The sequence below is a fragment of the Cetorhinus maximus genome, chromosome 1 (genome assembly GCF_964194155.1).
Source record: "Cetorhinus maximus chromosome 1, sCetMax3.hap1.1, whole genome shotgun sequence".
In the NCBI taxonomy this organism is placed as follows: Eukaryota; Metazoa; Chordata; class Chondrichthyes; order Lamniformes; family Cetorhinidae; genus Cetorhinus; species Cetorhinus maximus.
Window position 1 is genome coordinate 96,776,789 of NC_135879.1, and position 111,067 is coordinate 96,887,855.

The following is a 111,067-nucleotide window of genomic DNA, read 5'->3' on the forward strand; positions in this document are numbered from 1 at the left end:
CCCTCTTCTCTCCTCCCCCTCCCTCTTCTCTCCTCCCCCTCCCTCTTCTCTCCTCCCCCTCCCTCTTCTCTCCTCCCCCTCCCTCTTCTCTCCTCCCCCTCCCTCTTCTCTCCTCCCCCTCCCTCTTCTCTCCTCCCCCTCCCTCTTCTCTCCTCCCCCCTCCCTCTTCTCTCCTCCCCCCTCCCTCTTCTCTCCTCCCCCCTCCCTCTTCTCTCCTCCCCCCTCCCTCTTCTCTCCTCCCCCCTCCCTCTTCTCTCCTCCCCCCTCCCTCTTCTCTCCTCCCCCCTCCCTCTTCTCTCCTCCCCCCTCCCTCTTCTCTCCTCCCCCCTCCCTCTTCTCTCCTCCCCCCTCCCTCTTCTCTCCTCCCCCCTCCCTCTTCTCTCCTCCCCCCTCCCTCTTCTCTCCTCCCCCCTCCCTCTTCTCTCCTCCCCCCTCCCTCTTCTCTCCTCCCCCCTCCCTCTTCTCTCCTCCCTCCCTCTTCACTCCTCCCCTCCCGCTGCTCTCCTCCCCTCCCTCTCCCTCCCTTTCTGTCTTTCTCTCTTTTCCAGCTGTAATTTGAAACCTGAACCGTTTCCCCGCGAGGCGCATGTGCGCAAGTTTCCAGCTCGAGCTGGATCGGGTTGGAGTTGGAATGTGAGCCGGGGGAAGTGGAGATGGTGTCGGCGCGGCCATGACCCAGTCAGAGTTAGGGAATGTAAAGTTCAGTGAGAAGAAGCATGTTCCCGTGAGCGAGTCTGTTCGGGAATGAAGTGTCCCCACAATGTCCAGGAGAGGTGGCAGGAGGCGCACCTGGTGCCTTTTGCTCTGCTGCACTTGCCTTTCACTGGTAGGTGGGTTTGAGCCGCTCTCAGTAACAACTTCCTCTTTCTTCTGGGTTATCATTTATAAAAGCCTGAACAAGACCCAGGGTAACAAGTAAACTTGATTTATCAATAATCAGTGTTATTTATCCTACATTAGGCTAGATTTGCTCCTAAATTGAAAACACGGAAAAGTGAGGGTAACTGTGAATCATTCAGACCAAACGTCATTTTTAAAAATTCTTTCATGAAGAGTCAACGCTTGTTGTCCATCCCTAATTGCCCCTGAACAGGGTGGCTTGTCAACCACATTGGGTTTTTAAACAACAATCAATGATAGTTGTCATGGTGACTATCACCATTACCCAGACTAGTTTATATTTCAGATTTATTAACTGAATTTAAATTCCACTAGTTGTGGTGAGAGTTCGAGCCCATGTTCTCAGGGCATTAGTTTCAGCCTCTAGATTATCGGTTTAGTGATACTACCTCTGCACCACCATCTCTCCATGTGTTAGATTTCATTTCTAGGGCATATTAATCCTTCCATCATGGCTACAGCTGTTTTTTTTACTGTTTGAACAATGGCAAACCAGATTAAGATTTCCAGCATCCGCAGTTTTTTGCTTTTATATAAGAGTTTGTGTTTCCTTAAATTACAACAACGACAACAATTCAAAATTACTTCACTGGCTGCAAAGGGCTTGGGGCCTCTTGAGGTGAAAGTTGCTCTATGAATTTGCATTATTTTTCTGACTTTTCTGTACCCTTTACTTCTGAACCATTTTCAGCTAATTGCGTGTAAACATCAATCATAAGAATACTCCAGGTCAGATGGAAAAGTTAGGAACCTTCCAGTACCTGATTATAGACACAAAGTTAAATCAAAATCTATCTCCACCCTTAAAAAGAAATATACTTTTAAATTATGTTATATGAACAGCAGTAATGAACCCTATTCTGACTTAAATTCTATACAACTATTATCAGTTTAGACAAAGTCACAAACACATTGCTTGGCCATTGCTCCATTCCTTGTTGGCCCATAGGCTTGTCTTCTTTGAATAGAAGCCCTTCCCTTCAGTGAATCCAGTTATTGTATTAGTTACCATTTATTAGATTCCTGACTATGGGCTTTTCTGCTGTCTGGGCAGTGCCCCATATGTTGCAGAGCATGTAGTTAGATGTTGTGGTCTCTCCACAAATACTAGTTCCTGCTTTCTGCCAGTGCCTTTGGTTCCTCCTAACTATCTTTCCATTACACAACCTTACAATGCATGATCTGATATCTACTTACTGATGCTCTTCTTCTTGCATCCATTTCCTTGTTCCTGTTGGCTGAATTGTAATAATGTCTGCTTTTATAAGCTTATCAAGTTCTTGGGGATTTTTTCTTTTTGTTTGGCTTTTCTGAGGTATGGATTTTCTTGTACATCATTTACTATCCTCCATTTCAAAAATTGGTTTTGTGTAAAGAACTTTTGGTTCATCTGTCAAATAGTCTGATCTACCCGTTGTCTTAGTTGAGAAGAGGGGGTTAAGGGTTTGACAGAGTGTGTATATATTTTTTGAAAAGTACTGCCTGTATCAGATATTGCCTCATGCTCAGCATTATCGATCACTCTTGTAAGCGTATAATGCCTGCTGTGGTCAGGGGTGTTCCTTTACTGCCTTGTGTTTAGTTAAGTGATAGCATGCTCCAAGGAATTATAACATAGATCCAGTGTAATGTTTATTTGTCACTGTGACCTTACTTGTGCTGCCATGCATGCTCTCCTGCCATTACAGTGGATGGAATGAAAAGCAGTCTTGTAAGATACCATAAAAAAAGCAAAATTATGGGGCTCTGTCACTATTCCATGGCAAAATTCACTTATAACGTAGCTGGTTCTGGATTTGGGAGCTTTTCTATGTATCTGACTGGACCGATCTCTGATGCCAATGTGTGTTTGGACAAAAACCTTAGTTGGAAGAATAGTAACCACACTGCAAATTTCACCCACTTTGACCGCTGTGTGTTTCCCATTGTTAATGAAGTAAAGTGTATGATGCAAAATCAGAACCATATAAACTTCCAAAATTCTATAGACTCTGGAATGATTCTTGCAGATTAGAAGGTGGCAAATGTAATCCCACTATTTAAGAAAGGAGGGAGAGAGAAAATGGGGAACTACAGATCTATAAGTCAGTAGCAGAGAAAATGCTAGAAGTGATGTGATAACTGGATACTTTATGGTAGGTTTGAGGATGTTACCAGCAGAATAGATGAGGAAGAATCAGTGGATGTGGTGCATTTGGATTTTCAGAAGGCTTTCAATCAGGTCTCTCACAAGAGGTTAGTAATCAAAATTAGAGCACATGGGATAGGGGGTAATATACTAGCACGGATTGAGACTTGGTTAACGGACAGAAAACAGAGAGGTGGAATAAACGGGTCATTCTCAGATTGATAGGCTGTGACTAGTGGGGGGTGTCAGCTGTGGCTCAGTTCATAGCACCCTCGCCTTTGAATCAGAGGGTTGTGGGTTCATGTCCCACTCCTGGAAAACCAAGAACTGTGATTGTACTCGAAAGAAGTTGCGATCTGTGACTGTTGGTAACTCGAAAAAAGAGTTTCCACAATAATCAGTGCTTGGGCCACAGCTATTCACAATCTGTATCAATGATTCTGATGTGGGGATCAGTTGTAATATTTCTAAGTTTGCTGATGACACACAACTAAGTGGGAATGTGAGTTGTGAGGAGGATGCAAAGAGGCTTCAAGGGGGATTTAGAAAGGCATAGTGAGTGGGCAAGAACATGGCAGATGGATTGTAATATGGAAAAATGTGAAGTTATCTATTTTGGTAGGAAAAACAGAAATGCAGAGTATTTCTTAAATGGTTAGAGATTGGGAAGTATTGATGTCCACAGGGACCTTGGTGTCACACATGAGCCTTTGAAAGTTAACAAGCAGATGCAGCAAGCAATTAGGAAGGCAAATGGCATGTTGGCCTTTGTACAAGGAGGATTTGAGCACAGGAGTAAAGAGGTCTTGCTTCAGTTTGTATAACGCCTTGGTGAGACCACTCCTGGAGTATTGTGTATCGTTCTGATCCCCTTGCCTACGGAAGGATATACTTGCCATAGAGGGAGTGAATGAAGGTTCACCAGACTGATTCCTGGGATGATGGGATTGCCCTGTGAGGAGAGATTGAGACTGGGCCTATATTCTCTAGAGATGATCTCATTCAAACATAGAAAATTCTTACAGGGCTTGACAGGGTAGATGCAAGAAGGATGTTACCCTTATCTGGGGTGTCTAGAACCGGGAACGTAGACTAAGAATAAGGAGTGGGCTATTTAGGACTGAGATGAGGAGGAATTTCTTCACTCAGAAGGTGGCAAATCTTTGCAATTCTCGATCCCACAGAGCTGTGGAGGATCAGTCATTGAGTATGTACAAGACAGAGATCAACAGATTTTTTTTATAATAAAGGCATCAAGGTATGTGGGGATAGTGCAAGAAAATGGTTTTGAGTAAGATCATCAGCCATGACCTCATTGAATGGTGGAACAAGCTCCGGGGGTTGAATGGCCTACTCCTCCTATTTCCTATGTTCCTATAAATTCAAAATGAGTAATCAATCCCTGTCTTTCCATTTTATTGTGGGTAGCTTGTTGAGCTGGTGCCATGATTGAGATAATATTGTTGTATGAAGTATTGGAACACCCTCATGTTAAGTGATGGTCTATTGTCCCAACTAATCTCATTTGAAACACCATGAAGTACAAAGCGAACTTTGATTTTAGCTATAACATTTTCCTATTTTCTTGAAAATCACGTAGTCTGTTTATTTAAAATTAACCAGCGCAATATTCAGAACATAAAAAATAGATTCTTTCGTTCTTCAGACAGATCATACCCTGTTTACTTTCAGCTGTGGGTAGTGCTTTCTGGTATTTGACTGCTAATAGGCACTTCCTCTCTTTGTGTTGTTGAAATTGTTAGCATACATCACATCTCAATCTATGTGTCTCTACGTCCCTGTTCAGTAGAGCTTGGTAAACCGGTGCTCCAGCTCTCTCGGGACAGCTTTGTATTCTGATGTATCTTAAAGGAACTCGGTACTTCATCCCTTCTATAAGATTGAGTTTTATTGTTACAAGGATGTACTTTTTGAAGATACAATTTCTAATTTTTCTTTTTCTGGCTGGATTTTAAAATAACAGACAATGCAGAGACAATGTAAAATACAGACAATGGGAAAACTGCCCAGATTGCTGTAATACACTTTCATATTCCACCAAGTGGGAGGAAAACAGACACTCAACACTCTGGGGAGCATGAAAGACCCTATCCTCTGTTGATTCATACCATCCTGAGACTTTTTCTCCATAGGGATCTTGAAATTCCAGGAGTTGAAGTCCATGTAAAACTGCAATTCCTGGAGGCAATTTCTTTTCAAAACATAGTCTGTCTTTTCCAGAAGTCGATTTTTTTTGCAACTGCAGTTTCTTTGGATGGAAATTCCCCATCTCTGTGCTGGACTTTGAGCTATATGGAGATAGAGTCCTGAATTTGGGAGAGATGAGAAGGGAGCTCATTATTGCTTCATTGGCAGCTTTTCCAGGATTCTGTTTTAGCAGCTTACGTGCTGTATTAAAAGAGATTTCAACAAATGGTTACTCCAGTCACATGACCTCTCTTCCCATGATGATTTCAGAAGGTATTTGTTTAGATGATGCCTGAACTAACTGTGGCTATTGTCCCACAGCCTATAATGTCCAGCCATTTGCTTCTGAATAATTCATTATTCATCTTGATGAGGTAGGAAAATCACCTTTCCTTTTGGCTATTGTTCGGGTAGACTTTCTCTCTCCACTTGAGAGGTAGCCTTATAGAAGTGCAAATGTGAGGCCCAGTGCAGTTTCAGTAAATCTTGTGAAGTAGTTCTTGACATCTGCAGGTGTGAAATTCCATGAGGGTCCCTGGGCATGCCTTTATTTTGTTCCATATTGAAACCTTCCAGAAAGCTTGTCAACTGGTAATACCAGACATCGGGTGACTTGTGGCAGCTATCTAAGTCAGTGTCTTTGCTTGTTTTTTTAAAAGTCATTTTCAGACAGTTCAATATATGTTTGATCAGCAGCTCCAACAACACATAAAGTTCGATACCATTCAGGACAAAGCAGCCCACTTGATTGGCACCCCACCCACAAACATTCACCCCCTCCACCACTGATGCTTAGTGGCAGCAGTGTTTACCATCTACAGGATGCATTGCAGGAGCTCACCAAGGCTCCTTAGACAGCACCTTCCAAGCCCATCTAAAAGGACAAGGGTGGCAGATGTGTGGGAACACCACCAGCTGCAAGTTCCCCTCCAAGCCACACACCATCCTGACTTGAAAATATATCGCCATTCCTTCACTGTCACTGGGTCAAAATCCTGGAACTCCCTCCATAACAGCACTGTGGGTGTACCTACACCACATGGACTGCAGCAGTCTCAAGGTCAATCAGTGACGGGCAATAAACGCTGGCCTAGCCAGTGATGCCCACATCCCATGAATGAATAAGAGAAAAGCCAATGAAATTAAAGATTAATACCATTCATACACAAGCCACATCATTGTGCCACCATATACTCCTTTTTTAATTTTCATGACTGTACAAAAAAAAAACCGATAAGTCTATCCTCTCACTTTGCCATCTGTAATTGTGTGTGTGTGGGCCCAGACGAATGCTTGTGACCCTATGAATGCTGGTTGTGATTTACCTAGTCTTTTAGTTCGGGAAATAGTTTCAATAAACTTTTCTTGTTCTGTGCTTAACCTAAGAAAACCTGTCGGAATAATTCTTTACAACCTCAAAGTGTAAATATTGGAACTCTTACAGAATTGGTGAAACACATTGCCTCTAAATTTAAAAAAAAACCTTGTTACAGCCAAGTCTGGAGTGGGAGAAAAGTGGAGTCATTTCCCCCTTCCTCAAGTGGTCGTAACACTGACTTATAACCCTTGACTACCTGACCATCCTGGATATTCTAGAGTTCATTTCTAGAGTTAACATGCAGTAAAATCTGGAGTAGCATTCTCTTATGTCAGACCATCTTTTGCCATTCTCAATAATTCCAGATTTTCAACTACACCAGTACTTGTTTAATGTTAATATATACATCCTCATGTGGAGGTAAATATTGCAGCATATTGATAGTATCTGAACATGTCACATCATTTTCTTTATTGCGAACTTTTCTGATCATATGTGCATACAGTTTATATGGTGTATTAGCAAGAAACAGCTCCTAGCCTTTGTTGTAGACATAAGATTTGTATTTTTGAAGATGTAGCATCCTTCCGAAGCATCGATTAGATGCACAAGTGAAACTCTTTTCAAAAATAACTTCAAGCGGCTTGCAATTACTTTCCATATTAATATTCTTTCCAAAGGAATATGGTTCAAATTTCTCCAAATCAGAATGGTTGTCAGTTCTTTTTGATCTGAGCATTGTTGCTTTCCATTTCAGTTAGTTGGCGGGGGGGGGGGGGGGGGGGTGTGGGGCCAGGGGCATTATCATTGACCAGAAACGGAACTGGACTAGCCATATAAATATTGTGGCTACAAGAGCAGGTCAGAGGCTAGGAATCCTGCGGTGATTAACTCACCTCCTGACTCCCCAAAGCCTGTTCATCTACGAGGCACAAGTCAGGAGTTTAATGGAATACTTTCCACTTGCCTGGGTGAGTGCAGCTCCAACAACACTCAAGAAGCTTGACACCATCCAGGACAAAGCAGTCTGCTTGGTTGGCACCCCATCCACAAACATTCACTCCCTCCACCATTGAAGCAAAGTGGCAGCAGTGTGTCCTATGTACAGATGCACTGCAAGAACTCACTGAGCCTCCTTAGAAAGCACCTTCCAAACCCATGACCACTATCATTTAGAAGGACAAGGGCAGACAGATGGGAACACCTCCACCTGGAAATCCCCTCCACGCCACTCACTATCCTGACTTGAAACTAAATCATTGTTCCTGCACTGTCACTGGGCCAGAATCCTGGTATTCCCTTCCCAACAGCACTGTGGATGCCCCCACACCACATGGATTGCAGTGGTTCAAGAAGGCAGTTCACCGCCGCCTTCTCAAGGGCAACTAGGGATAGGCAGTAAATGCTGGCTTATACAGTGATGTTCACATCCTATGAACAGATAAATAAAAATAGATGCTGCCTGTACATCTGAGTATTTACAACATTTTCTGGTTTTATTTCAGATTTCCAGCATCCGCTGTATTCTACTTTCCAATTTTGTTCTTCTGAAGTCTGCTACTATCAGCTTCACTGTTTACTACATTTCTGAGTTTCGTGTTATCTGCAAACTTTCAAATTATGCCCTAGATATATAAAAACTATAGTGGTCCCCGAGAAGCACAACTCCACACTTCCCTCCAGATTCAAAACAACTATTCACCATGAGTATCTGCTTTCATTACCTTAACCAATTTTGTATCCATGCAGCCACTTCACCTTTAATCCTATGAGCTTTAGTTTTGCTAACAAGTCTCTTACGTGGTACTTTATCAAACTCCTTATGAAAATCCATATACACATCAACTGCACTACCCTGTAGGGATTCTATACAAAACCCTAGAGTAATAAAATTCATGTCGAGGAATAACCATATTGGCAAAAGGGATAATCACTAATTTAGAGTCCAAGCTAATAAGGTTTTTTGGACAATAAAGATTGATACTTAACATTTCATTAGTTGAGGCATTGCATGATACACAAGTTCAACATGTGTTGGTCTGTCTTTCCTGTGGATCCCTGGACTTCTGGGATCTTCTCCTTTTGGCCCGTTGAACCCAGGACTCTTGGACTCATGATGTCCTTCGATATTTTAGCTTAGCCGACTTAACTAACATACAAATCTCTTACAGCTTTAAGACTCCAGCTCTAATAGACCCTTTTCAAACCCACAACTTCCCAGTCTACCTTAACCACTGAGACTTCCAATCCACCTTAATGCTGAAGCTGCACACTTCACAGCTGTCTGCCTCTCTCTTTTTCTCTGGAGGAAACAGCTTTCTAAGAACGACTGTGGTTTTCCCAAAATGACTAAGGCTGTACTGACTATCCCAAGCTAGACTTTAACTTTCTGAACCATTGCTCGGCAGCTAAGTGTATAAGTGTTTTCTGTTCACTCTCTCTTAAGGCGATTATTTTAGCCCTGGCAATCCTGCCTATACTGGATCCACTCTCTAATACTGGATTCTTATGGCAATCCTGAACCCTGTGACAGTTACTTTGGTCACAAGCTAAGCCCAATACTGGGTTCTTACAGCAATCCTTCAGCCGTGACAAATACCTGTCAACTGGCAATGTCCTGCGCAAATGCTAGCTTCTTAGCATGTGGTTTCCTGGCAAGTGCCCTACTCCTAACTTCTTATCTTGACAAACATCTTGTGACAAATGCTAACCCTTGGCAAGTGCAAAGATATCAGTGATGCACCCCTATTTTTATACCCTTTTTGCCAGTAGCTTGGCAACATTTAGACAAGTATGTGCACCTGGATCAACACAATTAATGACTTCTAGCCCAATATTTACACCAATGGGAAGAGCGCTCCCATTGGTCCCATAGCAGTCTAATTTGTACCAGAGGTCCTTGGAACATTCTTGGCCCAAGACCATTCTTCTAGCCAATCAGCTTTGCAGCCTTGGCATCCTTTCTAACTGCTGAACTATAACTTATATCTTTGTCCAGAGGCCCTGGAACATCTGGTCATCAGACCACCTTCCTGGCTAATCAGCAATGAGGCGTTGCCTTCTCTTTATTACTAAGTTAGAGTCACTGGAGCCCAAATATGCAAAATGTCCTAGCAATAACTTCAGTTCAATTCCAAAGGTCCCACATGTTCTTAAAGCTATATCACAGTATTCGGCACTTAGAGTTGCCAACTTTAAGACTTAACAAAAAGCCTAAAATTCATAAATCATTCTAATAACACATACAAATTAAGATTTATCATCATTAGGCTTATGTACAGTACAATTTGAAAATTTAAGGCTTATTAATTACACAAATATGCCATTGAGGTGATTTCTAACAACCCTGATCAACTTGGTCTCTTACTTCATCAGAGAACTCAATCAAGTTGGTCAAACATAATTTGCCTTTAATAAAACTGTGTTGGTTTTCATTGATTAACCTAATTTTTTTCCAAGTAGCAATTAATTTTATCATGGATTACTGTGTCTAGAGGTTTTTTTATGGCATTTTATTCAAGAAACACATTTGCAGCCCAAAGGCTGAATTGTGGTGTAACTTGCAAATAGAAATTCACTTATAGACTAAGTACTGAATTTAAAAACATGGAAACATGTGACAATCATGTAATAACAAAATAGACGAACAAATTCAGCAGGTAAGAGGGAAGTAGTGGACAGTATATTAAAAAGAAGGAATTAAAATTTTATTAAAATTACGAACCAATACCATTCTTACATTACAAGCACTGAAGTACATAAAGATTTCATCATTTAAGTATTTCATTGAGGACCTGAACCATGTAAGGATTAGAGCTTATTTCCCCCTCCCAACCTCACCACCACCTCCCCCCCGCCCCCAATACCTTCATCCCCCCTCCAACCTCACCCTCCCAACACCTTCGTCGGGAGCTACATTAGCCGAAACTCTGAGTTACCCTGATCGCTCTGGATGGGGTGGTGGTAACTAGTTCTGAAATTGGGCAGATTGCATAAGGGATTTTCTGAATGTAGTACAAATATTAACTCTCTTTGTTTGTTGAGTTTTGAGCTTTGTGCTTTGAAAGGCGTTGTCGTACAACTAGTAGTGAGGGCCCGAGATCAATCTCAGCGTATGCTCCTGTATTCTTTTGATCTGAGCAGTTTTCATGTGTGTGAGGCTACAGTGCCACACAGGCACAGTATATTCGACCAAGGGATGGATGTGGCAGTGTAGATCAACAATGGGTCGTGGTCAGGGAGTCTGAAAGGGATGAGCAATCTGAGAATTAATGTTTATTTGTTTTCTTTTTCATACTGCCACTTGGCCGTCCAACTTCAAGCCAGCTTGAATTGATATACCCAAGAATTTCAAGGCTTTCACCTCTGCTAGGGTGTAATTGCCTAACTTTATTTCAAGGGTAATGTGCTGATGTCTACCAAACTCTACTCACATGGCATTACATTTAGTAGCATTTAGCGCCATACTGTTTTCCTCACACCATTCATTGATAGCATTGAGAATCTCCCTGAACTTCACTGACCACACCCTGTGGCATAGACTCCATGACTGTTCTGTCACCTATGTATTTCCAGTATTTTAGCCCAGTAGAAGAGAGAGCATCATTAATGGGGATTAGGAACAGGATTGGTCTCGGCCAAGTGCCCTCAGGTACACTGTCAATTGAACACTTTCAGATATGCAGCCATGGTATCTGACATGTTGAATGTGGCCGGTGAGGAAGTCAGCAGTCCATTGGACGCTTTGGGTGGAATCGCCCAGTCCCATTGGCAGTGGGTGTCATGGCGGGCGGAGGGTAGAATTCAAGTTGTATGAAATCACAGCAGGATCATCCGATGGTCTCTGTCATGGCGGAATATGAATCCCATTGGAGGCTGGTGTGAACACAATTTGCATTCCACTAACTGGATGCAAAGTAAGGCCCGATTGGAATCGTCCCACCGTGCCTGGTCTACCATTATGCCGGTGGGAAAAAGTGCTGGCCCAGAACACACATCTAGACAAGCGTGACTTGCAGAAATTGAGACTTACCTTTAGGGCCTTGCTCAGATCGCGGACGTTTAAGGAGTAGATGATACTGGAGCCTTAAAGCTACTGGACCCTGGAGGAACACGTGCATCGCATGCAAGGTGGATCCTCATGCACATGGCTCTGCCACGGAGGTTGGGGGGGTGAGTTTGGGAAGAGTGGTGACAAAGGTTTCGGGAGTTGAGGTTGGGAAGGTGGGAAACGAAGGTGTCGGGGGTGAGGTTGCAGGGGGAACAAAGGTTTCGGGGAGGTGAGGTTGGGGGGGGATGAAGGTGTTGGGGGGTGAAGTTGAGAGGGGGGACAAAGGTGCCAGGGAGGTGAAGTTGTTGGGAGGGGGGGTGAAGTTGTTGGGAGGGGGGGTGAAGGTGTTGGGGGAGTGAGGTTGGAAGGGGGTGGATGAAGGTGTTTGGAGGGTGAGGTTGGGGAGGGACGAAGATGTCGAGGGTGAGGTTGGGAGGGGTAAAGAGGGAGTAAGGGTGGAGGAGGGAGAAAAGTGGGGTGATTTCCTGGCATATGTGCAAGGAGGGATCTGTGGAGTCATGACTGCCTCCTGGGTAGCGAACTGAGGGTGGGTGTGGTAGGAGGGAATGGTGAGAATGAGAGAGGGCAGAGTGAGCCAGTAGGGTGGGAGGGTGAGGGTGTGGTAATGAGAGAAGGTGTGGTGAGGGTGATTGGTGGAGACTTTGAGGTAGACACGGACCCTGGGGGTGGGAGGGAGGAGGTTGGGGACGTCGCTGTGGATGGGGGTGGGATTTTCAGGAAGGTAGAACCTGGGCACCCTGGAATGACGAGGGTTCGGGTTGGTAGGTGACAGTGGGGAGGTGGAAGGTGTTGTCAAGGGGGGGTCAACAGTGATGAGGGAAAGGGCATGGGTAACTGGAGGAAGGTAAAGGACGGGGGAGCTAATCAAAAACTTGACTATGACCATGGTTTTCAAATCGAAACCATAGAAAGCCTTGTGTTGGACAGTAAGAAGTGCTGCATAAGAGTGTAAGCAGTGGGGAGCAGAGATGCAGGTCAGCTCAGATGGTCAACTGGAAGAAAGCCCCAGCAGGCAGCATTGAAAATGCTGGGGACAATGAGATGAGTGTGATGGATGAAGGCTCTGTGTGCGTGGGAGAGTACTTGCATGAGGCCCTGCCACACACACACACTTCTCCCTCCAGAATCATTGGTGGTCCGGCTGCATGCAGCTGAACTAGTGACAAAGGGAAGATGAAGGGGGTGAACTCGCGAAGCCTGTCAATGAAGCTGAAAGACAACATTACACATTATTCAGTGAAAGTGAATATATTTTCAGATTATAAAGTGACAAAACACATTCCTCCATGCAACCACTTGTGATCAGAATTTCTTAACTTTTCCAGGCCTACCACTACTTCTAGGTGCTGCCCTGATATCTGCACTAAGGGTGGAGACAACCTGTGCAATGGTTGGCCCTGTTGCCTCTGATGACTTCAGTGTGTGGTCTCTGGAGAGGCAAGGCCTTGAGGGCCCCCAGTTTGCTTTGGCTGTCCTCCTGTAAGCCAGATCTGTTTGTGGTGACAGAGGATAAGGTTGAGGGGTCATAGGCAAAAGGGACTTGGAGGGAGCAGACAGTATCTGAGATTCCTGAATGGATGAGCCAGGAGTGTCCAGCTGCTGTTCCTCCTCCCTTCAGGTGCCCAAGGGCCCTGGCCTGACTCCTTGAGGAGAAAGAGCACCTAGAGGGACATCGAGGTGCCCCGTTTCTCCCTTGCGTTGCCACTGCAGGGATTCACCTATGGCTAACACGATGGAGTGCAGGTCTGTGCGCACCTCCACATTCTGCTGGACCAGGGTCTCCATGGTGTCTGCCATCCTTCCCATGGAGACCTCCATACATGCACATGTGATCACCACTTCATCAGAGAGCAGGTGGAGACATTCCTCCAACCACTCTGTTGAGGGCTTCCAACAGCTCTGTGTGATGTTCCCCCGCTTTCTGCTGACTCTCCACAATGAGTTGGAAGGCCGAATCCAGAGGCTTGTCATCTGACTCTGACCTCACAGATGCCTTTTCCCCGAGTAGCAGGGAACTCGGTTGAACCTGCCTCCTCCTGCTACGGACATGTGTCCGTGCGGTGACCACCAGGTTTTGAACCTGAGCCTGCTCTAGATCTAGGTCCCACCGAGGTGTGTGTCTTTGCACAGGTGGAGGGTGTGGGTAAGCACTGTGACGGGTCTTCCAGGCTGCTTATTTCCAGCTCCTCAATGGGCGAGGTGTCCTCTTGGCTGGAGGTGAGGACGTGGATGGAGCTGAGGGACTGGCTTCTTGAGGGTGTCGGTCGCTTGGCAGAGCTCCCTGTGAACCAAAGTAGAGATAATTAGTGCATGGCAGCAGAGTCAAAAACAGGAGAGTTGGCACTCACAGTTACGTTGGGAGGGATCATATGGTGCAGGATCCTCACGAGAGCGTTTGCCACTGACCTCACCGTCACCACAGGCACGGTCCTTGTCATTGCCAGTGAGCGCAATGGCACACTCCTCAAAGTGAGTGAGGGGCCTAGTGTGGGCCACTCCACCCCCAGTCTGGGAACTCTCCCTGCTGTTGTGAGAAAGCTTCTCCTGCATGAAAGCAGATGGAGAGAGTGCGAGCAGGACATATGGCACTGCGTGGAATGTTTGTGTGGTGAGCGGAGCCATGGATGGGATGAGGATGTGAGCTCCAGAGAATATGAGCCTGATGGAGATATGAGGGTGAGTGTGAGAGTTTGTGGTGTTGTCTCTTGATGTGTGAGATCCCTGTGGACGTTTGATGGGTTTGTGAGTATGTGAGTTGAGAGTGATGAGGTGGTTGACTTACTCTGGTAGAACGGTTGAGACCATTCATCCTCTTCTTGCACTGGATGGCTGATCTCTTCTGTGCTCCGGTGGCACTGACTGCCGCTGCCACTGCCTAGGCCGGATTGATCACTCTGATGGACCTCCTGCGGCCAGAGTGGGGGTAGAGGACATCGCGGCTGCCTTCCACTGCCATCTGGCAGGCACCCCAGGGAGGCATCACTAAATTTGTGGGTTGCCGTCTTCCTGGCTTTTGGGGCCATCTGTCGCCTGAAGCTGTCCTGGTCTGTAGACATTAAGTAGACTGCGCTCTGGCGCGCTTTAAATATGGTGCCCCAGAGTGAGGAAACGCTGAGGTCACAGCGTGGTGGGCAAATCCGAGCCTGGCTGCCAATGATCCGGCATGTTTCCCATGAATACATTATGAAAGAGGCGGGATGTGCTGGGAAGGGGATGATATGGCGCGAAAACCCGTCATTGCAGCCAGCAAGTAAAACTTCTTTTTTTCACGCCCGCTAGTGCATTTAGTTCAAATCTGAGATGATTTGGCCCTTAATTTTATTAACTTCTTCACCACAATTGCATGATCAACCCTGTCAAATACCTTTGAAAAATCTGTTGTAATAATGATTAAGGTTGTTCCCAGCTTATCAGTGCTTTTACAAAGGAAGTTCACAACATCAGCCAAACAGTAGGTTGTCGATCTTCCAGCCCTGCAACCAAACTGATGACAGTCAAGTAGAGGATCAATGTCTATGATAGTAGCCACTTAGTCAAGAATTGGTTCGCAATCTTAGAGAAGTGATTGGTCCAGGGTGATGGGACATAGTTTGTCCAGTGTTGCTGATTGTTGGTTTAGCACTGGAACAACAGTTGCTTTCCTCCATTGACTTGGAACTATTCCCTCAGCAAAGGAAGCATTCAAGACATCACTTAATGGAACTTTAAGTTCATAGACGAAGACTTGGATGACTCAAGCTCCAGCTGGACTAGCTGACTTTCCAGGTTTAACTCTCAAGAGATCTCGGAAGACTTCCCACAGTTGGGTCACAGGAAATTTTCTTTCAGGTAAGAATGTCCACAATTGGGAAAAGTCCCGAGGTGCCATATCACCAGTAATGCCTGCAAATATTTATTAATGACATTGGTGATGGAAAATAACTGGGACTGACCTCCATCAGGAACTGCAGTGATCTGAGAGGAAGATGACATCATCAATTTCATGTGTTGATACCATGCTGATGGATTATCCTTTCTCAGTTGCATTGGTTACGATGGAAGTGAGCTCTTGTATTTGCAATAGCATGTTGGATATTGTTATGGTGATCCTTCCACTCCTGGGAGACCCTGCTGCGGTAAAGCCAAAAAAAGTTTGCCTTTGGGATAATCCAAACATTGTCACTTTAATGAATCCAAACACTCCTACAAGGGAAGCATATATTCAATGCTGACAGCAGGGAGGTGTAAAATGAGTCACATTTAGTAGAAGCAGTAGAAAAATTGAGTACTTCAGGCCAAGAGTGGAAAGATATCTAATGCCCAGAAGCTTGGTAACTGGAGTCCCTCATCAGCCTCACAACATGCCTTATTGATATATTGGGACGATATAGGGTTGGCAACTATAGAGACCAGAAGACAGAGTCATGATCACTATTGCCAAGAGGGCTTGTGATCTCACTTTCTTTGTATTGTGTATACAGATTGGTTAAGTTCTTATCAAAATGCAATATTTCTCATATTATCTTTTGGAGAGCAGTATTACTACAAATTGGGTCGGTGATCACTTGACTGAAATCCCCTAAGATGACAAATCCTACTTTTGGATGGCCAGATCGAATTTCATCGACTGTACTGATTGGGTGTTTGATTAATTCAGATTCCTTACCACAATTAGGGGGCGAGTATACGGCAGCAACATAGATTCCTGAGACACCTTTGGGCAAACAAAGGATGCAGATGGACCCACATTCCCTCAAAATCTGCTGGAACTGTAATGTTGTCAAGTGAAGTTGGATTGAGTTCCTGTTTACACATCACACACTGCCGCCCTTTTGAGCTAAGCGGAACTTTGAGGAATGAAGAAACCGATCCATTGAAAAATAATCAACTGATTCACTACGAAGCCAGGATTCAGTGATGGCACATAAATCTGCATGGGAGTCATGGATAACTTTGCTGAGTTCATCAAATTTGTTGTCTAGAGATCATGTTTCCCATTTAGATTTTTGAAAAGTTATAATTTTTTCTTCCATTTCTTATCAAAGGTGCTTTGTTGAGATAACAAGATTCAATTGGTTCAGTGCCTGGGATTGTGGCTTTACAGAATTTTTGAGCCAATTTGCCACTGTGATTTGAATCCTCTGGATTTTGCTCAAACCAACATATTGTCGTCTTCTCCTAAGACAACCACATTCCCTACACACCTGATGTTGGGTGGAAACAGAGGTCTTGGTACTTTGCGTAAACTATATAGTTGCTCCAATGTATACTTGGTTTTGTCACCTGCAACATGCTTGACCTGCGTTGATCCCTGTTCCGAGCTTCTGGAAAGTGCTTATGAAGAGAGCTGGCATTGCTAGGACCACCCTTGGGGTTGGGAACCAGGGTTGGGGAGCCATGTGGCAGAAGCTAGGTGACAGGGACCAAGTGATTGGAGGCCAGGCGATGAAAGCCGGGTGGCGAGGGCCCTGTGATGGAGGCTAAGTGTTGGGGGCTGGTGTAGAGCCAAGTGGTGTAGCCTGGGTGGCGGAGGCTGGGTAATGGGGGCAGGGTCGTGGTGGGGGCTGAGAGCTAGGATTGGCAGGCTGTGTGTGCCAGGATGTGCTAGAAACTTGCATGAGGGCTGGATTGTTAAGCTGATTAGCCTGTTGTCGTCGAGTTTATTGTCCTTTTTTGAACAGGAGTGTAGTATTTGGAGTTTTCCAGTCCTCTGGTACCCCTCCCATATCCAAGGAGTATTGGAAGATTTTGGCCAGAGCCTTCTCAATTTCCACCTTTATTTTCCCCAGCAACTTAGGATACATCTTATGTGACCTGGTGACCTTTCTACTTTGAGCATTGGCAACCTTTTAAGTACATGTTTATCTACATTTATCCCATCCAATTTCTCTGCTATCTCCTATTTTACTGTGGCAAAGGCAGCATACTCTTTGATGAAGATTTTTTTTGTCCCTAATTTTTCCCAACCTTATTTTGACTACCCTTTTATTATTTATAAATGACTGTTGGGATCTCTTTTATGTTACATGCCAATCTATTTGATATACTCTCTTTGGCCCTCTTATTTCCTTGTTCAGTTCTTCCTTGTACTTTTTCTGTTCACTTTAGTTCTCTACTGTTTTTTGAACCTAACATTTCTAATAAGTTTATTTTTTCTATTTCATTTCAATCTCTAAATCTTTAGTCATCGAGGGAACTCTAGCTTCGGATACCTTTCCTTAACCCCTTGGTGAAATGTGTTTAGTCTGTACTCAAACTATCTCCTCTTTGAAGACCTTCCATATATATAAATCTAAACCACAAGATACCTGTATTTGAATTGAATGGCTTGGGCTCCTCCTTTGGCTATGTGGTCAGATGTAGTGTCATTATTCTGGGGTTAATGTATCAAAGCAAGATGGGTAGTGTTTTGTGATTGAATTTGTTTGTCAACTCTCTGCATAGAACCATAAGTATGCAGTAAAGAGAGTCTTGCGGCTCTTTACACCTGTTTCTCTCTGAAACAACTACTGAAACTGTCTGGTTCCAATGTTCCAATCTGGTTCCTTTTAAAAAATTTTCAAGAAATTATCCACTTCACTTTTGAAAGCTATAATGGATTCTGTTTCCATCATGCCGTACCAACTCTGCATAAAACAATTCTTCTAATCTTTCTTTTCATTTTTGTTCATGCTGATCTTAAATTTATGCTTTCTATTTACAAATCAGTTGAAATAGTTTCTGCAACTCTCTGTTTGAATCCTCTGATCAGTTTTACACCACTCCAGATACACCGAAACAGCCTTAATCAAAGCCATGAAATAGTCTGTGAGTTTGACAAAGGTGCATTATCTATACTTATCCTCCTCAACCTCTCTGCAGAGTCTGACATAGTTGATCATATCATCCTGCCCCAGTGTTTTCCTTCTGTTGTCTGTCTCAGTGGTAGACCCCTTGATTGGTTTCACTTTTACTTATCCAATCAAAGCCAGAGCATATTCACCTACGGTTTATCTTCCCATTCACCATCTCCTTGGGATCCATTGGATAAACTTCTAAATGTACACTGTGACATTTAACCTGTTACTGCCCCTGCCTTAGCCCATTTGCTACTAAACTCATGTCTTTGCAGTAACCAAATCTGTAAATAACAATGCTCTCCCACTCAGCCTCCTATACCCTCCATAATTTCAGTATATCCAAAGCTCTGCAGCTCCTACCCTATGCATTACATATCATCACAGTCCTTGCCAACCTGCATTACCTCTCAGTTCCCAATGTTTTAATCTTCCAATCTCAGATTCTCATCCTTGTACATAATTCCTCATGTGGCCTCACCATATGCTAATAATCTTTCTCCTACAACAATCTCCAACCTCTCCGTTTGTACGTCCCCTCTTGCACATCTCCCTTTCTTTACGTCATTGGTGGTGGCCAGGTCATTAATCACTTAGCCACTCCAATCAGCCAGACTCCCTAAACCCCTCCATCTCCCACCTCCTTTATGATCTTTTTTAAAAAACAACCTTATGATAATCCTCCCAATGTTTCAGGATCCAATTTATTTTCTTGTGCCACAGTGAAAGATGTTAGGTTATTTTTCTACATTAATATGTGCTCACGCACACAAGTTGTAGTATCTTCCTAATTAGCAAAATCCCTATAATTTTTAGTGTTTCTCTTGGAGCTCCTCTTTTGCTCTAAAGAAAAGAGCCCCAGTTTCTCTAGGCTTTGCTTGTAGGTATTGAGCCTTATTTATCCTAACTTGTTTAGATTTTACTGTTTATACAAGGTCTTTGCTATGCCTCACTGGTAGCACCCTCACCTCTGAGTGGGTCCAAGTTCCACCCCAGAGTCTTGAGCACTAATCTAGGCTGACATGCAAGCGCAGCATTGTGGGAGTAATGAGATGTTATCTTTCAATGAGACTATAAGCCAAGACTGTGTCTTCTCTCTCAGATGTATATAAAAAAATCCCACGGTACAAATTCAAAGATGGGCAGGGGAATTCTGCCCATGTACTGACCAATTACCATCTCGTTGTTTGTGAGATGTTGCTGTATGCAAATTGGCTGCCGGGCTTTCTATATTACCACTTTGATTACACTCTTGCTGTAAAATGCTTTGAGATTTCCTGAGGTTGTAAAAGGTGGCCTATAAATGTAATTCTTTCTATTATGTGTGTTTTTGCTTGAGTTACCTTGCCTGATTGACTATTCCAAATATTTATCATTGTTCATTTATTTAACATGTAAGGTGGACAGGGAAGAAATGGCAGGAGGCAAAGGATGACAATTACAAGTGTGACAAGTTTACATTGTCAGAACTCAGGAGTATAAATGTGCCCATAGGAATATATATTAGAAAAAAAAAATGACAGTGTGTTAAAAAATGTGATATCAGTATGCTAAGTGACATGAAAAGGAAGTGCAAATAGATGTCAGGTTTTTAATATAAATGGGCAGATATATGCAGGAATTATTAGCACAGTAGTATCATTTGAGGTTACAATGATGTCAGCTCCCCTCACATGAAGTAGTTTCATAAACTTAAATGAGATTACTGTCTTGTAGCAATCCCTGAGTATGTGCCATTCCATCTTAATATGCTTAGCAGAATGAATGTAATAAAACATTGGTCCATCAGTATTGTTTCTCTTGATTTATATATAACCTTGATCTCTCTTGTGCAGGTTTTCTTACAGTTTTTTTTAAATGAAATGTCCACTCCAACTTTACCTGGTCATACGTACAAGGACAACACGGCCATTGTAAGTATTAGAGATGCTTGACATATGAATTGCATTATTTATGAGTTATCTAGTCATGAGTGTCTGTTAATGCAGTGCAGCTGAGGAAACTGAGTGCAGACTTGGAGTTTGGTGAGTTTTTGAGGAGTTTGGGGAAGGGGGAAGGAGATGTTCATTTCCTTTTTCTACCTTTCTCACCCTGTAGGAATTGGTTCCTGCTCTACTACAGGAAAAGGAGCTAGCTGTTTAGTGAGTATTTGGTGAGTGGTTAAGGTCAATTCTATTCCTAAAGTTTAAAATAATGCAGGAACTTATAGTAAAATTAATAAAATTTCTTTAAAAAGTAACATAAATAAGTGAATAATATAATTAAGTAATTATTTAAAACACAAGGATGGCAGGACAGGTGATGTGTCAAGGCTGCAGCATGTGGGAGCTCCTGGATAACATTGTGATCCAGGGCAAACACATCTGCAGCAATTGTTTGCAGCTTGAGGAACTTTGGCTAAGGGTCATTGAGCTGGAGGCTTTGCTGTAGACTCTACGACACATCAGGGAGGGGCAAAGTTACCTGGATGCTTTATACCAGGAAGCAGTCACACCACTTAGGATAGGGTCTTCTGATTTGGTCAGGGACAGGGGAATGTGACTGTGAGTGAGGCAGGTAAGGGGACCCAGAGGGCAGGAGTGTGAGCCTCTGCAATTGTCCAATAGGTTTGAGGTTCCTTCAGTTTGTTTGGACGAGGCCGGGAGCTGCAGGTTCGATGAGCAAACTCACCATGTCACCGTGGTACAGGAAGTCATTCAAGTGGGGGGAGCAAAAAGGAATGTAGTGATAGTAGGGAACAACATAGAGGGATTGACATTGTTCTCTGCAGCAAAGAGCAAGAGTCCAGATGGCTGTGTTGCCTGTCCAGTGCCAGGATTTGGGATATTTGCTCAAGGCTGGAGAGGAGCTTGCGGTGGGAGGAGGGGGATCCAGTTGTCATGGTCCATGTATGTACCGATCACATAGGCAGAATTAGGAAAGAGGTTCTGCGTAGAGACTAAGAGGAGCTAGGTGCTAAATTGAAAAGCAGAACCTCAAAGGTTATAATCTGTGGATTATTACCTGAGCCACGTGCAAATTGACATAGGGTATATAAAATTAGAGAGCTGAACACGTAGCTCAAAGACTGGTGTGGGTGAAGTGGGTTCTGGTTTGTGGGGCACTGGCACCAGTACTGGGGAAAGTGGGAGCTGTACTGTTGGGACGGTCTACACCTGAACCTTGTTGGGACCAGTGTACCTGCGAACCGCATAACTTGGGAAGCAGAGAGGGTTTTAAGCTAAATAGCGGGGGCAAGGGATCAAATGTGGAAAGACGTGACACATCAAAGAGCAGAATCAAGGTAAGAGAGGAAAATAGTAATATAGGAAATGAGGGTCAGAGAATGGCAGGAAGGGACAGAGAGAAAAAAACATAAGGCACCAAGAATCAAGACTAGATGTCACAAAGATAACAAACAGACAAAACTAAAGGCTCTGTATCGCATGTAGCATTCATAACAAAGTAAACAAATTGATAGTGCACATTGAAGTAAATAAACATGACCTGATAGCCATTATTGAGGGGTATTTGACTTTCAAGAAGAATGGAAGCTAGGTAAAGGTGGAGGGGTAACACTGCTAATCAAGGACGGCATTGGTGCAATATTTAGAGATGATCTTGGTTCAGGAGATCAGGATGTAGAATCTGTTTGGGTAGAGATGAGCAATAGGAGGGGAAAGAAGTCACTAGTGGGAGTGGTCCACAGGCTCCCTAACAATCATAATGTAGGACAAAGTATACAAGAAGAAATATTGAACGCTTGTGATAAAGGGACAGCAATAATTATGGGTGACTTTAATCTACATATAAACTGGAAAAATCAGATTGGCAGTAGTAGGGAGTTTGTAGAATGCTCGAGAGAGAGTTTCTTAGAGCAGCACATTCTGGACCCAACCACAGAGCAGGATATATTAGACTTGGTATTGTGTAATGTGACAGGATTAATTAATGACCTCGGTAAAGGCACCCCTAGGTAGCCGTGACCACACTATGACTGAATTTTGCATCCAGTATGAAAGGGAGAAGAATGAGTCTTAGACTAGTATTTTAAACTTGAACAAGGGCAACTATGTGGGCATGAAAGCTGAACTAGCTGAAGTTAACTGGGATTTTAGGCTAAGGAATAGATCAATAGAGAAGCAGTGGCAGACATTTAATGGGATTTTTCAGAATACTCAGAATAGTATATTCCTACTATAAGGAAAAATTCTAAAGGGAAGACCCACCATTCGCTGTTAACGAAAGAAGTTGGGAAAAGCATCAAACTTAAGGAAAAAGCATATAACTGTGCAAAGATGAGTGGCAGGTCAGATGATTGGTCAGAATATAAAGAACGGCAGAAAATGACTAAAAGGTTAATCAAGAGAAAGAAATTAGAGTATTAGAGGATGCTAGTTAGAAATGTAAAAACGGATAGTGAGAGTTTCTACGGGTATTTAAACAGGAAAAGAATAGGTAACGTAAGTGTTGGCCTTTTAGAGAGTGAGAATGAAACATAGAAACATAGCAAAATAGGAGCAGGAGTAGGTCATTCAGCCTTTCGAGCCTGCTCTGCCATTCAGTATGATCATGGCTGATCCTCTATCTCAACGCCATACTCCCGCTCTCTCCCCATACCCCTTGACGCCTTTAGTGTGTAGAAATCTACCTGTTTCCTTCTTAAATATATTTGGTGACTTGGCCTCCACAGCCTTCTGTGGTAGAAAATTCCACAGGTTCACCACCCTCTGAGTGAGGAAGTTTCTCATCTCAGTCCTAAATGGCCTACCCGGTATCCTGAGATTGTGACCTCTTGTTCTAGACCTGGGGGGCGTTCAGCCAGAGGAAACATCATCCCTACATTGAGTCCATCCATCCCTGTCAGAATTTTATACATTTCAATGAGATCCCTTCTCATTCTTCCAAACTCCAGTCAATACAGGCTTAGTCAGCCCAATCTCTCCTCATACCACAATCGTGCCATCCCAGGAACCAGTCTGGTGAACCTTCACTGCATTCCCTTTATGGCATGTATATCCTTTCTTAGGTAAGGAGACCAAAACTGCACACACTGCTCCAGGGGCAGGAATTTTCCCTTGTCAGGTGAGCCCGGGAGCGGCCGCGAAACTGACCGCCGCCCGCGATCAGGCCCTGACTGCGATTTCACACTAACGGGCCAATTAAGGCCCACCCAGCGTGAAACATGGCTCGTCACTGGCCGGGTGGGGGGCAGCTGACAGGCCACCCTGGTCCAATGGCGACCCTGCGGCCGTTTTAAAAATGGCCCAGGCAGCCCCTGGAAGGCTGCCACAGAAGGACGTCTGTCTGCAATTGTAAAGATAGACTCGAGTGCGGCAGCAAACGCCAGGCAGGAGGGCAGGTTGGGTGGGCACCTGGCATCCTACTTTTCTGATGAGTGCCTCGCTGCCCTCCTGGAGGAGGTGGCTGCCAGGAAGGACACCATTGTCCCCAGAGATGGGAGGAGGAGGCCACCGCACCTCTCCAAGAGGGCTCAGGAGGAGGTGGCAGCCCTGGTGACATGGTGCAGCACACATGGGTGCAGTGCCAGAAGCTCTTCAATGACCTGCTGCACTCAGGAAGGCTGAGTACCTTGCTGGCATGGATCAGTGTGTAGAAGTGTTAAGATGTGGGTGATGAGCCTCTGGAGTCGTCCATTAGGCAGCAGATGCTGGCTGTCCAGCGAGATGTGCAGGAGGATCTGGCGGAGATCCATGAGGGTCTGCATGATGGAGGAGTCCATGCAGAGCGCGAGCACTGCATTGACCCTCATGGCCGAGCACACTGCCTCCTCCATTGAGAGAGTGGTGACTCCCTTGGAGAGGCAGCTCCAAGAACAGAATGAGGGGTTCCTGGGCTTGCGCTCGGACCTGCGAGCCCTCACACAGGCACTGACCTCATGTTGGCATACAAGCTGCTTGTCATCTCTGCGGGCTCCTCTCGGCGCTCTGGATGACACCAGCGGCTCCTCTACCCCTCTGCCAGTGACCGTGGCATCTGATGAGACTGCAGCGACTGGGGAAATACCAGGCGTGGCACTGGCCGCTCCCTCCCAGGTGGCTCCACTGGCCTGAGGACGACTGCCAAGGTCATCAAGTCCAACAAGACAGCAGTGTCAGCAGGCTGTCTGCAATGCTGCTGCCAGCAAGGGGGAGCACCTAGGCTTAGCACTCGCAAACTTAAGTTAAAGGCACCATGAGCACAAGAGGGACAAGTCACAGGTGATTTTATGTTCATTTATGTTTAATGTATGTATACTGGTCTGGGAAATAAGACCAGAAAAATTTATGTAGATAGTTTGGATTGGCAAAATACGATAAATTTTGTTTTTGTCATCATGGCCTGAGTATGCTTCACCTTTTTATTTTATTGGTGCAGGCTACGCCAGTATGTAAAGCTGGAGGTACGTGGCTCTGAAGTTTATTGCACAGGCACTGAATGTTCTTTGTTTTCAAATGAATGGGTCCTTTCAGACATCCGGGATGGAGGAGGCAGCCCTGGCATGCTTTTGAAGTTGATCTTTGATAGCCTAGCTAAAGGAACGTTGGATTGAGACATCTCTGGTGTTCTGCCCCCATGCCCTCAGTGTTCTCCTCACCGAGCTCATATTTGGACTCACTACTGGATTCATTCTCTGTGGCCTTTGCAGCTGAGTCAAGATCCTCTTCCTCCAGTGGGTCCCCCCTTGCCAGTGCCAGATTGTGGAGAGCGTAGCATGCAACCACTACCAGTGACACTTGCTCTGGGGGGCTATTGTAGTGCTCCCCCTGAATGCTCCAGGCATAGGAAGCGCATCTTGAGAAGACCTATGGTCCTCTCTACCACTGCCCTTGTAGAGGCATGACTCCTATTGTAACACTTCTCTGCCTCTTGTTCTTGGGTGGTGGAGAGGCATCATGGGCCACCTCTTCAACGGATAGCCCTTGTCACCCAGCAGCCATCCATCCAGTCGGGCTGGAGCACTGAAGAGCCTCTGTACCTGAGAGTGTCTCAGGATATAAGCATCGTGGGAGCTGCTAAGGTACTTTGCATAGACTTGCAGAATCTGCATCCTGTGGTCACACACTATCTGCACGTTCATGGAGTGGAATCACTTCCTGTTGATGAAGGCACCCGGCTGACCCGCTGGCACCTTGATGGCCACATGTGTGCAGTCGATTGCATCCTGGACACGGGGGATGCCAGCAATCGCTGCCAAGCCTCTGGCTTGCTCAGCCTGGCTGGCCTCATTCGTACGGTAAAGAATAAAGATCAGGACCCGCCTGAACAAAGCTTTTGTCACCAGCTTGACACAACTGTGGACAGCTGATTGTGATACTCCACACAGATCCCCCACTAAGCCTTGGAAAGAGCCGGAGGCATAGAATTTGAAGGCCACTGTGACCTTCAGAGCCACTGGCATGGAGTGTCCAGCCATACAGTCGGAGCTGATCTCAGGCCCAAGCATCTGGCAGATGGAGGTCACGGTCTCCTTAGGCATTGCACTTCAGACATATTGAGGTGGCTGCATCACTGCCTGTAAACCCTAGCAGCAGGATAGTGTTGTCTTCTGCGACCCCTTCTGCCTTGGACTGCCTGCTGGCCCTGCGCCCCTTGTGCCTGCACCTCTCCTACAGGTCCCTTCCCTGGAAGCTGCACTGGGACACCTGGCCTCCTCTCCCTTCTGCCCCTCTCTTCCTCCTCAGAGGAGGTGCTTCCAGCGGAGACCACAATCCCCATTACCAGGGTAAACGAAGGCTGTCTGATACCTGGAAAGGTCCACACGGTCTGAATCCTCCGGGAGCCTGGCAAACAGCAATGAGTCCTGAACTGAGGCCTGGAAATGCTAAGAATGAAGCCCCGAACAGAGATGAAGCTGCCAAATACCAATAAGCAACCAGCAGCAAACTATCTACCAAAACTCCTCACTACTCACACTGGCAATGCTGCTTTTTTATCCCGCCCTTGGATGAGGTTTGTAAAAATGTCAGCTGGCCGCCTGCCTGTTTTGCCCATGCAACGCTCAGAAAATCTCACGAGCAAGGTAAAATCACAGTCAGTTGGACTGTTAAGGGCCTTAAGTGGCCCATTAATTAATGGTGGGCGCCAGTCTGGCACCCGCCAAGCGAAATATTGCGCGGATACGCTATAACGTTGGGTGAGCGTCCTGGCATCATCGTGCACTATTTTACTCCCATTCAGGTCGGGCATGTGCCCGCCCGCAGGACAGAAAATTCTGCCCCAGGTGTGGCCTCACCAAGACCCTGTACAGCTGCAGTATGACATCCATGCTCCTGTACTCAAGTCCTCTCAGAATAAAGGCCAACATACCATTTGCCTTGCTGCTTGCTGCACCTGCTTGTTTTCAGTGATTGGTGTATAAGGACACCCAGGTCCCTTTGTACATCAACATATCAAGGGAGTTGATAGTAAATAAGGAAATGGCAGATAAAATGAACAAATATTTTCTTTCTGTCTTCACTATAGAGGATATAAAAAACCATTCCGGAAATAGCTGTAAATCAGTAGGTGTAGAGGAGAGAGAAACTTGGTGAAATCACAATCACTAGGGAAGCGGTACTGAGCAAACAGATGGATCTGCATGCTGACCAAGTCCTGATGGACTTTAACCGAGGGTCTTAAAAGAGGTGGCTAATGAGGTAGTAGGTGCGTTGGTGTTAATTTTCTAAAAGTCCCTAGATTTTGGAAAGTTTCCATCAGGTTGAAAAGTAGCAAATATAACCCCTCTATTCAAGAAGGGAGGGAGGTTGAAACCGAGAAACTATAGGCCAGTTAACTTGACGTCTGTCTTCGGGAAGTTGTTAGAGTTGATCGTGAAAAAAGCTATAGCTGGTCACTTAGGAAAACACAAGGTAATCATGAAGAGTCAGCATGGTTTTGTAAAAGGGAAATCATGTTTAACCAATTTATCAGAGTTTCTTCAAGGACTAACATGTGCTGTGGATAAATGGGAATTTCTAGATGTATTGTACTTGGATTTCCAGAAGGCATTTGATAAGGTGCCATGTCAAAGGTTATTGTGGAAAATAAAAGCTCATGATGTAGGCAGCAACATATTAGCCTGGATAGAGGATTGGAAGGACGCCAGAAAACAGAGAGTATGCAGATATGGGTTTTTGTCTGATTGGCAGGATGCGACTAGTGGAGTCCAGCAGAAGTCTGTGCTGGAGCCTCAACTTTTTACAATTTACATCAATGACATAGATGAGGGGAGCAAAGGCATGGCAGCACAAAGATAGGTATGTTGTGAAGAAAACATAAGGAGTTCTCAGACAGATATAGATAAGTTGAATGAGTGGGCAAAAATCTAGCAGATGGTATATAATGTGGGGAAAATGTGAAGTTGTTCACTTCGGTGAGATAAGTAAAAAGGCAGAGTATTACTTAAACGGAGAACGACTGCAGAATTCTGAGGTGCAGAGAGATTTAGGTGTTCTCATGCATGAATCAGAAAAAGTTAGCATGCAGGTATAGCAAGTAATCAAGAAGACTAATGGAATGTTATCCTTTATTACAAGAGGAATTGAACATAAAAGTAAGGATGTTATGCTTCAGTTATACAGGGCATTGATGAGGCTGCATCTCGAATACTGTGTGCAGTTTTGGTCTCATTTAAGGAAGGGTGTAAATGCGTTGTAGGTGGCTCAGAGGAGGTTTACTATATTGATACCTGGTATGAGTGGGCTGTCTTATGAGGATAGGTTGGACAGACTGGACTTGTCTCCACTGGAGTTTAGAAGAGTGACTTGATTGAGAGAGGTGACTTGATTGAAGTATATAAAATCCTGAATGGTCTTGACACAGTGGACATGGAAAGAATGTTTCCTCTTGTGGGTGAGTCCAAAACTAGGGAGCACTATTTTAAAATTAGGGGTCACCCTTATAGGACAGAGATGAGGAGAATTTTTTTCTCCCTGAGGGTTGTGTGACCTTGGGACTCTCTCCCTCAGAAGTCACTGCATATTTTTATGGCAGAGGTAGATAGATCCTTGTTAGGTAAGGGAATCAAAGGTTATTGGGGGTAGATGGGAATGTAGAACTTGAAACACAAACAGATTAGCCATGATCTTATTGAATGGCGGAGCAGGCTTGAGGGGCCGAATGGCCTAATTCTGGTCCTATTTCATATGTCCGTATGTTAAAGAAGCATATCTATATTTTTATCAATGTTTATCTATATAATTTCAAAGTAATCCATTTTCTGTCAAACACTTTGGGAATACCTGAGAGATGTGATTAGGCACTAAAAGTGTAAGGATGGAATCATCCTAGATTTGCACTAAGTATGGTAGTGGGCAGGTAAAAGGACGTTTTACCCGCCGGCCACAATGGCAGCTTTTCATACCATATCAAACCATTCCTGCCTCATTAATTATGCAGCTACAGGAAACACGCCATCTCTCTGGCGGGCTGCCTCCCATTTGCCCGCCACACCGTTACCTTGCTGTTTCCTCACACAGGGCGCCATATTTAAATTGCAGCTGCGCGCATACTTCTCGATACTTGCAGCCCAGGAGGGCACTGGTGAAGACGTGGCCCCCAAAACCAAGAAGAGTGCAGCCCCCTAATTCAGTGATGCATCCCTGGGACGCCTTCTGGATACCGTGGAGGCCCACTGCGATGTCCTCTACCCTCGCCACAGGAGGCCCATCAGTTTCACCACTCCGGCTTGGGAGGCGGTGGCAGAGGCGGTCAGTCACACAAGAAGTCGGCCTTCCAGTGCAGAAGAAGGATCAATGATCTCATCCATGCCGTAAGACAACCATCTCAACACTTAAACTCACACACTCACAAGGCAATCACACATTCACTGGCATTTCACTCACTGCCAGCTCAAGGGACAACACCACCCATTCTCACACACAGATCCTCACATCGTCATTTGGCCTCATCTCCTCTGGAGACTGCTTCCTCAGCCCTCGCCATTTTGAGGCCACTTGCATAGATCAACATGTGCCCCACACACACCCTGGGATACCCTCCTTCCCTAGTACAGCCCTTGCCCTGCAGCCTCTTCCCTTGCCTGAGGCCACTTCTCCCCTTTCCCCAAGTAAGCCCTAGCCCTGCTGCTGTGGAAAAGCCACCCTCGCCTTTTGACTGGTCTGGTAGGTAAAGACCTGCCTGTGAGCCCCCCTAAAAGTGATGTGGTGCTGCCTGTGAAGCCTGGTGCTCATGACCACGAGTGTTGCCCAAAGAAAGGTAGGCAAGCAAACCTTGAAGTCCCAAGCAAAGTGCAGCTCGCCAGGTGCACGTCGCTTATATACAGTTGTGAAGCACATCGGCGTGCAATCACACCAGCATGCCCAGATGATCCAGCGTGGGGGGGATGATTCCACTGAGCAGAGCTTAAATTAGACGCAAATGTATGAAAATGACGTTCCCGATGTACGGCGGAGGGAATAGTGGACTACCATTAATGGGCAGAGCAGACGATTGCAAACTGGTTTCACAATGGCGTAAAACCGATGTTTGGCCTTCTCGCCATATTGTCCACTCAAGTCTGCCATGACGTCCGATGCCAACGGAGGCGTAAAATTCCAGCCTAAGTATTTTTTTTCCTTCATATTTCATTTGATAAGCTTTGATACCAAAGGTAAGCTGTTTAATTTTACAGGGGTGAACCTATGATTAATTTACTGAGTTCAACTTGCCTATAGTGTATGTAATAACACAAAAGCAATGAATATCCTTCACTACCCACTTCACAGCTTGACTTAAACTAATTTTCTAAATCCTCTGTGCATTAATGAAAGTCATACGTGGCTCACTCAGTTTTTTTCAAATGTTTGTCCTTTTGTGGTCCACCTCCATTGCACTGCTGCCTCCTTCTTTCTCTCCTACCTATTGCACTGTAGATATCACATAAGCCTGAAAAGGTTTTCTTCCTGTGTCTGCAAGGTATGTCCAGGTTTCCAGGCTTGGCTCCACTCTTTTTACATTACCTAATTCCCCAGTGTTGTTGACTGGAAGCATGGAGTCACCAGTTACATGTTGTGCCTGGACAGTATCTCCACTGACCCAGTGGAGATATTGGGCAGAATTGACCCAGATTTGCACTAAGTACAGTAGCGGGCGGGAAAAAGGACATTTTACCCACCGGCTGCAATGGCGGCTTTTTGCACTGTATCGTCCCCTTCCTGGCTCATCCTGCCTCATTAATAATGCATTTCCGGGAAACACGCTGGGTCACTGGCGGGGTGGCCTCTGACCGCCCGCCCTGCCGTCACCTCAGGCCTTCAGTAAGCAGGGTGCCATATTTAAAGGGCGCCCCTGCACAAAGCTAGCACGCTTCAAGGGATAGGAGGCTGCTGGGAGGAAACATGGGGCTGCCAAAGGGAGGAAACATGCTGCCCCCAAATTTAGCGACCTACTGCCTACCGGACACAGTGGCGGCCCGCCGTGAAGTCCTCAACCCCCAACTCTGGGCAAAGACCAGCAAACAAGGTCACCAATCCAGCATGGGAGGCGATGGCAGCGGTAGTCAGCACCAAAGCCCTGCAAAAGAGGACAGCCACCCAGTGCCAAAAGAGGATGAATGGTCTCTTCTGATGCTCCAGGGTAAGTCACTCTTCTCATCACTCTCAACTCTCACACTCACAAGCCTATCACACATCCACAGGGATCTCACTCACTGCCAGTTGAAGGGACATGCCATTCACTCTCTCACAGACACCTTCATCTGCACCGCGGATCATGCCTTCATCCTGTCATTGGCACCACTCACCACTCCTGCGGGGAGTCCCACCACAACAGGGCAGGAAACTCCTAGCTCATATTTCCGATAAGGGACATTTAATAAGACATTTTTCAAACAAACACAAAGAGAAAAGAGATTGACACCAGCAAAGGAACAGGACCCTGCCTGAAATCCATCAGGAGGCAGAGAATTCAGGTTATCCTTTTGCCTACCTATTTGAAATTTTTTCTTTGCTGCACAAGTTCCACTACACCCCAACTGGAGTGAAGCCAGAGAAACCTTCCACTGTAAGCAGGAAACCACTGCGAATCCGTCTTCAGAAACCAATAACCTCCAACCTCTATTTCTTCAGTGGACCAAAAAGGAATCACAGGCCTGCATCATTTCAAATCTTTATCGCGAGAGAAGCAAGTGTGACGGTGAATTTTATGGACTTTTATGACCTAAGTGCATGCTACGTCTTTTGTAGTCAACTTTTCATGTGTGTGCGACCGTATGTGTGGCACTGTGTAAGTGAGTGCTGATGCGAATACATTTCAGGTTTTGAGTTCTTAACATTCATCCTTTTTTAAAAATAAACTTACAAGAAAACCTGTTATTGTTTGTTGTTAGCAGTCTCAGCACTCGGGGTTAAAACACTTTGTCTTTTAAAACATATCTGCCTTCAGTCAGTTGAGAGATGGAAGAAAGTGGGGAACCATCCTACCATCTCTCCCCTGACCATAACAGGGTGTTGACCTCTCATGTAATTCCTTAGTGCAGTAAATAGCATCCCATTTATGACCATCCTTGCCCTGCTGCATCCCTCCGTGCTTTTAAAAATATCCTTAAGATGCTCCTCATTTGTGCTTTTGCTGCCTTCTAGACTCTCTTCCTCTTTTTCCTCCATCCCTGCTTGGTGTTTACTCTCTAGCCACCACTTTTTGAAGATATTGAAGCTGGCTGTGATTAATGAGTGCTCTGAAGAGATTGAAACTGCCGGAAGGTAATGAGTGCTACTGAAGTGTTGATTCGCTGATAAGATTGCTGATAAAGCAGCAGAGGGAGTGCAATATCATTAAGGCACTGAATAATCAGTTCACCACTTGGATTTGATTATATTTGTACATTTATTTGGAGGATATGATGAGCTGAAATACTGTGTTTTGTTCTTCTGATACTTGGGTTTAGCCCCAGTTTACACTGGATAGGATGATTTTTTTTTTCCCTTCTGCTGGTTTCATGAATTATTTTGCAGATCATTTAGATTGGTATAGTCTACTGCGGTATGTTATTGGGGCAGTGAAAGGTCATTTCTGGTCCGAATGTAACATGCATTGCACCTAATAGTGGATATAAAAAAGCATACGCTTGCACTGAGATATCTCATTGGATGAACAGATTACCGTCCAACAACATCTCATGAAAATGACAAACACAATTGCACAAATATTTTGAAAATATGCTTTAAAACAGTAACATAAAACTAGGGTATGTAAATAAACCATTTTGGAAAATTGAAAAAAATCAGCATTTTATTAAAATAACAGAAATTCTTAGACACTTGAGAGAAAACTGTAATTATATTTTTGCAGACTAATATACACGCTAATAAGAAAAATTAACCTCTCCAGTTATAAAATTTGTACATTTAATTTTTAAAAAAATTCTGAGGAGAAGATTTCCAAATGCTTTAACTCTGAAATAGCAGTGACAGCGCTGAGTAAATTAGCGTAAACTTTTCATTTGTTACATTTTGTGTTTTTTTTCCCCAACTCTCAAAGTTGTAGATAAATGCTACTTGCAGTTCCATGGATACAAGCAATATTGTGGCCACTTAACCAACTGGCAGTTTTCAATGAATGATTCTGTCTGAGATCTCTGCACTCCTCCAATTCTGACCTTTTCCTTACCCCACCCCCATTTTCCTTCGCTCCATCATTGGAGACCATGCTATTAGCTGCTGAGACTTTAGGTTTTAGGAATCCCTCCCTTCCTCTCTTCCTTTTAAGTTCCTCCTTAAAACCTACCTCTTTGACCAAGCTTTTGGTCATCTGCCCTAATAACTCATTAAGTAGCTCGATGTCAAATTTTGTCTGTTAACACTCCAGTGAAGCGCATTGGGACATTTTGCTATGTTAAAGGTGCTATGTAAATACAAGTTATTGCTGTTGTTGCCTTCACCTGATTTTAATGCACATACAATTTCCACCAGAGGTCAAGGAATGGTATTCTGGCACAGCATCACTTTTAAGTTCCACACATTTGATCCTAGAGATGATCAGAACTGCAACTGGACTTGGGACTTCCGCCACTAAATGAATCTGAGTGCAAAATTATTTAGCACAGGCCAAGTGCTATTTATCTGTTACTGTTATCTTGTTACTTTATCCGAAACCCTCAGGGATGATTGCATTTTGGATTTCAGATAATTTCAGTTTTTGTTACCACATATAAACCTACATTATAATGGCTTAAGCCTAGGCTAGCAATAGTCTAAAGTAAATGAAATGGTTAGAAAAGTAAGATGTACCAGTGAATAGTAAATACAGGCTACTTGTAAGAAGTTTCTTTTTGACATGTTCACCACCAAAATCGCAAGGTAAACAGTGCAGACAAACAACTAGACTTCCCATGCTAAAGGTCAATAAGGTTAAAAAAAAAAGTGCATTTTTGGATGTGTTTGGTTTTTGGATTTGCGGATAAAGTATACTTAACTTGTATTACATGTTAGGCAGAGACCCCATAAATATTCCAATTATTAGAACTGATTGTAAATAATTGTACATAGATGTTAGGAAGCAGAAGAGTAAATGCTAACAAATGTTAAAGGATGATCCATTAGAGCAGGGGTGTTTCAATTTTTTTCTTTACCATCAACCCTACAGGGAGACAAATAGGGAATTGAATTTAGAGAGGGATTCTTCTGATCTCCTGCTGTAAACTTTGGCAGAATACCAGAACAAACCTGGAGAAACTGCAATCATTTTACATAGTTTCTTCAAGATTTACACAAATCTACTAAAGTTTCAGAAGATCATGAGAACCCATGGGGATGTTCCATGTCTAAATCCTTGCTCCCTTTAATTTGCATATGGTGCTGACAGACCTTGGTTTTGTGATTTAGGATTTATCAATCAATGAGACAGCAGTGCATGGAGCATTCATCTCCAAACCTTGAAGCTCACATAAATTCAAACAGGATAAACTAGCAAATAGGAAATAAAAGTGTAAATAGAGCTTAATTACGATAGTTTCAAGGGTCAGATTTCCGGAGCTTGAGAGCACATATTTGGATATTGTCGGACGCCCCTCAATTCGAGGATGATATCTACTCAGGGTCTTCATGTGACTGAGTAGGCTGATTCTCGACCTATGGATCATTGGGCACATGGGGCAGGATGTCCCATGAGGTACTGGGAGTGCAGGATTTGCTTCCCTTTCTTTCCTTATCTGCTGCTGCTCTGCCTCATCATTAAGACCTTGTGACTCAAAGCATTATACAGCTTGATGGACAAGTTGTCACCATTTTAAATGATTGAGAGGAGCTCCTTCCAGTCATTAATGTCAATGCTGCATACTTTAAGGAGAGCTTCAGAGTGTCTTGGAAGCATTTCCTTTGCCCTCTCCTGGAACATAGGCCATTTGAGAGTTGAGAATACAGGACTTGGCAAGGGAGACACTTTTTGGCCATCTGGACATGGTATCCAGTCCATCAAAATTGATTTTGTAGGAGTTTTACCTGAATGCTTGTGAAGCTGACTTCAAGAAGGACACTAGCATTTGTTTGATGGTCCTCCCCTTGAATCTGGAGTGTGCTGTTGTGTCACTCATACACATCTGGCCTCAGTGCAGTACAGGAGTGAGGTGAGGACAAATGCTCTGTACACTAGGACTTTTGTTGACTTGCGGATGTCTTTATTGTCAAACACTTGCTGCAATTGTTTGTAGAAGGCTGTGCTGGCAGCTGATCCGGTGTTGGATCACCTTGTCAATTGTGGCCTTTTGAAAGAGGTGGCTACCGAGGTATGGAAAGTGCTCAACATATTCAAGAACATCTCCTTCAACATATGTGGCAGGTGGAATATTTGACTTAACAGGCACCATTCAAGGACTGTCCAAGTCTCTTGTAAGCAGAATTTTTTAAAAAATTCATCCACGGGATGTGGGCTTTACTGGCTGGGCCAGCATTTATTGCCCATCCCCAGTTGCCCTTGAGAGGGTGGTGCTGGGCTGCCTTCGTGAACCGCTGCAGTCCATGTGGTGTAGGTACACCCACAGCGCTGTTAGGGAGGGAGCTCCAGGATTTTGACCCAGCGACAGTGAAGAAATGGTGATATATTTCCAAGTCAGGATGGTGAGTGACTTGGAGGGGAACTTCCAGGTGGTGGTGTTCCCATCTATCTGTTGCTCTTGTCCTTCTAGATGGTAGTGGACATGGGTTTGGAAGATGCTGCAGAAGGAGCCTTGGTGAATTCCTGTAGTGCATCTTGTAGATGGTACACATTGCTGCTACTGTGCGTCGGTGGTGGAGGGAGTGAATGTTTGTGGATGTGGTGCCAATCAAGCAGGCTGCTTTGTCCTGGATGGTGTCAAGCTTCTTGAGTGTTGTGGGAGGGTGGTAGTGAGAAGTGACTGAGAAGCATGCTGGGAGAAGTCAGCGCAGTCACTGCAACTCAGAAGGGGATCGAGGAGGACCCACTGTCAAAGAATGGAATAGCCCCAAATATTACATTGCTGTAGTGTTTCCATCCCTCCCTCCTCAAATCAAAAAAAAAGAGAGAGGGAGATGCAGTACCTTCAGGAGTGCACCAGAACTGCGAGGGACACTCTTCTGAAAGTGGATTTTTAAAAAAGCAGCTGATTGGTGAGTAAATCCTGGTGAGTTTTTTTTCAATCTATTAAAGTAATTCATTGCTTAATACTGAAGTTGGAGCTAAAAAATTTTTTTAGAGTATAGAATAGTACTGTACAAGTATAATTAGTCAAGAAACAAGGTTCCTAGCTAACATAAATAAGGCCCCGAGCTAGCGTATTTTTTTTAAGGAAGTAACTAGCTTAATCAAGAGGGATGTCATGGCAGGAGAACTCAGACCCGTGATATGCTCCTTCTGCAGGATGTGGGAAATGAGGGAAGCTTCCAGCGTCCCTGGTGACCATGTGTGCGGAAGGTGTGTCCAAATGCAGCTTCTAGCTAACCGGATTTTGGAGCTGGATCTGCGGGTGAACTCATTGTGGAGCATCCGCAATGCTGAGCAAGTCGTGGATAACACGTTTAGCGAGATGGTCACACCGCAGGTGAAGATTACACAGGCAGAAAGGGAATGGGTGACCATCAGGAACAGTAAAAGACTCAGGAAGGTAGTGTAGGAGTCCCCTGTGGTCATCCCCCTCTCTAACAGATATACCACTTTGGATACTGTTGGGGGGGATGGCCTCTCAGGGGAAAGCAGCAACAGCCAAGTTCACGGCACCGTGGGTGGCTCTGCTGCTCAGAGGGGCGGGAGGAAAACAAGTGGCAGGGCGCTATAGTGAAAGGGGATTCTATAGTTAGGGGCACAGGCAGACGCTTCTGTGGCCGCAAACGTGAATCAAGAATGGTATGTTGCCTCCCTGGTGCCAGGGTCCAGGATGTCAGGGAGCAGCTGCAGGACATTCTGGGGAGGGAAGGTAAACAGCCAGTGGTCGTGGTACACATTGGTACCAACGACATAGGTAAATTAAGGGATGAGGACCTGCAAGCTCAGTACAGGAAGTTAGGAGATAAATTAAAATGCAGGACCTCAAATGTAGTAATCTTAGGATTACTCCCAGTTCCACGTGCTAGCGGGGGCAGGAATAAGAGGATAGACCAAATGAACACGTGGCTGGAGAGATGGTGTAGCCAGGAGCGATTCAGATTCTTGAGGCACTGGGACTGGTTCTGGGGAAGGTGGGACCTGTACAAACCGGACGGGCTGCACCCAGGCAAAGCTGGGACCAGTGTCCTTGCGGGGGCTTTTGCTAGTTCTGTTGAGGAGTATTTAAACTAGTGTGGCGGGGGATGGGACCCCAGGAGTACGATCAGATAGGTCAGAATCAGATCAGAAAAATGGAGGCAGAACATTAGTTAGGGACGTTGTGATAGACATGGAATTACAGGAGAAGCAAAGTTTAAAAAGTGTCCAGCAAGGGAAATTGACGGGGTTAAACTGTTTATACTTCAATGCAAGGAGTATCACAAACAAGGTAGATGAGCTAAGGGCACAGGTAGACACATGGCAGCAGGATGTCATTGCTATAACGGAGACCTGGCCAAAGGAGGGACAAAACTGGCAGTTTAATATCCCTGGCTATAGAGTCTTCAGACACGATAGAGTAGGAGATAAAAAAGGAGGGGGGGTAGCACTAATGGTTAAAGAATCAATTCCAGTTGTGAGAAGGGATGATATACTAAATGGGTCAACAAACGAGGTTTTATGGATTGAGCTTAGAAATAAAAAAGGGGTAGTCACACTACTGGGAGTATACTACAGACCCCCCCAAATAGTGAAAGGGAGATAGAAGAACAAATATGTAGGCAAATTTTTGCTTATAAGAACAAGAGGGCAATAAAAGTAGGAGACTTCAACTATCCTAATATCAACTGGGATTCAAACAATATAAGGGGCACTGAGGGATAAAATTCATGCAGTGTGTCCAGGAAAATATTTTCAACCAATTAGTGACAAACCGAACGAGAGGAGATGCAATTCTAGACCTAGTCTTGGGGAACGAAGAAGGGCAAGTGGGTGAAGTGACAGTTGGCGACCATATCGGGGACAGTTATCGCAATTCAGTTAGATTTAGCATTACCATGTAAAAGGACAGAGATAAGGCAGGAGTAAAAGCCTTGAACTGGGGGAAGGCAAATTTTGCAGAAATGAGAAGGGACTTGGCTGAGGTGGACTGGACAGCACTGCTGGAGGATAAAACAGTGGAAAACCAGTGGGAAGCACTAAAAAGCGAGATCCTAATTGTACAAAGTAGACATGTCCCCTACAAAAATAAGAGTGGTACTGCCAAATCTAGACCCCACTGGCTGTCTAGAGGAATACAGGGGAAGATCAAACAGAAAAAGAAAGCGTGCGATAGGCACAAAGAACTAAGCACTGCCGATAGTGGTGGTGAGCAAATTAGTAGAATCAATCCTGAGAGATAGGATTAACTGTCATGTGAAAAGGCATGGACTAGATGGGGATGGTCAGCATGGATTTGTTAAAGGAAGGTCTTGCCTCACAAATTTGATTGAATTCTTTGAGGAAGTGACAAGAATGGTTGATGAAGGTAGTGCAGTGGATGTTATGTACATGGATTTTAGCAAGGCATTTGACAAGGTCCCACATGGCAGATTGGTCAGGAAAGTAAAAGCCCATGGGATTCAGGGTAATGTGGCAAACTGGATAAAAGGTTGGCTTTGTAACAGGAAACAAAGGGTAATGGTCGATGGATGCCCTTGCGAATGGAAAGTTGTCTCAAGTGGTGTTCCACAGGGCTCGGTGTTGGAACCCTTGCTGTTTGTGTTATATATTATTTGGACGTGAACATGGGGGGCACGATTGGGAAATTTGCAGATGACACAAAGATTGGCCGAGTAGTGGATAGTGTAGAGGATAGCCATAATCTCCAAAACAATATGGATGGATTGGTGGTCCTTGGCTTGCTGCATTGTTTTAGTGAAGTTCAACGCAAACTGGAGGAACAGCACCTCATCTTCCAGCTAGGCACTTTACAGCCTTCCGGACTGAATATTGAGTTCAACAATTTTAGATCATGAACTCTCTCCTCCATCCCCACCCCCTTTCTGATTTTCCCCTTCCTTTTTGGTTTTTTCCAATAATTTATATAGATTTTTCTTTTCCCACTTACTTCCATTATTTTTAAGTGTATTTCCATCCATTGTTTTATCTCTACCTTTTAGCCTATTTCGATCCCTTCCCCCCACCCCACCCCCACTAGGGCTATCTGTACCTTGCTCGTCCTGCTTTCTACCCTTAATTAGCACATTCCTTTAGATAATATCACCACCTTCAACACCTCTTTGTCCTTTTGTCTGTGACATCTTTTGGTTATCTCCACCTATCACTGGCCCTCTATCCAACTCTTCTTGTCTCTCCCCCCCCCCCCCCCGCCCCTTAAACCAGCTTATATTTCACCTCTCTTCTATTTTTACTTAGTTCTGTTGAAGGGTCATTCGGACTCTAAACATTAACTGTGCTCCTATCTGCAGATGCTGCCAGACCTGCTGAGTTTTTCCAGGTATTTTTGTTTTTGTTTTAGATGGGCTGGTGGAGTGGGCAGTAAAGTGGCAGATGGATTTTAACATAGAGAAGTGTGAGGTCATACATTTAGGAAGGTCAAACAGTTACAGGGATTACACAATAAATGGGAATATACTAAGAGGGGTAAATGAAGTGAGAGATCTTGGCGTACAAGCACACAGGTCCCTGAAGGCAGCAGTTCAAGTAGACAAGGTTGTAAAGAAGGCATATGGAATGCTCTTCTTCATTGGCAGAGATATAGAATATAAAAGCAAGGATAGTATAAAACACTGGTGAGGCCACAACTGGAGTATTGTGTGCAGTTCTGATCACCGCATTACAGGAAGGACATAATTGTTCTGGAGAGCGTGCAGAGGAGGTTTACAAGAATGTTGCCAGGGTTAGAAAAGTGTAGCTACGAGGAGAGATTGGATAGGTTGGGGTTATTTTCCTTAGAACAAAGAAGGCTGAGAGGTGATTTGATTGAGGTGTACAAAATTATGAGGGGAATAGATAGAGTGGACAGGATAAAATTGTTTCCCTTGGTGGAGAATTCTTGAACCAGGGTAGATAGATTCAAGATAAGTGGCAGAAGGTGTAGGGAGGAAGAGCTTTTTTACGCAGAGGGAAGTGGGTGTCTGGAATTCGCTGCCCACGTTGGTGGTAGAGGCAGAAATTCTCAACTCTTCTAAAGGACTTGGATCTGCACCTTAAGTGCTGTAAGCTGCAGGGCTATGGGCCAGGTGCAGGAAGGTGGGATTAGAAAGGGCTCCTGGGTGTCCTTGGGCTGGCATGGACAAGATGGGCCAAATGGCGGCCTCCTGTGCTGTAACTTTTGTATGATTCTATGGGAGCTGCGCTCATCTAGGCAAGTGGGGAGTATTCCATAACACTCCTGACTTGTGCCTTGTAGAAGGTGGACAGGCTTTGGGGAGTCAGGAAGTGGGTTACTCTTCGCACGATTCCTAGCCTCTAACCTGCTGTTGTAGTCCCAGTATTTATATGGATATTCCAGTTCAATTTCTGGTCAATGGTAACCCCTAGGATGTTTATAGTGAGGGATTCAGTGATGGCAATGCCATTGAACGTCAAGGGGCGTAGCTTCTCTCTTGTTGGAGATGGTCATTGCCTGACACTTGTGTGGTGTGAATGTTACTTGCCACTTGTCAGCTCAAGCCTTGATGTTGTCCAGGCCTTGCTGCACTTGGACATGGACTGGTTCAGCATTTGAGGAGTCGCGAATGGTGCTGAACATTGTGCAATACGTCAACGAACATCCCCACTTCTGACCTTATAATGGAAGGAAGGTCATTGATGAAGCAGCTGAAGATGGTAGGGCCAACGACACTACCCTGAGGAACTCCTGCGGTAATGTCCTGGATGCGGTAATGTCCTGGAGTTGAGATGACTGACCTCCAACAACCACAACCATCTTCCTTTGTGCTAGGTATGACTCCAACCTGCGGAGAGTTTTCCCCCTGATTCCCATTGACTCCAGTTTTGCTAGGGCTCCTTGATGCCACACTTGGTCAAATGCTGCCTTGATGTCAAGGGCAGTCACTCTCACCTCACCTCGGGAGTTCAGCTCTTTTCTCCATGTTTGAACCAAAGCTGTAATGAGGTTAGGAGCTGAATGGCCCTGGCGGAACCCAAACTGGGTGTCAGTGAGCAGGTTATTGCTAAGCAAGTGCCGCTTGATAGCACTGTTGACTCCTTCCATTACTTCATTGATGATCAAGAGTAGACTGATGGGACGGTAATTGGCCAGGTTGGATTTGTCCTGCTTTTTGTGCACAGGACATATGTGGGCAGTTTTCCACATAGCCGGGTAGATGCTAGTGTTGCAGCTGTACTGGAACAGCTTGGCTAGGGTCATGGCAAGTTCTGGAGCACATGTCTTCAGTACTATTGCCAGAATATTGTCAGGGCCCATAGCCTTTGCAGTATCCAGTGCCTTCAGCCGTTTCTTGATATCACGTGGAGTGAATCGAATTGGCTGAAGACTAGCATCTGTGATGCTGGGGACTTCTGGAGGAGGCGGAGATGGATCATCCACTCGGCACTTCTGGCTGAAGATTGTAGCAAATGCTTCAGCCTTATCTTTTGTACTGATGTGCTGGGCTCCTCCATCATTGAGGATGGGGATATTTGTGGAGCCTCCTCCTCCAGTGGGTTGTTTAATTGTCCACCACCATTCACAACTGGATGTGGCAGGACTGCAGGGCTTAGATCTGATCCATTAGTTGTGGGATCACTTACCCCTGTTTATCACTTGCTGCTTATGCTGTTTGGCACGCAAGTAGTCCTGTGTTATAGCTTCACCAGGTTGGCACCTCATTTTTAGGTATGCCTGGCGTTGCTCCTGGCATGTCCTTCTGCACTCTTCATTGAACCAGGGTTGATCCCCTGGTTTGATGGTGATGGTAGAGTGGGTGATATGCTGGGCCACGAGGTTACAGATTATGTTTGAGTACAATTGTGCTGCTGCTACCGGCCCACAGCGCCTCATGGATGCCCAGGCTTGAATTGCTAGAAATGATCAAAATCTATCCCATTTAGCTTGGTGGTAGTGCCACACAACACGATGGGAGGGTATTCTCAATGTGAAGGCGGGACTTCGTCTCCACAATGACTGTACATTGGTCACTCCTAGGACACTGTCATGGACAGATGCATCTGCGGCAGGCAGGTTGGTGAGGATAAGGTAAAGTGACACCTCTGTCTCAATTTGTGGTGATAGACTGTCCACCAATATTCATTACAAGCCTACCGACTCCCACAGCTACCTCGACTACAGCTCCTCACACCCCGCTTCCTGTAAGGACTCCATTCCATTCTCTCAGTTTCTTCGCCTCCGTCGCATCTGTTCTGATGATGCCTCTTTCCAAAACAGTTCCTCTGACATGTCTTCCTTCTTCCTTAACCGAGGTTTTCCACCCATGGTGGTTGACAGGGCCCTCAGCCGTGTCCGGCCCATCTCCCGCGCATCCGCCCTCACACCTTCCTCTCCCTCCCAGAACCATGATAGGGTCCCCTTTGTCCTCATTTATCACCCCACCAGCCTCTGCGTTCAAAGGATCATCCTCCGCCATTTCCAACAACTCCAGCATGATTCCACTACCAAGCAGATCTTCCCTTCACACCCCCTGGCAGCTTTCTGCAGGGATCGTTCCATCCGGGACACCCTGGTCCACTCCTCCATCACCCCCTATGCCTCAACGCCCTCCCATGGAACCTTCCCATGCAACCGCAAAAGATGCAACACCTGCCCCTTTACTTCCCCTCTCCTCACCGTCCAAGGGCCCAACCACTCCTTTCAAGTGAAGCAGCGCTTCACTTGCACTTCCCTCAATTTAGTCTACTGCATTTGCTGCTCCCAATGCGATCTCCTCTACGTTGGAGAGACCAAACACAGACTGGGTGACCGCTTTGCGGAACACCTTCGGTCTGTCCGCAAGCATGACCCAGACCTCCCTGTCGCTTGCCATTTCAACACACCACCCTGCTCTCATGCCCACATGTCCTTCCTTGGCCTGCTGCAATGTTCCAGTGAAGCCCAACACAAACTGGAGGAACAGCACTTTATCTTCCAACTAGGCACTTTACAGTCTTCCAGACTTAATATTGAGTTCAACAATTTCAGATCATGAACTCTCTCCTCCATCCCCACCCCCTTTCCGATCCCCTTTTTCCAATAACATAATTTTTTTTTCCAACTATATATTTTTTTCTCCATCCTATTTTTAAATTTATTTCGATCTATTGTTTCATCTCCACCTTTTAGCCCATTTCGATCCCTTCCCCCCACCCCACCTGCACTAGGGCCATCTGCCACTAGCTTGCTTCCCTTAATGTCCCCATTAGTACATCTTTTAGATAACATCACCACCATCAACACCCCTTTGTCCTTTTGTCTATTACATCTTTGGCAGTCTTTTCTTGGCCTCCACCTATCACTGGCCCCCTGTCGAGCCCCTCCTGTCCCACCCTCTTCTACCAACTTATATTTCATCTCATTTCTATATGTCTTAGTTCTGACGAAGGGTCATACGGACTCGAAACGTCAACTGTATCCCTCTCCGCAAATGCTGTCAGACCTGCTGAGTTTTTTCAGGTATGTTTGTTTTTGTTCTAGATTTCCAGCATCTGCAGTATTTTGCTTTTATCTTATATGAGGTAAAGTATGTTTTTCCCTCTTGTTGATTCCCTCACCACCTGCCGCAGACCCAGTCTAGCAGCTATGACATTTAGGACTCGGCCAGCTCGGTCAGTAGCGGTGCTACTGAGCCGCTCTTGGTGATGGACATTGAAGTCCCCCACCCAGAGTAAATTCTGCGTCCTTGCCACCCTCAGTGCTTCTTCCAAGTGGTGTTCAACATGGAGTAGCACCATTTCATCAGCTAAGGGAGGACGGTACATGGTAATCAGCAGGAGGTTTCCTTGCCCATGTTTGACCTGATTCTATGAGACTTCATGAGGCCTGGGGTAGATGTTGAGGACTTCCAGAGCAACTCCCTCCTGACTGTATACCACTGTGCCGCCACCTCTGCTGGGCCTGTCCTGCCGGTGGGACAGGACATACCCAGGGATGGTGATGGTGGTGTCTGGGATATTTTCTGTAAGGTATGATTCTGTGAGGATGACTATGTCAGGCTGTTGCTTGACTAGTCTGTGAGGCAGCTCTCCCAGTTTTGGCACTAGCCCCCAGATGTTAATAAGGAGGACTTTGCAGGGTCGACAGGGCTGAGATTGCTGTTGTCGTTTCCAGTGTCTGGGTCAATGCCGGGTGGTCCATCCGGTTTCATTCCTTTTTTGTGACTTGAATTGAAGAGATCAAGAATGACTTGTAAATCTGGTGCAGAGTGGGCAATGATACTGCAGTCATTCACCAACTGTAGATCATGTATATCTATGGTGGTCAGTTTAGTGTTGACAGGGAGATGACTGAAGTAAGAGTTTTCCAGTATTTAATACTGACGTGAGGGCAGTTGATTTTTGATGAGGTGAACAGACACTGTCAGGTAGATTGTAAATAGTATGGGGGCTATTACGCAACCTTGCTTGACACCAGTCCGGATTTTGAAGGTATCTGTTTCAGATCTCCCACTCAAGACAGTTGCAATCGTATCACCATGAAGCAATTATAGGATTGTGATGACGTTTCTTGGACATCCAAATCTTTGGAGGACAATCCACAGAGCCTCGTGATTTACTGAGTTAAGTGTTTTGGTCAGGTCAGTGAATGCAATGAACAGTTTCTGGTGGTGTTCTCGATGTTTTTCGTGGATTTGTCTAGCAACAAAGACCATATCACAGGTTCCTCTGGAATATCTAAAGCTATCCTGTGTCTTTGGGAGGATTTCCTGAGCCACAGGAGGTAGGTGATTCAGGAGAAGGTGTGTCAGGATTTTCCTTGCTATGGACTAGAGAGAAATACTCCAATAGTTTCCACAGCCTGATTTTTCTCCCCTTCTTGAAGATAGTAACAATTGTCGCATTCCTGAAATCAGGGGGTTGGGGGTGTGTTCTTTTATCTCCCAAATTTGTAGGATGAGTGCACGGAGTCTTGATGTGAGCAAAAGCCCACCAACTTTGAAGACCTCTGCTAGAATACCAGTGGGGCTGCAGGCCTTGTTTCTCATTGATTTGAGAATTCTTTGATTGCTTGTTGCAGCTTTCCCATCAATAGTGGTTCACCCATGGTGTTGCAGGCAGGGGAGGAGAGATAAACCGAAACCCCCAATTCCCTGACAAATGCAGAAAATGCTGGAAAAACTCAGCATGTCTAACAGCATCTGTGGAGAGAGAAACAGAGTTTACATTTCGAGTCCCTTCTTCAGAACTAAAGAGAAGTAGAAATGCAGCCTGCTCTACATTGAAGAGACCAAATGCAGACTGGGTGACCACTTTGCGGAACACCTTCGGTCTGTCTGCAAGCATGACCCAGACCTTTCTGTCGCTTGCCATTTCAACACACCACCCTGATCTCATGCCCACATGTCCGTCCTTGGCCTGCTACAATGTTCCAGTGAAGCCCAACGCAAACTGGAGGAACAGCACCTCATCTTCTGATTAGCCACTTTACAGCCTTCCATTGAGTTCAACAACTTCAGACCATGAACTCTCTCCCCCATCTTTGCCCCTTTTTCATCCGTTTTTTCAAAATTCATTTTTATTTTTGATCCACTTATTTTTATTCATTTATTCATTGTTTGATCCCCCTTTTATCCCCCCTCTTTTATCCCATTTTCAACCCTTTTTCCCCATGACCACGCACCCTCCCCCCACCCCACCCCCACAAGGGCCATCTGTTACTTGTTTATGTTGCTCTTTTCAGAGTCCTTACCCCTGTTCTGCTATCGTCACATTCTGCTTTCTTACCTTTATGCCACTATCGGCACCTTTTTTAGCCCTTACCACTACCACTAACAATCCCCTTTTCCTTTTGTTCATGACATCTTTGTCAATCCCTCCTTTGCCCCCACCTATGGCTGGCCTTCTATCCAGCTTCACCTGCTCCACCCCCCACTTAAACAGTGTAAATTTCATCACATTTCTACTTTAGCTCTGAAGAAGGGTCATACAGACTCGAAACGTTAACTCTGTTTCTCTCTCCACAGATGCTGTTAGATATGCTGAGTTTTTCCAGCATTTTCTGTTTTTGTTTCAGATTTCCAGCCTCTGCAGTATTTTGCTTTTATCCCCAGTTCCCTACCCTTCTGTCCTTAATCAGTATGGTTTTTTTTTGAAAGGTAGATATGTTGTTATAATCCCAGCTGATGATAATACTGGGCAAGCCAGATCCCAGAATGAAGCCTGGCTCAGTAGATCCTAACTTGTTTTTTTAGAAAATTGTGGCAAGTAGTTACTGAATACATTCACAAGAAATCTACCAATGTACTTTTAACACAAATAATAAAATGCTTACTAAACAAGAAAAATGAATTATACTACACTAGTCTAAACAAGAAAAATGTATTATACTGCACAAGACAAAAGGTTGGAAAGATTTCAATATAAGTACCAGAAAATGATTCACCCTTACACTGTTCCTTTTAGCTCAGCAATACCCTTACAGACACAAAACCCCAGTGAAGATTTACCACTATGTCAACACCAAAGTATGGGCTGGCTCAGTTTCAAACAGTTTTTTTTCCGGCGGGCTTCTGAACATTCACTAGATGCTTTTCCTCAATTGGTATCTCTCTCCGAGACACTCTGGACTCACTATTACTTTAACTTTAGAGCAAACACGAGTTCCCTAAACTCAGGTCCCCAGCAGTCTGCAGGATTTCTTCCTAGAGAGTCCCAGACTTTCTGCCAACACTCTCCGGTATCCACACACCAGCTGACTGAACAGCCCTTCTCTCTTTTCCTGTGTCTGTGCGCCTGGACCTCTGTTGCTCGGCAACAGCACAATTTTTTTCTATTTTGTGCTTTTTTTTAACTTCACCAAACCACTAACCCCTTAGTGACCTATCTCTTCACTTAAAGAATTGTAAAACCTAAAAATGCATGTTTACTAACAGGGCCCCAGACTTGCCGGCACCCAACTCACAAAAAAAACTCTAAATTAAACTAGACCCAGGTTTCTCACCTTTCTTAACACACAAATACAAAATATAGATTAAACTTAAAGTTATACTTTGTGGCTCCTAACAATGCGTGTTTCTAAACCCCCTTTCGTGTGTGGTCAATTTAAAGAAACAGCAGCAGACTTCCATGGGTACAAGAATAAAGAAAATTACTTATTCACACACTCACCCTGAAAAGGTCTAAACACTATTTCATTCGCACGCCACACACTCAAGAAAGAAACAATTAAAGAAGATAGTGCACTTCTGCAAGTGTTAAACCAAAAGAATAGTTAACGGTTCTTGTATTTGGCTTGTTGTAGGTGCAGGTCCAGTAGAGTTCTTTTTAACCACTTTTCAATTGTAGTTCTAATGCATCCAAAACGACTGAAGTCAGATATCCGGATTGTTTCAAAATTGCTTGGAAGAGATGCATGTTCAGCAAGTTACGAAGTTAGGCATTTTTGGCTTCTGTCTCAGGAGGTCAAATTTTTTTACAGGTGGAATTGGATTTAGGAGTCAGTCTGGGAGGCTTTTTAAGACTTTACAGCCTTCCAGTTTCCTTAAAAGGCAAAGATGACACTGGCTTTTCTCCAACTGCTGTCTCTTTGGTGTTTTTCTGTAGACTGCCCTGGTTTCTCTGAGTCTTTAGACAAAACTTATTATAGCAAGCTGGTTTTGATCACATAACCAATACTGGCATCATCCAACCAAATGGTTTAGAGGTCCAAAGCCATCAGTACACAATAGGAGATAGAGAGTGGCCTTTCCGCACTTAATTGGTGGATAACTGGTCTCGCCAACTTTTCTTTGTTGAAGTGGAAACCTGAAGACATAGGGCAAAATTTTTAGCTCAGCGGGCAGGCCTGTGTCTGATCTGCTCAAGCATAAAGTGACACGTGTTGACATCAGGCGGGCATCCCGATGTCAACGCGCAGTCGCGCACTATTTTGTTTGGCAGGCACGCGCCGGAGTTGGCAGCGCGCCTGCTGACAATTTAAAATCTGTTAAGGCCATTAAAAAGATAATTGAACAAAATTTTTCACTGCCTGTCCAACCTTACGGTTGGCAGGCAGGCAAAAAGGGCAAGCGGCCTTTGTACTTTTTAGAAAACCTCATCCACAGGCCGGACGAGGTTTCCTAAAAATAAAAGATTTAAAATTTAATTAATAACATGTCCCTGCTCATGTGACAGAGTCATATGAGGGGACATGTTTTATTACATTTTTCATTTCTTAATTTTTTTAACACTCTTCACAGAGCTGCCTCGGGAGATCATTAAGTGTGCACTCGTTTCCGCATATGCAGCGCTGAGCGCTGGCGTTTCACACTGGGCGGGCCTTAAATGGCATCTGGTAGATAACTGGTCTTGCTAACTTTTCTTTGTTGAAGTGGAAACCCGAAGACATAGGGCAAAATTTTTATCCCACCTGGGATTGCACTCGGACCTGCAAGCCCTCATACAGGCAATAACCTCAGGTGGTCAGTGCCAGTGTGGGAGATGGATGAGGCACCCAGCATCCTACCTAGGTGCCCGCCCATCAATGGCGAGCAGGGAGATCCAGAGCGACCTCATGTTGGCACACGAGCTGCTTGTCATCTCTGTGGGCTCCTCTCAGGGCACTCTGGATTATGGCAGCGGCTCTTCTGTCAGTGACTGTGGCATCTGATGAGGCTGCGATGACTGGGGAGATGCCAGACGTGGCACTGGCCGCTCCCTCCCAGGCGGTGCCAGCACAAGCTCCACTGGCCAGAGCATGACCACCAAGGTCATCAAGGCCAACAAGACAGCAGAGTCAGCAGGCTGTCTCCAATGCCAGTGCCAGCGAGGGGGGACGCAGCACTTGTAAATGTAAATTTAAGGCACCATGAGCACAACAGGGACTGTTCACGGGTGACCTTCTGTTCTGTAATGTTTTATTTATGTTTACTGGTGTGGAAATGAACACCAGAGATGGTAATGTTAATTTGTTGTGAGTGTGAAAATTACATAAATTTTGTTTTTGTCGTAATGACCTGAGTATATTTCACCTTTTTTTAGGTGGTGGGTACACCAGTATGTAATGCTGGATGTAAGTGGCTCTAAACTTTATTGCACAGGCACCGAGTGGATATTGGGTTCAAATGAAAGGGTAATTCCATACATCCGGGATGGAGGCGGCAGCCCTGGCATGAGGTGGAAGCGGATCTTTGGCAGCCTAGCTGAAGGAGCTTTGGATCAAGGTATCCCTGGTGTCCCTGCCTCCCTGAAGAGCTCTGCCTCTACGCTCTCAGCATTCTCCTCAATGTGCTCCTCTTCCAACTCTCCGCTGGATCCATCCTCTGTGGCCTGTGGAGCTGCCTCAAAATCCTCCTACTCCAGTGGGTCCCCCATGCCAGTACCAGATTGTGGAGAGCGCAACATGCAACCACTATCAGCTCTGGGGGGGGTATTTTAGTGCTCCCCTGAGGATATGCGCATCATGGGAGCTGCCAGGGTACCTTGCACAGACTTGCAGAATATATGCCTTGTGGTCACAAACTATCTGGACATTCATCGAGCGGAATCCCTTCCTGTCGATAAAGGCACCCGGCTGAACCGCTGGCGCTTTGATGGCCACATGTGTGTAATAGTCCTGAAGATTGCACGCTTGTGGGATGATGTCAGGACGCTCGCCCGATGTAATCTCATGCGATTTTACGCCCGATCAGGTCAGGAGCCTGCCCGGCCCCAAGGCATTAAATTCTTCCTTCGGAGTCCATTAATTCTGTGTTTTGAGTAAGTTTTGAACAATGGCAGGTGTGAATTCCACATAGGTGTTGTCTGGATATGTTCAATAAAGTGGGTGCCCAGCCATGTCATTCAGTTTGGAACTTTCAGGAAGCTTGAGATATTCTATGTTGAAGTTGCAAAGATCACCTAATTCTCGGCAACCATCTTAGCAGTTTATCAGTGCCCGTTTTAAATAAAAGACAGCTCATATAGAGGTTTCTGGAACAGAGTCCATATTTAAAGTTATGAGTAGGACATGCCTTCACTACGCATGACACACGGATTCTACCATAGGGAATTGAGGGATAGCTTAGAGAGTTATAAGCTGCCATTGTGGATTCACAGTTGAGTTGTTGAAAATGTTCTTTCCAGACATTGTCATCCTTAAGAAGAGAAACACCATCCTGTGAGTCAAGGGAATACGTCCATTTGAGCTCAGTCTATAGATAGCCCTGGTGACTTCAAAAAGGCTTTGCATGTCATGATGGTCAGCATAATTGTTGGATCTGTTGGGCTTTCTATTCCCATCACATGTTCTCTGCCTTCTGGATTTGTCTTTGGGTATTAGCCTTGAGTTGTTGAAATGCTGCCTTCTTGACTTGCAATCTTGGGTTGTTCTGCCAGGCAATGAATGCTGCTTGTTTTTGTTTTATGAGTTCATATATTTCACATATTATTTTCATCAAACCAACCCTGGTGACGACTCTGCTCGAACCCAGTGGTCTGGGCACAAGAGTCTGGTACAGCTGACTTTTATTTGATCGCGCTGGTCTGGAATTGAATTGGATATGTGAAGATTTTCCAGATTGGTCGCAAGCTGGACTGGGAATTCCTCTCTTTGGTTGGGCTGCTTTAGGTCTGAGACATTAACTTTCTTCCTCTTGGACTTTTGGGCCTTGTGATGTCTTGGTGCCAGGTGGATGTTCACCACCAATTGAACAAGTCTAAGATCTATGCAGCAGGCATCAGTGCCCTGCACGGATCAAATGATACACACATCACTTAGATCTCTGACCCGAACAATGACAATCCAGGAGGTGCCAATGCTTTGATCTAGGGTGCCTGCATATGGCTTTGTATTTGTCCTTCTGGCGGAAGAGGGTGTTTGTTATAATGAGGCCATACTGAGCACACTTTGTCAGCAGGAAGATGCCATTTTCACTGGCTTTTCCAATCCCGTTTTCCCCAATGGTACCGCTCCAGACATAGGAGCCATGGTCAACACTGGCATTAAGGTCCTCCAGAAGAATGATCTTTTCTTCATTTGGGATGGCACCCAGGACTTCACCAAGGTCAGAATTGAACTTTTCCTTAACGTCTTCCTCAGAGTTCAGGGTCAGGGCATGTGCATAGATGATGGTAGCATATTGGTTATGGCTGAGCTGCAGGTGAAGTGTCATGAGTCTTTCAATTGGGGAGTTTTGGCATTGCATCCAAGATCCAAGAACAAAGAGACCTAGGCGTTTGTGTCCATAGATCTCTGAAGGCGGAGGGGCATGTTAGTGGGGTGGTGAAAAAGGCATATGGGACACTTGCCTTTATCAATCAAGGCATAGATTACAAAAGTAGGGAGGTCATGTTGGAGTTGTATAGAACCTTGGTGAGGCCACAGCTGGAGCACTGTGTGCAGTTCTGGTCACCACATTATAGGAAGGATGTGATTGCACTGGAGGGGGTGCAGAGGAGATTCACCAGGATGTTGCCTGGAATGAAACATTTAAGTTGTGAAGAGAGGTTGGATAGACTTGGGTTGTTTTCGTTGGAGCAGAGAAGACTGAGGGGCAACCTGATCATGGTGTACACGATTATGAGGGGCATGGACAGGGTGGACAGGGAGCAGCTTGTTCCCCTTAGTTGAAGGGTCAGTCACAAGGGGACATAAGTTCAAGGTGAGAGGCAGGAGGTTTATGGGGGATGTGAGGAAAACCTTTTTTACCCAGAGGGTGGTGATGATCTGGAATGCACTGCCTGGTAGGGTGGTGGAGGCGGGTTGCCTCACATCCTTTAAATAGTACCTGGATGAGCACTTGGCACGTCAGAACATTCAAGGCTATGGGCCAAGTGCTGGTAAACAGGGTTAGGTAGGTAGGTCAGGTGTTTCTCACATGTCGGTGCAGACTCAATGGGCCGAAGGGCTTCTTCTGCACTGTGTGATTCTGTTATTCTGATTCTGTGATCCCATTTTGGATGGCAAAACCAACTACATGGACACAAGGGTCACTGTCAATCTTTCCTTTCCAGCAGGAGGTGTATCACCCAGTTTGTTTCTTTAGCTGGCACTCCCCAGAAAGGCAGAGCTGAGAGCATCAAAGTCAATTTGGAATAAAATCTTGATAGCTCATGTGATATGGTTACAGTTCTTTCCAGTCATTCTTGAGATTATCCACGAGTGTTCTAACATTTCAAGTTGAAAAATTTAATTTTCTTCCTATGACCACAAAGATGGTGACCATGTAATGAGAGGTTCCCCACCAGGTGAAAATGGGACAGCCGATTTTTAGGGCACCTCTTCTAGCCCCCTCCCCATTTTGGGTGAGCAGAGGGTATCCTGAAGAGGACTGCACAGTCCCAGATGCTGCTTACCATCATGGGTCGCCCTACCAGGAGCAAGGAACTCCCGACAGCATTGCTCAAGGGATTGTTGGAGCAAACGAGCCTCTCCCTCACATCAAGATGGTGATCTACAGATGGGTGTTTGGACATAACTTGCACTAGAACACTGAAGTCTCAAAACCTGAATCTTTATTGCTATTTACTCAATATGCTGTAAGCTCGTGGGTGTGTATTAATTGAGTTTTCTGATTAGGAGGGAAAACTGGAATGAGCATGCTCTCTCGTTTATCCCAGGCATGTTTTCTTCAAAACTGATCAGTGACATTGATTGTTTACCAGACAGCTCCTGAGTGCCAAAAAATGTGGGGTTGGGGGTTGTTGTGGAAGAAAATTATACTGAAATATTAACATTCAATAATTGCATTTAACCTGTGGTACTCTGCATTCTTTACAGTACAAACCAAACCTCAGCAGTGTCAGCACCAGGCTGAACTCTTCCCAGAGGTATGATGATACCTGCCCAGTTTTCAGGTTGCAATCAGACGAAGAGAGACCCCAGGAGGAGGTAGCCTGTCGCCGAGTAGATTTTGTACCAGGTTCTTGCCGCATCATGAAAGAATTGTTTGCTGACAAAAGACCTGCTAACTGTTCATACCAGTTGTCGAATGTGATTTGTGAGATTAAGGTACGTATTTTTGATCAAGCATTTTATGCATCCACACAAAATGTTTGAAAAGAATATTTGTGCAGTAAGACTGATGGAATGAATAGTCAGGTTTGCATAGAATTTTTTAGTTGAAAAACCAATTTGAAAAGTGCAGGACAATAAAGATTGAAAATACTAAAAGAGAAGAGTAGCTAAATTAATAGTTAGGCAATAATAGGGAATGGCAAATGAGACTCAGTGAATAGCTCTTTGATTGCTGGTGTAAGCATGAAGGGCTGAATGGCCCCCTGTATTGTAAAATTCTATGATTCTCTCAAGCATGAGTTTTAAAATCCTGAAGATCACAGGAGGAGAGACTGAGGGAAATAGAGTTTTTTTTTATTCTTCATGGGATGGGGGTCACTGGCTCAGCCAGCATTTATTGCCCTTGTTCAGAGGGCACATTGCTGTGGGTCTGGAATCATATGTAGGCCAGACCAGGTAAGGACAGCAGATTTCGTTCCCTAAAGGACATTAGTGAACCAGATGGGTTTTTATGACAATTGGCAATGGTTTCATTGTTATCATTTTAATTTTAGACTTTTATTGGATTCAAATTCCACCAGCTGCCATGGTGGGATTCGAACCCGGGCCCCCAGAGCATTACTGGCTTACCCGTCCAGTAACAATATCACAACGACACCACCTCCCTTATGTTCTGACATTCTGGGAGAAAATGAGTTAAGAGATTATACAATAAATCTTGATTTTGATATAAAATTCCCATCTGTATTTGCTTCTGGTCTGAGCAGGCTGCATGGATGTTTGAAACTGGCCTCCTTTTGGCTGCAGATCATCCCTAAAGTACCCACTGTATTTAGCTAGAATGCAGAAGATGTGCAAATCTATATTTCCCAACACAGAGGGCACTGCCTGTGTCCACAAAATTGTAAGAATCATCAGAGCCCTCGGGTCCTTGATCTATGCTGATCTTATCCAGGTCTTCAGTGAGGAGGAGTGACGATTTTACACAACATTTTCAGGTTAGAGAGGGGGACCACAAACCAGAAATTCCCCTCTCTTTTCCCTTCCCCCAACCTGTTTGCTGTCCAGTGACCACCGTTTGGAATTGTGTGTGTGGATGTCAGGGTAAGTACAGGGTTGCGTCTGCCATGTTGACTTGCAGGCATATACATGAAAATTGTCCATTTGGGCTGCTGATTTCCTATACACTTATTCCAATTTGAATTACTGGCTTAAAGAGAGGAAATCAAGTAGAAAAAAAAAACGTTTTCACTTAAAATATCTTTTCACATTATTTAGTATGTTTCAAAATCAGTATATTAATTTAAAATGTATGTTCCCCTAGCCTACATTCCACTTATTTTCTACTAATTTGGTCCCTCTTTTTTGTTCTGCATCTCCTGAAATGATTGGCATCCTGCTGGAGCATGGTTCTTCCACAAGTGGCTACTTATCATGCATAAACATTTAAAGTGAACATGTAATATTTGGTTGCAGAGCACCACAGTGTGACTCTGAACTTGTCCTCAGTTTGAAATCCATATACACGCACAATAAAATTTCTGTTATCTGGTACTCTACCAACTGGAATTCTCTATTAACTGGAATTCTGGGATCTGGACTTTTGGGTCTGTTTTTTTGACTGGAGGTGAGCTTTCTCCGGTCTCAGCTTTCCAAAACTCTGCAGCACCATCTCCCCTCGGCGTCACTCACTCAATTCGTGTGCTCCTGCACCTCTCAAGACCTCAACACTCATGGGATCATCCTGGAGCTTTCTGATTGAAGAAAAGCGGAATTCACCTTGTATCTTAGTTAACTAGTATATTTGATTACCCGGCATCTCCCATACCTGGAACATGCTGGATAAGAGATTTTCCTGTACTTCCATCATAGGTCAATGGGTAATGATAAGGAATGGGAACAGTGGCTAATTTTAAATTCCTTAATTTGAGGCTTTCACGTTAATTTTTGCATCCTAACTGCTCTCCCATTGAGTTCAGCCAATTAAGCACAGAATGGGAATTAAATACTGGAAGTTTCTGGTTTGAATAGCTCAATTGCTCTCTGATCAATCCTTCACAGAGGAAGCATTGTAATATTGATTCTAAATCTTGTCCTTTGATTTTTTTTGTTGTTGCTTCCTTTAAGAACTACAATCCAGAAAAACCTCAAATGACCTGTCGCCATGACCTATGCAGTGACTTATCCTCTGTAGTGGTAGGATTATACAATGAAGATGTGGGTGTTAATCATTGGAAAAAGTTTAAATCCACAGTGGAAGTTATGGCGTTTATTAATCAAGAACTGTTAACAGATTGGAGGACCTATCACCATGGTTACTGCTTTATACGTTGCCTCAGCCATGATGGAAGAAAAATATCACAGCTTCTTATTCTGCCTCCAGTGTTGCGTGCAGATGGCAATTCTCCAAACAAGCTAGCAAATGAACAAGCACTAAATGTTAATATTTTACTCTTAGATTCTGTGTCCAGGCATCATTTTTATAGAGTTTTGTCAAAAACTATTAATACATTCATAAATCTGAACACTAACGTGTTTAAAACTGGACACGTGTTTGACTTTGAGTTAGTTCAAGGTTTAAAAAGCAGAACATTTGAGTCTCTCCAAGCTCTGTTTGGTGGAGAGTCATTCAGTCCACTTAAACCATTTAGTTCATTTGTGCTACCGCCAAAGGCTGTGGATTTCAACAAGACACTTGGACATTTTAAAGAATTTGGATATGAGATTTTATATTTGGAGGACATGTGTTGGAAATGGGACTGGGGTTTGGTGAAAGAGCTGAAAGCTCTTAACAAAAAGGCACCATTCTCAGAAAGAGTAAAGTTGTTCTTGGAGGCAGTCAAAAGAAGCGGAATTGATAGGGTGGATGTTTCATACTCTAGCTGTGATATTCTTCAAGAAAATGGGGTCAAGGATATGTTCCATGGACCTGCTGCTATATGTTACAATGGTATCCATCAACATACCTATCTCCTACAGTATATTGAATACTTTATCACTCGTTTCTCTTATCTGCAAAAGCCTCTATTCAGTTTTCTTATGTTGGATACCAATCATGAAGATACAGGCCTCAGGTTAAAGCAAATGGATGAAGATCTAGCCAAACATGTATCTTTCTTATCTGATCAACAAAACACTGTGACCTTCATTCTTTCAGATCATGGCAATAATTACGGGCAGTTTGTTTCAATGACAACAGAATCCCAGGTCGAGGTATTCCACACTGCACTATTCATGATTGTCCCAGACACAGCAGCTGTTATACTGGGTGAAAGGAAAATCCAATCTTTGCATGCAAACCAGCACAGGTTGATCAGCCTTCTCGACATTCACCATACATTACAAGGCCTATTGCCATCTGTTGGAGCTAAAGAAGGGAAAGATTTGAAATATGGAATGAATGCAGATGGGTTACTGAGCCCAGTTTCCCCAGGTAGGACCTGCAACAGCATTCCCAGGATACCACCAAGCTTTTGCATTTGTCAAAACTTTGAAAAACCAGCACTAAGTGATTCTAGTTTTGCACTATATGCTGAATTTGCACTTGGTCAGATGAACCATGAAATCCTTCAACAACAGAGAACTGCAAAAAACTCTCACAAAGGTCATAAGGCCTGTCAAAGATTAATTGGTGTTCGATTTGACAATGTGAAAATTCGTGAAGAACACAGAACTGAGACCATTGTGAAACTTGATCTCTATGTAAAGGCTTCAGAAAGTACAGGTCACTATGAAGAAAAGTACTTAGTGGTCATAGACTTCCGTTCTCAGGTGGATGCTGCAATGACTTTAGTAGGATTTGACCGCTTGACCCCATACAGTCCTTATGAGGTTTGTGCTGATAGTGACGTTGATTTAAGGTTATGCATCTGTGATTTAGAAAATGGTCATGAAGCATCAACTTCGTATTGGAAGAATGTTTTGACCTCATCAATCTCTTGGACTGAAACTAACTTCAGCTCAATTCATGAGTCTTGTCTGTATCTCATCAAAAGACAGTATACTTCAGGCATTGTTCTGGCCGTGGGTAATGTCTGTCCACATATGCAGTATGACATTGAATTTGACTTCCTGACTGTAAACATGTACTCTTCATCTGTAATGCCTGTAAATATGACACTTTGGCCAGGAACAGAGGAACTCCTCACTGTTGGGTTTCAGAAAGCTAAGCAAAAACCTTGGAAATATAAGTATTCTTTGAATTATAGAGCATCCCCAGTGTAGGAAAAGAGCACACTGAGGTTAATTCTTATTCTTCACCAACAGGAAGAAAAGTGTATGGCCTGCAATGGCTACTCGGAGTCAAATATAAATTCTGATGATATATAGCTAGGGCTACAATTGGAACTATTGTATTGAGTGCATTGCTTCTTGGTGTTGAAGAAAAAACAAAAGGCAAGGTCCATGATAGGGTGGGAGGCAGGAGAGATGAAATAATAGAAGGGTGATGGTGGAAGGCCAAAGAAGATGGTAATGGGAAATACTAGATCTGGACTAAAAGTATGGATGTGCCTTTAAAGTAGAGAGTATCTCCTGAGATAGTGTAATATAGCTATATATACTATAGGGATTTGGACTCTGTACTAAACCCCAGAGTAAGAAAGTTTTTGTTGATTAATAACCATATTGGCAAAAGGGATAATCACTAAATGGGAATGCAAACTAACAATGTTTATTGGATAATAAAGATTAATACTTAACATTTCGCAAGTCAAGGCATGGCACAATGCACAAGTTCCATGCGTGTCTGTCTTTCCCATAGATCTCAGGACTTATGCGGTCTTCTCTTCTTTGTCCCTTGAACCTGGCCTCTTGACTCACAACATCCTTCAAGATTTTAGCTTAGCCAACTTAACTCTAACATACATACAAATCCCTTCGCAGCTGTAAGACTTCAACTCCAGTGATCCTTTTAGCTTCTGTCCGCCTTAACTGCTGAAGTTACATACCTCATAGCTGCCTTCTGAATGTTATCTCTCTCTTTCTCTTTCTCTCTCTCACTATCTGTCTCTATCTCTCTATCCCTCTATCCTTCTCTCTCTTTATCCTTCTCTCTCTATTCCTTTCTCACTCTATCCCTTTCTCTCTCTCAATCCTTTTCTCTCTATCCCCTCTCTCTATCCCCCCTCTCTATCCCTCTCTCTCTCCCTATCTCTCTCTCTCTCTCTCTATCCCCCCTCTCTCTTTCTATCCCTTTCTCTCTCTCTATCCCTTTCCCTCTTGCTGTCCCTTTCTCGCTCTCTATCCCTCTCTCTCTCTCTTTCTCTATCCCTCTCTCTATCTTTCTCTATCCCTCTCTCTCTCCACCACAAGGCAATTACTTTAGCCCTGGCAATCCTGTCTATACTGGACCGACTGATCATAATACTGAATTCTTATAGCAATCCTCAACCTTAGTCACTAGCTAAGTTTAATACTATGTTCTCAAAGCAACCTCTCAGCCCTTGACAACTAACCATCAACTGTCAATGTCCTAAGCAAATGCTAGCTTCCTGGCAGGTACCCTATTTCTAAATCTCTCTCTTGACAAATGCTCCCCAGCAAGTATCATGTGACAAATGCTAATCCTCGGCAAGTGCAAAGACCTCAGTGATGTACCCCTATTTTTATACCCTTTTTGCAGATAGTTTTGCAACATTTAGCCCACGTATATGTACCTGTATCAACACAATCAACTACCTCTAACCCAATATTTGCAACTCTTGACCAAGTGGAAGAGTACTACTAACTCCTCCATAACAACCTGACCTTAATTTGTATCTCTTAACCGGAGGTTCTTGGAACATTCTTCTAGCCAATCAGCTTTGCACCCTTGGCTTTCCTTCTAACTGCTAAACTATAACGTGTATCTTTTGACCCGAGGCCCTAAGACATCTAATCTTCAGGCCATCTTCCTGGCCAATCATCATTGTAGCTTTGGCTTCTGTTTACTGCTAAGCTAGACTTGCTAGAGCCCAAATGTGCAAATATGCCCTAGTTATAACTCCAGTTCACGTCACGTGTTTTTCCTTAAAGCTATCTCACAGTTTTGGCACTCCAAAGGGATGCCAAATTTAAGACTTTCTTAACATGATACCCCAAAATTCACAAATCATCCCAGTAATACGTACAAATTAAGACTTTTCATCACTACAGTACAATTTGACACATTAATCCTTATTAATTGCACAAATGTGCCAACGAGATAAAGTCTAACAATATATTAGCATAAAACAATAGGCCTATAGTATTAGTTTCTACAATCCAGAAATGCCTCTGCAAAGTGGAGATATTTTAGTTTCCAAGTACCAGAAAAGTTATTTTTAAACAAGGTAAGAAATCAGGAGCTCCTTCGCAAATCAGGATGTCAAATGATGTCCACTCACTCCATGGTATCATTATATTACCTTTGTAACCTTTGAAGTTTCACATTCTGGGGTGGTTAAACTTAAAAAAAAAAAATTGTTACAATAGTGAGGGTAATTGCTTTGTGTGGTGTGATGATCCATTGGAACTTTCAGATAAACTTGAGATAGACAAGATTTTTAATCAGTAAGGGAATCAAGGGCTATGGGGAAAAGGCAAGAAAGTGGAGTTGAGGATTGTCAGATCAGCTGTAGATTGTCAGATCTCATTGAATGGCGGAGCAGACTCGATAGGTCAAATGGCCTACTTCTACTCCTACATCTTACGGTTTCAGAAATCTCTACAGTTACCATGTGTAGTGTGATTTGATACCTGCGTACCACAGTTTTTCATGGAAACTCCTGAAGGCAGTGAAAGATTCCCGAGTGGATCAATTCTCCCAAAATCTACCCACCATAAACCTGACGTCTCCAAAATTTGCACGAAGTCCCATTCACCCATCACCCCTCTGCTCACTGATTGACACTGGCTCCCAGTTAAGCCATACCTTAAGTATAAAACAAAATCTCAAACTTGTTTTCAAATCCTTCCATGGCCTTGTCCCCTCACTGTAACCTGTTCCAGCCCTGCAACCCTCTGAACTCTGGAATTTTCTCCTTAAATCTCTCTGCTTCTCTACCTCGCTTTACATCTTCCTTAATACCTACCTCTTTGACCAAGCTTTTGGTCATTTGTTGTAATATCACCTTATGTGGCTCGGTGTCAAATGTTATTTGTCAAAACTCCTTTGTAACACCTTGAAACATTTTACTAAGTTAAAGGTGCTATATAAATGTGAGTTGTTATTGTTGTGTAGGCTAACAATTTGGGTCAATTCCACAAAGGCATCCCAGCAGTTGATAAAGCAACAATTAGCAGTTAATCACAGCAATGGAAGATAAGTTGACAACACTTGAACTTTTGTTTACGTAGCTGATCAATTCAAGGACAGTTGCATAAGGTTTTCCAGTGGCTTTCTTGATTTACCAAAGAATAAATATTGAAAACCAAAAGGAAAAGATCAAAAATGCTAAACAAACTAAACTACTGGGATAAACAATATTTGAATGTTTACATCTGACCACTGAATCAAGCCAGGTTTATATCAGATCCAGCATCTTATATCCCAATTATTTATTTTTCTAATGAATCTTAACGGATTTTATTGCTTAGATGCCAAGGTATTTGGCTGTAAAGAGTTTGTGATGCAAAAGCATTAAATGAATCTAAGACTAAGCATTGAACAAATATATAAGGACAATAGGGGAATTTTTACTTGCCTGATCCGCAGGGAATGGGTCAGTCAGAAAGTCATGGGGAACCTGGAATTCCGGATTCCTTCACACTATGTGGAGCTAAAACTCAGCAAAAGCTTGGCTTCCTTCTTGGACAGGGAGCTAGTCTGTGAAGTCTGGGGCAGCTAAGCCTGCACTGGGAAGGATGTGGTCATTCAGGGATGGGGGCAGGAGGAGGAGGGTGCTCGATTGGAGTGGCAGTGGAGTGGGAAGCAGGGGGATCAATTGGAGGGGGGCGTTTGTAGGTGAGGAGGAGGTGCGATGGTGGGGAGAAAGGAGGTTCATTTCGAAGAAGGAGTTTGATCAGAGGGATGGTTGATTGAGGAGGGGTGTTCGATCGAATAGAGTGTCAATCCCAGGGAGAGGCTGGGGGCCTGAGGCATGGGAGCTCAGAACCTGGCATGTTGGAGTGAATTGGAGGCCCCCAGAGGGAATTTGGAGGACCGTACGGATGCCTTGTGTTGGGGAATCCCAGGCCTGGGGGTGAAGGGTGTTGTAATATGGGTTTGTTACATGTTTCAGTGATGAGATCTTGAGTCTTGTATATTTAAACATGAACCCTTTATTGTTAACCTTTAACTATTTATAGATCCCAGGTTACTGTCATGTATGGTGCTGTTACCTCCATGCAGGCTGGTTCCATCGTGTTCTTTCTAGACTGTTCTCTCAGTCTTCTACCATGTGACTCTGTAGATCATGCCGTGGGCAGTGCTATTCACCAGTCCCACATTAACCTTTGCTCTGCCAAGCAATTTTACATTACAATGGCATGCAGGGACATACAACATACAACAAGGGGGAATCAGAGGCCTCAGGATGGAAATTTGTTGGGGGTGTGCCTCAGGTGGGCACTTGGATCCAGAAGGCAGATGTGAAGATGCTTGTGCCTGAATCTACCAATTCGTTGCCTCGAGGAAGCTGCTGGGTAACCCCAACGCTTGAAAGCAATTGAACTCGAATGACTATGAGGCCCCAATTAATTAAAGTTCAAAGCCACCTCCTTGGAGTGGGTTGGTCTTTCTGGCCTTAGATGAAGCCAGAAATGGGCGGGTTTGGGTCTGTAGACAGATTTCTCAGAATTTAACACTCCTCCATCCCATCCAACCCAGATCTGCCATTTTTTAGGTTCAAATTTTGCCCAATGTGTTTGCCACACAGTCCATAAATGTTTTTAAAATAAAAACTGTAGTGAAGAGTTGTTAATTTTCTCAAAAATTCACAAAGGATATTAGCTTGTTCTCTTTCCATTTTGCACAGCTGGTTCAGTGTTGCTGCTAACTGTACACTTCAAATAATGTTTCTCTGTTTTGGGTACAGTGATACTTTTTTTTATCAATGTTGTGTGCATAGATATCAAATTGAACATCCTAACAATTCACTGTTTCTTCGATTTAAAAAAAACTTTTAACATAGTCATTTTTGATGACCATGGGCGGAATCATCCCAGATCTGCGGTAGTGGGTGGGTAAAACAACGTGGTGGGTGGGCTTTCATTCGCCCACCACGCCATCACCTCGCTGCTTCGTCACGCTGGGTGCCATATTTAAAGTCCAGTCGGGCGTGGGCATGTCAATGGATGAGTGATGGGTTTGAACGTGTAAGTTGAGAGTGATGAGATGAGTGAGTTACCTTGGCAGAATGGATGAGACCATTCATCCTGTAGTGGCACTGGTTGGTTATCCTCTTTTGCAGAGCATTTGTGCTGACCACCACTGCCACCGCCTGCCATGCTGGATTAGTGATGGCACTGCCTGTTCTGCGGCAAGAGCTGGAGTAGAGGACATGATGGTGAGCCTCCATGGTGTCCAAATGGTATTCCAGTGATGTGTCATTAAACCTGGGGGCTGCAGTCTTTTTGCCTTTCATCTTCCCTGCACTAGTCTTGTAGTATCCATCTCCCCAGACTCCTCCTTCCCACCCCCAGGATCCATGTCTGCCTCCGGGTTCCCACAAACCACCCTCGCTGTCCCTTCTATCGCTACCGTCGAACTCCCACCCTCCTGCCTCACTCTACCCTTGGTCATTCTCACCCTTCCTCCATACCACGCCCTCAGTTCACTCCCCAGAAGACAGACATGGACCTATCCTTCCCCCATTCACACCCCTTTCCCCCGAACCCTTCCTTCCCCCGCCCTCCAGTCCTCACACCACCCCCCCCCCCCCCCCCCCACCCCTAGTCTCTCCCCCTTTCTCTACCCTTACCTCTTCTGCTCTTCTGTCACCCTTAGTCCCTCCCAACTCTTTCTTCCAGCCTTAACTCTTCCTCCAGCCTCACTTCTTCCTCCAGCCTTACTCCTACCCCCTTCCTGACTCCTTCCTCCATTCTTACTTCTTCCTCCACCCTTACTCCCTCCCCTCTCCGCACTTCTTCCTGTTCCTGAGCTCCCTCCCCTCTCTGCACCCCTTCCTCCCCCCCGGTCACTCTCCCCTGTCCACACCCCTTCCCCGCCCCCCCGGGATGCCCTCTCCTCTCTGCACCCCTTCCCTTACACCTTCCACCCCCACGATCCTGTGAATCACCTTTGGACATTTTATCATATTAAAGGCACAATATAAATACAAGTTATTGTTGAAGATGCTGTACGAATGCAAGTTGCTACATTTTAAAAGTTATATTTTTCATTAGGAGTTTAGGTTTTCAATGTTTTAATTTTCACAAAATGAATTATGAAAGAAGAAAACTTTAAAGCTGTTTGTGATGTAGAATAGATGAATGTTAAACGGTTTTTCTTTAAAAAAGGATTGTTCTTTTTCAAACTTAATATCAAGTTTGGCTACAACTATTTAATTCCTTTCAACTGAATGTTAATTGTACAACTGTTATATTGAAAATCTCTTAATTTTCAGGAGTTCCTTTTCATTGAAATTAAAGTGTGAATCGTTGGACCTATTTGTGAATAGTATCTTTGCTCTAAACATGACAGTTATAAGCATTTGATTTTACAAGTCAATACTTGTTTCAACAGAGCACTCACTTTTTCAATCCTAATATATCACAATGTTCATAATATATTTTTTAAATTCCCAGGACGTTTTTGACTGTTCTCGTTAAACAAGCTGGAAAATCCCTTCCTCAGCGAATATAGATAGACTTGTGCAGTAGGAAGAATTGCCTAACAAAACCAGCCATACTATTTTATATGTTTTATAATTAGACTGGCTATTCTTTGAATTGTAGTTTTAAAAAAAACAGATTTGAAAGGTTACAGCATTGGCAATTGGCTTTTGGTTAATGGGAAACAAATTATCCTGTTTATGCCAAAAACATGAATGTGGAAATTACTCAGCAAAACATATCACAAATTAGGTCTCCAGATACTTGCACGCTTGCTTGTAAGTTACAAATCTGTCTTTTATGAAGATGGTGAATGCAAGACAAACATACCTCTTCCATGCATTATTCAGGATATATATCCTTTCTACATATGGTAATCAAATTAACCTTGATCTCAAGGTTGGTTTCAGGTAACTGTATTTTGATTTACTTGGTTTTGTATTGTTTTTCTACACTAAAACAAAAGGACAGAAACTTATCAAAATATCAGAAAACAATCAGTCAAATTTGTTTGACTAGTTTTTGATTTTTGGAATTTTTTGGTATGCAAATTTTCAGACTGAAGAGAAGTATAAACTCTCCATCTCTGATGACCGATTTAGAAAATGTTACTCAATCAGAATTTGAATGTGCTCTGTTTTGGACCGCGACACCTCTGTGACCCCAGTGATTCATTTTAGGTCGCTCAGTAACATGTTGTACCACTTCTTTGTACATGACTTTGATCTTGGACATTGAAACTTGCTTTAGGAAACCCAGGAGATATTAATGGAGCTGTGGATTTATATCTCAGGGTTTTAGTTCCCTGGTTTGCACTGTTTGATCTATCTGAGTGTGTCTTGGTATTACTCTGCATTACATATAACAATTTAGATTCTGATATTGAGTTAGAACAGATGAGGCTGGCAATTTGCACATATATTTGTTGTTCCTCATGCAGGAGTGCAGCAAACCATTATTGTATATGCTGTTTAGCCTTTTATGGCTAGTCTAATCTGATTTTTTTTGTCTGCAAGGATTTTAGATCTTTTCCTGCTTAATTGTGGCCTAGAAATCCTAAGGATTTGCTCATGTTTCAGCCTCACTGACTGCATGTTTTTTTTTAAATTGAGCCATCTTCTACAGGCTATTAGATATGGTAGTTAAGGTCATCCATGTCTTATTTTGAAGAAAGACCCATTCTCTTATCACTCCTGTGTTTGCTGACCTACATTGGCTCCCAGTCAAGCAACATCCTGATTTTAAAATTCTCATCCTTGTTTTCAAAACCCTCCATGTCCTTGTCCCTCCCTATCTCTGCAATCTCCCCCAAGGCCACAACCCTCTGTGATACCTGCACTCCTCTAATTCCGGCCTCTTGTGATATCCAATCATCATTGCTCCACCATTGGTGGTGGTGCCTTCAGTTGACGAGCACCAAGCACTGGAATCCATCCCTACACCTCTTGACCTCGCTTTCCCCCTTTAAGAGACTCATTAAAACCTACCTCTTTGACCAAGCTTTTGGTCATCTGACCTAATATCTCCCTACATGGCTCGGTGTCATACTTTGGTTTTATAATGCTCTAGTGAAGTGCCTTAGGTTGTTTTATTATATCAAAGGCGCTTTATAAATATAAGATATTGGTTAAGGGAAGTCAGCTGCATGTCACAATTTCAGTGCAAGGCACTTACTCGAGTGTAGAAAGGAAGGGTGGGGTGGGGGGGTGGTTGCTCCGACGGCCTCTATTTTAATTTACCGGGGGCGGGTACTCCGGACTGGCGGGGCTGCACCGGGAAGCCATGGGCAAGGAGAGGGGAGTGGAGATGCTGGGGAGCAGGGCACAGGTGCCTACAGGGAGGCTTGAGAGCTGGAGTGGGGCCCAGGCAAGCCGGAGAGCAAAACAAGGCAGCGGGAGCGGGGCCTGCCAGCGTCTGAGTAGATGAGTGACTGGACACTGTGAGAGAGATAATATGGGGGGAGGGGAGAGAGAGTGCGTGTGAGGGGGAGAGAGAGAGAGTGCGTGTGAGGGGGAGAGAGAGAGAGTGCGTGTGAGGGGGAGAGAGAGAGAGTGCGTGTGAGGGGGAGAGTGAGAGAGTGCGTGTGAGGGGGAGAGAGAGAGTGCGGGTGAGGGGGAGAGAGAGAGAGAGTGCGTGTGAGGGGGGGGGAGAGAGAGAGTGCGTGTGAGGGGGAGAGAGAGAGAGAGAGTGCGTGTGAGGGGGAGAGAGAGAGTGCCTGTGAGGGGGAGAGAGAGAGAGTGCGTGTGAGGGGGGAGAGAGAGAGTGCGTGTGAGGGGGAGAGAGAGCATGCGTGTGAGGGGGAGAGAGAGAGAGAGTGCGTGTGAGGGGGAGAGAGAGAGTGCGTGTGAGGGGGAGAGAGAGAGAGAGTGCGTGTGAGGGGGAGAGAGAGAGAGTGCGTGTGAGGGGGAGAGAGAGTGCGTGTGAGGGGGAGAGAGAGTGAATGCGTGTGAGGGGGAGAGAGAGTGAGTGCGTGTGAGGGGGAGAGAGAGTGAGTGCGTGTGAGGGGGAGAATGTGAGGGGGAGAGAGAGTGAGTGCGTGTGAGGGGGAGAGAGAGTGAGTGCGTGTGAGGGGGAGAGAGAGTGAGTGCGTGTGAGGGGAAGAGAGAGTGAGTGCGTGTGAGGGGGAGAGAGAGTGAGTGCGTGTGAGGGGGAGAGAGAGTGAGTGCGTGTGAGGGGGAGAGAGAGTGAGTGCGAGGGGGGTAGTAGCGGAATTTTCCGAGCCCATTGGCGTCGGGTCAGTTTGCAATCATCAGCTCAGCCCATTGATGGCAGGCCGTGTTTCCCGCCATCGGATGTCAGGAACCTCATTGTAATACATTAGCATAATATTATAAAGCCAGCCTGCCGGACTCAACCGCCTCGCTGGATCGTCCACCCACGTCAGCGGGAAAGCACGCTGGTGCAGAACACTACTTGACAAGTGTGATGTGCAGAAGTCGGGACTTATCACCAGGGCCTTGCTCACATCACGGACACCTGTGAAGCAGAGGCTGCTGGAGCCCGACAGCAACAGGTTCCTGGAGGAATGTCCATGGCATGCTGTGTGGACTCTCATGGACATGGCTCTGCTGCGGAGCAGCTCACAGCAGTTGGAAAGTCACTGTTGATGCTCACAACACTCAATGGTTGAGGGGTTGGGAGAGGAAAGTCTCGGATCGACAGAGAGAAAGAGGTATTGGGGGGTGAGGAGGGGAATGAAGTTGTTGAGGTGAGGAGATTGGGAGGGGGGAAATGAAGATGTGGGGGGGGTGAGATGGAGGGAATGAAGGTGTCAGAGGGCTGAGGTTGAGAAGGGGGAGAAGATGGCAACTGGGGAGTTAGGTGTAAGGGGCATGGAAGGTGTATGGAAAGCAGTTCAGAGGGGAGAAGGAGTGTGGAGAGGGGAAGGAGTCCAGGAGAGGGGAGAGAGTCTGGGGCTGGGGAGGGTGGAGGAAGGGGTGCGGAGACGGGAGCGAGTCCGGGAGGTGGGAGAGAGGAAGGAGTGTGGAGAGGGAAAGGAGCGTGGGGAGGGGTGTGGTGGAGAGAGGGGTTCTGGGGAGGAGGAAGAGGAGGGGGAAGGGGTTCGGGGAAGGGGTCCGGCGGGGGGTGTCCAGGTGAAGGTTCAAGGGAGGGCTCTGATCTCTGATGGGTCCATGACTGCCTCCTGGGGAGCGAACTGAGGCTGGTTATGGTATGAGGGAATTGTGAGAATGACCAAGGGCTGAGTGAGGCGTTACAGTGGGAGGGTGAGGGTTCAACGGTAGTGGTAGAATGGACAGCGAGGTTGGTTGGTGGGGACTTAGAGGCAGATATGGATCCTGGGGCCAGGAAGGAGGAGGCCAGGGAGGTGAATGTGGATGAGGGTGGGATTTTCAGGAAGGAAGGGAATGTGCACGTGTCCCAGGACATCCCCGAAGGAAAAGGGTTGTGGCTGATAGATAACAGAGGGGAGGTGAAAGGTGATGCCAGGGGCATCAACTGTGATGGGGGAAAGGAAATGGGTGACTGAGGGAGGGGAAAAGACAAGGGAGCTGATGAAAAAGGGAATCCAGACCATGCTGTCCAAATCAAAAGTGAAACGACAGTCGTGGTGGGTGAGATCAGGTGCTGTATGGGAGTGTGATCAGTGGGTGGGCGGAGACACAGGTCAGCTCAGATGGACAACTGAAAGTGAACCCCAGCAGGCAGCATTGAAAACGCTCAGGACATTGAGGTGAGTGTGAAACGTGAAGGATCCGCATGCATGGGAGAGCGCTTGCGTGAGGCTCCGAATGGCCCTGCCACATACACACTTCTCCCTCCAGAATCACTCGTTGGCCAGCTGCTCCCTCTGCAGTGACAGATGACGAGGTTGAAGGACTCAGAGACAGGGGATAGCCTCTAAGATTCCTCAGTGGATGAGTCAAGGGGAGTTCAGTGTCACCCCTCCTCCTCCTCCCTTTCGGGTGGCTGGAGGCCCCGGCCTGACTCCTTGAGGGGATTGAGCACCTGGAGGGATGTCGAGGTGCCCGTTTCCCTCTCGTATTGTCACTGCAGGAACTCACCCATGGCTCCCGTGATGCAGCGCAGGCCTGCACACATCTGCGTGTTCTGCTGGACCAGGGTCTCCATGACGTCTGCCAACCTCCCCATGGAGACCTCCATACACACACAAGTGGGCACCACTTCATCAGAAAGCAGGCAGATGCACTCTTCTGACTCACGTGCCACTCTGCTGAGGTCTTCCAACAGCTCTGTGTGATGTTCCCATGCCTTCTGCTGACTCTCCAGGATGAGTTGGAAGGCCAAATCTAGAGGCTCATCATCTGACTCGGACATCACAGATGCCTGACCCCAGCAGTCGTCCAAGTGCCGGGGAGCCCCGCACTAACCTGCCTCCTGCTGCTGTGGACCTGTGTCCGTGTGGTGACCATCAGATTGTGAAACCGAGCCTGCTCTAGATCTGGGTTGCACCGAGGCGCTGGTGGAGGGTTTAGGTAAGTGTTGTGACCGGTCTTCCAGGCTGCTTATTTCCAGCTCTTCAATGGACAACGTGTCCTCTTGGCTGGACGTGAGGACGTGGATGGAGCTGAGGGACTGGCTGTGAACCAAAGTAGAGATAATTAGTGCATAGCAGCAGACTCAAAAACAGGAGAGAGAGCACTCACAGTTGCATTGACAGAGGGATGATGTGGTGCAGGATCCTCACGAGGGTGTTTGCCACCAACCTCACCGTCACCGCAGGCACGGTCCATGTCCTCACCAGTGCGATGGCATACTCCTCAAAGCAAGTGAGGGGCCTAATGTGGGTCACCCCACACCCGGTCTGGGACCTCTCCCTGCTGATGAGTCAGCTTCTCCTGCATGAAAACAGATGGAGGGAGTGTGAGCAGGACACATGACACTTCGTGGAATGTTTGTGTGGTGAGCGGAGCTATGGACAGGAATGTGGATGTGAGCTCGAGAGGGTGTGAGCCTGATGAAGATGTGAGGGTGTGTGTGAGAGTTAGTGATGTTGTCCCTTGGGTGTGAGATCCCTGTGGATGTGTAATGGGTTTGTGAGTGTAAGTTGAGAGTGATGAGAAGATTGAATCACTTTGGCAGACTGGATGAGACCATTCCTGTAGCGGCACTGGGTGGCTGTCCTTTTTTGCAGGGCATTGGTGCTGACCACCACTGCCGCCACTTCCCATGCCGGATTAGTGAGGTTGTTGCCCATCCTGTGGCCAGAATGAGGTAGAGGACATCACGGTGGGCTTCCACTGTGCCCAAAAGGCACTCAAGGGATGCCTTATTGAAGTTGGGGGCTGCAGTCTTTTTGCCTTTCAGGGCCATGTCTTCTTTGCAGCAGTCGTGGGCTGGAAGCATGTGAGAGATGTGAGCTTGGCTGGACTTTAAATGTGGCGCCTGGCGTGATGAAGTGGCCAGATGATGGCATGGCGGGTGAATGAGAGCCTGCCTTTCATGGAAACGACGTGTTTTCCAGGAATGCATAATTAATGCGGCGGGTTTGGGATGAAATGGTATGAAAAGCCGTCATCGTGGCCGGCGGGTAAAACGTCGTTTTACCCACCCGCTACCGAACTTAGTGAAAATCTGGTACGATTCCACCCAGTGAGTGTGAAGGGAGAGAGAGCGAGTGCTGGGGGGGGGGTGGTGAAGAGTGTAATGTGGGGAGTGAGTGAGTGTAAGGGGAGAAAGAGTGTGTGTGTCGGGGAGAGAGATGGGTGAGAGAGTTTGTGTGCAAGGCAGAGAGACAGAATATGTGTGGGGGCAGAGTGTGTCTACAAGTCTGGCTCACTCCCAATATCAGGATTCTCATTCACCCTCACCCCCACACACCATCATGCACTCTCATCCGCTCTCACAGTGGGTGAAGGTGAGTGAGTGAGCATCCCGAGACTGGGAGTTAGCTGAACACACACTCTTTTCCCCCTATTGCACTCTAATACTCATCTTTATTCATTACTCATTGTTTTTTTTTGCTCAGCAAGTCATTTCTTTTTAGACCTCAGGTTTTTTAAATTCATGTGTAACGTTGTGCTGAACTTTATCTTTCCGAAATTTGCCCATTGGCCCCTTGAGTGAGAAAATTTTTGAAAAGTGCTCCCCCAACCCCCCCGCAGGAGGTTGGACAAGCCTGCACTATTTATATAATCCCAATCCCATGACTGACCTGGGAATCTATACCAGTACAATAATACAGTAAAAGTTTCCTCGTTTCCGCCTCCTCTTCACTATGGGTGTTCAATTCCTCTACACCTTCATCCCCTACCAGGACCGTCTAAGGACCCTCCACTGCTTCCTTGAACGGAGGCCTGAACATATTCTCCACCCACCATCACCCTCCTCTGCCTGGCTGAAATTGTTCTATCATTGAACAGTTTCTCCTTTAACCTGTCTCACTTCCTCCCAAGAAAAGCTATGGCTATGGGTACCTGCATGGGCCCATGTTATGCCTGTATTTTTGTGGGATATACAGAATATTCCTTGTTCCAGTCCTACTCCGGCCCCTTCCCACAATTCTTCTGTAGAGACATTGATGACTGTATCGGTGCTGCTTCCTGCTTTCCTTTGGAACTGGAAAAATTCATCAATTTTGCTTCCAATTTCCACCCTTCTCTTACTTTCACATGGTCCATCTCTAACACTTCTCTTCCTTGACTTCTCTGTTTCTGGGGATAGGCTGTCCGCTAATATTCATTGACCCCCACAGCTACCTCGGCTACACTTCCTCACACCCTGCCTTCTGAAAGGACTCTATTCCACTCTCCCAGTTTTTCTGCCTCCATTGCATCTGTTCTTCCGACATGTCTTCCTTACTCCTCAGCCAAGAATTATCCCCCCACTGTGGTCGACAGGGCCCTCAGCCATGTCCGACCCATTTCCTGCACTTGTACCCTTACCCCTAACAAGAAAATAATGGGGTTCCCCTTGTCCTCACTTTCCACCCCACCAGCCTCCACATTCAAAGCAGTATCCTCCGCTATTTCCACCAACTCCAGCATGATGCCACCACCAAACATTTTCCTCTCCCTTCCCGTCAGCATTCTGAAGGGACCATTCCCTCCGCAACGGTCCACTCCTATATCACCTCCAACATTTCACCGCCTTCCCATGCAATCGCAAGATGTGTAACATCTGCCCATTTACTTCCCCCTTCCTCACTGTCCAAGGCCCAAACACTCATTCCAGGTGAAGCAGCGATTTACCTGTGCTTCTTTCAACTTAGTCTATTGTATTCGCTGCTCACAATGTGGTCTCTTCTACATTGGGGAAACCAAATACAGACCGGATGATTGCTATGCAGAAAACCTCCATTCAGTCCGCAAGCATTATCCCAACCTTCTGGTCGCTTGCCATTTCACTTCGTCACCTTTCTTTCATGCTCACGTTTATGTCCTTGGCCTTCTGCAATGTTCCAGTGAAGCCTATCACATGCTGGAGGAACAGCAACTCATCTTCTGATTAGGCACTTTACAGCCTTCTGGACTCAACATTGAGTTCAACAGCTTCAGACCATAAACTCTGCCCTCCATTTTGTATTTCCCCCCCTCTAGTGCCAGGCTGTATCTTGTTCTCATGTTTTTCTTTCAGACAGCATAGACCTTTATTCTGCTATTAAGACATTCTGCTATTTTGCTTTCTGTTAGTGCTGACCTTCTGTTATTAACACCTACTCTGGGGCAATGCTTTGTTCCTTTACAACTACCATTCCCACTCTCTTTGCCTTTTGTTCCATGACATCTTTGTAATTTAATCCCCCCCACCCTTTCATCTATCCCTGACCACCTCTTTGTTCCATCTGACCCTCCCTCCTTTATCAACAGGATAAAACCCAGCCCATTTCTGTCTCTCTTCAGTTCCAAAGAGTCATATTGGACTCGAAATGTTAACTCTGGTTCACTCTCCACAGATGCTGCCAGACCTGCTGAGCTTTTCTAGCATTTTTTGTTTTTAGTACATGTCTAAACTTGATCATTTGACCAGCTATTTTCATTTTGCCTTTACTCTAGGTATCTGAACTGCTAAACAAACTGCAAGGTAATTGATGACAAATTAAGTGTCTGTATCATGCCTGTACAGATAATGTCATTTTGGGTATGAAGACTCAGTATCTGGCTCAGTAGTTACATACTCACCCCTAAGTCAGAAGGTTGTGAGTTCAAAGTTCCACAGAGCCGTATGCATGAAAACTAGGCTAACATTCCAATGCAGTTCCGAGTGGGTGTTGCATTGCCAAAAGTGCTGTCCCTTGGATGAAATGTTAAACCAAGGCCCTCTCTCCACTCTGAGGTGGGTATAATTACTTCTATGCTGCTAATTTGAAGACTGGGCGAGTTTTCCCCAGTGTTCTTAGTTAGTTGGCATCCTTCCATCTGTGAAAGGTGATGCAGCCTCAGAACTATAGTGAGGTCAGATGAGATCATCTGTTGCTCTTCTTTTGATGGTTGAGTAAGCCAATTCTAGAAAGGCAAAGTCTGCAGCAAGTGCCACACATGAAGTTTTCCTTATCACTGGTGCAGGGTGATTTCTGCTGAGGCCTTGTTTTCAGGACTGGCAGCTGCTTTGGAGCTTCTGAACCCACATGTTGCCATGGTGGTGAACCCATGCCCACAGCTGGTGTTGCCATTTGCATCGATCGTCAGCTAGAGTTTCCCACTTGTCGTGTTTGATGTTGAGGGCTTTCATGTCTCTTTTGATAGAGTTTTGAATTGGAGCTTTGGACTCTTGCTGATCAACCCGTGCTTGTCTGTTGGCATGTTCTTGTGGATGCAGCCATCTTCCATCTTGTGCGCATGCTCATGCTTGATTAGCAGTAGCATACTTGGCATGTTTGTCCTAGAAAAGGATAGAAAACAAGAGATAGGAACAGGAGTAGACCATACAGCCCAGTGAGCTATGCTCCACTATTCAATATGATCTTAACTGCTTCATTGGTGACTTTGTCTTTCCGCAAAATGACAAGGATGCTTTGTAGACACCTCATATGGCTGTTATTGAGCTTTAGTTTTTTATTGGTGTAAGTTGCCCAGGCTTTGCTGTCATGCAGTAATGTGCCCAAGGATATAGGCATTGTAGATCAGCAGTGTTCTAGCCAATAATTATCCTTTAACATTATCTGGTCATTATCACATTGCTGTTTATGGGGCCTTGCCCAGTTTCCTACATTACAACAATGACTACACTTAAAAAGTACTTTCTTGGCAGCAAAGTATTTTGGAATGTCCTGAGATTATAAAAGCACGATATGAAATATAAGTTTGAGCACTAACACAAAAGCAAAGTACCTTGGATGCTGGAAGTCTGAAACAAAAACAGAAATTGCTGAAATACTCAGCAGGTCAGGCAGCATCAGAGTGTTCTAATAAAAGATTATTGAGCTGAAACATTTTTAACTCTGATTCTGTAATGACTTGATGTATCAGACAGGTTTCTACTTGAAACAGATAACTTTATTACAGAGAGATCTTCAGAAGCTACGTGCTTGAACCAAGTGCTTGACTAGAAAGCCATGCCCACCTCCCGGAATACCCGCGCTTACGGGTCATTGGTCAAAGTCTCCAAGAACAATCACGTGACCCCCTGATAGGCAGTAAGAAAGGTTACTCCTTCAATTACTACATTTCCTCCCACTTTAATTTTTTTACACTTCCTATTTACAGAGAACATTTGAATGACCCACAACATATATACAACTCCAATGATTAAAGACTAAGTCTCTGAGGTGGGTTCCCTATTAGTTTAGAGCAGTGTAGTTCTACCACTTGAGGTTCTTCCACTGGATCGACATGATTAGGAACTGCAGCATCAGGTACATCATTATAAAGTGGCAGTTCAGGGTAGGTAATTCTACAGGGACCTCAGCTATATCTATTCTATGTCAATCTGTCACCTCAGGGATTAACGGTTTGGTGTTAATTAAAGGTGGAATAGCTGGTTGTTGGAATGTCTGTCTATTCCTAAGATGATCCACATGTTTTTGAACAATTCGGTCTTCCACTTCCACCTGGAAAGATGCGGGTCCAGTTTCTGAGACAATTGTACCAGGAACCCAACAAGTCCACTTCCAAAATTCCACATGAAAACTGTGTCTCCTACAATAAATCTTAGAGCCTTGCTATGAATATTGTGATTCAATTTTTGATTACTTGATTCTTCTCTACCTTCCCCTCTAAGTTTGGAAACACCAGGCTTCACCTTGTACGTAGATGACGTTTCTTCAATAATTCAGATGGCGTTGAACCCGTAGTTGAATGAGGCATCGTACAATAATTGAGAAAAAAGCAGGAAGTTAGAGTTTCTAGGATAACCTCTTCATTCCAGATTTGAAAGTTTGCACAGCTCCTTCAGCCAGACCATTTGATGAGAGACGATATGTTGTTGTTTTAAAATGCCTGATTCCATTTAAAGTCATGAATCTCTGAAACTCTGTGCTGGTAAAGACTGTAACATTATCCGAAACGATGACTTCCAGTAGGTCATGTCTGCTAAAACATTGATGCAGCTCTTCAATAGTTGTGCTCGATTTCCGTGATCTGATGTCATACACATTCATCCATTTAGAATGCGCATTTGCAATCAATATAAGCATGGCACCTAAGAATGGTCCTACAGAATAAATTTGTAGTCTAACCCAGAGTTGACCAGGCCACTCTCATGGATGCAGTGCAGCTGAAACAGGCAACTTCTGTTGTTGCTGACTATGGAGACAGTGTTTGATCATGCTTTCAATGTCACTGTCTATGCCTGGCCACCAGACATAGCTTTGCGCATGCATTTTCATCTTCGATATGCCTGGATGTGCACTATCAAGCTCCATCAAGAGTGGTTCTGTTCTTTGCAAAGGGATGACGACTCTTGATCCCCACAACAAGATTCCATCTTGACAATTTAACTCTTTTTTTGGGCATGTAATGGTCTCATCTCTTCAGATGCAGGTGAATTAGACCACCCTTGCAATACAAGGTCTCGGACTTTTGACAAATTGGATCTGTTTGTCCAATTCTTAATTTGCTTCACACACACAGGCGAAGAATCCAAGAAATTCAGTACAAGCACAATTTCTCGTGGTACAGGAGCATGTACAATGATATCTGGTAATGGTAGACAACTGAGTGTGTCTGCATTTGCAATATGCAAACCAGGATGGTGCATAAAGATATACTCATACACATAATATCAAAGCCCAATGTTGAATCCTTGCTGATGCAATTGGTGGAATGGCCTTATCCTCACTGGTTTATGGTCCAACACAATGGTGAAATGTTGTCCATGCAAGTACTGGTGGAATTTCTTCACTCCGAATATCACCGATAAACCGTCATTTTCTAGTTGGAAATAACCCTTCTCAGAAGCAGAGAGAGTTCTGGAGACAGCCATTTGGCCTTTCTGATCCATCTTCCATCCTATGTGATAACACAGCTCCAACACCATAAGGAGATGCATCAATTCTTTCGATGGGTCCTAATGTACCAGTAGGCATGATGAATGTAGTTGCTTAACTTTCACAAAGGCTTCTTCTTGTTGCAAATTCCATGACCAACGATGATTCTTTTTTAATAAATGTAATGGTGCAAAGACAGTTGACAAATTTGGCAAGGAGCAGCTATAATAATTGATCATGCCCAAAACCGACTTGAATTCAGTTACACTGAATGGAGAGGGCACCACCTTGAGTTTTTAAAACTCATTCACGGGATGTGGGCGTTGCTGGCTGGGCCAGCATTTATTGCCCACCCCTAGTTGCCCTTGCCCTACCTTTCTCTTCTACCAGATGCAATCCCATGGCATTCACCCTGTGACCCAGGTAAGTAACTTCTGGCACTTGGAATGTACATTTCTCTTTCTTTAATCGTACGTTGGCTTCCAAGAATCTTCTTAGCATCTCTTCCAGGTTGTCCAAATGTTCAGCTTCAGCTGACCCTGTGATCATAATGTCATCTTACTACTTCTCAGGAAGTCAAAAGACTGTCCATTGTCCTTTCGAAGATGCACATGCAGATGATATTCCAAAGTGTAGGTGAGTATATTGATATAGACCCTTGTACATGTTGATGGTCACGTATCCTCTAGATGTGCTATCCTGTTCTAGCTGTTGGTATGCATAGCTCATCCAGTTTGGTATAGGATTTGCCTCCAGCTAGCTTTGCATACAAGTCGCCTATCTTTGGGATAAGGTATCTATCTAGTTTGACTGTCTTGTTCATGGTCAACTTATAGCCCCACAGGTTTCACCACTGGGACTTTGGGAGCTGCCCATTCTGAAAATTGGACTGGTTGGATGATGCCTAGCTTCTCTAAGCAGCACAGTTCTGCATCCACCTTTTGCTTGAGTGCATAAGGCACAGGTCTGGCCTTAAAGAAATGGGGTGTTGCCCGAGAATCTACATATATTTTTGCTTGCAAGCCTTTTAACTTTCCTAAGTTGTCATGAAATATGCTGTTGTATTTCCTTAGCAGCTCAGGAACATCTCCTGTTCTCAAGTGAAATATTTCAGACCAGTTGAACTTAATTTTTTGTAACCAGTCATGGCCCAGAAGACGAGGTCCTTCACCCGTCACTATGATCACTGGAAGAGGGGCTGTCTGTTGCCTATAGGACACTGGTACTGTGGCGATGCCCTTTACCTGTATGAATTCTCCAGTGTATGTCTTCAATCGAGCCATTGTTCGCTCCTGATTCAGTGTCTGGGTACCTTCATTTAGGTATTTAAATGTGTGCTGCCCCACCACTGTGGTTGAGGCTCCCATATCTACCTCCATTACTAGTGGCTTCCCATTCACTTGTATTGTGATGGTAATAGGTTCATTTTTTACTGTTGTGACATTGTACTGGGAATAGATATCAATACCGGCAGCTTCAGGTTCTGTTATATTATTTACTTCAATCATGTTGGTGTGCTGCCTTATGGGCTGTTTTGATTTCACCATGCATTGCTTTATTACGTGACCTTTCTTATGGCAATGATGGATTCGGCCTCCTTGAATCTGTAGGCGTCCGATTTGCGGTCACCCCCACATTTATAACAGATTAGCCTTGGAGTCACTGCTGAAATGCTTCCACTCGGCCTTTTCATTTTTCTGGCAGCAGGGATTGCCTCTCGTTTTGCTGGAGCGTCTCTGGTTTTCGCGCCACGCCCAGTGATAGGTTCCCACTCCACATGAAGAACAGTGCCACATTGTACGTTCTGTAAAGCCTGAAAGTCTCTCGCAGCACTTTCCATGGCTAGTGCTATTTCCAGCGCGCTTCAAATCGATGTCGACTTCTGTGAGTAAACGGTACTGAATGGAGCCATTGTGAACTCCACAAATTAATCGGTCCCGCAGCATATCATTGATTGTGTCTGCAAAGTCGCAGTGTTCAGTCAACTGCTTCAACTTCGTTACATTAGTTGCGATGGACTCTCCCAGGGCCCTTACTCTAGAGTTAAACTTAAACCTCTGCATTATTACGGATGGCTTCGGCTGGTAATGCGTCTTCACAAGGTCTACTAATTCGTTAAAGGACTTAGAATTGAGCGTGTTTGGGTCCGTCAGATTGTGCATGAGATTGGATGTCTTACCGTCATATACACTCAAAAAGATTGCTTTCTGCCTCTCCTCCGTGGTAATTTTGTTTGCCACGAAATAAAAACCAAAGCGCTATACCATACTGGCTCCAGTCTTCCACAGTCACATTGTATGGATCGATTCTGCTGAAGAGTGGCATGACTTTTTTTTTCCTTAAGATCTAATGTACTCACATTCACAAGGTGAGGTGCAACATCGACACTATTTTACACTTGTCGCCAAATGTATGACTTGACATATTGGACAGGTTTCTACGTGAATAGATTTATTATGGAGAGCTCTTCAGAAGCTACATGCTTGAACCAGGTTCTTGACCAGAATGCTATGCCCCCCTTGGCTTAGGGCTCATTGGTCAGAGTCTCCAAGAACAATCACGTGACCCCCTGATGGGCAATAGGAAAGGCTAAAACAAAAACAAAATACCTGGAAAAACTCAGCAGGTCTGGCAGCATCTGCGGAGAGGAGCAGTTAACATTTCGAGTCCGAATGACCCTTCAACAGAACTAAGTAAAAATAGAAGAGAGGTGAAATATAAGCTGGTTTAAGGGGGGGGTAGGACAAGTTGAGCTGGATAGAGGGCCAGTGATAGGTGGAGATAACCAAAAGATGTCACAGACAAAAGGACAAAGAGGTGCTGAAGGTGGTGATATTATCTAAGGAATGTGCCAATTAAGGGTAGAAAGCAGGACAAGCAAGGTACAGATAGTCCTAGTGGGGGTGGGGTGGGGTGAAGGAATCAAAAAAGGCTAAAAGGTAGAGATAAAACAATGGATGGAAATACATTTAAAAATAATGGAAGTAGGTAGGAAAAGAAAAATCTATATAAATTATTGGGGAAAAAAGGGGGAGGGGGGAATCGGAAAGGGGGTGGGATGGAGGAGAGAGTTCATGATCTAAAATCGTTGAACTCAATATTGAGTCCGGAAGGCTGTAAAGTGCCTAGTCGGAAGATGAGGTGCTGTTCCTCCAGTTTGCGTTGAGCTTCACTGGAACAATGCAGCAAGCCAAGGATGGACATGTGGGCATGAGAGCAGGGTGGGGTGTTGAAATGGCAAACAACAGGGAGGTCTGGGTAATGCTTGCGGACAGACTGAAGGTTCTGCAAAGCGGTCATCCAGTCTGCGTTTGGTCTCTCCAATGTAGAGGAAACCACATTGGGAGCAACGAATGCAGTAGACCAAATTGAGGGAAGTGCAAGTGACATGCTGCTTCACTTGAAAGGAGTGAAAGGCTATACCTTCAATTCCTACAGATTCTCCCTCCACAAATGCTGCCTTGACCTGTTTATTATTTCCAGCATTTTCTGTTTATGCATTTGAGCCCTGACCACAATGAATCCTAAAAACCAAACAGCAACAGAACCTTCCAGCTCACTCCGCTATACTTCTGCCTGAAGTAAAAGATGTGCACCAAGTATATGTCTAGGTATATACGATAATTCAAAACAAAATCTCAGCAACAGCGGCCCCCTGAAACGTCACAAGGGTGGGGCTTATTGCGTTTGCTGGGTTAACGGGGGCCAATTGTGTGGAATAGGAGCTGGCCCCGATTAATTACTCCCCATGTACACAGAGTAGGGCAGTCCTGGAAAATGTTACAGAGACTTCTTAAGTTGCTTAGATACGGGAACAAAAGCTTTTTCGTTTTCGAGCGGCGCCGGAGCGTGTTGAAGAGGTCAGCAAGAAGACCGAGAGACATGTTGATGCTAAGGGAGGAGATCCGAGTGTAAGCGGGGAGAAGATCAGCAGCAGAGAGCCGGGGCTGGTGGTGTGGAGAACCGGGAGCAGAGCAGACCGACACCGGGACAAGGTGGAACTTCCGCCCAAAGTTACATGAAAGGCGCCATTGACTTTTCTGATTATCCCATTTAAATAGGAAGTAATTTAATAATGTCTAAACCAGCTCTCTTTGGTTATTCCGCTGATTAGTGCTCCAATTGCAAAGGGGTGGGAAACTGGGAGGGGGCTTTTTAACCAGCTCCTGTTATCCACCTTTATAAATCATAACCATATTTAATGCAGCAAACGTGGAAATTGACAGGGGGAACAATTTTGGTGAATAAGCTTCATTTATTTAGACCTTTTTTGACTTCGGAAATTTTTCATGGAATGCAAAGTAATAATTCCCGGCCCCTCCCTACCCAGAATGATGTGTCACATTTTACATCCCACGAATTGCTTCCATAGCCCAGACTTGTACGGCTTTATTCGGCAGGTTGCAAACGCAGTCGTGATTTGCTGGAGAATTTTCTATCGGCTTATTTGAGCTTTGTGTGTTAGTCATTTCCACCAGTGTTCTGTAGGGCTATTGCCCCGAGGCCATTTGTCAGAATGTTTTCCTATCGACTTTTGCGAATTGATTTCCTGTTGGTGTTGTGTGATGTTTCTCTGGCTTTTCCTTGGATAGTAGTCGCACAATTAGCTCTGAGATTATTGGATTTGGCAATGCACAGGGCTGAAAGAGACTATAGAGAAGGTACATTTTGCAAGGCCCTTTTGGCTACATAGGGCCTCACGCGGAATGGGCATAGACAGGAAACTTAAGGTTTGACTTCGTGCGTCCAACTCTCAGGACATCCACCTTTCCAACAGGTGATTTGGATCAAAATAACAAGACAATGATCACACTTTCATTTGACCCTCAGATGAGTTTCCAAGTGTAAAATGACGTGCGTTGACGTCGGGCGAGCATCTCGACATCAACATGCAGTTGCGCGAAATTTTGGTCAGCGGGCACGTGTGGGAGTGGGCATCATGCCCGCTAACAATTAAAAGGCCTATTAAGGCCATTAAAAAGATAATTAACCTAAATTTTCTGCTGCCCGTCCAACCTTACAGTTGGCAGACAGGCGGAAAGGCCAAGCGACCTTTGCATTTTTTTGCAAACCTCATCCACAGGTGGGATGAGGTTTTCAACATCAAATAAAAAATAAAATAAATTTTTAATAATTTCATTTATAACATGTCCCTTCTCATCTGACAGAGCCACATGAGGGACCATGTTTTGCTACATTTTTTAAATATTTATTTGTAATTTTTGAAACTCTACATCTCCCTGTGTCTCAGAGATTTTCAAGCGCTCACTCGTGCGCATGCGCGAAGTTCACGCTTGCTCTCCTTCCTGACCTGCACAGGCTGTGGTGAGCACTGCCGCTCTCGTTTCCCGCTGGGCGAGCCTTAATTGGCCCACCAGCGTGAAATTGCGGTCTGGCCCCGATCGTGGGTGGCAGTTGGCTTTCCAACCACCCCCACCGAGCCCGCCCAACAAGTGCAAAATTCTGCCCCAGGTGTGGTCTCTCCAAGGCCCTGTACAGCTTCAGCTCCTGTACTCACTGTCCTCTCGCAATGAAGGCCAACATACCATTTGCCTTCCTAACTGTTTGCTGCACTCCACACTTGCTTTCAGTGATTGGTGTACAAGGACACCCAGGATGCCAAGAGAAAGTCAGAATAAAACTAGGCTTATCTAAGAGTAAATCAAGTCTGAGAGCAGGCAGGTTGAGAAGTACTGAAGGGTTATGGTGGGGAATTGGAAGGGCAGAATACTTGAGAGGGGAGAAGTGAAAGCAAGCATGACAATAGAAGAGAGGGTAAAGAGAAAAATTGTACTGAAGAGGTATATTAGTTACACTGCACTCTCTACGGAATTGAGTCTTTACAGCAACCAGTCCAAGGTTACTCTCAGTTTTCAATGAGCTTACATTTTCCCAATTTGTTGAGTCGCAATGTCCAGTGTCTTGTCGCAAATAATTTCTCTCGTTTTTCTGGAATCCCCAAATCAGTTTCCAGCAGCAAGGCCCATTCTGGTCATTCCATCTCCAGGCCATGTGAGGGCAAAACTTACAGTGCCCTTAAATCTCTGCAGCTTCCATCTCTTCAACCAAAGGACATGCTCCCAACGGCATCCTGCCCTCACAGCAGTCACTTTCTTGTATCTTCACCTTGCAACATCTTTCTCTGTTCAGGGTCTCTGAATCAGTAAATCTGAGAGTCTGTAAACCTACACAAAGCCGCTTCTTTTTTGTGTTCAGATGTTAAATCTGGCACTTCGGTCTCAATAGGACTCAATCTGGACCCTGGTCCCCTTGGCAACGAGGCCACGTTAGCTTATTGCTGTGCAGAACTAGTAAGAGGTCTCATGTTTCATTTTACCTTGAAATTTTAAAATTCTTTCATGGGGTGTGGTTTTGCTGAGAAGCCACCTTCTCAAAGACAATTAGGGATGGGCAATGAATGCTGGCCTAGCCAGTGACACACACACCACATGAAAGATCAAAGAAAAACTATCCTATAAATCTCCCATTCTTAACACAGAGAAATTGGATCTCCTCCAATTAAGTATTTTTATTCTAGATTACCCCTTATCCTTTTCCATAAATAACCAAAACCTTATGAGTCAAAGCCAACTGTTCCCTAAATTTTCCCCTACTGACACTCGATTCACTTGACCCACCTTATTCCCCAGAATCAGATCCAACAATGCCTCTTCCCTTGTTGAGCTGGTTGAATAAAATTCTGCTGAATGCACTTCAGAAACTCCCCTCTTCTCCCCCAACCTTCCCATGCATTCCATCGATTTTTCCCTAACACAATATGTGGCATCTCCTGAAAGAACTCCAACAGCTGGTCACATTTCAGTCTTCAGTTTTTATGCAATATGTAACATCAAAACCCATATTTTTTATAAAATTGCTGATTGACCTGTTGTAATTTTCCAGCAATTTCTGTTTTTATTTCCAGTTTCTGGAATTTGCAATTTTGAGGTCAGCATTTTATAGTTTCCATCTTCTGGACAGAATTTTCCCCCCATCAAGGGAGAAGTTAAGGGCGCGCCGCCATTTTATGTGGGCAGGCCAATTAAGGCCCGCCCAGTGTCACGTCCGTATGGGCGGGGGCAGGGATTCCCTGAGCCGAAAGCGCGCTCTTTAGCACATGCACACGAAAGAGCGCACTCATTTCCCTGACGCTAAGTGCTGCCTCAGAGATCGGCTCTACAATTAAAAAACCGGAAAAATAGAAAAAAAAATTTCCCTGACATGTCCCCTCATGTGACACTGTCACATGAGTTGGGACATGTCCATCACTTTTAAATACACTTTAATTACATTTTTAAAAACCTACATGAAACCTCATCCTGCCCGTGGATGAGGTTTCATGCTTTTTCTAATGCCCGCCAGGGCTCCCAGCCTGCCCGACAACATTAAGGTTGGACAGGCAGGTCCATTAATTACTTTAATGACTCTGTCAATGGCCTCAATTGGCCATTGACAGGTCGGCGGGCGCACAGCTGATTCTGCTGAGCCCCCGCCTTCCTGAAAGTCGAAATGGGGCGCGGGGATGTTGGAAGTTCCGCCCAACATCATCCTGCTTCATTTTACACATCGGCGAGTGGGCCGGGCCCCGCCCCCCCGCTCGCCGACCGGGAAATCCTGGCCAGTGGGTTTGCAGGTGAGGATGCTCGTAAAATTCCCCAGGTGACCTTCCCACCCACTCACCCCTGACCTGTCCACAATATTACTGGGGGACGGGCAAGGCCTAGGGTGGCCCTCCCTCGCCCCAATTGAGACCCTTAAGTGACCAATAATTGACCACTTACGGGCCACTTACCAATTTTGAGGCAGGTGGGAGGAGTTCAGGGATGGAGTGGGGGGGATGCCCAGCAGGTCATCCTGCTTGGGCCTCGGGCAGGAAGGGAGGCACCTCCCTCAAAGGCCTCCTTTCCACATTGGTGCACCCCTCCCCTTTGCGGGTGCTCCCTCTTTGGCTTCTTGATCAAGACCCCCTCTGCTCTGTTTCCCCCACCCCCTCATCTCCCTTCCCTGTTTTGAGAATCTGCGCACTTACCTGATCCTGGACTCTGGGGCTTAGAATCTGGAGACTGCTTGTGGCCCCAGTACAGAGCCACTGACTAATCGGATTAGCCGACAGCTCTCTCACCTCCAGCCAATTAACACTCCTTGAAGCATTAAATGGCTGCAAGGAAGCATTCCCTACTAACTTTCGGGTGGTGGGGCAGGAAGCCTCGTCCAATGAAAAATCCTGCCCTAAATTTTTTACATCTGTGGTTGAAATCAGCTAAGTCACCACAAGTTGGGGATTGACCTGAGATTTTCCTGGTCAGTATGGCCCAGTAACACCAAATGGTACATTTATATCACCATATAACTTTCAGAATTGAAAGTTGTAATTTTGCTGACTCTTTGGGAACCATAACCCATAAAGGTAGCCAAAAAAAATAAGCTTCCGTTCACTGTCTCCAACAGCACACAATTTGCTCCCAATTTGAAGGTCAACCTTCAGATGTCAAAATAGGAATATTTATATTTGCCTAAGGTTAAGTTAAACTGCTTAAGTCAAAAAGCACATTTTTTAAACAAAATTAATCCAGTGAAAACTTCCTTCTCCCAGAAGTCTGGAATATATTATATTCATGTCCAAACATTTTCTTTCATTGAATTGGATATAACAAGGTGTGAGCACATGCATTGGAAGAGCTAAATAATACACAAAATGAGGTTTAATATATCGTTGTGTGGTTAGGGTTATGCTGGTTTTCAGAGTTCCTGTTACTCTTCAGCCAAAGTTATGGTGGTGATCGAGAGAACTTGCACGGAAATGTTTCCCCATTGTCAACTTCAATTGAGGGGAAAGTCCTTGTTTGCAGGTTAGAAGTTGATTAAAACATTTTGCTGTTACATGAAAGCTGAGCACGCATTTAGCTTTCTTTTGTGCCTAATGCTGCAGATAGAGGTCACATGATAAATATATAAACCTGTAGTTTTAAAAAACTTGAAGTATTTCCTTAGTATGGGAAATACAGGTGCATTAGGATAATGCCATATGTTCATATACTTTTGGACCGGGTACATGGACAGCTCCACTCGATATAGTGAAAAGCCATTGAAACTAACTGACTGGGTGAGGATTGTCCACTTCACCTCAACACATGTGGACAAAGTGCCTTTCCACTTGGAAATCAAAATCAAACCAAACTCGAAGATATAGTAGGAAATTAGGGTAATTGAAGCTGCAACTCCTCCTCAATATCAATCAAACCATCTACTTTGAGTCTATTTAACATACCAGCAATAATAATTTGTGAACTACCCTTTCTGCCTATAAAAGTCTCCAAGGGGATTGTCTTGAATTCCTAACCTTGTGTGAAGAATTGCATGAGGTTAATTACCACTTGGATGTTATATATTTGGTGCTTTAATCAATAAATCTTATGTTATTTAACAATAAAAGTGTTGAGGTGCAGACTTCCTAATCTTTGTCTTTAATATCTTTTAAAAATAGGTGATTGAAGAAAGTCAAAGCAGCATTATTACCTGGCTGTGATTCAGCACTGCAGCCACATGATGAATCATGCAGTCAATTTGCAGCCATCTAGGCCAAAAAATGTCCTTTCTATATCTGATCAGTTCAAATTGTAAGTAATAAATGCCATTAAAAATAATAATGTCAAGCAAATACATGTGGATATCGTTTAAAAAGAAAATTGTCCTTGACCTGACCACTCATTTATACTGGTTACTGAGGAAAAATAGAACATGGAGGCCATTATCTCTGCAATAAGCCAAACACTCGAGCACTTGGGAAAGTTCTAAACTTCACACCAGTTGCACTTTTACTGTGGTCAGTGTTCAGTTGAAGCAGTACAAGTTTACTTTCTGAGGTGCTCTTGCATCACTTACTTAAATTTGGTTTGGGGAAATTTAGGCTCAAATTACACTACAGTTTGTGTCAATGTAAAGCCTTTGGGTCAATGCACGATATATGGTATCACTCAGTATTACGAGTTAAAGGGCACAAATTTGGTTTGTGCAGTGTCGGGATGGAGGTCTTGCACTGCTTTTCATGTGTGGCCCATGCTGCTGGCCACTTCCTGCACAGCCTTGCATGACATTCTTTGAGGATAAGGGTGCAAGTAGGTGTGTCCCCTTCATGTACTGAAAGACATTGATTCAGCACTACCTTAATGTCACACAGCCCAACCAGGATCTTAAATTTGACCAACGCATGTGCATGAAGCTGTAAGGTGAACACTAAACTAGTTTTATTTAAAAGGTCAGGCACCCAAGCACATAAAATATTTTCTAAAAAGTTTCCATTGCAAAATGTCTGGAAGTAGTATGGAGTGTGAGATTTTGAAATTGCCAGAGAGTATTGCCGCATCCTCACAGGGCAGTATCTAACCTGTCCACACAAAGGAAGTTAAATCCCCTAAAAGCCATGTTGGGTCAGAATCCTGACATCACCCTGCATTCTTCTGTGTTTCATCGTGGTGGGATTGAAGTTGAATGGGGAATCATCTTGGAGTTGTCGGGTAAGTATCATATACAAATAGGTAATTAACTGATGTTTAAATCAGCCATTGAGCCAGTGCATCTATTTCCTGAGCTGTCAGCAATTCACCAAGGTCAATCATGTGAGTGCATAGTAAGAAAGCTCCCTTCTTCAGTGAAGTTAACAGGCTGGGAAGCCTTTGATCAATGAGACTGAAAAGCTTCAGTCATGGCCAGGTGAGAGACTGCTACTCACAACATTCCGTCTCAGAGAGTGTGTTCAGTGTTTGATGGGCAATTGCCAACATCTTTAGAAATCAGTTCACCCGTCTTGAACTTCACTCATTTTGATAAAGAGCAAGAGGTGCAGCAACACCAGCAGGAACAGGAACAGCACCAGCAGCAGCTGTCTTCTCCTCAGTCACAATTTTATGACCACAAACCAGGCAGACTGTCTCCCCGCACCCTGCTGATGATGTGCCGGCAATACAACGACATCACTCCAGTCTCTGAAATTATGGACAGCAAGCAGGCACGCAAATTGAAAGCCCACCCGGCATTTTAAAATTACTAATTAACAAGCTATTGAGCTTGTTAATGACCCGATCGTCTGCAATTTTTTGGGTGTCGGACATGAAAAGGTTTGGGAGTGTTTCACAGCAGCTATGATGAGGAGGCACAAGGGTGGAAGAAAAGGACCATCACTGGGGCCATGGCAGAATATAGCAGCAGATTCCACGGCAGAATGTAGCAGGAGATTCTGTTGTTGAAGGTATCAGCATCGGGAAGGTTTTTTTAAACTTATTTTTAGCTTTTTGGAGCCTGCCAAAAGCCCCCCCCCCTTCACACTGATAATTGGCTGCCATCCTGCCAGAGGACCACTAATTGGCCGTCCATCGCTTGATTCGACAATGGCGGGAGAGGTAACTCAGTTTCCATTCAGCATCCCCTACCCCGTCAAGAAACGTAAAACCCAGCCCATGCTACTCCACGGGGCAGAGGGGCTAGGCACAGAGATCCAGCTCCAAGAAGGTGAGACCTCCTAATACAGAGTTTACAGAGGATCAGCTCTCTTGACTTTTCTGAACACCAGTATCTCTGGATACTCGAGGCTTTCAGACTTCGATGCTGAAACCTACAGCCTCCTTTAACATGATCACTGCTCTGTTCTGTGAGTGAACTGGCCATGTGTGGACAGGAGCTGGATGTGAGAGCAGCTGCCCAGGTCAGAAAGCAGGCTGGAAAGAACGAACTGTAGCAGTCACCAGCTGAGCCTGAACTTATTTCTCCCAGCTTTCTCATGGAAATCTCTGTGAATCAGTTCTTAATTCCAGGAGACTTGCTGACAATCCAGCGCGGTTTGCCACACTCTCTCTGATTTCTGAAAGTTCATCCAGTTTTTGCCAAGTGATTCTCATCACCAAGTGAGAGTCTGCCATTGCCTGGCAGTTAGAGCTACCAGAAGATTAGCATATTGGCAAGGTAATCAGGTGCAGATAGGTAGAGAGAGTTAAGGTCAGTACAAAGTGTTCTGCCTCTGCAAGGGGGACCTTGGGTCTGTTAATGCTGCTGTGTAAAACACTTTAAAGATACCAATTCAATTTCAATTAGGCTGGGAAAAACAAAAATTAGAGAAAACGTGGGCTGATGGTGCTAAGCAGTTTGATATAACAGAGTGGGTTGCTAGGTCACTTCAGAGGGAAGCTAAGAGACCACCACATTGGTGGGGACTGGAGTGACACAGAGACCAGACTGGGTGAGGATGACTGCTCTCACTCCCTTGAGGACATTTGACTGACAGCATCATTCCATTTTACTGATCCCAGCTTTTACTTTCCGGATTGCAAAGAACTTAATTCAAATTCTCAAACCACAATGTGGGATTTTCAATTTGTGCCTCTGAGTTGTTTGAGCAGTAACAGATCACTACACTACCCAACCCAGGCACTTCAAGCCTCAACCTCTGTCTGTCATGTGGCAGCCCCATGGAGTGGCAGTATCATGGGCGAGAGGGAAAGCCACCACAGGTCTGGTTTCTCCCTCCACATCCGCCCCCTCCACCACCACAATTTGCATTACAGGCGAGGAAGTGGCAGTCCTGCCAAGGGCGAGAAGAGGAAAGTGTAGGTAAGATAGTGATTCAGCTGTAGGCTTCACTGGTGAATATTTCATCACTCTTTGCCGCTATCTTGTATCATTTTAAATAAATTTCAGCCTCAATGCACCTACAGCTTAATATTGAGTTTTATCACTTTATTTTTCTGGTTTTTACCTACTTGTTTTTTTACCTTTGCTAGTAATTCTGCCAATAATAAAACACTTTTTGATGTATGGTTTGAAGATTAGCTGATGCTGCATGAAGTTGGATTAATATTAACTGAAAACATCATTTAGACTGTACAATTTTCTTGTAGTCAGAATCCCTGGAATATGGTAATGATGACACAGGCCTTGAAGGATGCGAGAAAGGCCAGGATGGAAGAATCAAAATTCCTAAATGAGATAAAATTTTTTAATACTTGCTTACTCAAACACGTAGAAAGTGTGGAAAAGCCCAGGATTCCTTTGCAGAGTAAGTTATGCAATTTTTTTGGATTGTTCCTGATAGTATACAATTTGCAGTAAAGGCATATTGCTGAATCAGGTTTCTTTGTAATGTAAGAGCAAATGATATTTGAAGGCTGCGACAACGGGACAATCTTCTGATTTCGTACTCTTGGTGGACAGACTCGTTCAACTGGGGGTAAGTATCAGAAATTCAGACTTGTGCTCTGTGTGATTTTCCAACTACTTCTGAGAATTTATTAGAATGGTTCCAGGGATGAGGGATTGCAGTTACATGGGTAGACTGGGGAAGCTGGGATTGTTCGCCTTATAGTAGAGAAAACTTGAGGAGATGTAATAGAGGTGTTTAAAATCATGAAGGCTTTAGATAAAAGAAATAAAGAGAAACTTTTAGAAATGGGTAAAGGGTTGGATTTAAGGTGACTGACAAAAGAACCAGAGATTACGGGGGAAAACATTTTTAAGCAACGAGGGATGGATACAGATTCATTGAATCATAGAATGGTAATGGCCTAGAGCCAGTTTGGCACGTCATGTCCATGCTGGCTCTCTGGTCCAACTCCCCCGCCTTTTCCCTATAGCCCTGCAAATATTCTTTCTTCATATAGTTATCAAATTTCCCTTTAAAAGCCCCGATTGAATCTGCCTGCACTGCGCTCTCAGGCAGTGCATTCCAAATCCTAACCACTTGCTGTGTAACAAAGTTTGTGCTGCTGTTGATTTGCTGGCCCACATACTGGCAGATTTCCCGTAATGGCTGGAGCTACCGTGCATTCTGTCTCCAACTCACAGCTTTATCCCCAAACTCGACCAGACCTGAAGTTGGCCTGGATGTCCCACTTCCCCCTCATTTGTGTCTCTAGGTAGTACTTGAGATCCTCCTTCCAGGCTTGATTCCTGCTGTTCTCCGTATTCAACTGCCAGTTTACTGGCTAAGGTAAAACAATTGCTAGTGGGTCACAGGAGTCAGATGCCAACAAAAGAGAGACAAGTCGTATTGTCACCTCCAGACCCTCAAATACAAAAAATATGAAAAAGACACACATGAAAAAGACAGACATAAAAAAGACCAACTGATCTATCATGTCCTGTCCCAATATTCCTCATCCCATCAGCTAATCTCCCAAGAGAGGAAAAATAACAGATATAATAAAGCTAGGCCATTTCAGGAAAAAAATAAGTAAAGAACAAGGCACAGTACTCAACATCGACATAGAGAGGGCAGGTATTGAGGTTCTATGGTCAGATTTCCTGGAGTTTAAGGTAGAAGTTAAAAAATATGACCTTGAAGGTAGTAATCTTTGGATTACTGCTAGTGCAATGTGTTAGCGAGAGTAGAAATAAGATAGAATCAATATGTGGCTTGAGGGATGGTATAGGAGAGGGCTTCAGATTCTTGAGGCATTGGGACCAGTTCTGAGGCAAAAGGTTAAGGGTTACACTGCAATAGAACTGGGACATGGAGAGATTCAGTAGTGTGGTTAGGGAGGGTTTAAACTAAACTGGCAGTGGAATGGGTGCCAGCACCAGTAGAAAGGAGGACTAAGTGAGAGTGTTGAAAAGTACTAGAGAAGAAAGCAGTATCATATTAGTTAGGAGCAAGATCAGGAATACAAAGGCACAGTGAACAATGTGGTGAGTAAGGTTGGTGAGCTACAAGAACAAGTAGCCATGTAGGGGAATATGATGTAGTGGCAATAATGAAAATGTAGTTTAAAAATTATGAGGGCTGGTCGCTTAATATCCAAAGATATAAAGTGTTCTGAAAAGATCGGGAACTGAAGAAGGGAGGTGAGGTTGCAGTATTGATTAGGGAAGAAATTGTAGTGTTAGAAAGAGGGTGTCCTTGAAGGAGTCAGAACAAAATCCATTTGGTTAGGGTTGAGAAGCATGATGAGTGTGACAACATTACTGGCGGCCTTCAAATAATGCGAAAGAGATGGAGGAGCAAAATTGCAGGAAAATCACAGATTTCCAAAAACTATAGAGTGGAGATATTGGGGGACTTTATTCAATATAATATCGATTGGAATAATGTTGGAGTAAGGGGAAAGAGGGGGGGAAGAATTTCTGAAATGTATTCAGGAGAACTTCCTTGATTAGCTCTCTGCCCAACTAGAAAGGCATTGCTGGATATGATGCTGAGAAATGGACAAAGTTTCTATGGGAGAATACTTGGGTAGGAGTGATCATCATATCATAAAGTTTAGATTAGTAATGGAAATGAGCAAGGAACAATCTAAAATAGAACTTCTAAATTGCAAGAGGGCTAACCTCAATGGGATGACTGACAGGAAAAACTGTAATGGAACAATGTGTGATCTTTCTGGTAGAGATACTTCAGTACCAGGCTAGGTACATTTCAACAAAGGAAGATGTTAGGGGAACCAAAGCCAGGGCTCATTGGATGATGAGGGAGTTAGAGATTATGATGAAACAAGACTGTAGATGATACATATCAGGTGAATTCTTCAAGCAAGAACCAGGCCAAATACAATAAGTTGGGCGGGGAAGTGAAGAGCAAAATAATACTGACAAGGAAAGAATTTCAGAATAGAATGGCAGTTAACATAAAGGGAACACAAAAAAAATGTTCTACCAGGGTAATAAGAGGGATGGTGTGGCCTATTGGATCAAAGAGGGTGATATCTGCTTAGAGGCACAGGTTAGAATACCTAATCAGTACATTGTATTGGTGTTTACGAAGGAAGAGGATGCTAACACAATATGGGTGGAAGTTGGGATGGTAGAGGTAATGATTGGGGTGAAAATTGATGAGATGTACTGAAAAGGCTGGCTGTGCTCAGAGTGGATAAGTTGCCTCGTCCAGATTGCTTGCATCCGAGGTTGTTACAGACAGTGGAGTGGCGATAGTGGAAGGGCTTGCCACGATCTTCTAAACTTCCTGATACAGTGGAGGTGCCAGATGATTTGAGAGTGGTCGTATTCAAGAAAAGCTGCAAGGACAATCCTAGTAACTACAGGGCAGTCACTTTAACTGAAGTGGTGGGTAAGGCTTTAGAAACAATAATCAGGCAGAAAAAAAATTAACAGGCACTTGGAGAGGTTTGAGGTAATTAAGGAGAGCCAGCATGGACTTATAAAAGGCAGATCATGCTTGATTAATCTAACTGAATTTTTTGATAAAGTAACAGAGAAGGTTGTTGAAGGGAGTGCAGTTTATGTTGTCTATATGGATTTTAAGAAAGCGTCTGACAATGTGTTACACAAAAAGCTGGTTAATAAAATTGAAGCTTATGGAATAGTGGGGTCAGTGTCAGCTTAGATTTTAAAAATGGTGTATGTCACAGTAAATCGTTGTTTTTCATACTGGAGGATGGTAGACACTGGTATTCTTGAAGGCTTAGTGCTTGGACCACTGCTTTTCCTAATGTATATAAATGACTTGGATATTGGAATACAGAGTAAAATTTCAAAACTTGCCGATGACACCAAACCTGCAAGTGTAGCAAACACTGAGGGTGATACTAATTAACTGTAACAGGATAAAGGCTGGCAGACATGGCAAATGGCATTGTGAGGAAGCGCGAGGTGCTGCATTTTGGTGGAAGGGGAGGCAATATAAACTTAATTGCACAGTCCTAAAGAAAGTGCAGGGATAGAGGGACCTAGGGGTTCATGTGCATAGGTCTTTGAAGGCAGCAAGACATACTGAGAGAGTAATTGGTAAAGTGTATGGATACTTGATAAATAGAAGTATCGAGTACAAAAGCAGGGAAGTTATGCTGAACCTTTATAAAGCTCTGTTTAGGCCACAACTAGACTGTGTCCAGTTGTGGTCATCAAACTTTGAAAAGGATGTGAGGGTTTTTGAGAGTGTGCTGAGGTGATTTACGATTTACGATTTACGGTTCCGGGATTGAGGGATTTTAACTACAAGGTTAGGTTGGAGAAACTGAGGATGTTCTCCTTGGAGCAAAGGGATTTGAAGGAAGATTTGATGGGTAAATAGACAAAGGATTTCTGAGATCCATGCTCAACTCTGCATGCCGCCCCATGAACACACTCGAGCTCTATTTTCAGAAGCATCAACTCACACTTTCTTTCAGAGTTTCCTGTTCTGCTGTTCCATTATATCCTTCATCTCATCCAATGCTTTAATAAAAATATTCTTCATTTTTAGATGTCAAGGGATTCAAGTTTCAACAGATCTTGCATACCAATGCCCCTCTGGATCCTTCATCCTTTTATTTCCTTCTGACCAAACACACCTTCCAATCTCACACTTTGTCGTGTTCCCTTTATCCTCCCTGACCTTCTCCTTTTGCTGCTCAGCAATGGCCTTAGTGTCATCGCTTTAAAATGCCTTTTGCCATTATAATTACTCTTGCCTTCTATCCTCTCATGGACCTTCACTTTCGTTGTTTCCTCTTTCCCCTGCCTCTGTACTCGCATTTGAACTATTAAATCTCTAACTTGTTTGAAATGTAATTGTGTAATAATTGTTCATTTATGCTTCAATGGGCAATGGAAATTCCTTAGCCTTGATGATATAAGAGCAAGTGTGGCAGGCTGTCCAGGCCAGCTGTGTTTCTTCCAGCAGCAAAGATAAACATCTTAGTCTCCAATATATTACTCAGCACTGCAACAGTAGAGAGAAAAGGGAATGACGTTTGAAATAAATAAATGGTCACTTTTTTCATGGCATCATTTCTCTCACCACCACCACATCCATATACTACTCTAAGACTCCAGGTTGCACCTCCCACTACTTGCAGCTGTGCTCCTGCGATCCCAGATCCAATTCTCCCATAATTGAGAATTAGCTTTCTCACTTCTCCCACAGTAATAAAAATTCTCCCAAGTTTTACAATTAAACACTGAAACTCATCCAATATTCCTGGATTCCCTTCACTTTCTGAAAATGAATCTTCTGCTTAAAGACTGTGTCGAAGAGCAAAAGTAGGAGGGAGCGTGGTGAGGTGGGTGAAAGTGTGCAGTGCCAGGAGCTCTCCAAATAAGTTTTTTTTTAATTAAAAAAAACTTATACTTTATTGGTGACCATGGGGTTTGCTGAATGTTCCTGAGCAGGGTAGAGTGGTGGAAGCAGAATCAGGAGTAATTTTTTGAAAGGGATTTGAATGTATAGTTGAAAAAATACATGTATGCAAGGCAATGAGGAAAGAGTGGAGATGTGGGACTAATTGGATAGCTCTTCCAAAGAGCTGGCCCAAGCTCGATCGGCTGAATGGCCTCCTTCTGTTCCATGTGGTTTATGATTTAGTGAAGGGAGAGGGTGAAAGACAGAAACAAATGCGTGGAGAGAGAGAGATGAAAGTGAAGGATGAAAGGAATCAAAGTGAGAGAGACTGAAGTAAAGTAGGAGTGAGCAGTTTAAGGCGAATACACAGTACAGCTTTAAGAACGGGAAAAGTAGTTTTCATGGGAGTGCAACGACAAATAATTGTTCCTATGGTGCCTTTAAATTAAAGCACCTTTAAATTAGGCAGCCCATTCATTAGCTCCATCATAAGGATCCAACCCAATACTCCATATGTAAGGATATGAGGCAATATTCCAAATGTTTGAATACTTGTACAGTGTAATGATCTATAATCATTGTGTTACCAGTCCAAAGTGCCTTCCTATAGCGCTGGAGCTGCCTGCCCTTCACCACCTGTAATCCACAAATACCAATTAGCCTCTCCAATACCAATTTCTTCTACAGTTTCTTGCACAAATCCCGCTTCATTCTAATCAATGACAAATAAGCACTCAACACGATGGAGAAATCAGGGTTGAAAAACCTTCACTGGGCCCTGTGGTGGAGCAGGTACCAGTGACAATTGCTCCTCACTCCACTGGAGCATCTAGAGTTGGAATGGGGTCACCTGATTTCCTACGACTGTATATGAGGGGTAGGACAGGGTTGGTGGTGAGAATGGCACTGCAGATAATTCACTCTTTGGCCAGGCTCCAAACCTTTTAAGATAGCTAAAAGCAAAATACTGCGGATGCTGGAAATCTAGAACAAAAACAAAAATACCTGGAATAACTCAGCAGGTCTGACAGCATCTGCAGAGAGGGATACAGTTGACATTTCGAGTCCGTATGACCCTTCATCAGAACTAAAAAAAGTGCCTTTTTCACCACCAACCCTTCCTACCCCTCATATTCGGTTGTAGGAAATCAGGTGACCCCATTCCAACTCTAGATACTCCAGTGGAGTGAGGAGCAAATGTCACTGGTACCTGCTCCACCACAAAGCCCAGTGAAGGTTTTTCAACCCCGATTTCTCCATCGTGTTGAGTGCTTATTTGTCATTGATTAGAATGAAGCGGGGTTTGTGCAAGAAACTGTAGAAGAAATTGGTATTGGAGAGGTTAATTGGTATTTGTGGATTACAGGTGGTGAAGGGCGGGCAGCTCCAGCACTATAGGAAGAAATTCTATATTTTTTAGTTCTGATGAAGGGTCATACGGACTTGAAACGTCAACTGTATCCCTCTCTGCAGATGCTGTCAAACCTGCTGAGTTTTTCCAGGTATTTTTGTTTTTGTTCTTTTAAGATAGCTGTCTAGTTGCTCTCTTTAATTTTAGTTCATGCAGCTAGAATTCTTCTGAGGGTTTTGGCTTCCACTCCATGTGCCCTTCACTTGCACAGATAAATAGGTCTGTATGTGGAATTCCTCTTGGTTGGGGGCTGTGGATCCATCCGACTGCCATCCAAAGAAAGTAGAAGATACTTCTTCTGGGCCCTATCTCTTGCAGCTTATCCCTCGCCCTCCTATCAGAACAAGGCTGAGCAAAGGGCCTATGGCATGTCTTCTGATTAGCCCTCCAAATGGATGCTAATACAGTGGAAGGACATTGAAATGACGTGGAAGAGCTGGTTGTTTCGCAACTGGTTGTCTCATGTAGATTACTGTATCCAATCTTGGCCTCCTTACATGGGGAATGATATCAAGACTCAAGATGTTCAAAGGAAAACTACTGGATTGATACCTAGTTTAAGAGCCCTTACTTATGAGAACAGACTTGGAGAACTTGGGCTTTTTACTTTGAAAAGTGTTGATTTTATGGCAATATATTTGCAGTCTTAAAATAATGAAAAGATTCAAGTCTGTTCATAGGTGGGTTATTTGAGTTGCTTAGACTGTGATGGACTAAGAGGCATCAGTAGAAGTTATAGAAGTATCAAGTTGGATCAAATGCCAAGAAAACCATCTTTTCATAGAGTTATCAATTGTTGAATTAGTTACCAGTATGCATGGTAATGTGGATTTGCTACAGGCTTTCAAAAGGGAGCGAGGTGAGTTCCTGTGATTGGATGATACCCTAAGTTATAGAAGGTAAGTGGGTTTGCTCGGATATCAGTCACTGTGGACTCTTTGCTTGATTGCCTTCCAGGGCCAGTAGGAAATTTACCAGAAGTTTTTCTAAATTTAATGTACTTTTTTTTTTGTTTTCTTGGCTGTCCAGGAGATTTTGACTTTAGGGATGCCAGGGGCAGACAGAGTTGATGGTGTGTGTAGATTGCACTGTGTCAGGATGAGATAGGCTTGATAGACTAGCTGTTGCTTCCTTGTTTTCTTTGATATGTTCATAAAAGGTCAGAGTAATGGGGAAGGAGAAGGAGAGGATTCTCTGATGGTCTGGCTTAGTTAGCATGTTTTCTTTTTAAAAGAGACACTGTACTTACACCTGGCAGTGGAGAACAGCAAAATGTTATAATAATTTGTCACCTAAGGAGCATAGTTACCTCTTGTCAGTGTAGTGGATCATTTTGATACAATTTGTGTCACAAGTCATAGTGTTTGTAAAATACTTCTTAAAGAGACAATTGTTTCCTTGAGTATGCAGGATTTAACTTCAGGTCCATCCGATTTTCCTTTCCAGGTTAATTGTGATGCGTAGTATCCAGTGATTGATAATTGTGCAGGCACAATGAGCAATACTGAAAACATACGAAAAATATAACCAAAAACATTTGTTTTATTTATCAGCGATTGAAATCGAAAGAACCATTAACGCCCTGAGATTGGGGAAGATTTTCTTAATGCGGAATAATCAGTGGATTGAAACCCCACCCGTAGCTGGAGAGGGGACAATCACAAGACAACCAAAACAGAAAAGACCTGAAGGAGAAGTAGCACTGCTGGAAACAACTGAACTACCTGCAGCGTTTGAAACAAATGAACTACCTGCAGAATTTGATACAAACGAACTACCTGCAGAGCTTAAAACAGATGAACTACCTGCAGAGTTTAAAACAAATGAACTACCTGCAAAATTTGATACAAACGAACTACCTGCAGAGCTTGAAACAGATGAACTACCTGCAGAGTTTAAAACAAATGAACTACCTGCAGAATTTGATACAAACAAATTACCTGCAGAGTTTGAAACAGATGAACTACCTGCAGAGTTTGAAACAAAGGAACTACCTGCAGAGCTTGAAACAAACAAACTACCTGCAGAGTTTGAAACAAACAAACTACATGCAGAGCTTGAAACAAACAAACTACCTGCAGAGCTTGAAACAAATGAACTACCTGCAGAGTTTGAAACAAATGAACTACCTGCAGAGTTTGAAACAAACAAACTACCTGCAGAGTTTGAAACAAATGAACTACCTGCAGAGTTTGAAACAAAGGAACTACCTGCAGAGATTGAAACAAATGAATTACCTGCAAAGTTTGAAACAAAGGAACTACCTGCAGAGCTTGAAACAAAGGAACTACCTGCAGAGATTGAAACAAATGAATTACCTGCAAAGTTTGAAACAAATGAACTACCTGCAGAGTTTGAAACAAACAAACTACCTGCAGAGTTTGAAACAAAGGAACTACCTGCAGAGCTTGAAACAAACAAACTACCTGCAGGGTTTGAAACAAAGGAACTACCTGCAGAGTTTGAAACAAAGGAATTACCTGCAGAGCTTGAAACAAACAAACTACCTGCAGAGTTTGAAATAAATGAACTACCTGCAGAGCTTGAAACAAATGAACTATCTGCAGAGCTTGAAACAAATGAACTATCTGCAGAGTTTGAAACAAAGGAACTACCTGCAGAGTTTGAAACAAAGGAACTACCTGCAGAGTTTGAAACAAAGGAACTACCTGCAGAGTTTGAAACAAACAAACTACCTGCAGAGTTTGAAACAAACAAACTACCTGCAGAGCTTGAAACAAATGAATTACCTGCAGAGCTTGAAACAAATGAATTACCTGCAGAGCTTGAAACAAAGGAACTACCTGCAGAGTTTGAAACAAAGGAACTACCTGCGGAGCTTGAAACAAATGAATTACCTGCAGAGCTTGAAACAAAGGAACTACCTGCAGAGTTTGAAACAAAGGAACTACCTGCAGAGCTTGAAACAAATGAATTACCTGCAGAGCTTGAAACAAAGGAACTACCTGCAGAGTTTGAAACAAAGGAACTACCTGCAGAGCTTGAAACAAATGAATTACCTGCAGAGCTTGAAACAAAGGAACTACCTGCAGAGTTTGAAACAAACAAACTACCTGCAGAGTTTGAAACAAATGAACTACCTGCAGAGTTTGAAACAAACAAACTGCCTGCAGAGTTTGAAACAAAGGAACTACCTGCAGAGCTTGAAACAAAGGAACTACCTGCAGAGCTTGAAACAAAGGAACTACCTGCAGAGCTTGAAACAAAGGAACTACCTGCAGAGCTTGAAACAAATGAATTACCTGCAGATCTTGAAACAAATGAATTACCTGCAGAGCTTGAAACAAAGGAACTACCTGCAGAGCTTGAAACAAATGAATTACCTGCAGAGCTTGAAACAAAGGAACTACCTGCAGAGCTTGAAACAAATGAATTACCTGCAGAGCTTGAAACAAATGAATTACCTGCAGAGTTTGAAACAAATGAACTACCTGCAGAGCTTGAAACAAATGAACTACCTGCAGAGTTTGAAACAAATGAACCACCTGCAGAGCTTGAAACAAAGGAACTACCTGCAGAGTTTGAAACAAATGAACTACCTGCAGAGCTTGAAACAAAGGAACTACCTGCAGAGATTGAAACAAATGAATTACCTGCAGAGATTGAAACAAATGAATTACCTGCAGAGATTGAAACAAATGAATTACCTGCAGAGTTTGAAACAAAGGAACTACCTGCAGAGATTGAAACAAATGAATTACCTGCAGAGATTGAAACAAATGAATTACCTGCAGAGATTGAAACAAATGAATTACCTGCAGAGTTTGAAACAAAGGAACTACCTGCAGAGTTTGAAACAAATGAACTACCTGCAGAGTTTGAAACAAATGAATTACCTGCAGAGTTTGAAACAAACAAACTACCTGCAGAGCTTGAAACAAACAAACTACCTGCAGAGTTTTAATGAGTGGGCCCTGTAGATTTTTGGTGCCTTTACATGTGCAACTGGAGAAAGGCAAACAATCTTGAGGCAGAGCAGCTCTTCTAGCTCCAGAGATTCTCAACTGAACCGGCTATCGTTGTAACATTGTTTTGTATGTTTGGCTATTTTCCTCAATAAATCGCGGTTCTGCACTTGTATTGTATTGTGAGCTTGGACTTTGATTCAGGGACAGGTCTGCTTTGTTGACCGGGGGTCACCTGTTACGGTTATTGGCTTAGTACAAAGAGAAGAGTCAATTCTCTCTTAACTGTCAATTTGCTTTATTCACGTCATTAGATCATATACATATAGCTTATACGTCTGGTTAGATATAGACATGCAGTTTGCACCAGGTTATACGGTTTTATACCCAAACTAGGATCTAAACGCACAACCACTAGGTTTCTCTGACACTCCCTGAGTGGTCACAGAATAGAAAGGCGAATACCCGAAAAGGAGAGCTGACGCTGGCCAGGCGTTCCGTTCTCTCTCTCTTTCGACGTCGTCTTTACGTTGCTGACGTAGGTTCTTCCACTTCCGCAATGTTTGGTCTCCGGAGACTTTGCTGGCTCCACGCCCGAAATTCTCCATTCTTATTCCGAATCTTTTCTCTTCAAGCTGTGCTGTCTCTCTCCCATTGGTTTAGGTTTGCTCACCCAGTCCGTGTCTTCTCCTTATTGGCTCTGTCCCAAGAATTTAGGTAGCATTACCTCATTACTCCTTTTCTATATAAGGACTTGTGTCTTATCACATTTCCCTTATTTTTCACAAAACTCAGCTAATTCAAACCGGTTCCAGCCAGCTCAGGCCAGCAACCGAACTCAGGTTACTTCAGTTCAAAAGTTGCTTTTGCCTATGTGTCAGCAGTTCGGCTGCAACCCCTGACCAACAGCTTCTTCTGAGCTTAAGTTGTGACCTATCCAAATGCCATTGCACTTTGAGTGAAACCTCTTGTCTTCGTGTTTTATAAGGAATATTTTCTGTGCCTGAGTCAGCTTATACTAATTTTCTTGTTTGACGTATATGGGCAGGTACAATATCCACATTTAGAAAATCTGTTCCGGTTTTATGTTTTAGACTTCCTTTAGTTGTTACGTAAACTTGAACAAATATTTTATATTCTTCCTATCCCAATTTAAAATTCAGTCACCTGGAATCCAAGCTATCACGCTGTTTAATATCTGTGGTGGGATACATTGTGGAGACTAATTTATGATGAAATTACCATATATTTGGATAAAAACAAACTAGATAGAAATAAGCAGGGAATTTTGAAATGAGCGCTAGACTTGATGGGCTAAATACAGTGAATGCAGTGTACATAGGCTTTAAGGAAGCCTTTCAAAAATACAACCTGGTAGATTATTAGGGAGGATTAAAGGGATATGGAGTTAGGGGGAAGAATCAAAAAATTGGATTCAAAATCCTTTAGAATTAATTAGTAGAAGACAAATTTGAACCTTTCTCGACCTGGCAGGAAGTGCCCCTGTTGTTGGGGGAGGGAGCAGGTTGGTGTATGATGGGTTTTGTGCCATACTCGACACACTACCATGCCCTCCACCACTTTTTTGGCCTGGGTTCAGTCACGGGAAGGCCATCTGCCTCAGAAGAGCAAGGACTTAACTTAAATTGTCCATGCCATGTCCCAGTGACACCATCGGGACACCCAATGCCATTTTAACCCGAAGCCTGATTAAATCCCGCATAGTCATCAGTGACAGCTGGCAGTAGCAAAGATCCTGGCCACAGCATGTCCAGATAAGTGACCTTAAACAAACTTTGTGCAGGTTCTACGAAGGTGAAAGGAGCAAGAGAGAGATCCTCCCGGTCCCACATGATTACTATGGGCCTGCTTCCCAATTGCAAACAATGGCCCATCCCTGTCAAATCTGTATTTACTTAGCCAAGGATTGTGTCCATGGGTTCCCTGTAATGGGCTCACCTCCCCTCCAAAAGAGTTTTCTCAGGCTCTGAGCTTTAAGGGCATGGATGCTTTACCATCTCCTTTGCTTCCACACTCGTGATTCCTGCCCTGAGTTAAAATCAGGTTTTAGGAGTTGTGGAGAGTTTTTCAGCCTGGTTGGTAGTGGGTGGTGGTATCGTATAGGGTTGAGTTCTGGGCCATTTATGTCCATGTGATGATTTGGATATAGGCTGAGAGGGAGTGGTGTTGAAATTTCCAGATGCAGAATTATAAATGGTTCCAGCACAGAGGGTGGCCATTCAGCCTGTCAAACCCTTGTCTGCTCTCTGCAAGAGCAGTCCAACCAGTCCCATTCTTCCCCCTCCTCCGCCCAACACTTTCCGCATAACCCTGCAATTTTTTCCCCCCTTGTGCCTATTTAATTCGCTCTTGAAAGCTTCAGTTGAATCTGCCATCCACCACCCTTTCAGTGAATTCCTACAAGGACACACAAGATAACAAGAATTAGGAGCAGGAGTAGGCCATTCAGCCTCTCGAGCCTGATCCATCAATCAGTAAGATCCTGGTTGATCTGATTGTGGCCTCAACTCCACTTTCCTGTCTGCAACCCCCGCCCCCCCAATAACGCTTGGCTAAGTGGCTCTCAATCAAAAATCTGTTTTTTTTTCATTCATGGGATGTGGGCTTCGTTAACTGGGCCAGCATTTATTGCCCATCCCTAGTTGTCCTTGAGATGATGGTGGCGAGCTGCCTTCTTGAACCACTGCAGTCCATGTGGTGTAGGTACACCCACAGTGCTGTTAGCAAAGGAGCTCCATGATTTTGACCCAGCGACAGTGAAGGAATGGCAATATGTTTCCAAGTCAGGATGTTGAGTGTCTTGGAGGGGAACATCCAGGTGGTGGTGTTCCCATCTATCTGCTGCCCTTGTCCTTCTAGATGGTTGCGGTCGTGGGTTTGGAAGGTGCTGTCTGCGGAGCCTTGGTGAATTCCTGCAGTGCATCTTGTAGATGGTACACACTGCTGCCACTGTTCGTTGGTGGTGGAGGGAGTGAATGTTTGTGGGTGTGGTGCCATTTTTAGAGAGAATATAATGTATATTCACCAAGATGTTGTTTGGTATGATGAACTAAGTATGAAAAGAAACTTGATAAGTTTTTTTTGTTTTGTTAAAACAATGCAGATTATGGACAAGGTGGTGATGCTCTTAAATTATCTGGGTGGCATTCCCACTGCCCTCCTGCCTGCTTTTGACCTAAATTTTTGGAGGGTGTGCAAGGTTGAGGGCAGCCTGCCTACCCTCACTGCGATTGAGGCCCTTAAGTGACCAATTAAGGGCCATTTCCCACTCGGCCTCAATTTTGAGGCCAACGAGAGGCGGTCAGGGTCTGGGAGGGAAGCCCAGCAGCTAAGCCTGGTTGGGCCTTGTGTGGGGAAAGGGGGGAGGGTGCCTCCCTCACTGGCCCCCTTTCCATCAACTGCTCCCCCTCCCAAGGTATGCCCCAGTACCCCCCACCCCCCCTGCCAGCCTCTCCATCAAGATCCCACCCCCCCTCTTCTCTCTCCCCATCCCCTCTGAAATAGCCCCACACTTACCTGCAGCCTGCCTCTGGGACTTAGATTCTGAGGACCCGAGGACCTTCTAAGGACTGCTTGTAGACCCAACAGTGGCCACTGTTCCTGGTGGCACTGCTGGGCCTGCCGGCATCTCTCTGAGGCAGGACTTCCACTTGAGTGAGCTAATTAACATTCCATGGAGCATTAAATGTCTGACGGGCAGTCAGGATGCATTCTACCCGCCACCTGTTAAATTTTGCCCTAGTTGATGATTTGATGGAAGTTTCTTTTTATTTTTTCATGGGATGTGATGGCCAGCATTTGCTGCTCACTCCTACTGCCTCTCAGCTGGCTTGCTCGGCCATTTTAGAGGACAGTTAAGAGTCAACCACATTGCTCTGGGTCTGCAGTTGCATGCAAGCCAGACCAGGTTAGGACAGCAGATTTGCTTCCCTATAGGACATTATTGAACTATAACAATCAATGATACTTTCATGGTCACCATTACTGAATGTGTGTGTGTGTTACTGATCATTCAGGGAGTCCAAGTTGCTATGGCAACATGCACTTTTACATGCATGTTGTAGTCTGGAGCGATGAATAGGCTGCAACTTTCTTTCCATCACTTGGCTGACCAGGAATCTCTCCTGCTCTTACCACCTGCCATTGGCGTGTGTTGAAAGGATTTGCAGGTTAACAATCGACCCTGTTTGACCATTACTGAGACTAGCTTTTAATTCCAGATTCTATGAAATAAATTCAAATTCCAGCAGCTGCCATTGTGCGTGTGTCTAGGCTTGTGGGTTACTAGTCCAGTGATATTGTCATGCCGCCATCTCTGCAATCTTTAAAATTGTGAAAGAATTGGGACATGGTTCCCTCTCGTTTTGTTTTCGTGTGTGTGGGTGATTTGTTCAAGTGCTTGGCCCATTTAATTTTATTTCAGGCTGGGGATTTTCAGGCTGTCACATTGCCGTGCAACGTAAAGGGAGCATTGAACAGGGGAAATTGAAGTACATAGAAATCACAACTCAGAAACAGGTGAGGTTGGGCACTTCATGCCAGATCTCAAATTAAGGATGAGGAGGTAGTTGAGAAGGGACATAAAGCAGTATCTTGCTGTAATCCTCCATCGTCTCAGTGACGTCCGATGCCCTGATGCCTGTCACAGCCAACCACATGATTCACAGCACCATCTCCTCTGTTGGGCTTAGTGGAGGGAACTTGAGTATTGCTGAAAAAAAGAGACATGCTGTTGAGGCTTTTCATCTTGCACTCATCAGGACAGATTCGCAAGAATATCAAATCTCAAAGAGGACAACAATTTATATTGCGTGAGTAGTGGGTGCTGATTGGTTAATGGGTGGTGTTGCCATGGGATCCCCTCTAGGCCCAGCTCTCGCTGACATCTTTCTTAGTTTCCACAAGAAACACATCCTCGACGGAATGACCCTCAACCTCTTACCCCTTTTTATTTACAATACATAGATGATACGTTTGCTATATTTGAATCTGCACCTACATGTAAGAATTCCCTTAAACACCTTAATGGGCCCCATCCTGTGCTTAAATTCCCCTTTGAAATGGAGCAGATGTGCTAGCTGAAAAACCTGCCAGTGAGTTTTGTACTACTATCTACTGCAAGCCCTCTTTCACTGGTCAGCATGCACGTTGGGATTCCAATATGAATCGGCCTTATTGACAACCTGGTAAATGGGGCTTGAGCCATTTGTTCACCTTGCAAGCTTGATGCCAAAATGGGCACATCAAAGCTATCCTGTGAGAGAATAGCTACACTGATCAGATCATTGCTCACTTTATATAGCGCAAACTCATGAATGGGCCTGAGACCACCATTTATGGTCCTGAAAAGTGCCCAGTTTACCTTATGTTATCCTGGAAGGGTAAGGTGTCTCAAAAAATTTGATCAACAGGTGAAATTAGCTTTTTCACGCTGCCACTATGCATGGCAACAAGTGGTATTCTCCATTAACAGGATGCTACTGTCAAGCCAAAAAGATGTTCTACCTAACTTATAAATGAGTGATGTGGTATATGAATTTCAGTGCCGGTGTGATGCTAGGTATGTATGCTGTAAGTCCCAATGTGTGAGCAGCCAGCAGAGGCGTGGATCATATGGGGCACACCGTAACCATGTGAGCAAGGAGGCAGCACGAAGCTTGCATGGCAACAGGCACTGGCTGGTTGAAAATGCTGACCTCTGTGGCTAAAGAATGGCATGGAGCAATTTCTTACCCTGGAATCTGGGTGCACGGAGGGTGGCTTGGCTCTGGCAACAAATGGAGCGTGGCCTAGAAGATTGTAAACAGTGAGAGGGTTGGAGTTCTGGGATATTGCAGCAAGTGTAGGGAAGCACTGAGACACAGGATTGAAGAGCACTGGGGGAGAGGTCTAAGATCTGAGAGGCCATGTTCTGACAGTATTGGTGTGTTCAGTAGGATCTGTTAGAAACCCCAAAGAAACAATGTCAAAGGCCATTTACACTGTTTTTCTGGGCTTCCACCAATCATCCACCAAAGTTTGGAAGAATCTGGGGTAAAATTCTATGCAAATTGTTTAATTGAGAATCGATTTTTTTTCTTTGTGGAAGAGGATTTCAGATTGGTAAACCAAATGGTTTAAACCCAGCTGGAAGCTAAATTTGAATTATTGGGTTCCTCCCAGATTGGCAGCTATGTAAATATGAACTCATGACATGCCTTCTCTTCTGAAGTAGAAATTAAGCTGTTTATTATGAAAAGAATGTAGTGGTTTATATTTAAAACACAAAGCACATGATGCAAAGGTTCAAGAACTCAATTTCTGGTTTTCTCATTAAATGTCTTCAAAATACCTCAGTCATGGCCCTGACACTTATGCAAGGATTGTGACCAGCTGTGTTCTCTCGAGTCCTGACTGTGGGAGGGCATTTCATGAACATGGGAAAGGAAAGAACAAAGTCCAAGTACTTTGGTATTGCTCCCCCTGTGGGAGGGGAATTGTTGAAGTCCCTCTTTACTGAGTCTTTAGCCCTGGTCAAAATTTGAATACTTCACTGGTTCAGGCCAATGGAGATCCTCTTGCCTGGCTAGGACCCCCTCGAAGGCAAACAAAACATAATTTAGTGGATAAATTTAACCACATCTTGTGCCAGAGTATAAGTTATTGCTCTGGTGGCTGGGAGGCCAGTTCCCAGTACACGTGGCCATTTTGTATTGCCTACTGTTTTGTGGCTCAGTTTTGTGGTTGCATTAAAGCTCGATGTTTTCACCTAATCATTGTTGATACTGTGATTCAGTTTATGTGCCAACTTGAAGGTAAACACAGCCTACTGCGGTGAAACTAATAGCGCTCAAAATTGGATTGTCTTGGGGTTGCTGATGACACAAAGATAGGTAGGATAGTAAGCTGTGAAGGTGAAGGATGTAAATGTGTTGGAAGCAGTTCACAGAAGGCTTACTAAACTAATACCTGGAATGGGAGGGTTGTCTTATGAGGAGAGGTTGGACAGGCTGGACTTGTATCCACTGGAGTTTAGAAGAGTAAGAGGCGACTTGATTGAAACATATAAGATCCTGAGGGGTGTTGACAGAGTGGATGTGAAGAGGATGTTTCCTCTTGTGGGAGAATTTAGAATTGGGGTCACTGTTTAAAAATAAGGGGTCACCCATTTAGGACAGAGATGAGGAAAAATTTTTCCTGAGTCGTGAGTTTTTGGAACTCGCTTCCTCGAAAGAGGGTGGAAGCAGAGGGGTAGTTGGGAGGGTGGCATTGAGGTTACAATCAGATCAGCCATGATCTTATTGAATGGCGGAGCAGGCTCAAGGGGCTGAGTGTACTACTCCTGCTCCTAATTCACATGTTCACCACCTGCCCATGCCGGTTCCAGTGGAGGCAGATAGCGGATGCTCCTTCCTCATTTAAATAAATGCAGATGCCGCCCATCGTGATGTGTGCGGTGAGCTGGCTGCATGCACCATAATGAGCCTAAGCATGTGCAAGGCTAGCAGGCGTTCAGTCCCTTTTAAAGGGAAGCTGCACTGTTGAACCGAAATCTGCAAACAAATGATATTGAAATAAAGTAGTCAAAGTAAAGGAAAATGAAACTTCAGGCCAGGGATAGGGCTTCAAGATTGTCAAATGCTGCACAGACAGAGACATGAATATCGGAAATGGACTCAGAGAGAGAGGTAATGTTTCCCAGGTGACTGTGGGCGTGGGGGTTGGTGCCAGGAAGCACTCACTCCAGATTTCAGAAGGAAATGAGTGCAGGTGTCAAAGGACGTTAATGCCTAGAGTCTGGCCCTGAAGTCCTGGCAGCAATGTCTGAGGACATTTAATGACCTCGCAACATGGTTAAAGTCAGTGAGGCATCTTCACACATCTCTTATAGCCACCAAAACACCAGCCTCTGACACTGTTCAATGCACCACAGCCCCATCATTCATGTAGCAGCACTCCTTACTCATGTCTAAGGTTCATGTACTCCACCTCACCCACACACATTTTTTTAAAATCTGGTAAGACCAGCATTTATTGCCCATCCCTAATTGCCCTTGAGAAGGTGGTGGTGAGCCACCTTCTTGAACTGCTGCAGTCCATGTGATGTAGCTACACCCACACTGCTGTGAGAAAGGGTGAACAATCTCCAACACTGTCAGTCTCACACCAACTCTTGCTGCCTGCACATACCCCCCAACTATTCAGCTATGGCAGGCACACCACCCAAACAAAATGTCACGTAATCACTGGGTGGGCTTTCCACTCCTGCCCGCCGCCAGGATTATCCGGTCCAGCAGAAAGTCAATTGACTTTTGGCTGGTCCTCCAAATCTCCCGCGGCCAGTCCTGCCACAACAGGGCTGGAAAATCCAGGCCTCTGTCTTGCGGGGCCTGGTCACTGTAATAAGAGAGAGACTGGTGAAACAGAGGGGGGTGTGGCCACAACTCCATCCAATCAGTAAAATGGACGGGATGGTACTCTGCATCATGGGACCAGCTGCGACACGGCCTGTGGCATCCTCCTTCGCTGAGACTTTTGTGGATGATGGTAAATCACTGCCTTCTGCTCCTTCTCAACTCCCTCCTCACCCTCAACCTGAGATCTGACATGAAGTGAAAGCTGCAGAGGGTGTGACCATGGACACCATCTGTTTTCCTCACCATCACTTCACTCAACCCAATATTTCCCTTTTGTTTTTATGCTCAGATGGCCCGTGAACTGCCACCTGGCCAGCTGCAGCACGGCCAGTCGGAGGAAAGGGAGAGAAACCCCACACCAATGATGAGGAAGCACTGTCACCTGATCTGATACCTGCAGCCACCAGCTCAGATTCTGGCAATGTTTGTGCTTTAGAGGGTAGTATAGAGTCAAAATCTGCACGAGATGGGTCACTGGGCACAAGTGGGCTGCAGCCAGGTCAGCTGGAAAGGGTTGCTTATGTGCCAGCTCCTCAGAGGGTGAGTTCTACTGCAGGGGAGTCAGATAAGGATTTTGATGGCACAGCATGCAGGAGAATGCTGATGAATGTGCAGACCCAGATGTTTGAAGCATTGGTAAAGTATTCCAGACAATCTCCTGTCACTGTCAAGGAACATGGAGGATCTGGCTCCAAAATGGCACAGGGCTTTTCACAGAGTTTGGAGCACATCCCTTCCACTGTGCAAGTGGTAGTCAGCTCTAGAGGCAGACATCACTGAGTGTTTCAGTGCAGCAGGGAAGATCAGGCTAAGGTCATGCAATCTATGCTTGGTGCCATGCATGCCGATCTTGGTGCCATGCAGGCTCAAACTGCTGCCACCATGGCTGTGAATACCAGTGCTCGAAGGGGCTTGTAGGCTCTCACAGCTGTCCAGTAATTTGTGCGCCAGTAGATTACTAGGATTGCTGAGGCACCACCCCGGGGGAGTGGATGTGGCTCCATGGTGCACAAACTTGCTATCCTCTGTCAAGATGAGTGCATTCATGCTCCATGACTGTCACTCGCCAGTGCCCTTGCTTTGCCTGTCTGCCAGCTGCCACAGGCTGCTGCTGCCCATGCCAAGGTGGTGCAGTCCATAGCACTGCTCGGAACACCAGGACAGACAAAGGCCTATTCAAAACAGGTACTAATGAAATGCAAAAAGGTAAAGAATTCATTTGTGTATGTAATTGGATGTTGCTGAAAAGACGCATGTTGCTGAAGCTTTTCATCTTACATCCATCAGGACAAATGCAAGAATGCCAAATTTCAAACGATCACAATTTATTCTACAGGAGAAAAAAGTGCTGATTGGTTGGTAAGTTGACTCTAATTGACTGAGGCATTTCCGTGGCGAACTATAGGCTCGCTAAGCTCTGGAGTAATTCAAAAAAGACACAAGGCATGAACATATTCCTTTTGTTTGCAGAGAATGGGTCCTTGCATATGTTGCTTCTTACAAACTTAAATGAGCCACATTACAAGCTCGACTGATGATCTTAAATTGGCTGTTAGTGTAGCTATTAACGCGCTCAGGATTGTTCAGTAGGTGCTGCTTGATTGCAGAATCACATCCAACAGTAGACATTTTGTTTTGGATTTTGCAAGCACGGGCTGTACTCTGGCTATTATGAACAACCAGATGAACATACATACTGGTTGATTCAATCCGCCAATTGCTGGGACGTAAGGCCTATGCAGCTGGCATAGCACTGGCACTAAAATTCGTACATGACATTGCTCAATTGTGTGATAGGCAGAGCATCTTTTTGGACTGACAGCAGCATTCAGTTAGTGGAAAATACTTCTCATGTAACCACTGCATAGTAGTAGCATGAAACAGCTAGGATTCACCACACAGAAAGCCCAAGCAGCAAAGTGTCAGGGTTGCTTGTGGGCTTCCGAGGAGGGTGTCCCCCATTCAAAGGCACTCAGTGCCTGATTGAGGCACCTAGCATCAGGAAAGGGAGGGGCCCTCTGAGAGCAAGCCCCTTGCCCTTGCTGCTGACCTCCCTCCCCACAATCCCCCTGCCATCAGTCGGAGGGACAGTTTAAAAATAAGGAGTTTCCCATTTTAGGCAGAGATGAGGAGGAATTTCTTCCCCCAAGGGGATGTTAGTCTTTGGCATTCTCTTCCAGAGAGCAGTAGAGGCTTAGTCATTGAATATATTCAAGGCTGAGTTCGATTTTTGATTGACAAGGCAGTCAAAGTTTATGGAGAGCATGCAGGAGAGTGGAGTTAAGGCCACAGTCAGATCAGCCATGATCTTATTGGATGATGGAGCAGGCCCGAGGGGCTGAATGGCCTATTCCTGCTCCTATTTCTTATGATCTTATGAGTAGGCTTGCGATGGCTGAGTGAGGGGGATAGGGTGCGCACCAGGATTTAGGTCGGGGTGGCACTGTACTTTTTTCCTGCCCTGCTTACATCGTTAAACTGTTTCCTTCATTGAATCCAGGAGTGTGGCACCATGTTCCTGCTACTGACCTCCTGGGCAGCTTCCAACCACTCCTTCTTTATATCTCCCATCACTAGGGGAGAGTAACTCCCTCCGGGCCCTTACAGTCTTTAGCAGCAACATCAACAGCATTGAAGCAAGGCGCAGCCTTTGCCCATCTTGACTCCTTACTAACAGGTTCTGTTGCTGTCTATCCAACACCAAATCCCTTCAATTTGGAAGTATGGAGTGTCTGTTCAAATACTGGAATAGCAGTTACGTCATGTGCATTGTTGTCGCACCCACTGATGCTGATTGGATGCAAAACCTGGTAGTAAAATGGTAATGGATTAGCTAAAGTTAAAAAGCCATTGATGAATACACTACACTTAACTTGCAGGTTTCCAACGTGGCATCAAGCCCCAACGTTCCCAGCACGTCTGGCGCTTTACAAACCAGCTCTTTGCCTCTCTATGTAAAGCCGAGATCTTCTGTGCTATTTCAGCAGTCTTCTCAACTTGTCCTGCCACCTTCAAAGATTTATGTACCCCAGCCACACTCTTCTTGCACTCTCTTTAGAACTGAACGTTTTAGTTTATACAGCTTCTCCTCATTTTTCCTATGTAAATGCATCAAGTCACAATTCTCTGCATTAAATTACATCTGCGGTGTGCCTGCCCACTTCACGAGTCTGCCTATGTCCTCCTGAAGTCTAATTAGTACCCTCCTCACTGTTTCCAACATTTCCAAATTTTTGGTCATCTGCAAACTTTGAAGTTATGCCCTGTATATCCAAGTCCGGGTAACTCATTAGCATATATCAAAAAGAGTTAAGAATTGTCTACTAAATTGTACATTATTGAATAATGCGATTTTTTTTTGTTTTAAAGATTTGAATCATCCGGCATAAATTGTATTGATATAGACACCAGAAACTGGCAAGGACATCTAAATAATGTCATCCAGGGCCAATAGTAATTAAGTTAACTGCAATTGATTCGTGTTAGTATGAAATGCAACCAGACAGTTGAATAGAAAACAGAAAATGCTGGAAAACTTAGCAGGTCTGGCAGCACCTGTGGAGAGATAAACAGAGTTACAGTAAAGTCCCGCCCTTCGCAGGGGTTACATTCCCACGAAATCTCGCAAACCGCGAAATCGTGAACGATGAACATGCTATCCAATGAGAGTCAATTAGATAGGTTCCAGCAATGAGAGAGCAGTGTTGGTCTGTGAAGTTACTGTACAGCAAATTCCGATACCTGTACATG

At 44.5% G+C, this 111,067-nt stretch overlaps 1 protein-coding gene and 1 long non-coding RNA gene across 4 annotated transcripts; both read left to right on the forward strand.

Annotated features, from left to right (window-relative positions):
• Positions 1–623: 623 nt before the first annotated feature.
• On the forward strand, positions 624–20,592 carry LOC144685965 (uncharacterized). The gene is made up of 3 exons (XR_013577828.1): positions 624–826; positions 20,276–20,353; positions 20,538–20,592. It is a non-coding gene; the product is annotated as an uncharacterized LOC144685965 (long non-coding RNA).
• Positions 20,593–31,361: 10,769 nt separating this feature from the next.
• LOC144681895 (uncharacterized) lies at positions 31,362–99,080 on the forward strand. 3 transcript variants are annotated; one of them, XM_078544023.1, is made up of 5 exons: positions 31,362–31,535; positions 52,708–52,938; positions 85,008–85,140; positions 88,411–88,568; positions 96,528–99,080. In XM_078544023.1, exons 3-5 carry the CDS (start codon positions 85,067–85,069, stop codon positions 98,897–98,899), a joined length of 2,604 nt encoding a protein of 867 aa, XP_078400149.1. In that variant the 5' UTR covers positions 31,362–31,535; positions 52,708–52,938; positions 85,008–85,066; the 3' UTR covers positions 98,900–99,080. The 3 variants fall into 3 exon arrangements, with proteins under 3 accessions (XP_078400149.1, XP_078400157.1, XP_078400138.1); XM_078544031.1 differs by lacking the exons at positions 31,362–31,535; positions 52,708–52,938 and adding an exon at positions 63,989–64,088; XM_078544012.1 differs by lacking the exons at positions 31,362–31,535; positions 52,708–52,938 and adding an exon at positions 79,280–79,518.
• The last annotated feature ends 11,987 nt before the right edge of the window (positions 99,081–111,067 follow it).

Coding starts and splice junctions, on each gene's coding strand:
- LOC144681895 (XM_078544023.1), top strand. CDS start 85,067: ATGATGAATCATGCAGTCAATTTGCAGCCATCTAGGCCAAAAAATGTC. Junction 85,141..88,410: donor ATATCTGATCAGTTCAAATT/GTAAGTAATAAA, acceptor ATTTTCTTGTAG/TCAGAATCCCTGGAATATGG. Junction 88,569..96,527: donor GCCCAGGATTCCTTTGCAGA/GTAAGTTATGCA, acceptor TTTATTTATCAG/CGATTGAAATCGAAAGAACC.